We start from the raw sequence: 144,179 nt of genomic DNA on the forward strand, positions 1-144,179 counted from the left end.
AGAGCCCAGCACCTCAGACAAGTCAAACACTCCCCAGTCCATTTCTGCTCCTGCTTTAATTCCTGCCCCACAGGAGTGAGTGGAGTTTTAAGGAATTTAGAGATTGTAGAGGAGCTAAGATTTTAGTTAGAAATAAGCCTTATTAGAGTTAATTAAAATAAGTGAATAGGCCTTGATGAAGTTAAGAGTTAGTAGTTAACTAATAATTGATTGCTTGTCAGCACAATGTTTAGTTAGATGGGTTTATAATGAAGAATACACAAACTGACAAATAGCTTTTAGGAACATAAGACCATTGTGGGCCTCCTCTGTTCTGAAACCAATTGAAGACAAGGAATGGGAGTTCTACCAAGAGTTCATTTGTCATATTTGCATTGAAAAGGTAGAAAGGTCAGAAGGAGGAAGATTTCATTTACTTCCTCATTTTGGGACCCCTCCCCATGAAAGGGAACACCGACCCATTTTGAGGAACAAACCAAACACACTGAATAGCTTTTGAAATGATCAGCATACGAAGTGAGGGGTGGGATGTACCAAAATGATGAATATGTATTTGTATTTTGTGTATTCAATACTTGTACGCATAAAAGGGCTCTGCAATCACTTGGAAGACACGGCGTGGATTTGGGAGCTATCCCACACACAATAAACACACACTTTCTAACTTTAAACTGCTAGAGAGTTTTTGTCTGTCACAGCAGTTCTGTACCAGTCCCAGCAGTTCTGTACCAGTCCCAGCAGTTCTGTGCCCATCCCAGCAGTTCTGCCCCATGCAGGCAGGCACAGCTCTGACAATCAGGACAGCAAGTGCTCCTTAAGGACACCACTGCACAACTTCCAGCTGTTCCACTTTCACTAGCAGAATTTAAAGGTATCTTGTTAAAGATGGAACACAATGTCAACGTTAACAGGTTCCTCCTGTTTTGCCTTCCAAAGTGCCCCGTCCTACAGAGTTTTGTTAATACAGGTTGAAATTTTTAGATTTAAAGGCTAATTAAAAACCACTTAAAGCTTTCACAGAAGGGATTAGCTGGAACTTACCCACTGCTTATGCTGCTGTTTGGTTTGTGTGGGGAAAATACAACTAAAAACACTTTCCCAGGGAGACCAAACCCAAATTTGCATGATTCCACACAGAGAGAAATGAGCCATACAAATAAAACAAACCAGTCCACAGCACCACAGTGAAGCTCTGGTTACAGCCAGTGCACAGTGCCTGTGAAATACCAAACCTTCAAAGATACCAAACCAGAACTTAGGGAAATTTCCATTTTACATCTGAAAAATTAAAATGATACTGTTCCATTCTGTATGTGGCTTAAGAGGAATAAAACTTGTATGTACTGTCATTGGCCTACATACAAGAAAATATATATAAAGCCAAAATGATAAAAACATTTTATAAAGACATTTTTAGATAAAAGGCAAATATGTTGGAGTATAACAGTATCACCCAATTGAAACTAAATTTCAATGCATTTGATTTCACCCACTGTCACAAAATGCTGAATGGAAGAGTACAGGCAAATTAAACATTTTTCTATTTTATAGAAAAGACAAAGTCAATAAACATGTTCATTTTTACATTTATTTGACAAAATGGTATACACAGTATTAATTTTTGCACAGTGGATGGTTTTGAGACCAGAATTAGGGACACAGTGTGTGTGACAACATTGCACAAACAGTTCTTCCACAGAATCTTCACTTTCCAGTATTAAAATATACAAAATAGAGTCTGACTCTTATTTATTGTGGTGAGGTAAACATTTCTTCCTTCAGATCAGTGTGGCTTTTATGCACCTTCAAGAAAGCTGCTAAGGATACCCTTCTCCTTCATTCTGTCAATAGCTACAGACCTAGAGGCATATTTATTGCTGTTCTAATGGTCACACATTTTTATCATGAGCAATATGTAGAGAAAGGAATGGAGAAGAAAAAACCTGCAGGAATTGATGATAGCAACCCATCTGCACTATTTGTGTCAGGAGCCAAAGATTGGTGCAGATTATTCATTTTGAATGTAACAGTTTTAATGGAAATGTCAAGAAAAATTTATTTACATTTTTCTAAGCAGAACATGGTATTGATTAGAGCTGCTCAAAAAAAAAAAAAAAATCACAATTAGGAATTTATTTCACAAATTTTTATATTTCTGCCCATTTACAAGTCCAGATCATAATATCCCCTCATTTGTTCACTGTTCAAATTTATTGATGATTTTCAGCACATAATTCCTGGGCAGAGTGAAATTTGCACAAAGTTCTTTAGTTACACAAGATCTTCACTATTGCCTTCTGTTCCCTGAATGAATGATTTGTGTAACTAACAGCTTGAATTTTGACTGCTAAAAAGAGTATATAATCAAAATTAATCTTGGTCAATATCTGAGTACTGAAACTTAGGGTTTTTTTTCTTATACATACTTTTATTGTTGCCTGAGAAGTCAAATACTTTCAAAATGGAGAAGTTAATTTGTGTTTTATTCCAAATAAATTAGAAATGGTTGTTGGAAGTTAAATCAGCTGAAGAATTCTCCATGCTCCTGAGAGAAAACTGCTTCAGCTTCTCATCTTTAAAACCTCACAGCAGTGACATTCTCACAGAAGAGGATATTTTAAAAAGTTAGCAGCCATTTCCTTAGTGGCAGAAACCTCCTCCTGGAGCCCCCTGGATGGCATTGCTACAGCTGGAAGTACAGAAAGGTGTTTCCAAAAACTAGAAAATAAATGAATCACATTTCAATGGTTTATAGGCATGGCAAGAGTGGGAGTTCCTTTCATTACCAACTACTCAGTCCCTTTTCCTATTGTGAGGTATCCATTGGCATCAGCAAAAGAGAATCATCTTAAGGCAAAACCAGTGACGTCCAAAAAAAAGAAAATAAACATCATTCATTTGAATAAAAATAGGATTGTAAGCACAGCTTTTTACATTATTGCAAAAGTCCATAAAAAATATAAACCCACTGTTAGTTTGCTGACTCTTTACAATATAAAAACACAAATGAAAATATTGTGAAATAGGTGACCTAAAAGTGTTTACTAAAAGAACAATTCTCTTGACAGAAGTCAATTTTTGAGACAGAATTTCTCACCGTGAGTTTAACAGTGACAATTTTGAAAGGAGAGACCAAATTACAGTTGTGACTAACAAAATCACCAAAATTAGACAAAGACATACAAACTTTTGAAGATTTTAGCTGCAAAATTTCTGAAGCCCAACTTGCAAACTATGGCCTGGGTTGGTCAGGTATCTCCAGTTAATTCCCCCAAGCCTGATCTCTGCTTAGGAGAACTCCATTCATCCTCTGGAACAACAGCAGGAATGATACAGAAGTACTTTCCATGAGAATAACATTCAAGGAGTTATTTTTTGGCCACACTTGCCACTGCCTTCTTTGCTGCATCCTCAAGGTCATTGGCAGATGTGATGGGGAGTCCACTTTCACTCAGAATCCGCTGAGCTTCGTGGACATTGGTTCCTAAAAAAACCAAAACACTGACTAGAATTAGTAATTAATACTAATGAATAAAAGAACATCTCCTAGCATGTCTCTGAAAAATCAGGTAATGCCTCAAACTGCACATCATTTCAGTTCAGCAACAGCTGAAATGAGTGCCTGAGACTGAGCTGAGCAAAAGGAGCTCTTAATTCCAGTGACAATTGTGGCAGACAATGCAATCTGATGGTGGCAATTGTGTGGACAACAGGGGCTGGGTGAAGATTCCAGGGTCAGTGCAGCATCCCCTGGTCAGAGCCAGCAGGCACATCCAGCAGGATGGGTAATGGGATCATGTGCCAGGCTCTTTTAAGGCATTTATTAGCCACAGTCAGCTACAGCTAACCAGCGAGTCAACAAGAACTAAAATTCACCTGTGATAACTGAAGGCTGGCAAATGAGCTGTTGAAAGGCAAAGATTTGGGTAATCCTGAATATTTAACCAGGTTTAAGCTGCTCATGAATATGTTTTTGCATTTTTACTAAAAACAGGGAATACAAAGGTCTCTGAAGTAATTCAGCATGACACCAATTCCTCCTCTGCTGCTGTGCTAAATTATTATAATCACAGAAACATTTATGTTGGAAAAGACTCTTAAGATCTTCAAGTATGACTGGAAACCCAGCACTGCCAAGTCCACCAATAAACCATGTCCCTGAGTGCTATGTCTACCCTACCTCAAGTAGAAAATATGATTACACAGCACAAGGGCTCCAGTTTGTATGGAAAAAGCTCAATTTCAGTCAATAGACTAATGCAAAGGAAAGTAAAAAAATCTGAAGCTGCAAAAGATATTTCAGGAAAATACATTTTCCCCACTTTCCTTGTCTAAAAGGCAAGAGCATCACCTTCCCATTTACTCTTTCTCATTCTTTTTGGAAAACTAACAGAAAATCTGAATTCTCCAGAGCTTTCTGCAGCAAATCCAAGTGACACTTTTGGTCACTGCTATGCTCTGCACCACAGAACCTGGAGTCAGATATCCTGCTGAGGAAGCAGAATCCACACTTTGGGGTCACACACCAGTCACAAGCACAAGAACCCTGAGCTGATCCTCTTTAGAAGCATTTTTATCCTCCTCCTCCTCCTCCATGTCATGTTCCTTGATCATTTGCCATGCCAAAATGCTTAATTACTTTGTAATTCCTAGACCCAGCAAAATGAATTTTAATTATATTTGGAGCTATACACTAATTATACCCTTAATTATTAACCAAGCAAGAAGCATACTCTTTACTGTGCAACTTCCAGAATGCTCATTTTAGAGGATGACTTTTCAATTTTTTTTTTTTTTTTTTTTAAATCAGACTTCATAAACCATCTGAAATGGTACCACAGAAGCAGAGCATTTCAAAAGCCTGTTTCATCAGCGTGCTCGAGTCAGGATTGCCACTCTTGGAGTTGAAAGGGGACCAAAGGCATCCTTGTCACAGCACTTTGTGATGGGAGAGGCAGGAGCAGGAAGAGGAATGTGGGACCCATCTGCTCCCTCTGCAGAACAGGTCGTGCTTCCCATCCCCGTGCAGGGGACACGCTGCAGGGTTTGTGTGGCAAGGTCAAAGGCATCTGAAATCTTTGACAGAAGGGGGATTTGGTTGCTTAGTAACACCCAGAACTGTACAGAACTTTTTCTACAGAAAAAAAACCAAAAACAAACCAATATTATGGGCAAAAAAAGGAGCATATTTGATTTTTGTGCAAGTATCCTATATAATATAATGTGGAGGCTGCTACTTGTCAGCCCAGCACTGCACAGGGGAGGCAGGAGCCATTCCCAAGGTTCTGTTTTCTTTGGAGTCCCTCACATTTGTACAATGATACCCAACATGCCTTAAAGGTTTTGTCTTTTATTTAGATATAAGTGTGACACACATTTTAAATAGTCAAGAATGTACTAATCTCTCTAATAGGATTCTACAGGACAAAGTGTTATGAGGAGAAAAAAATGGGAAGAGGGAAATTTTCCTGGAAATTTTCCCACACGGAAAAGAATATTGTGGTGTTTGTGATAGCCATGTATTTAAAAGTAACTTTTGCTCTTCACTAAGTGGCCAATATTAATTCACTAACGGGTCAGAGAGGGAACAATGCATTGGATCTGTTCTGCACTGCATTGATTGCTCTCCACACCACTTGTCTAACATGCATTACAAAATCAATACAAAACACAGGTCCCTGAGAAGGGAGGGGGAGTTTATGCAGGGAAATGAAATGATGAAAGCTGAAAAAAAAACCTCACTGCAGTCAAAAGTGTACAAATACATTTTCTATTTCTTATATAAAACACTTTTATAGGCAGGCCATACAAATAAACACACTTTTCAGCAAGCACTTCCTTTGCTGCAATTCTTTTTTTTTTTTTTTTTTTTTTTTTTTTGTGATAGCCTTTTATCTCATTGTGATTAAGTATTTTAGCTATGTGGAGAATATGGAAATTATAATGATCCCTGCTAAAAGCAGAGGTAAAAGATTTAAAATTAAACATTCCAAAAGCACTGGAAACATTTAGGAATCTACAAAGAATACCATCTTGTTGCAACAGATGTTAAAATAAACAAATAAAGAATCCCACTATGCCAGCATTAACCTCCTGCCACTGGATGGTGTCAGAGAACTGTAAACAGAATCCCAGGCTATCAGAATAACCTGCCCTTCACCTACCCTGCAGCCAACTGAGAAAAGGTGAAAATTCACAGGGCTGGAGGCTGTGGGGCTTTTGTTGTTGCTAGGTTTTATTGTTTGGGGGTTTTGGTGTGGGTTTTTTTTTTGTTTTGTTTTTTGTTTTTTTTAACTGGATTCTATGAAGAGAATGGCTTTCTAATTAGAAGCTTTTGTCTTCTGACATATATTACTGTCAACAACACTCCATAAAAAACCTGGAAAGATGCAATTTTATGGGCATGTACCTTCAGGCTTTGTAATCTAAACATCCTCCTGTGAAAACCTGGCTGCTGGAACAGCCTCTCAGTCTGTGTAAATGCAACCTCACATTTACACTTCTGTGGACTTGAAATCTCTGCTACCAGTAGCAAAGCAAACGTATTTAACTCATTACCGAAAGAATCCTAATAATAAATATTCTGCCTAAGCATGTCTCTACCAGTGGTAAGGCCACACCAGCACACCCTGTGAGAGGCTGAATGAAGATCAAACAAATAAAAACACACCCAGTCACACTCCACATGCAGGATTTGGATGAAGTTCCCTTTTCACCTGGCCTGCCATAAACCCATCAGGAGCAGGATAAATGGTCACTGCTTAATGCTGATGCTTAGAGAGGATGCAGGATTCTGCATTTCATAATGCCATTGCTGACTTTTCAGGTAAATAAGCTATAAGGGGATAAGACACAGTTATATACATTTGCTATGTGCTAACAAAGAGATGAATAATATAAAAATACTCTGATTGACCCAAAACATTTTGCTATGACAAAAAAAAGTCACTAAATGCAGAATGTCAGTTATTATTAGTGACATGAGCAGGTTGTGCCTGTGTTAGAATCCCTGGCAAGGTCCAGCTTTGCCTGCTGCACTGCTGAGTGCACTGAGCCAAATCTGCCCCAGCAGGGATCCAGCAATGCTCTCCTGTCTTCCCACAGCCTGGAAACTCGTGGCCTCTCATGTCCCAGAGACAGCTCTTGGAGAATCAGGTCTGAAGTTCATCCCTAGTTAATCTTCAACATTGGATTTGAGGTTTGGCCGGTGCCAAGCTCTAATTAGTGACCTTTAGGTACAGGTCACTAATTAGAGTTTTGGTGGCTTGCACATCTCACACCTGTTGGCTCTGCAGTCAAGAATAAACCAACTTCTACTACCTACCTGTAAAAGACAATTAAAGTATTCTGCCCACTCCATTTTCCCTTTCCTAACTTAAACTTTCCCCAAAGAATATTTTAATCTCTCCCTCTGCCTCATGTTTACATCCTAACAGGGAAGGGCACATTTGAATTTGTGCTGAATGTTTAAACCCAAGATGTCTGAATAGGCTGATCTGAACAAAGTTGTGTGACTTTGCAACATCCCATTCTTCTCTCTTGACAGGCAATTTGGGATACTAAAAATCAAAAAATCAGGCACACATACTAAACTATACCTGCAAACAAGATACACAAGCTGGAGCAAAATTTCAATTGTGTGTAAAAGATTTCTGAAGATACTAGAATGTTTCAGATCTGAAGAACACACAAGATCACTGATCACATGAATGAAAAATATAAAAAAATTGCATTCAGACATGTGAATAAAAAGCAACTTGTTTCTATCTGAATTTTCACATATTAAGTAGTTATGATTCCTCCCAGTCCTTCTTGCCCTATGACCAGAGAAGGAGAGAATTCATTTTTTGAAAGAGAGAGGATGTAAAATTTCCAGCATAGGAAGCAGATATCTAACTCACAATTCTGTTTTATTCTTCCCTCTTTTCATCTAACTATGAGCTACATAAATGAGAAGTGAAGCTTGGCTTCCCTTCAGCACTCCTAGTCAGTTTTCACAAAACTTAAGTGAAGTGTATTATATTTTAAAAGGGAAAAAATCCTGCATAAACCCAGCAGCAGTTACTTTTCTATCTGTAGAAGATGAAATCTGGAATATGTGGTTTCTCCATTTGTCCATGAGCTTTTTAAACAATAATCCTGTGTCTCAGCTGGTGAGTTCTTTACTGATAAGGCAAGCAAACATATGTAATTATAAAGTTACCATTTTCAAAGAGCAGAGTAATCCTTTCTTTATCCACTGGTAAAACGGCTTGTAATTATTATACAACTGAGAACAAAGATTTGTCCACAGAATCCTACTAAATCAAGACAGATTTGACTGATTAAAACTCTAGTCATCAAGACACTTGTAGCACAGTGCATGTGGGCAAAGAGTCTTTTAAGTGCAGGTCACAAATCTGTTAGATTTATGGGAATAATCACAAACCTTATGCTGGGAAAATGTTAAAAATGGAAACCCAAAAGAGTGCTTGCTCCTTTTCCTCCTTTTGAACTGTAAAATGTAATCAGTGATGTTTTAAAAAGTCTTGGGTAGTCTTATTACTTCCACAGTATTCATAATTAATTCAAAATCCTTATAAGTTTAAATAACCTGGTGTGAGTTCAAAGAACAATGAAGATGATTAAGGATCCAGAGGGACTGATTTCTGAGGAAAGATTAAAAGGACCAAACACACATGTATTGCTTGGTTAGGTGATTAAGGAGGCAGAGAAAACAGCAGTGACTTGCTAACAGTTCCAAAATACAACATCTGAAGGTTATAAACATCATAGCTCTTTGTTTAGGATGAACATGATGAATGAGAGGAGGAATTAAAAAAACTTTTGAGGTAAAGATAAAAGTGGGAGTTGGCTGTATTATACTGGGAGAGAGCTTCCTAAGAAAATGTGGTGCTGCCATTTCCAGAGTCAGCAAGCAGTCTAGGAGAAACATTATCACAGCTGTAATAAAGAGGGAGCAGTGCTGGGAAGATGGTAACCCAAAGATGTTTGCATCTCAGCCTGTATTTGACACTCTGAAAATTCAGCTTTGATCCCTGTGGGTCGAGCAGTAAATGACTCAAAGGCCACAGGCACAAGAGGAACTGGCACCTCTGCAGGGCTTTCACTCTTACTTCTGTACAGTCATGGAATTACCAAAATTACAGGAGAAAGGCCAAGCAAACACAGTGGCAGACCCAGCAGACTGCAGTTTAAAATTACCAAGTTGCTCTTCTCATTTCTTTTATAACAGTTTCAAATATCACAACAGAAACATCTTGCTCATAGGAAAAACTAATGGTTTTTGCAATATCTTCATTTAAAAAGCAGCACTTAAAACAGTTGAGAAGTCTCACAGATCTGACAGATAAACTTTTTCCCAGCTGTGAAAGACAGGAAAAGTTTTTTTGCTATGACAAAAAGTGAAACAACATTGCCTAGAGCTGATAAACAATGAGATTTTATATAATGAAACTTTCCTGCTTCTAAGCAACATCCATCAGTCTCTCCTTCATCCATATTAAACTTTTTACTCAGTCTCTTAAGGTGTTGACTGGTGCTGCGCCATGCAAAGAAAATTTTCACCATTTATTTCTAAAATCCATCTTAGGGTATTTAAACTTCCCTGCACTCACCACAGCAGAATCCCTGCCAGCACGTGCAGTGCAGCATGAGGATGAGGGAGGGGAAGGCTCTGCTTTCTCCTGAAACTCAAAAGGAGCATCCCTCTGCCCAAAGGGCTCCGTGGGCACTCTGCACCCTCAGGAATCCTGGTGAGGGTAATTTTTGAGAGGTAAAAAGCCTGATGTACTCAGAACATGCTTTCCTCTCCCTTCTAGCACAGTGTGAAAACCACCTCAGTATTGCATCTCAGGTCCATAAGGGGATGCATTTCCTCCTTTCATCACCAATGCAGAGTGACAGGACATTTTATGCTCTTTACACACACACAAACATGAATATGGAGGGTTTGGAGTACGAGCCCTTAAAACTCACCCAAAAATCCCTTTGTTTTCCAAACCTACTAGGCCAGGAAGAAATATTTTCAGCTTACCAGGGTTGTGTGCTGATTGCAATCAAGGCACTTCTCACTCAGTGGCAGAAGGTTCTCCCTCCTCCAGGCACTTCTCAGAAATTACAGACAGAACTCCACACTCACTGCTATTAAAGTCTGTAACTACCAAAGAGTGCTTGTCCTCCCCTCTCTATGGCTTTTTTGTTTCTTGTGAAACAATGCTGGGTGCACTAAAGAAAAAAATAATCCTTACCATTACCAAATCTTCTGGTTTTTATTGGATTTTAGCTGAACTGAGGAACATGTTACAGTACTTTCTGTCTCAAAAATACTGTTTCTAACATCTTTTAATTGACACAGGTGTAAATTTAAAACAACTATATTTTGCTGCAGGTTTAGCAATAATGGAATTGCTTTCAGTAAAAAAAAATGAAAAAGAAGTACCTTCCAGTAAACACAAACTTGCATCAAAATAATTCCTATTTGCATTGCAAATCTTACAAGCAAACTCATAATGCTTCCATTGCAAACTTTCATTGCTTCCAGTATCATCAGAGTCCATAAATGCAGAAATATGAGATTATTGGCTTCAGGTTGTGCTATGGCTGAAGAATTGGACATGTTCTTATTGTGCAATATGTTCAGGAGAAGAAGAAATTCTGAGTGAATTACTGAGAACCTGGGGGATGATTTTGTCTGAATCCAGCAGAACTCACCTTCCAGTCTGACCACCAGAGGTACTTTCAGCTCGAGCTCTTGGCAGGCTTTGGTGATACCATTGGCTATGATGGCACAGTTCACAATCCCACCAAATATGTTTACAAGGATTGCTTCAACCTGTAGGAAAGAAACCAAGGAGGAATTGAGTGGGGGAATGGTTATGTTTTGACTTTGTTTTTAAAATAAAGATCCAAACCAGGATACCAATTCCTCTCTGTCAGGCAGATTCTGATTTATGGAAGGTACAAGCTTCACCTCTGCACTCACAGAACTTGAGCCTCAGTCTATTGCTGCTCCAGTGCACAGCAGTGATTAATTGTCTTGGTCTAAACTGGCATAGTAATTAATGTCATAATTAAAGTATTTCCAAAAAAAAAAAAAAAGGGGGGGGGAATTTCTACCTATAAAAATACCTTATACAACCTATAGTTTGATTGTTTTAAAAGTGTATTGAGTAATCATCAGAGGTTGGAGCTCAGAAAACACAGGGCATGAATGGGTGATGTACATGCAATGAAATATTCATGTGGACACTTCACAGAACAATCTGGATCTTCACTTTATCACAAACACGACAGAGGAAAAGGTAATAAACTTGCCCTGACTTGATAAAGAGGAGTAAAAATCCCTTCTAATTAACAAGGAGAGGCATGTAATGAAGAGCATTCATTACAACAGGTTAACTGATAACCTCAAAAAACTGCAATTCATCAGTTTCTGGAAAGTGCAATTTCTCCACCCGATTCACAATTAAATTTCCCTTCACAACATCAAGACATCAATACATAAAATACATTAATATGGTTTCTTTCCACTTGGTAAGGCAGCAGAATATCAACCCAAGCCCATACTGCAGTCTCCCAACCATGCTGGGGACACCATAGGGGTGCAACCCTGCTGCTCCTCATCCCACCCTGGGGAATTCCACCCCACAACATTTGGGGTGCTCTACAAGAAACTTCACTGGGTGTCACAAACGAGCTTTGCCAGAATTGTGTTGACTCAAAACCCGAGAGGCTACAGAAGGGATTAGGTGTGAAGGAATGAAATATCACTGCATTGCACTGGTGCAGGATGTCAGCTGCAATTATGCTCAACTCACTGCACCCTAGGAAGGGATTCACTGCCCTGCTCCAGGTAGCCAGGCTCATACCAGCACCAGGAAAACTCCCTGAGGCCACCCACGTTTATAGCTCTGCACAATCAGGTTTTACATCTCTCCACTGACAGAATGTGACAATTCACTCCTGTGATGTGCACTCACACAGCTCAGCACTGGCAGTAACACTGCCACCCACAGTGCAAAAGGAAAACAAAACACCTCAACAAACGCTTTACTTCCCGTAAGACAGGGACACCTTTCACCAGACCAGGTTGCTCAAAAGATGATCCAGTGCATTTTGAGTTCATGGAGCCTCTGTGTGGCTCATGGCATGGCTTCCTCATCCCAGGCAGAGCACAGGCACCAGAAGGAAATTTATAACCCAGTCAAACAAGAACACACAATTTAGTTGATTTTATAACTCTTCCTTATATTCACATTAAATGCATGCATTTAGCAGTTAAGGGTTTTCTGGATTTTCAGTTGGTGATGCCATTGCAGTTTTTTATTTCACCTTTGTGTTACAAAATCCTTAACTCTGTAGAAGCTACCAAGACTAAAACCATAGAAGACCCCTTCTCTGCCTTGTACCATTGCTTGTGCACACACAAACATTCCTGGTGTTAGGAGATAAAACCTAAGAGGGAAAACAGAGCCCTTTCCACTCTTATCCCATTAACCCTTGTGGCAGAGACCTCTCAATGCCAAACACTTTGGTGTTAAAACATCCTGGTGATGGATTCTAGCAGTGGCACACACCACAAAAAGCTCTCCACCCTTTCTAGTACATCCTCCTAATTCAGGGACATTGCAGCAGACATGTGACAGATCAACTTAACCAAGTGTGTTTACATTATTAGAGATAAGGAGGAGGATTTTATGCCCGCTACAGATATTTTAATTCCTAGCACAGACTTTTTCATTTAGGGATCTGCTTTTCAGCTTTCAAGCTGAATTCTAATCATGTCTTCTAATCCATTGGCAGCAAAAGGGAAAAAAAAAAATGAAGGAGGAAATTAGATGCAGCTTGGATAATTGATGTTTGTGTGCTTGGCTTTAATAAAAATACACTGTTAAATTAGAGAGGAGTCTAAAAGGATTCAATCAATAAGAAACTGAATCAGGTAGGGAATTCGATCTTGGGTTTTATTGTAATCTTCCAAATAAGCCAGAAGATCAGTTCAAATGATGCTGAGATTCACTTCAACTCTGCTGAAATCTGTGAACATTGTTTATACATGCTTCTGTAGCCTGATAGATCCTGCATTTCCAGCTGAAAGAACTTTAGCATTCAGACACGGTGGATGGATGAAGAGGTTTTCAGTGTTTCATGTGCACAGAGAATGCACTGTCTCTGTATTACTTAAATCTGTGAGAAAAATAAACCTCCTGTAGCATATCAGAGCCATTATATATCCACATGCTCAGCATCTAATGCCTGTGGACTATCAGACATATCAAGGAGAGGGCAAACTGCCTGCATACAAGACAGGTCACTAAACAGCATTATTATTCTAATAACCATTTTTACCTACCAGAATGCCTTATAAATGTTTTTTTTTGCATTTCAGCAACATTGCTAAGGAAACAAAAGATAGTAGCATATCCATGGGTCAAGCCTTTTTAATGCAGCAAAACAACTGACAGATGTGAAATCCCCAAAAAAATGTACTTACAATTGATTATGGATTCCTCTGGAGAAATAAGGGAATCCACAATGGCACGGAAATATCACCACCAGTGTTGGTAAAACCCCACAGTCTCCCAGGCCTCAGCACCAATGCTGGGAAGCCAAAGGAATGGAAACTGTCTTCATGTTAGATATGGTGTTAAATCTTTGCAAATATTGGAATAGGCAGTAATCCCACAGCTCCTAAGTGCTGTATGAACAGCTATGCAGACTCAGAGAGTATTTTCTCTATATATGAAAATACATATATTTACAGATAGTTATATCTATGTAAAATCCATGCCACTTTATTACTAAAACTAATAGTTTTAATTTTCAGCCACTTTTTGGTAGAGTCAGCCTTGACAAAGCCTGCAATTCTGCTTTGAAGGTTTGGCACCAACAAAAGCCCCACACAGCAAATAAATATAATTGTGTACTAACCAAAGTAATGGTATTAGGAGATTACAGCTAGAATTGTATTGGATCACCAACACCATCCACAAGGCTACCAGGTTCCACAAAACTAAGAGCATTTGAGGTAGGGCAGAAGCAGCTTCAGCATAGCTGGCTGCTTTCTAAAATCAGATGGAGTGTGTGTGCATTTACTTTATTCTCTTCGCATTATGATTTTCTCTAAAAATGCTCCCAGCCTTAACATAATGCAGGCTGAGATGTGATCATCACACACTTAGTGGAGGCAGCACCATAAAGGATTCCACCTTTCCACAGCCCATCTATAAATCCATACTGGGGACCTCTGGCTGTGTGCTGACCTTCTGAGCCTCACCAACCACTCCAGCCCTGCATGCAAGAACAGAGAGGACAAAAGCTTCACACTTGGCTGTTGTTCCTATTTCCCACTCCTGCTGTCACCACAGAACAACTACACCAGGTGTAGGATTACAGAGTGCTGCAGCACCAACAGGTCCTTCCTACAAGGCAAACTGAGTCTCACATAACGCAGACATCCAGTCACGGATGCAGTTTGACTTCAATGAGGTTTCATCAGCACGGGGAGATGACCCAAATATAGGCAGCCCCATAAAGAAGCTGTCCTGCTTTCCCTCTCCCACCCAGCTCATAAACATCCTGTGCCTAATTTCTGCTCATGTATTTGAGAACCTTTCTCACAATCCTCCCCAATTATCTCATCTGATGACATCAAAGACCTGCACAGTTTCCAGGTATTCACAGTGTCCAATACATGCACTGAGACGTTGTACACATCTCTTCACACAGATGCATGAACATTCAGAGAGTGAACTACAAATATTATAAAATATTATATTTATCAATATAATCTCTGACCTTGCTGGAAATTGTGACTTTGAAGTTCAATCCATGTATTTTAGATGAAAACAAGCTATTCAGGAACTGTCAGTAAAACTGTCAGTAAAATTACATCTGCAGCACATTAAAAACTGCACTAGCAAAGAACGTGCTCATGGTTTGTCTGTTGAAGTCCGTCAAAAACCACCTTTAATTTCAAACAAACTCAATTAATTTATTGACCCCCCCCTAACTCTTTCATCAGCTGGAAGTGTACTCAGTATGAAGCAGATTGTATTAGTCAAGTTTCCTTCTCCAGGATGCCACAGGACACATCCTGTGGGACACAGCAGGCTTGCATGGTACAGCTGGCAAACATAGTCCTGCTTTGGAGGCTCCCAGCATTTTCTGAGGTTAAAACATGCATCATGTCTCCCAGTCCTTCTGGTCAGCAGAGTCATGTTTTGTGTCTACAAAAGCACATTCTTTTACTATATGAAGTCATGAAATTGCCAGGAAATGAGTAAGAAAAGCAAGCTGGCAGCTCACTGCCAGGCATCTGTTCCTTCCCTCACCCCTCCAACAGAACGAACAGCAGTGGAAGGATGATAGATCACTCAAACATGGCCCAGGCTGGGGGATGCTCACATTGCTGGATGCTGGGACATGAGCAATGAAGATCCAGATGTATTCCCAGCCCAGGGAGGGAGAGTAAAGGTGCTGTCACCTACAGCTGCACCCAGACACCCAAACATCCAGAAACCTGACAATCACCATCACATAAAACTTTTCTGTTCAATCCATTCTGATTTTCAGAGACGTTTTACACCTCAAATCCCAGGGAATCCCAGTTAAAAGAAGGGTATTCCCTTTTAAGATGTAAATAGCAATATTAAGAAAAAAAAACAAACCACTGGGTAAAATGGGATACATAGTTCTTCACTCTGAGTCTAATGTAGTGCATTTAATCCTTTCTACTAGTCCACTGGCATTTAATATTCATTCATTCATTGTTTACCAAATTTGTTTCAATGTGAAAGAAGCAGATTATATCCAATTCTCAATACAAAGTAATAAAATGCCCACACTTGCGTCTTCACTCTTTATCCTTCTGCTCCAACAGATAAGTCAGATGCAAACATTTTTATATATCTCTGTATTATTACAGCTTGGACCACAGGTCAAATGTAACTTTTTCTTATTTGGTTTTGAAATATTACTCTAATCCTCTATCTTTTTTATATCAGAGAACATTTATAGTTCATTTGAAAATAAAGATTAAGCTTTCTGTATCTGAGCAGTATGAAAGATTCACAAACACAGAAACATTTGCTTAAAACACCCACTAGAGGACAGTGCAATTCAATGTGGAAAAGGGATATAAAAATCTCTTTGGAGAGGAGAACAGGGTTATTTTTTCTACTTAAAGCCAAACGATACAATTTAACTTTATAAAAATTATGCAGAATATCATTCTGCCTCACTGGGATGGAACTTTGAAAGTCTGAAAGTGAGAAGTTTTGAGAGGTTGAATCAACAAACAGCAAAGTAGGAAAGCTTGCAGTCAGGTGAAGAAATACTGATACAATCCAATTTTGAATGTCTTGCACTATTCTAAAACAGGTCAAGGTTTAAAATTCACTGGCAATGCAACCTCTTTCCCTGAAAGAAAGGAACTCTGATGAACCTTCAAAACACAGTTCAGATTTTTCTGCCTAGGTCACCCCAACTGCTAGGTAGGAAAAGAAGATTAAGGATTGTGCCCAAAGGTAAATTTTGGTCTGTATTCAAGAAGTTCCTGAGCAATGCAGATCTCACTGAGAGCAAATACCTGGTTCTGGCAGGTGAGAGGACAGGCACTGGAGGGAAGCCTTTTTGAAATGCATCTCCTTAAGTGCCATGCTAAGAGTCCCAAAACCCACATTTTTGCAAAGTCAAAGCTTTGTAGGTCCAGTTTCTAGTGTGCTGAACAGCCACCTACAATTTTGAGTCCTTCCTGCTTACAGCAAGCTCAGGACCTAGAACAGGACAGGAATTTATTGGCATTTGCTGGTTTGAAAACAATTCAGCAACAATCCTCTGCTAACGGAGCAGATGCCAGGGTGTGCCCCTTCCTTGGGGTATGAAAACCAGGCAGGCCAGGAGGGGTCTGCAGCAGGGAGAGCTCTGGTGCTCTCAAATACCAAAGATACCCCCCAGAATGGACCACCAGGAACATCCCTGCTGTGGGATTTTGTCTTAATTCTCTGTAGCACTGGCACAAAAATAAAAATTACGGGATCAGAGCTCATTAATGGAATGAGATGAAACGATGACTGGCAAATTACATATCAGAATATCACAGTGGAAACAGTCCCCAGAGACTCTCCTTCATTCCTTTGCCCAGCTCCAAGTAGTGCATTTTTGGGAACAGAAATATTCCAATTCCATACACACAGCCTCCTTCAAAATCTCGTGGCAGGCAGCAATGTGATCTCAGGAACCTCCATTTCAATGCATTTCAGTGAGAAGTCTCATGCCAAGCCTGTTTTGGGAAGGTCTCCTCCTCTGCAGGACACACACTCTGCCCCCCCTGAGCCCTGGGGGCTTTGCTCTGGGATCAACCTGAGATGTATTTGGGAAGCTGTGAACCATCCCCTGCTCCTGTGCCTGTGTCCCACCTGGCCAGGCCTCAGCCAGGTCCTGCCAGAAGCCACATCCTCCCCAAATTAACACAGAGCAGAGTTAATTAATCCCACTTCATGGTCCAGGCAGAGCAGGAGAGTGCCTGCAGCCATACAGGCATGTTCTTTCACTGATAGGAAGCACAACCAGCTCCTAATATAATCCTTATTTAGGATAATAAGGGAAAAGAAAAAAGAGAAGGCAAATAAAAGGTTGAGACCACAAAGTACCATTCTGAAGTGTACTTGAAAATAAGAGCCTTTAGTACTGTTTTGGGTACATAATGCAGCAGGTAGTTGATAGAAAAATTGTAATTTTGGTGCAAATATGGCAGGACAAGTTTTCTACCAGATCATGGGTATTTGGAATAAATTTGCTCTGACTCTCTTTTAAATATCTGAGCTTCAATATGAAGAACTGTGGCAGGCACGTTCTTCTCTCTCTCAGGATTTTTTATAGAGGAGCACAGAGGAAAGAAAGAGAAAACAATTTCTATTTCTGCTCCTTGTTTTTCCCATGTGGAATGTGTTTGGAGAATTGTTTACCTGGGGTGATTGCTTGGTTGGATTCTGGTGAGGATTGTTTGAGCCTGATGGCCAATCCAACCCACTGGGGCTGGACTCTGGAGAGAGGGTCTCGAGTTGAGTTAGAGAAAGTAATATGTAGTTTTAGTATCTTCCTTTATATAGTATATTAATGTATTTTAGCATAGTTACAATGAAGAAGTCATTCAGCCTTCTGAATTGAGTCAGACACCAGCATTTCCTCCCATGGGGTTCACCTGCATTTACAACAATGAACCCCTGGAAGAGCACAGCAGACTTCAGAACAATCCAGGGAAGACAACTGGTATTGTTGTCCTCTATGTATTTTAAGACTGAAAAACAACACATCATCAGTTCTTCTGTGTCAGATGAGAGCACAGTATTTCAGATTGCCTTTAAATTCCATTTTGTGCACCCAGAACTAAGGGCAGTTGCATGTTTGGGCCTGGTTTGGGGCATATTAATCCAGCAGAGCCAAGAAGCACCCACAGCACCCCTCTTCAGGCACCAGCAGTGCACACTGGTCATTAAATACCCAGGGAATTCCTATTGACTGCTCCATATTAGCATGGTGAGTTACACACACCCTCCAAACCCACTCATCCAAGGCACTTTATACAGCAGCATGACTGCAAGCAGCTCCTCCACAACAGCAAAGTCTATAAAAATTGATCCAATATTTGCTGAATTTTGCCTCTGCACTTCAGATTAATTTCTCAGAGGCGCATCATACACTTTCTCTAATGTTTTTACTGTCTGAAGTTTCAATTAGATTTTTGCTAAGCAATAATCAGCTTTCTGAAAAATAATGCAGCAGTGGCATCATTCTTGAATAGCAACGTGTCCCTGTTACTCCAACAAAATGTTCTGGAGTGTCTCTATGCACAGTTTCATCATCCTTTGTGGTGTGTTGAAAGGCAAAAAGGTCAGACAAGTTTAAATCATTTGAAGTAACTGCAATATTCCTCAAAAGAGGCAGAACCTGCAGAGTGTATATATGGATATATATGATGGATATATGGATATCATGGATATATGATGAAATGGAGCTGGTGCAGGATCCACAGTGTGGGCTGCTGCCAAATGAGCTGTTCCAAGAGTAAGTCACACTGGATGGTGTGTTGTGGTGTGTGGCAGCACCTGGAAATTACCAAAGCCAATGCTGTTCAATGGCACAATCACAAATATCCACAACAAGGCCTGACTAAACAGAAATGCTAATTTGATGACTTTCTGTACAGGACTTTCTGTTTAATTTGACAGCCAGTTAAAAATGTATGTATTATCAAGGTATGCCTTGTCTCCTCCTTCTGGCTTGACTTTTTCCTAAGTTGTGCTGGAATGTTCCTTGCTCCAAACAGAGAGATACTTCATAATTCAGGCAAGGAAAAAATCAAAACCAAACCACCAAAAACCAAAGCCCCACTAAGATCTGAAATCTTGATGTGAGTAATATTTGAGGTCCACTAGTGAAATTTATTTCCTGAAACAGAAAGTCACCAGAACCTATCTTTATTTCCTCTTTAGAAATAGCCTCAGAAATCAAAATACTATGTTTATTTAGAATACCAAAGTACTAAATAAAAGTGCCCATCACAAGGGAAAAGAGAGATGAAGAACAGTTATCCTTGTGCTCTAGAAAGACTTGGGATCTTTCTTTTTGTCACCTGAGAAACATCCCTGACTTCTACTCCCCATGCAGAAGAGAATGAAATTCTACAGAAGCTACTATCTAGGTCAGGCTGTATTTCTTAGTGAGACAATGGAAACTTTTAAAAAGGAATTCTGTACTTCAAGAAGCTTAATTAAAGTACAAAAATGCACTGTCATGGGTAATGAACTGCATATATGCATCTGAAATCTCCAAATAATTAAAACACGTTCTTTTACGGTAGCATTGTAGTCATCAAAAATGTGAATTGCTGTCCTCATTAGGTTCCAAATTACTACCACATTAAAATCAGCTCACTTTTAACATGTAGTAAACCAAAACAGAACTAGTAAAATGCAGAAAGGTACTTGGAAGAATGATAAAGACACTGGACAAGCTTTGTATTCAGAATATTCTAAAAAAACCCCACAACTTTCCATCTTAGCAAAGGAAACAGAAGGAGGATTCAGAGCCAGGCCTGAAACTAGCAAGGGAAAAAGTGAACCAGGCTCAAACATTTGGTACCTGCCTCCAGGTAGTTTTATTTCTTAGTCCTTAATTCTTGAAATGAGACAGTGAAAATACAAAAGGGGTCCTTTCACTGTTATTTTCAGATACAGCATACAGCCATAGTTAGAAATGCTGCCACAGGATATTGCTTATGTCAAAAGCTTATATGAGTTGAGAATATATAGCACAAATTCCTGGAAAGAAAACAACCAAAGACTTGTAAATACAAGAGTATCAAAGATCATGAGGAAGCATCCTCAGACACTTGTCCCCTTCTTGTGCTCCTCTTTACCTGCCTCTGGCTGCTGCTGGAGAAAAGAGATCAGATGAAGACAGGTACAAATCTTACTCAATGCAGTTGCATTCTTTCAGTAAAGCAGAGCTTACATTTCTTTAATATATCTATGCAACCCTTTTCTAAATTAAATCACAAAATAGTTGGTGTCTGAGTCATATGTTCCTTTATCAGCATCACTGATTACAAAACTGTCTGATCTCGGCAGTTACCACATAGCATCAATCAGGAACGTGGCACTGGACAAGTGATTTGTGATTTTGATTACCTCTCCTTTTATTTTACTACAATTAACTCCTTGCTCTTTCCTATCCTTTTGAGGATCAGATCCCAATCAGAAAATGGGAACAGAAATTAATGCCTATGATCTTGTCCACATGTAGAAGCTTAAGAAGAGTTTATGTGCCCTCTTCCTCTTGATTCATCCAGCCTCTGGTGCCTCTGGTGCTCAACCAGAGGGGGAAGAGCTTGTTCCTGGGACATATACCAAGTTCCAGATTGAACAAAGCCCAAGCAGAATTAGGAAATTCTCCTTCCACCTTGCTAAACTCAGCCTGCAGCATGCCCTGACCACCCAGCAGCTCGTGCTTTTCCCAGAGGTCAGCAGCAGGACTCGCTGCCACCTCAACATCAGTGAGAATTTTTGTTCCAGAAATGCCTCTTCCAAAGGCTGGCATTATATATTAAAGACACTCAGCTCTGGACAGGACTGCTGAAAGACAGAGAATGATCTTTATCTTCCACAAGGTTTATATAAAGGAATTTAAACAAAACAAAACAAAAAAGTGCCAGTTTAAAAATTAATGATCAGTATTAACATCCCCACTAAGATGCTAAGCTAAGAACTATATTATTGCAAAATGGGATGACTCAGGAGTTGGCAAAGGGGTTATACATAGTTTTTTTGACTGTCTTTCCATTTGCAAAATCATAAAATGCAACTTAACATTTTTTTCCTGATAGCAAAGGGGGAAAGATTGGCCTGAATCGTTGACAAGTAAAAATCAGTGATGTCACTTCAGTCTTCCTAATTATTTAACCTACCATCTTCATCTTTACTAAACTTCTTTCACCTATTTTCTATATTAAGAAGGGAATCACCTTCAGAGAATTAATTATTCGATAATAATCTCCCATCCATTTTCACAAGTTTATCAAAGCATCTTGTAATAAAACCAGAACTGAATGTTTTAGCCACAAACCCAAAGTGATATAATCAGCAAATCAGAACTGTGAAAGAAGTTATAGAGCTACATTAAGAAACAGATGGAGTGAGCCTAAAACAATCACAGATAAGCCAGCATAAAGGAACTTAACTTTAGATTAATCAAGGTTGAGATGCTCAAGGCAACCATGGGGAGTCAAGCACATTAAAATTAACAGGAGATGCATGTAAATCACAGGCTGCTTCTTATATCTCACCCCAGTTCTGTACAGAACAACACATGGAATTGTAGGTGTCCCTGTTAACAACATTCCCTTGCTTTACAAGTGATTTTACAGCATGGTCAAGGAAAATATCTATCTCAAAAAATGGCTCTCCCAGACTTGTTAAAAGCTTATGAGGATTTAAAACTCCCACATTAAATTGCAAAAAAATGTCAGAACAAGCCTCAAATGTACACTCTCATAACACTTGAAACTAAGCATGATGAAAACAAACAAATAGCCAGCACATACTCAGTTATACAACCAACCACATTTCACACAGCCAAAAGCTGTCACTTGGCTTCAGCAGCACTTCTTCTAAATTCAGATTTTCTGCTGGGTATTGGCATCTTCAACGCAGTTCCTTGGTGTAGGATTCCAAAGGTATAAAGAGGCAACTCACAAATAAAAATTAATTCAGAACCTTAATACAGTGCAAAATTCAATGGCAATATTTAATGCTAAGCACACAAGTCCAGCAGTATCTCATACCTTTTAATCTCAAAATCAGATGAGCAAGTACATCCAAAGCAGCTTAGTTATTCAACAATTTGAGGGCATAAAAGTAAAGTTGCACATTTATATCTTCACATGGTGACTTTTTTTTTTTTAAATTTCCTCTTCAACTAAGAAACAGACCTTGTTTTCCAATACACACAGTAGCAAGACAAACTCGTGATCTGGGCTAAACTGTATAGAAGTAGAAGTGAATTAAAAGTCCATATTTCAAAATAAAACAATGGAAATGGTTATAAGCAAGGAAATTATTGCAGACAGAAACAGTTTAATGCATGCATTGCATGTACTTTTTGTTAATTACTTTTTAAGTACTTACGCACAGTAGTGGCTAAAGAGGAATTACATAAAAGGGAGATTACATAAAAACATTTCCAAGTGGGTGTTTCATGCTGAGCCAGAGTCTGTAATAACAGTGTTGATTAACCAGGACAGGCTTGGCTTCCCTTCCAAGGCCTTTAATGACCCACCATAATCTCATTCGTAGAATGGCTTGGGTTGGAAGGGAACTTGGAGGGCATCTCATTCCAACCCCTCTGCCATGGGCAGGGACACCTGCCACTGTCCCAGGGTGCTCCAAGCCCTGTCCAGCCCAGCCTTGGACACTTCCAAGGATCCAGGAGCAGCCACAGCTGCTCTGGACACCTGTGCCAGGGTCTTGCCACCCTCCTGGGAACAAGTTATTTCTTATATCTGATCTCAAAGCACCATCTCTCAGTTTAAAGCCATTCCCCTTTGTCCTGTCCCTCCACCCCTTGTCCCCAGGCCCTCTCCAGCCCTCCTGGAGCCCCTTCGGGCACTGGAAGGTGCTCTAAGATCTCCCTGGAGCCTCCTCCTCTCCAGGTTGAACAACCCCAGCTCTCACAGTGTGTGTTCATAGCAGGGGTGCTCCAGCTCTCAGATCCTCTTCGTGGCCCTCCTCTGGACTTTCCCACCTTTTCTTTTTTCAAGCACCAACAGCATAAATTCCTGCCTAGATTCTGTCTGGCCAGGTGATGACTGAACTGCTTCGCTACAAGTCCCTGTTCAGATGTCTTTTTTTGCATGGAACACAACACAAATGCATTTGTGTGAGACATCAGCCCAAAGAGTTCCACCATACTTTGGGGAACCAACACATAGTCAAGGAACTTGAACTGAAAAAGCATTTCCTGAATTTGTTATTTGATTTGATAAAGCCATCTCCCAATGAAGTGTGGACACACTACAAACCTCAAGCTGAGCACTCTTCAAAGCCAAGATACCCTGCAGCACTCTCGACAGCTCTCACCTCAGTGACACCTTTGAGTGTTTACACAGAGCAAACAAAAGGACTCTGGTTTACTTCTGCCTAATTAAAATGTTTTAAAAGAATTTAATTATAAAATGCCAAACTACACAAATGCAAAGATCTTTCCTACAGAGAATTAGTGATGAATTGAATGATTTTTTTTTTTAATCAAACTGTTGGCAAGCGATGTGGGTTTCCTGTTTGTAAACAACCATATGAATGCTAAACATATTTATTCACAACTTGACACGAAATGCAGCTCTGTAATTAATCATTTCCCCATCTAATTCAGAAAAAATAAATGCCCAAACTTGTACCCCTCTTATTATGAAATAGTCAGCTACACACAAATGAATAATTATCAGAATTATCAACTATCTACAGATGTGCAGCTCTTTTCAGCCCAGACAATGGCATTCCCCTGATGCAAACTGCTAATCCCATACACATTCTCTTATTCTTTGTTTAAAGTGAGAAAATCTCCTTAGTTATTAAATTCGCTCAATCATGGGCTATTAAAGCTATTGTTTCAGGTTATCTATTAATTGCAGGCTCCCCTGTCTATATTCACTGCTAAGATGCCACCCTCCTTATAAATTGAAAAATGCCTGCCTGAGTGGGTAAAATGTTAAAGGCCATGGGTTAAGGCTAATTCTGAAAAACAAGGTAAGTCTTAAGCTGTGAAAAGTTGTCACTGGAATTAACTGCTTGAAATCCTGTCTTATTTTGAGAGGCTGAGTTTCAGATATTAAAAAAACACTCAGTAGAACTTATTTAATTTCAGGCTTAAATAATTTGCAAAAATATTTTTTTTCTATAGCAACATGATGTTTAGATCTGAAAGGCTGTATGACCTGACTTTATTCTTCTCAAATGCCAACAATTAGCAGTCAATATGAAGACAGAGGAAACCATATTGCTCATGGGAAAAGACTAAATTCTTTATGGGAATATTATATAAATCCAAAAGAGATCAGAAATAGATCATAAATGCTGCTTGAATACGGTTCTGAATGTAATGGCAGCATTTGTATGCTTTTTTCTCCACTTAATAGGAAAAATAAATGTACAAGACCCTTACAAGTTTGATACATTTAAATAGAATAAAAGTAATATGCAGTTCTAGTGACCAAGTGACATCTTTGACAGACAGAAAAAGTTCTGGTAAAATAAACAAACAAAAATCTACAACACACACAGTGCAGGACATGGAAGATGTGCCAAGACCCAGACTAGAACAGCATGATGCCACCTACTTCTAAAAGATCTTCTACATCATAGTGAGCCTTGAACTAACACACCACATTTCTTACAGACTGAATGTGAGATTGCTCCAGAAATTTTAAACAGTAACTTAAGAATCAATTATTTTGTTTAGATACCTGTAAGTCATGGACAGTGTTGCCTTGGTGTGATGGGAAGAGAAGTGGGAAAGGCAGGGAAACAATTTAACTTTATAATCCATGAAGTCAACAAGAATGATTCTTGAATAACAACAGATAATGAAACATTCATTATCAAAGTTTCACTTTGTTGTTTGTCTTCAGTGCCTGCAGCTGACAGATACACTCATTTATAATCCTCTGCCAGTTGCAAACTGGCAAACGCTTTTGAATTAGTCCCTTGACTTGAGCCTCCAAATTTAATTGTTTCCACAAACAACTGGGCAATGTTTCAAGACTTTGCTTCAAGACACCCAAAAAAGTCCTATATTGTACCTAACAGGAAAACCAACGAGCTGTTCCTTGGCATTTCCTGGCTGGTTCTGTTCAGAATTAAACACCACCTGGATGAAAAATTTAAGAGGTAGCAAAAATAATGTATCAAGAAAATCTCTTTTCTCTAAAAATTTCTGACTAGTTCCAATTTTGATCCAAATTAGAAGCATATCTAAACCTCCAAGGACTTTCATTAAGTGATCCAAAAAAAAATTTGTGCGTGTTTAAATCTGCTCTACTGTATGTACTTCACCAGAAACACTTTAAACAGAGTGAAAACTGCTGTTCATATCAATGAAGAAAAATGCTGTCCTCAGTTTTGGTACAAAACTAAGAGTGAAACACTACTGAAACTGCATAAAGAAAAATTTATACCTAAACAGAAAAAAAAAAAAAAAAATCAATGAATTAAAGCCAAGGTAGATGGTACAGTGATTACTGCATTGCTCCTTTCATTTGGGACTATCCTGATCATATGGGATTAAATAGATTGTTCACAAAATCCTCTATGAGGACATGATCAAAGCTATCTCAGAAACACAATGATTACCAGTCACAACTCCAGGCAACACACTGCTGCAGACAAAATTGATGTAAATCAGAAATGAGAAGCACTGGAAAAATATGACATTTCCTTCTTGAAGCAGTCAGTACACCTCTCATAAATACTCAAATACTTTATAGTCATTATTTCTTGTTTTTTTTTCAACCAGGTTACAAACCCCAAATATTTGATTAACAATATGTCAAAGAGGCCTTGGAATTCAGAATTAAAGAATGAACTGTGTCAGCAAATTATGGCCACTCCTGCATTATGACTGAAATGCAGACGCATTTGTAAAGGTGCCTTTGCTGGAGGTTGCCAAAGGAGTAACTCAATGTGGAAGAAAGATCTTTGCCAGAGATTAAGGACAAGACAAGCTGGATTTGTAAAGCAAAGTGCAAAATTAAAAGAGTCAGCTTTCACTTTGGCAGATAGAGTCCAGTGAATGTCTAAAAGTTTAATTTAAAAAATGTCAAAGTTCTCTAGAAAGGTGAGGGGTGATACAACCAGTGGTCTGAAGAAAGCAAATTAACTGATTATAGTTGCTGGAAAACAGAAGGAACAACAATAGAGCAATATTGAAATTATCTGATTTACCAGTTCCTGCACTTTCACCTCTGAATTAATTCCTCTGCTCAACGAGAGCAGTGCAATTAATGTACATGGGAGTGGTTTACTCATCCTGCCAAAAAACAAAAACCTGCTCAAAGCTCAGATGATCAAGTTTGGATAACAAAGCACCAAAATACACATGCAAAATTCTTCATTTTTCTGTAGGTTTACAAATATTCAGTTCAGCAGAGATTAGAACAGATCTCATGCAGAACCTCATTGCAATGGATTGAAAGGTAAGCAGGTGTGGTACTTGACAGAGCCAACAACATAAATATAATTGTATTTGAATAATCCTTATCCAATGAATATATTCACTCATTCACATAAAGAGAACATGCTTTTATAGTCACCAGTATCAAAAGTACAGAAATACATTAAACAATTTAAAATAAGCCATTGCTATTAAATTATAATCTTACATCCATCTTTACAAACATATTTAACCACTCCAAGCATATGGGTTTTATAATTGAAAAGTCAACACAACATTTTAGTAAATTAAAAAAAAAAAAATCAAGAAATCTGAATAAGGTGTTTTATTTTTGGTTTGTAATTGCCTCTTCAGGGGTTTCTTTAACCCTTCCCTTGTAATTAGCCATCTGTTAAAGGTTATCATCAGAGATGGAATAACAAGTTGAGATGACAATTCTGATCCAAACTGGCCATATTTTTGCTCATTTCCTCTGTTTATTGATTCTGCATTCTTTTCCTTCACGGATGGGCACTTGAAGTACAGCAAACTCATGGCATTGGTGTTTCAAAGGAGGCTTAGCCAGCATCACCCTTTAATGCAAATTGCCAAGGCAAGCCCAAGGACATGGATATGTGGATTCTTGGTCTAAATACTTCCACCTCAAGCTGGTCATTGGTTTGTGCACTAACTCACAAAGAGCCCTCATTCAATGCCATGACCTCAGTTATTTTCTGGCCTGGACTTCAAGTTTCCATAGGATCTCCCTTCCTGCAAAACAACTATGGTTCAGTGAATCACCATCATAGCCAGCCTCTGTTATTACCTGCTAGGCTTTGATTACCAGAACTTCAGCAAATCCAATATCCCTGATTTTCTCTTATGGCTGCAGCTGTGAAAATGACTTCTGGAGAACACTAGAACTAGCAGAAAATGCCAAAGTGGTTCTACACTGAGAGCTTGCTGCTCTCCCTCTCACATAAAATTCACACACAAGTTACTAAGCTACTTCTGAAATAATTGTCCACTCTTTAGGCTTTGAAATCAAAACCCAGCAAGTCCTTCTTGTGTCTGCCCAAAGCCTTCCACCCCACCCAGCACTGAGGAATTACAACCCTACCTTATGCCCCACATTTTTTATTTGACAAATTAACTCCACACCCATGTAATGGCACAGCTGTGAATGCTCACAGTTAATAATGCTTCATGTGAGAAACCAACTGGAATTCTTTCAAACATTTTACAGCCAAACAAACAAGATTTACTTATTGTTAAATCACAAACCATACAACTCCTCAGTCAGGATCTACATTTAGCTACAGCCATTGATAGGCAGGACAAACTGTTTTAAAGCACAGAATAATGCAATAGCTCAGCCTGTAAATTGCTGAATGTGGATGTCACCAGGATATTTGGGTTTTTACTTCACTCACTGGTTATTTTCAGGCTTTCCCATATATGGCAAGCATTTTTAAGCATTCTTCTAAAAGCATGTTGGTCCATTCAAAATAAAAGCAAAAAAAACTTGCATGGACACTGTTCAACACTGCACACAGCTACAAATGGTAAAAACTTAAATGTGTACAAACCCTCAAAGAAACAAAACTCATTGTATTGATTCCTGGATAGCTATTTTGGTTTCCCAATTATGAAAAAGCTACAGGTAGCAGTTTTCAGTGTAATGTGATGCTGCAGTTGTCGCCTGTTTCTCATTAATTTTTCATTCCTACAAGAAAAAGTCTTTCCTGGGAGCACTAAGTGTCAGTGCAAGTCTGTTTCATTCACTTTTCAACACCAGACACGTATTTATTCCTAAGTTTTCAATTCCATTGCATAGCTTGCTATGCAACTTGCACACATCAACCCCAGCAGCAGACAGCTTTTCACCAAAAACTTGTAACTTGACATATACCTTGTCTTGCCTTAGGCTTAAATTGATTAATTCATCTTTCACTTGAGGTAAAGTCTCCCATTTAAAATGTTTTAGTAGGAAAAGGCAGATTTTACAAACTGAACCAGAAAAAGGGACTTTCAGCATCTTTGTCACACTTCCAAATTTGATGTTATGCACAGCTGTTAAGGAAGCCTTTACCTTAATTTTGCTGTTGCTATCTACAAGAAGTTTCTGCTTTCCAGATTCTCCTTCCTGTGCAAAATATGAGGACTACAAAGCCATAGTTTCAGTCTTTTCTCCTCTTAGAATTCAAATTAAGTCTCACATTTTCAGATCTTTGGCAAGAAAATGGAGTCAGAGGAACTACTCAGAATATCAAAAACTCACTTAAGAAACTCATTCTATTACACCACTGAGTGGAACACCACAGAATAACTTTTGACAGGAGACAGCTAATACTTCAGAAGGGAACAGCATACTACAGTAGGTTAACTATGGAAAAGCTTCCAGGAATACATGTGCTATCTGCCTGAACGAATAATGAAAATTGAGAATTTCTTCTAAAAAAGACATGTTAATTCAATCACAGAACTCTGACCTCAAGGCAGGAATTTTTGTTTGTTTGTGGGAAGTCAGACTAGATGATCTTAAAGGTCTTTCTTAATCTTCCAATCTGTCTCAAGGAGCATATAGGAGATTTGGGGTTGTATAACTTCCATGTACAACATTTTTGCATATTACTGACATGAATTTGTTTTAACTCTAGAGTAACAGGGCAGTTGATCATCAAAATATCCATCAGCTGTTGCCTTGACAGCTCATTTTGATGGCAGGACACAAAATAAGAGCAGGGGAGTTCAACCTGGACATGAAATTAAGGATATATTGAAAGCTGTGCTGAATGGAGCAAAGAGAGGAAGAAATGCCCAAATGTTTTGCTCATGAATTTGCTCAGTTTTGCAACTCTAGCAAAAATAAAGATGAGCTGATTTTCATCTGAAATTTCCCCTTTAATAGCAGAAACACTCCTCATGTGCAGGATTTGGGACAAAATCAGTGCACTTGGGAGGTTGCTGGAAAGAGCCACTTCCAGGTTAGACTGCAAATGTGCATCCACTCTTCCAGGTGTCACTGTTCTCTGTCCTGCAGCTGAAGGCAAGGAACTGTGAACAGCAGCCAGCTTGATTTTCACTTCTATTTGAGGCACACAGGCTACTTTGAGCCCTTTTCATCCACAGAGAAAAACTGACTTGCAGCAAATGAAATGCTACATCAAGTTATTCTGTTATTCACTGCTGAGAATAACACTGCTGAGCACTTAAATCAAGGAAAGATCCATCCTTTGGCAGGGAAACAAGACACAGGCATGCACCTACCATGTACCTGAGCAGGGGAAGGGGCTTCAGAACAAAGGGTTTTAATGGAAGCCACAACACCTCCTTTAAACAGGAGAACAATGGTAGAAGCTCTATTACATGGCCAGTTCCCTGACCACACAGCTGTACACACCTTACAGCCACATTTCTACAACTGTATTTATCCTGATGTTATGAATTTGACAGTTGAATTAGTGAATAAAAGCAACCTCAGCAGTGAAAATTCAAAACTGTTATCAATCCTGTAGACTAATAATATTAGTGACTGTCCACCTACAATGACACACGATAGGAGAGCTACTAAACCATCCAAAACATATATTTTAGAAGTCTGTATAATCCTTTCTCTCTCCCCCTCCTCAAATATTTATTTTCCTAGCAATAATGACCTCAGTATTCAAGGCAGCCTTTGAAGATTAATGACAAGTGGAGGTTAATGGTCCTCAGCTATTCTTCAAACCATCAACTCCTCCCAGCCAGTCATTAATCCACAAGAAATGCCTTAATGCTTCACTTATTACTGCTTAAGCATCAAGCCTGTAAATTTCCAGGGCATTAAATCTCCAAAAGTAACCTTTTTCTCTTCACAGACTTCTATTTCAACAAAGCAGGCAGATGAGATGAAAGTGACTTCATTTTACAGGGATTCTCCTTAACTTTACCAAAGAATAGCATTTATTTGTGTTTATTTGCACCTATTTGTTTTGGGCACTAATAAATAACATCTCCTATCCTGTCAAAATATGGGTACCAAACCTTCTTCAGCCAGCATGTCTTTGCCACCTCTATAAACAGGAATTCTCCCTCAGCCCAGCCCAGCAGGAGACCACAATGAAGGATGTGGCATTGCACAACTCAGGTCATACAATTTGGTTACTAACACAAAAAAAACCCCACTTTTTCCCTGCCTCTGGCTGTTGGGTAATTTGGGAGAGTATTGCCACCTCCAGAGAAATTTTCCTTTCCATTCTTTACGCATTTAACTGCATAAGGAAAGGGAGAGTTCTACTGTAGGATGAGGATGGAGAGACCTTGATTCAGCCCAGGTTTCTATTCTATATTTCAACATAACCAATCACAACAAAAGCCTTCCAAGAGCCTGTTAAACTCAACATTCCCCTGTATATTATTTTGTACACTGAAGTGGTACAGCATGTAAAAATCAAGGAATCACAGAATGCTTTGGGTTGGGGGAACTTGAAAGCTCAGCTAGTGCCACCTCCTGCCATGGCAGGGACACCTTCCACTATCCCAGGCTGCTCCAAGCCCTGTGCAGCCCAGCCTTGGACACTTCCAGGGATCCAGGGACAGCCACAGCTTCTCTGGGCACCCTCACAACCATCACAACTCATCATCTTTCCTCCACACCATTTATTAGTCTTTTAAAATGTCAGGACAAATTATTTGCTTTATTGTTCCTGGATGCCAACAGAATAAGCCATCAAAAATGGAAAAAAAAAATCAAGTCTTTCTTTAAACAGTGATATCATCAATCACACAATCTATATCCATTCAGAGTCAATTATACAAAAGTATCTAATGTAGACACATTTGATCTAAGCAGCCCATCAATCATCTAAAGGATAGCCTTTCTTCACCCTTTCTTTTATTCTTTTAAATGGACATCAATTCTTTCCTCATTGTAATGCTCTAGCTAATAAGATGTGTTTTACAAAGTGTTCACAACTCTGATGTTCACAAGAAAATGAAAACTCTTTGTAGGATTCAGTGTCATATGACAAATACAGCAAGATTTCATTATTCCTCAATCATTTTCTTTGAGGAAAACACCACAACACAACAGAGTCAGAAAAATGTTGACACTAAATTTAGAAAAAGACTAGACATCATATCAGACTATTATCATGCTCATTTATATTGGCACTCAACAAGCATTAGTTGTTAAGGCAGCAGGGCTGGCTGTCAAATGTGAGCAAATTGACAAGCTATTAGAATGCCAACTGGAGGGATTCAATTAGAATATTTACTCCAGCACCAGCAAAGCCTTGCTTTTAAGATAAGGCAGAAATGTGGTGTGTGTTGACCAGGAAATAAAGGTAGAAAATTAATAGGCATAGACAGAAATGTATCACTTTCTTTCTGCTATAAAAGCTACAAAAAAGAGATCAACTTGAAAATATTAACTCTAGAAAAGGTAATATCCAACACAAATCAAAGCAAAACAGTGGGCAAGCCTTTGTCATGGCTCTGTCCCAGGGACTGACAAGCTCTGATCTCCTCCAAGCCACTTTGGGATCCCAAACTTGGGATCAGCCTTGGACACTGATGCTTTGACACTGACTTTTCCCCCAAGTACTGAATACATTTCAAGAAGAGCTGGGGAGTTTTTAACAATCTTTTAAGACAAAACAACTCAAAATCCACAAACTCAACCTGACAAAACCTCACCCAGATACAACTTCCCAGAATATTCTGAGTTGTAAGGGACCCACGTGGATCATCGAGTCCAACTCAAGTGAATGGATTGAACCCCTGAAATGGGCACTACATAACCCCATTTCCATTTCCTTACTAATCTTTGCAGGGGTTGGACACATGTGCTTGGCTGCTATTTCCTACCAGGGAGGTGGATTTGTGTCCATGTTCAGAAGGACCACTGCAAACCAGGGCACAGGGGCTGAAAGGATAATCCATAAATGAGGACTGGAAAGATGTTGGGAATACAAAATCCCACATGGGAAAGGATGAAGACTCAGAAGAATAGGGAGGAACCATTCAAGTGACTCCTGCAGAAGTTTGGGTGTACCGAGAGAAGACATTTGAAGCCAGATCCTGTTTCCAGATGCACATCTGGAATTATACCACAGCCTATGGAAACAGTATTTACCACCTGCAATCTTCTGTGCATCACTAATTCAACTCCAAAAAATACCTGCAAGCAGTTACAAGTTACTCACTTGACAGACCATTAAATATCTTTCCTTTTTCTGCCTACTTATTTTAAACCTTTCCAGAGAGATGGCTTGTACTTTATTTCAACTATGAAGTGATTTTTGGCAGGACTCTGCAAACAGAAACTCAGACTGAGTTAGGGAAGAACCTACTCAGCAGACTCCTTGCCTCATCAGGAAGGGCACACACTGAGCTAATTTCAGGATCAAAGTCTCACACTATAGCTCCTGCTGATAGGATTTTTTTTTTTTTTTTTGGATGATCTTCACTTCTCTTTGTTTTTAAAAATGATTAGCTCCATTCCTACTAAGATTAAATAATTATAGTTCCTCCTTCATGTTTACACCTTTTATACACTTCAAAATGCTCAGCATGTCCCTCCTCCCAGGGAGTATAATTTTTTTACCACTTCCCTATAACCCTTTCACCTCCTGCCTCCAGTATTTTTGATATTTTCTTTGATTTATTCAGACACAGAAGTTTGACAGAGGAACAAAATGAAGAAATTTATGCCAGGTCCAATTTATCAAAATCTACACAAGAATGATTTCAAAAGACAGGAAATAAAAGTTTTCCCTTTTCACATATTTACAAGATGCAATCAAAATTTAAGAAATCCTTTAAAAAATATTAAAAAGGAAAATAAGAGAGAACACTTTTATTGTAGCTCAGGATCAGAAAGGTACACTAGAGCTTTAAAAACTCTGGACTACCAGCAAGATAAGAGAAGTTTGCTTGAAACTGTTATGATAAAAATGTGTATGAAGCATGCATGGAAAACTGGTATGTGTGATAGGGAAAAAAAAAGGGAATAAAAATTAATAGATGGTGTGGGAGCCTCTAAAGGTTGCTGTGAGCTTGAAGTGACAACATCTCTAATGGGTTACAGAGATAGGAATGTCCTACATGGATTTTTCCCCCATGAGTGACAATAATCATAAAGATAGAGCATCTGCACCAGCACATTCTATTTCCTGCCATTTATTTGATTTTGGCTTTTTGATGTTGGTCTTTGGAGGAAATCAGTTTCTGTGGAAACAACTCTGTCACTGATGCAGGAGGTGAAAAGTCGTGTCAGTGAAAAGTTGGTTGATGCACCATTTTGAAATCTGAAGGGTGGCTGGGTAAAAAAAAAAAACCAACCTAAACTGTGCTGAAATGTGTGTTCCATCTGTGGCTGCAGCAACTCCCCAGTGGACAATCAGTGCTCAATCACTGCATTGCACCAACAGTGGAGAAACCTGCTCCCTTCACTCTGCAGGCAGCCAGCAGCTGAGGAAGAGCAGTAACTCAAACATTTCCAACTCCAGCAGAATTCAGACATTTCATAGACAGTCCCAAGGGAAGGATTCTGTCTCAGCATCCCACCTTATGCAAGAGAGGAATCCTGCCTTCAGCAAGTTCTTTGCCTTGATCCTAATTCTCAAAACACAGATCATCCCCATCTCACCTATTCCTGATGGTTTTTCTGAACTGAATGAAACCACTCCAGTTTGTCTTGAAAGCTGACACAGCTCCTCCTTGTCTCCCTAGAATGATTTTCCAAGAAGTGCTGCTACAGAGCTGTTGTGACCATAGGAACTGTGTTGTGTCAGAATGAATTACAGAATGGGCTGGAAGGAACCTTAAAACTCATCTCATTCCACCTCCTGACACAGGCAGAGGCACCTTCCACTATCCCAGGTCACTCCAAGACCCATCCAAACTGGCCTTGGACACTTGGCTTTAGTGTGCACCCATGAACACTGCTTCAGGCTTTGTGCATGTGCATAACTGCATTAGGTGCATTACCCAGGAAAAAAACCCAGTTCAATTCACACTGCACAGAAAAGAACTAAATAGGTATTAAGGATCTAATATGATTTTAGTAGATTAAGGCAAACCAGCACTAACACTCCAGTAGCAGGATATTTATAAATAATAGAAATATTTCGCCGAGGAGAGAATCAGACCTCGACTGCTCGTGGAAATAGAACTTTTTCTCTCCCTATGGCAGTTTTGAAATTTCACCTCCAACTCTGAAAATAGGAATTTCAAAATTATTCTCAGTTAAATCCATAGAAGAACTGACCTTCAATATCTGTAATGTTCAAAAGGAAAGACACTTGCAATTCTGATTGACAGATCCATTGCAAACACAGTCTCAGCAGCTCCAGTGTGAGTGTTGAGAAATGCAACCTGGGCATTTACAGCTCCTCATTCCAACTTATTGAAGCAGCTTTTCCTCGTCAGGGGAATTGCACAATTCAAGACTCAGCCCTACAGATAATAGCAATCAGGAAACCACACTCATGTATGAAGTGATCTTAAGCATTGGAGTGACAAAATAAATCAAATCTTCCTATAAAACTCAACCTCAATAAGAAAGTGCCAGCTTTCAATTAAAATCTTGAATTATCCTTTGTATTTACTACCTGGAGAATCCGTAAGCAATTTAAATAAAATACTTATACTGCAAAAGCCCCTTACACTTCAAAATAAACTTCAAGCTGCAAGTTAGGGAAACCTCAACTCAATGGCTATTCAAATGTTGTTGCAAAAGACAAATTTATTTTGTTCATTCTGGAGAACAGCTTTCTACCACAGAAACTTTTCCTGGGACAGACATTCCTTGGATCTTTCCAGCCTGAGATTCCACAGCTGGAATCCTTGACATCCCAGCCCCCTCACAGACCATGCAGCACTAACACAAACCAAAGCACACAAATGTCACAGCCCCAGTCCTGTGCCCCTCAGAGAACAGAAATGAACCCAAATCAGAAAAAAAATCCAAGTTTCCTTAAGAGCTAGGGATTAAGAAAGAAATTTGATATTATTGATATTGCCTGCATTTATTTTAAGTAAGAAGTACTCAGAAATACTTAGAAAGTTGTCTTAAAACTTTTCCAGAAGTAGAAAATACTGCTACAACTTTAAGTGCTTTTGCCTCCAATCCTTCCAAACCCTCTGCTAAAATGTGAGATAATGCCTCAGTGGGTTACCAAGTTAAACCCCCTCATTCAGGGCTGAAAAGCCTTTGAATACATGAGCAAGATCAAAGCAGGTAAGCTCAATAAACTGTGTAGTCCCTGTTTAGGGACTCGAGGAGCATCACTTCCCCAGCATGTTGGAAGTAATTTTCTCTGGTGACATGCTATGTTTTGTCTTACTGAACATTTAACCTCTAGCTCTGGACAGCACACATTTGGCACCAGCACATTTCCTTAGGGAACACCAGAGTGGTTACTTCAAGTGACAGTTTTCTAATTATTCTGTCAAGCATCAATCTGTGAAGTTCCCAGTTCCTCAGTGCCCTGATTGACAGGGCAATCAGCACTTTACTTAAAGCCTCTAGAGCTGCTCTGGCCTGCCAAATGCTTTAAAAAAACCCACAAAAAACAACCCAAACAACCCCTCCTTCCTAGTGTGAAAATGGAGTGGGATATTTGACTTCCAAAACAAATCCCCACTTTCTACAAATACAATTCCCCAAAGTAAACAAAAATTTGCATTAGCATAAAAAATGCACTTCCAGAGAAGGAAGAGCTGACCAAAATAGTATTTTCTTTTCTATTACAATAATTCATTTGTGGCATTTTATTGTGGACCAAATCAGCTGATGAAAGTACATCAAAAACAGAGAAGGAAGTGAGACAGCACAATCATTTTCACTGAAGTTTTTATTCTCTTAAGAAAGGGAAAAGAGCCCCACCCCTGAAGCACTTTCAGCTTGATTCCAAGTTCCCCTGATTTCTGATAAACATCATTTTCCTCTGCTGAGGGTGGAATTGTGACTCTGGGGCCTTACAGCACTTCTGACTGAAGAATAAGTGACAAAATGAGGGACTTGGTGAGTGATCAACAATTATCCCTGTACCAAGTTCAGGGCATAGTAAAAGCTTTTTAATAGCCATGACCATATTTTCCTAAATAACACAAAAGTACTTCATGTTCTTTATCCAGTGTGTAATTAATTCAACACCAGGGCTGAGATTTTGACCAAGAATTTGGCATTAGAATTACACAAGGTTTGATTTATATGCCAGGATGCTGTACCTGAGAATTCAATAGTGGAGTTGCTCTTGGCTTGCTGGGACAGTCTTGTGTTGGTGTTGTTCAACTTCACACAAAGAGAAGCTCTCTCACTGTACAGAACTGCAGCACCAATACCAATAATAATAATAATAGTTTCTCCTGAAATCCAGCCTGTGCCAGATTTTCTCATTTGGTTTGAAATGGTAAATTATGAATAATGGAAGTTTTGTGGCCAGCTTTTCATGGTGTGTGCTCTGAAGTGCTGTGTGGTAAAATACACTGAAGTCAGAAAGACAGAAAAATAAATGAAATACCAAATCAGGCTTCAAACAGAGGGTAGAAGAGGGCAGCACATTTATCCCTAATAAAAGTGAGCTGCAGAAAATTTCTCTTTAGATTTAATCTTTTTTTTAAGGACCTTAAATTTAAAAACATATTCACACAAATTTATTGTTTTTATTTCCTTGGATTTGAAAGAAAAATTCCAATAGATCTTGAGAGAAGGGAATGACAGAGCTGAGCTGAGCAAGTGGCAGAAGGAAGTTCTTTGATGAAAAGCCTCACGCTGCAGTGGTCAGTAAGGTGGAAGCTCTCCCACTGATCAGAGGCAAGGCTGAACCCATCTGCTTTTCTTGTGGAAGTTCAACAGATGTTCAGCATTATTAAGAGAGTTAAAGGAATGTTGCTGATATGTAGTCACCATCCTTGCTCTAATTCTTTTTATATTTCAGTACAATTACTTCCACAGTTTGTATGACTAAGTGAAAACAAAAATGTATTTGAGATTCCCTCAAAGTAATACACACAAAATTCCCAGAACAACTGTGCAGATACCCATGGAAGTTTGGATTAAAGGCAAATCCTTCACAATTCAGAGAGCACATACTCAATCAATGGTTGAAGAGGAAAACCTCCAGGGAGCAGCAGGAACTAAACAATTCTGATGAGGTTTCTGTGACTTTTCAGCAAACAGTAATTTGCTCCTTTATATTTCTTCAATGAGAAGTCGAACGTTGCAGTCGCAAACCTTTAAATCAAATGATTTGCTGGGCATCAGGCATTCAACTTTCAACACCTCCTATAAAATATTGATCTGCACATTCATTCATTTCTATTCAATAACTAATTCTTCTTTTTTTGCCTGTTACAGGCCCATAAGAGTACTCTGGGAGGTTGACTTAATCAAGATTTAGTTAAGAAAAAAGAAATCCTCAGCGTTTTCAAGTTTTAATCTTATCTAGATTAAAACTTGCACCACATAACCATGTATATAATCTATTTTCTTAATGAGATGTTTTTCCTCTTTTCCCATGTTATCACTATTAATTCCAAGTAAGTGCCATTTACAGTTTATACAAAAGTTCCTGCTTTAATCACAGGATTGGCATCACTGTCACAGGACAGAGTTTTATGCACTCCTTTGCTGAACAACCTTCTCTGCCTGAAGGTGCAGATGTCATTCCCTTTTCTGGTGAAGAGAATACTGACTTCCATGGTCAGCTCACCGGTCAGGCACCCAGAAATCCAATTTTCTGGCACTGATAGTAGCATTGTTTCCTGCACTGAGGCACTGCAGAGTTATTTGGGGGAGGATGGCAGAGGATGGAGGGAGCCACAACAGCTCCAGCTCCTCTGCCCTGAGCAGATTTTTTGCAGCAAGGGAGGCTCCTTCTCCCCCACATTCCCAGGGAATGAACATCTGGTGCTCTGCAGCTCTTTGGTTACTCAGGCTTACCCTTAAATAATTAGAAATGGTATCTAAAATAGAGCAACAGCCAGCACTGCATACAAAACAGGCTGTGGAAATGTGCACACAAGTTGTGTCAGAGCAACAGTTGGGTAGAGATCTGCAGATTTATTCACTTTCACCATAGCAGGCTGCATGTAAAAATTCAAATGGAAGCTCTTTTTCCTCTACTTATTTGATGAGTAAAATATGTATGCAAATGAAAAAGAATACGACAGCCATAGCAGAAGATTCAAGGTGAAAATGGTTTTGTAAAAGTGGTCAAATGTCTTCTAAATTCATTTGGAATAGCTGCAGTGGTACAATAGCTGCTCTATCCCAGCCAGAAAGAAGAAATTATATGGCTATTTGAAACAAGTAAGGCTACCTTATTCCTAATCAGCTCTAATTGCTTGGGAGAAAAAAACCTTTAAAATGTTTGGCACTTTTCTGCTGAAAAATAAATCCCTACTTTATTCTTTAACTCTGTTTAGCCTCTGTTGTAGCTCACCCTTCACAAGGCATCACCTACACACACCCCAGACTGCAAACATCAACAAATTGGCCACTGGCAGGTGGAAATGGAAGAACTTCTGCTTCTTGCAGATTGCTATCACAAGGAGGAGCACCAAAAGAAATAAAATTTCACTTTTCACACCACTCTAAAGAGAACACCTGACTTTAGGGACTGCTGAGTGTGACACATACAAAAAATGCAACACCTTTTGAGAAACAGAACTAAGTTTATCTTCCTGTGACTGGGTAGCTTTTTATTAGAAGATGAAACTAAACCTGGAGTAAAAAGACTGAGAGCTACTCATTTGTGGTAGACGTGGACTTGATTTGCCAACTACTTAAGCACATGTTAAGCTTTAAAAGTGAATAGACTCATTTATTTCAGCTTTATCAATCCACTCGGAATAATAGATAATAAAATATTAAGACTTGAAACAGGTTTGAATTCTTGTTGAATTTGAGCATGACTGTGAAGCTGTGAAATAATTCAATCCTACCTGAAGCAAAATAGAGATTCAAGAGAACTAGCTCTAGTCCTCTTTAATTAAGCTGTATTTCAAACAATTTTTGTTTTTTCCAAAACTTTTCCATCACCCTATGATACCCTTTAAAAAAAAAAGAAAATTATCTTTACTCCAAAAATCTTACCAATATCAGGCCCTTCTGTCATTAAAAGATAATTTTATGATGAGAAAATGCTTTTTAATTTTGTCACGGTTACCATTTTTTCCTCAAACTGAGTCTTATCAATAAGAAAAATATGAAGTCCTATCTACCAGTGCTCCATCCATCCAGGGTGCTTCTACAATGATAAGTAAAACCAGTTGTTATTTATTTCACTCTCACAAGAGTGTGCCTAACCCAGCCAAATGGCTGAAAGCACCTACCTGAGATACACATTTCATCATCTGGGCCAGTTTGTCAGGAACAGATGGAGGCAAGGTGATTAAATTTCTTCATTTTGATTGAAAGAACAAACACATTCCTAGACTGCCATAACACCCACTTAAAAATAATGAGAATTAAAATGTGATTTTCTCTACAGAAGAGTTTAAGTAAGGACACTTACAACTTTACTTTTAATATACTATTTCCTACCCATATTATCAGATTATTTTCTTTCATTCTCCTGTATGTGTGCTAGATGGATGATCTAAAAGTAGATTCATAATAAATTACTCATCTCACCAAGATTAATTACCAAATTGACTTTCCCAAAATATCTTCCCTTTTTATCCTTGCTAATTGTGAAATGAGTCGTATAAATTTCCAAAATTTAATCAATTTGGAAATCCCAGTGAAGGATTAAACCCTTTTCTGATGCATTTCACATGGCATTTCCTTTTACTGGGCAATGCCAGGAGGTGCAGGTTCTATTGCACACCCTGGATGTGCCATCAGGCCCTGGGCAGTCAGAGGTGCTGGGCAGGGGCTCAGGATGGAGATTTACTGCAGGATGCATCCCTCCCATCTGGGGCCCTGCTTTGGAGTCAGATGGTGACACCAGGCTGTGACACCACAAGAAACAGGTCCCATAACCATCCCCATGCCCTTCCCAAACACCTCCCACCACAGGCTCAGCCATCCCAGCTCAGCAGTGGAGAGCTCACAAAAGTCCACATTCTCCAATCTCCAGCCCTAAAAGCAAAGCCAATAACAAAATCCTCTCTCACTTTGATCACTAATCCAGCACACCTCCAACCAAGCAGGAAAATGCAAGAAGCCTTGCCCACAGAGCAGCTCAGGAGGGCAATGCCATTTCTGCTCCAAGAAAAATGGGAATGCCTGCTCTTCTTTCCCTGCTTTAGAAGGGACAACACTAACACAACACACAAACACTTCAAGTTCCATCCAAACCTACCAGCTCACTTTGTGTCATGGTTCTTCCACTAATCTGCCAGCATTTACCATCTATGAAAACATTCCTGCCACAAAGGAAGCAATTACAAAATCACCGCAAGTCTTCCCCTTGCTTAGGAATTTTATTTTCATATCCAGTTTTTAGGATTCATTATAGCCTACTATAAAATGCCAAAAGGCATTCAACTTGTCAGTGCCCATAAATAATGACAGATTCATGTTAAAGTATATTTACATATCAATTACTTAAGACTCAATACTACACATGCTCTTGAAAAATATTTTACTTTTGGTTATAAATCAAGACAATTCAATTATGCATTTTAAATGCATAATTGTCCTCTCATTTTCATAAATATTGTTAATATGCTATCAGTCTGTAAAAGTGTCTTAGTGAAATGAAAGAATGACTTTCCAATATTTTAAGTGTTTTAAAAGATGAATAGTCATTTCATATTAATTCTGCAAAACTGCAAAGGCACATTAGAAAATAGTCCTTTCTATAGTTCTATTAATCTGTATTTTCTCACCAATGCAGAGCTAAGTAAAAATGCAGAGAAATTCCTAAATTGCTCTTATAAACTCAAAACCTACAGTACCTTTAGAAGAACCATGACCTGCTCCATTTTCTAAAGACAAAATGCTTTACAAATTTCTGAGACAAAAAAACACAATATGCCTTTGTGAACTTTACCCAGCTTTTCAAGATATTTCTGTGCCCTATTTTCTACCTCCACAAACTGTCATTTTATGAGAATAATCTTAAACTTCCAGAGTCAAGACATTATTGCTCTTGCAAAATTACCAATCAGAGCTTTATGTTTATGTTTCCTCTCTGAAACACAGAAAAGAAGCTCCAGTCCTTTCACTGGCTCCAAGGCAGGATCAACTCCCCCTGAATTTTCCTGGATAATTACTTGTTTAGCTAGTCTTTAAAACCTTGTGGTGCTGGATAGTGTATAAATTCCTAAAATAAACTGCTGTAGGACTCAGCTACCTTTTTTGGCTGCAGTATTTTCAGAACAGCTTCCCCATACAGCCACATTTCTTTGCTGCTCTTAACCCTTATTTCCTGCCTGAGGCAGCCACTGACCTGCAGCACCAGACAGATTGCTCAGGTCAGCTGAAGGCTCCTTCACATTTCTGTGTCTGATTCCTCCTCCAACCCTTGAATCATTTGTACATTTGAAATCAGAGAAAAAGTTATCTCTAGCTATCTGTTTACTCCCCCTCAAGACAGAAAGGCCCCTGTTTTGTGCTAATAGGAGGTAATACTAAGATTATGTAGCAAGATCCAGGTTCCAAAAACTATGTGGAATTTTTCAGTTATTGATTAGACAACATCCTACAGAAATGTCAAAATTTCTAGCAAAAAATACAACAGGTTTGTTTATTACTATTTTCTTTTTAAAACTTTAATCTTGCAGTTCTACAGAACCAGTGCTGAGCACTAAACTGCCAGGAGGAGAGGGCTCTGTAATAAGCAGTGAGGAACAGTGATAACTTTTATGATTTTCATAGCACTTAACTCCTTTAACAAATTATTGAATTTTTGATCAGTGTTTGTAGGTGGCAAATGAGTATTATAACCCACAGTTCACATCAAGGGGAAAACCTATCAATCAGAGCCATGACTTCCAGAAGTGTTCACTCAATTCAGGTGTGAGCATTTTGCTGGAGCAGCGAGGGCCATGCAGAGTGCAAACACTGCACTGGTGTCAGAGCTCAAAATGTCCCTCAGACATTTTTGGATGTTCCAGGCCCAGGTCAGAAGCATTTGAGACCCTGGCAGGCAGCTGGAAGCAGCTGTGATTTTGGATTTAAACCATGGAACGATTTAGCAACCTTGCAGGAAGAACAAGAAGTCACAAAAGTTTAGATATTAGAGTAGAAGTAGTCACAAAGTAGAGGGAAGAATTTTTGAGTGCTGTACAGGGGGGTTTTGGTTTTGTACATGGGAGTCAGAGGTTTTAAGATGGATTTGGGATCTGGGCCTGTCCTGTCCTCCCTCTTTCTTCTTCCTTACCTCCATGTTCTTGGTGATGGCACTCACATATTGGTTTAGAGTAGAAAAGCACCATTTAATATAGGTAATAGGTATTGGGGAAAAACTGTAAACATGTAACACAATGCCCCATATAAAAGATAGAAAAGCACCATTTAATATAGGTAACAGGCATTGGGGAAAAACTGTAACCATGTCACACGTAATGTACCATATAAAAGACAGCAGCAGCCCTGGGTGGGAGAGAAGAAGCAGTCGGGGTCAGAGAGGATGTCAGGGTGTGTGTGTGCCTCTGCCTGAGCTGTGAGCAAACCACAGCAGCCCAAGGAGAAAATCTTTTAGATTACTTGCAATAAACTACCTTGAGACTGACTTTTCCACCACATGGGCCACCCCTGACCTAGGGGTGAGCTCTGGCACACTGGCAGTCAGCACCTGTGCAGCAATGCAGCAGTGCAGCAGTGCAGTGCAGTGCAGCACACAGGTATTGTGCACTCAATACTCAAGCCAGAGTATGATGCTTCAGCCTCTTGTGTGAATTACAGAAACACATAATGTGTAAAGAATTTCCAGGCTGTGTAAAGAAGAACTGGCTAATGAAGTGTGTAAAGGGTGCATGAGAAAGAAAAGGATTCCTAATGAGTCTGTAAGAACAGGGTTCCTCTGCATTATCTGAAATGACACCAAATCTGACAATTTAAACAAATTAAGTGCTAACACTCTATTTTATGTCTGCAACTGAATCTTATTTACATTTCCCTTTTTACTCCAAAATTATATGCACAGACACAGGCTGCATGTGTGATAGCCAAGGTTAGCTCTTCCTACTGATTTATGGGTTTGCAGTATTGTAACACTGAGAAATCCCCTGCTGACGATCACTTAAATGCAGTGGACTGTCCACAGCCATCCCATGCTCTAATAATGAGGAAGTTCCCTATTCCTATTCCCAAAAATGTGGCATTTGGAATTCTTGTATTTTTAAAGCTTTTCCCCTTGAGCAGGTCATTGTTCAAAGCTGCAGAGTGAGAGCAAACAGTCCAGAACCACACAAATATAGTTACTACACCCCATTCTGCCTGAATGATTTGAGATGTTTTGAATGGTCTGAACTGAACCAGCTCACTCAATTTTAAATTAATTACCCAAAATAAAGATCATATGCATTATACATGGCAACTTTATTTTTATTTCTGAAATCTAAGAAAAGATTATCCCAAATTTTTCCTTTTAGTATAATGTTATCCCTTCTATTGCCACATAACAGACTGCAAATGTTTAAGAAAGCTAATGCTAAAAATCCCTGAAGCCAAAAGGATAAGCTGGCGATAAAAATATCTTGTATAATAAGGATGTTTAAACTGCATTATTTTCATACCAAACACAGCTGGAAAAGAAGTGAATTGCTAAGTTATGCTTTAGTGATACCCTCTTTTAGAGTTCTGGTCACTCTCTCAGATGCCTGGAAAACAAAGGCCCCAAAACCTTTGCTTGACACACAACAGTGAAACACATCAGTGCCAGTTATGTGGTGGGCACAGAGATGCATCTGAACATGAACAGGCAGGAAGGTGACAGGAATGATTGTCTATTCCATGTAATTATGACAACAATCTGAATTTGGACTAGATAATTGCTTAAGAAAAAAAAAAATAAAGTCTTGTGTAGGTTTGATATTAATTATTCCCTGGATATGAGCTAACAGATGTCAATATGGAATATTTTTTCATGAGAAAAGTTTGTCTTTCTGTCAATAGTATTTTGCCTAAATAACAAGCCAACAGTTGTTAACATCAATTGATTTGGTGAGTCTTTTGTCGTATCATCAATGACAAGCTTCAAAAGAGATTTTCAAAGGAACTTTAGTGGCAAAAGGAGAAAAATAACAACAAACCATGTTAGCCTTTAACTGTCTGTGTTTCAGTGACACTTTATAATAGAAGTCCACTGCTAAGATCAGGGCTAGAGTGTGCTGATGGTAAAACAAACCTGCTTATAGCTAAGTTGGTTTTTGGATGAGTTTGTGAGGCCAGGTTCTGGTAGGAGGGGATAAAAGGTGGCTTCTGTGAGCAGCTGCCAGGAGCTTCCTCTGTTCTTGATGGAGCCACCAGCTCTGAGATGGAGCCTGAGCCCTTCAGGGACAGTGGCATCACCTCTGGGACAACAAGTTGAGAAGGGCACAGAAAACTGCAAAACAGCAGCTGGAGAGAGGAGTGAGAACAGGAGAGGAGCAGCCTTGCAGACAGCAGGGTCAGTGAAGCAGGAGGGGCAGGAACTGCCCCAGGTGCCAGGGCCAAAATTCCCCTGCAGCCCATGGAGATCCATGAAGGAGCAGGTATTTTTTCAGCTTTAGCCTTTCCAAAAAACTTTGTTGAATCCTACAAACAGTCATCATATGGTAAGCAGGTCTTCAGCATGAACAAAAACAAGCACCTGTGGAGCTTGGAAAGAATGTGAGTGTGCTCATGGATGAGGACTGTGTGGGGGTGTCTGAAGCAGGAATTCACACCCAGAACCTCAGAAATACCAAAGGCAACAACCACTTCTGTGTCACTGTGGGACAAAGGGGGATAAATGAAGCTCCTGCAGCGTCTCCCAGCAGCTTGAACTGCCAGAACTGAGCCACCTTTCCCTTTCCTGCTAATATCTAAAAACAGGGAAGACTGTACATTTCCTGCCAGAGCAGATGCACAGCACAAACTTATAGAAACAAGAAGGCAGGAAGAAGGGAAAGAAAAGAAGAAAGAAAAAAAAAAACAATTGGAATTTAGACAGTGAATAGAAAGGAATTCAGAGCCATTGCAATGATCTGTCTAACCCAGGAAGTATTAGATATGGCAGACAGCAAACAAAACCAGCAGAGTGTAAAAAGGGTCGCTGGCTCCAGGGACAGCATTTCCATCCAAAAGCCAGTGGATCACCTTTTGCAACAAAAACCCTCACTTCTTTTTTTTCCTCCAAGAATTATAGACACTGACAGCTGACAGGTTAAACCATCAGCAAACCAGCCCAGATCTTCACTTTTCCTAAAAACAATATCCTCAGTTTCATTGAATCAAATCATGGCATACCTTGATTTGTTTATTTTCTTTGTCATGGGGAGACGAGGGGTTGTGTGTTTTTTTGGTTTGTTTGGGGTTGTTTTTGGTTTTGTGGTTTTTTTTTCTTTTTTTTGCTTTAATACAAATAGACATTTTAAAGACAACTAAAGAGGGAGAAAGAGATCTTTTTCAGAGTGCAGTTGAACCTTTCCTTCTGGAAGATTTAATCTTCTGCAATATCGTAACTCTGCCAGCACAACTAAAAAACAGCAATTCTCCATATTACAACCCTGAAAACATTTTTTTGTTTGTTTATTTCTTTAGTCTCCAGATATTTGGATATTTACAAAAATTAACTGAATCTCAAGTTCCCAAGAACAAATTTTTATCTTATCAAACCAGGTGGGAATCAAGTTAAAGGCCACAGGGAAATGACTGACCAGATACAACCTGTGAGTGCTGCATTAGCCACAAAGACTCTTGGGACTGAAACCTTACCATTAGTTTAGAAAAGAGAGAATTCATTCAATTTTCTGATTACATATTAGTGAGCTAATGGACATGGTGTATCAGGAGAGGAAATAACAGACATTTGCTATGTTTTCTGAACAGAATGAAATAAAGCATGAAATGTTTTGCCTTCTGCATTTTCAGCCAGTCAATGCCAGGACTGGCACAGCCCCAGCATAAATGCCTAATCCAGGTCCTTTCCATGCTCCCTTTTGCTTTCTCTCAGTAGCAGAGCTTCTGCTGTATGCAGTTGGAAATAAGCAGTAACATATAAGCAGAATGTGGAATAGAAGGATAGAACTACACGTCAAATGTTGGGCACGCAGATGTTCTATAGCTGAGAGCTACTAGAATGCCTTTTTGTTTTAAAATTGTTTAAACTCAGTAAGCTTCATCACCAAAATGAATACCTGCTGTTTGTGCTGCAGCAGACAGTACAAACTCCTCAGCACAGTGATAATCAGCAGTTAAATTGTCTATCTGAGAACTTTCTGCACCTGCTTCTCTACCACTAACACGAGTTTCAAAACTAAATTACATCTCAGGCACACCCAGACCATCACACACTGCAGAGCAACTCAAACAACTCAAACAACAAACACTAGAGGCATCAAGGTACCAGGTACTTAAAAAATATGCAGGGAAAGTTGCAACTGCAAAGACCTTATGGTATGAAGTTGACCTGTGCTTATTTTGTACTGTAAATTTTCTTCCTAATTTTGCCTTGGAATTTTGCTGCCAACAACAATTTGAAAAGCCACAGCATTTTGTCACTTGCTGCTGCTGCACAGAGCACACAATTAGAGCACTGTAATTGTCACAGGAAGGTGGCATTTAGGAGCCAGTATCACATCACAATGAACATGAGGAAAATGACTGGAATCACAGCAAACATGAGATAAAGGGGATGAAGCCAGATCCACAAAAAGAAGCGAAATGTTGAAATAGGGACTGTGATGCTTAGGTGCAGGAGATGGGAAAGATGATCAAAGCCCTCTGACAGATTTCCATTAGTAAAAATATCAACAGCAAGGAAGCTCTGGCTGCACACAAAAGCAGAGCTCCATGTTGGCAGGATGGGCAGCTGGCACTGCTCCAAAGCCCACGCCTGATCAATATTCTCTCAGCAGATTCTCCAGTTCTGCCTGCAGAGGGGACCAGTGACCTCAACACACATCTCCAGAAATAACTTCTACTCAGTACACACAGACTAATGTCTTCTCTTGTTGAAAAAATAAAAGAGCAACTGCAGCTCCATCTGCAAAAGGAAGTGTCAGAATGTTCTAGGCTATGATTCCAGCCTGGGAATGTTAATTAAATACACCTTATGCTGCAGTACAGAGTCAGATATTTTAGAAACCTTGAGTTTAAAAGAGTACAAATCACCCCTTCAAATTAGCTATTTGCTTAATTTTCCCATTTTTCCCTCAGTCTACTGTGGTACTACACTATTAGGAATGATATTTTAAGCATCTAAGTCTCACAAATTCCTTTTTAGAGTGAGATGCTCTGAGTTCAGCACTGCATTGGCACACCTGCACTTCTGTGTCGAACTGCCTGGAGAAAGTTCCCACTCACAACTCACCAGCAAACCTGAGCATGGATCAGGAGCTGAAAAGTCTGTCCAGTGGCTGATATTGAATTAATTTTCCTCCCAGATCAGCCCTTTAGGAGCTCCCCCTCAGTGTTCTCCCCATGATCTGGGTTTTTCTGTGCACTGTTCATGGTCCCACTCAGCCCTATTACTGCACAGGGAAGCTCCCAGTCCAAACCCAACATTTTTACCTTTGGATCAGCAGTCAGCAGTTTGAATGCTTGATAGACTTGTGCTTCTTTCACACCTCCACCCAGATCCAAGAAGTTGGCTGGCTTTCCACCATTCAGGGATATTATATCACATGTTGCCATTGCAAGCCCAGCTCCATTGACTGCAATTGCAAACATCAAAGTGCTTATAATTCACATAGATAAGATTTGTGAAAAGGCTTCAAATGTATCAGCACAACCCCAGAACGTGGCTCAAAATGTTATACAACTATTTCTAAATATTAGTGGCTATTCAAGGATATCCAGTGCAACAAAGAATTCAAAATCTGCTGCAAACACACCAACATTTAGGGTTTTTTTTAGATGTGCACCTTCCTTTAAGCATGTATGAGCACTGGAACAGTAACTGTGGCAATGAAGAACCTTCTGATTGTATTAAAAATAAAGAGATGTAAAGACTTCTGGGAATAGTGATGTGAGGGACAAATTGACTCTTTAAGCTCCCCTCCCATCACTCTGATAGCAGTGGATGCTTTGTATTACTGCACCACAGACAACTCAGTTTTGGGGACAGACCTCAGATGTTCCTGAAATATCTTATTTCAGATTTGCACTAGTCTAGAAACATTTCCATAGATAGGAAGATCTAAACTGGGAAAAGTGATGAGAATTATGTGTCCTCTTTATGTTGCTCCTATTGAAGAAATGCTCTTGTGTCACCCAGAATAAAGACCACTAAAAAATAACATAATGTTGGCAATTATTATCTGGGTTTTGTGATCTTTTGGCTGTTTTTTTTTAAATTGAGATTGAAGTCTCACTGTCACTTACTGAATCAACTGCAACACATTATCAGAATCTTCTAGATTTGTGTTTGGAACACTCATCTCAGACAATATAGATGCTGGACATTTTCTCACCAAGCCAAAAAAAAAAAAAAAAAACCTAATTCAATTAGATTAATAATAAAATGTTGTATTGGCTAAAGGAATTTGTACAAAATGAAAATTATTTAGAGCACAGCTGACTTTTCTACTTATCTCTTTTAAACAGCTGAGTAATTTCTGTTCTACAGAAACTTCAGGAAGATAAAAAACCTGCCATTTCTGAGCAGATTCTTTAGCAGCTTTCCTTAATATTCAGTTGTAACTAGGAATGTCACATTTACACAAACATACTTTTCAAGTGCCTTTTAAGTAACACACTTATTTTTTAAAATTAATGATTATGTTCTGATTACTTTTCTTGTTTTGTTTTAATTACTGGAAAGACAAATTACATGAGGTTAAAAACTCAGAAATTGAAACCTCTTAGCCTTCTCTGACACCACTGCTTGTGTGCTGTGACCATCAGCACAGTTTCCACACAATTTTAGTTTCATTCCTGCAAGAACTTGTGGAAGAACAGACAAAACTGCAGAAATACTCAGTAAAACAGACTGAAATTCTGTGAAGGGTGACCTGAATGTCAGATGTAAACAATGTCTATACACTGAACAAGCATAAATTTGTTTTCAAATGTCTTTTGGATGTATTTGTTCTTACCAAAGCAAGCAATGTTTCCATCCAGTCCTATATATTTTAAATCATATTTGGCAGCTTCATTCTCTATGGGCTCATTTTCAGACTTGTCATCCATGGCAAATATTTCTTTTTGCCTAAATTCTGCGTTGTCATCGAAGTTTATCTTGGCATCAAAGCAAACGACTGGAGGAGAAAATAAAAAAACATCCAGGCATTGAGAGTTTAGTCTGCCAGAGCTTCTGGAATATTGCAGCTCCTCCAGCAGCAAGGGGGAGGCTGCTTTGGGAATTTAGAAATTACAGGAGCAGCTGAAGTTCTAGCATTGAGTCCAGCAGAAAAAGGACAGGATTTCCATAAATCCTCTACTGAGAAAAGCACAGCAAGACCTCCACAGCACACAGGAAAATCTTCTGTGCTTGCCACAAATAAAGTTCCTGTATGTCATTGTTAGAATCTGAAATGTTAGGAAGCCCCAGCACTTTGGGCCTTAGAATTAAACACAAGATTTGCCCTGAGACTTTGGAAAAAAATTTCTAAATTTAGGTGATAGAAGTGAGAATGTGGATTTATCGTTTAAAGTAAAAACACATTAAGAAGAAGAAAGTTTAGAGTTTTAGAGTTTAACATGCAGAAAAAATAGTAGTTACAAAAGGAAACAAGAAGTTTAGAGTACAGTACTATAAGTTTGTTTATCATAACATGATTAACTAAGAAAACATGCAACATGACTTCATAAAATGAAATATTTAAGGATTAGGTCAAAAATATAAATATCTTTGTTGACGGCATTTTATTAATTAATAAGTTCTTAAAAGTAAGTAGAAGTCTTGTAGTCTTCTGAACTATACTGTAAAGATGTGAAATGAACTTACCCTTCCTACCTATATAAAAGATACGAAAAATAAATTACATAATCTAAAAAAGTTCAGAAGTCCTGTCTTGAATTCCATCAAAATTCCTCACATGTTATAAGGGTAGTTTATGTGATTTGGACAGCTGGGCTGCAGCAATGACACAGGAGAATTTACCTTCCATATTTTGAAAGAATAACATATGTAACAGGTAACACCAACCCAAAGCCATGTGTGGTAACATGTAGTCATTCAGAGTTGAGCAACACAAAATGCTTTCCTTAGCCATATTTTGAATTTCTGATGTTATTAACTATACACACATTATTTCATTAAAGAGCTTAAAAAACCAGAAACCAAATATGCTAAATATGACCAAAATATCACCTTTAAATAAAGAAAATTAGGAAAGTAAATACAAATCTTTCCATCAATATCAACATCCACTATGGTTATAAAAACAAATTAAGAAGTTGCTAAATCTGACTACATTAAATAAAAGATACAAAGCATTGGCTAGCAGCTCCAATATTCACATAAACACAGCAGCAACAGAAATCCTGTAGAGTGTTATTTGCCTATTTTCTGACTCATTATTTCTATGGGTTTGCATAGGCAAATGCCTCATTAGATTAAAATGTTCTAAGTAAATGTAAGACTATATATTTAACATATTACTATGCAAGTAATTTCCCTTGTACTATGTTCAGATTATAATTACAGACTTAAGCATAATTGATTTCTCAAGGCAAACCAATCAAATTTAAGTGCCTTTAAATGCTGTGTCCACAAAAATCTAATAGTTTTTCTATCTGCTGGTGTTTTTTTATTCACATTGCCACTGGGACATGTCCATGGTACCTGTGCATGTGTTCATGAGCATTGCAATGACAATGAAAAGGACAATTTTAGTCTGGTGGAAATGTAACTCTGTTCAATATACAGTTTCTTAACTTAGGAAAAAATAGCTAAAGAAACAGCAAATAAAGCATTTACACAAGTAGGACAGTCTCAACTGTATATCTTGATTTGCATTGGATTTTCTTGGTTTGGGTTTTTGATGTCGATTTAAAAAAAAATTAATATTTAACTAGTAACTGATAACAGATTAAATTAAAGCTATCAACTTTCACTTCAGTGACTGCAGTTTCAGAAAATTGTTCATGAGTGTGTATAAAAAAATTTCTTGGAAGAGTCCAGATCTTACCTGGTCAATCATCATGTGGGAATGTGCCAAAAAGTAGAAATATCTGCAGCTCCTAACATGCTTCTAAGGCACTAGAGCTGCTTCAATTTTTTTTTTTTTAACAATGAAATAAGACAATTTTTCTTCTTCAAGCTTTCAGGTGCTTAAATTGCTAAACCCAGTCAAAGCTAGAGTACAACTGCAGTTTCAGACCTCTGTTTACCTTACACACAAACATCCTCCATGTCACTTGAATAGAAACTCATTTGTACAGAACATTCATCTTTAACAAAGGCCATGCTGTACAAAGTAGAAGCAAAATAATTTATTAATATTTATCAAACCGTTTTCACTATCAAAAGCTCATTGTTAAATGTATAGATTATACAAATGGCTTTTTCTCCCAAACAAATATCAAAGAATGCTCCAACACTTATATTAATGAACTACTTTTGTTGTTTTTTGTTAGTGGTGTAGGATTTTTGTCATCTGCCAATTCAACAGTTTACACAGAGAGCAAACAAAACAAAAACAAACAACCAAAAAAAAAGGAAAGTTTCATGCTTCTGACCCATTAGTGCTAACAAATAATTTGCTAGGAAATTAAACAAACAAATACATACAACCTGATGGAAATCCACACAAGTGATAAACACAAAACACAGCAAGAAGTAAATCCATCTTATCCATTACTTTGACAAGAATCATGGGCTTCATACAGAGACTTATATTCTATCATTAGGAAGAACTGCATTAAGCTACTCAAATGTTCTTCCATTTGTTTTATCTTTATTCTTCTTTAAAGACATTTCAGATGGAGAAACTGCTAGCAAAAAAGGAATAAGCACAGGAAGCCTCCTGTGCATTCCTGTGAGCAAGAAGACTTTCACAGCTTGAAACCCACTCTGTTTCTGCTCCTCAGCTTCCTGGATGCAAACCACATGGGGAAAAACCTTGGAGAAAACAGCACAAAATCTCCTACCATCCCTCAGATTAAGCCCTTCTCACTAAACATGCACAGCCATTCCAGGAGAGCTAAGTTGGTAACTTATCCAAATCTTCATTTCCACAGAGCCTGTTGCTATAGGACACGTGAAAGCACGATGTGAGTCGCTGTTATTGCAAGGTGGAAAAGAGGAAGTTTATTTTCTGACTCCAGCATTTATACTTTTCCAAAGGTGACAGTGGATTGGAGGGTGAATGTGCCACCTCTCCAATGACATTGGACAAACTACTAGTACATCAAGTTTCTCTGCCTCTATGGAGGAATGCAAAACAATAGATTGTTTACAGAAAGTTGTGTGAGAAAGTCTCGACAAGAATGTAAACTCAAAAGGTTTTAGAAAATCCTAAGAATCAGGGCAACAAGAACCACCTCGCAGAACTCCAGCAAGGATGGAAGGTGAGTCCCACCATGGCGCTTTCCGATCTTTAAGGGCCACATTTTATTTCTGCTCATTAATTTTTGTCCTTTCCCTCATGTGTCTCTTCTTGCACACCAGTTTCTCCTCTTGTAGCCACCAAATGAGCCTTCAGCACCTCAGTGAAATGGAACAATGAGGAGGTAACTGTGATTCCCCCTGGTCAGCCCTACCATATTTCAATATCCCACAGGCACCTTTAATTCCTCCCCTCTTCACCTTTGTCCAAGCTATTTGGACAAAAATGGCAAAAGGAAGGAAAGGTTTCAGCTGGAATACCAGCTGTTATAATGAGGTGAAAGCTAATTCAGCTCCTCAGTTTTACCCTACACCCCTTCAGCTCTGTAGTCATGGTGCAGGAAGATCAATGACCCTTTTTCTTCCCAAGTGTCTGCTCCAGCTGAAATTTTCCTGTGCTCTAGTAGACTGCAGAGTCATGCACTTCAAAATTGAAATTACCCATATGAATGCAAACACTAAAAAAAAAGTTTCTTTCCACACAATCTCAGTAATTCTATCAGCATTAACACACACATACAAACAAACGACAACAACAACAACAACAAAAAACCCACAAAACAAAATCAAGAAAACCCCAACTTTGTCCATGAGCAGAAGAGCAGAAAATGTTGCTGTCTCTCACCAAGCAGAACATGTAGAAGCCAATACTTCCAGTATTTGGATGAAACAACAAGATATTGAAATATAAAATCTGCCAAGGGAATATTTATGAATATTGTTTAAATTACATTACAAAATGAAATTAAGGCAAAGCTGCCGCTAGATCCTTCTATGCAATTTAATTTATAGTTTGCATAAATAAAGAATTATAATGCATGTTTCCTTCATTTTCTTACCTTGCCCTTCTGGAGTTTCACCAAAGGGATTGACTTCAACCTGAGTGGCATCAATTTTCAAGAAAAGATTATATAGCTTCTTAATTTGATCTGCTGCCTAAATGTGATCAAATGATTTACAATTACCACACAGAAAAATAAAAGTTCATGTTTTCAAGGCAAAGTTAGACCATTATCAATTATTTTTAAAGTATTACATTGCTCAGTAATTCTAGATAATTACTGCTTTTATTTCTGTTTTCTTAACCATAGTCATATAGTCTCTTACACTGTTGTAATGAAGCATTATGATACTGTGTGAGATGTAGTAAATGTACATTTCAAGACTACACAAACTGGAGGTTTTCTATAAAATAGGCAGAGCAATCACTATGACAAGTTTAATTTGGGAAGTGACTGAAGGCACGAGCATAATGAAGTGTTCTCTGGTACACCAAGATCTGAGTTGCATTCACATTAATCAGTCTAAAGTCAGAAACCACAAAGTCGTTTGTGCACTCTGGTAACTTCAGCAAAAAAATCTATTTCTCCTTCCTACATCAGTCTGAATTTTTTTTTTTAAGAACTTACATCTGAAGCATGCTTGTTTACTCATTCCAAGATACTCCTACCTTTTCCCTTTTACTCCTCACCATCTATCTCCATGCCTGATTCCGTGGCTGAAAATATCACCACTGACTACTAATTTCCAAGTCTTTTGTTCTTTTAATATTTTTCCACTAATAGAACTACTTAAAAATGGCAACATGAACATGTATTTAAAAATCCCTTTGGTTCATTACACACTGTGAACCTATTAGCTGAAATAAGTTTGCAGATGAAGTGCACTAATAAAGAACCACTCATTTTTTTCCCTCTCATTACTGATCAGCTAACTGAAGTACACAACCCAAAAATACTTCTGACCTCTCCTAATAAGTGAAATGAATTAGAATAAAGAAGTATAAGTCAGCTTTCTCCTATAAGATCAGTCATGCAAAAGAAAACATTACAAGTGGAAAGACTCAACCCCAATCCCAATTTTGCCCAGAGAGGTTGTGGAGTCCTCATTCCTAGAAGTGTTCAAGGCTAGGCTGGATGGGGCTTTGAGTGACCTGACCTAGTGGAAGATCAGGGCAGGGTGCTTGAAACTGGATGTTCTTTAAGGTCCCATCCAACCTAAACTGCTCTGTGATTCTGTGATAAGATCCTGTAAAGAGTCATAGTTGGGAGGCAGCACAAATTCCTTAGGAAGCCTGCCCTCCTCAAGAGTTATCAGTTAAAGCATTCTCAGTGGGTTTGACTTTAAAAAAAACCCCATAAATTATAAATGTGCAGCAGCTTCCTTGGCACAAACCCTCAGGCTGCCAACCCACCCCAAAAGAGCACAGGGGGAGGCAGCCCCACCATGAGCCCCCCATTGACTCTGGGCCACCTGGAAAGCTGCTGTTGGCACAGTCCTCTGCTGGAACTGCACCAGAACACCAGAATCACTTCACTTTTATTAAGGGCTGCTCCATCTTTCAGCACCTCTCTGAATCAGGCAGCTTAATGTCAACGCTTCCCTTTCTCAGGGTCTGGAAGAACTGAGCCTCTTCAAGCAGAAAATCCCAGCCTAGAACTAAAGAATGTATAAGTAAATGCCAGGATTTGTCTGGATAAAAACTATGTCCCTGTGCTTCAGTAAATTCCTTTTAGTTGATTGCATGAGGGAAGAAATGCACTCCTGCAGCATTATTAAAATGTGTTGTTTAAAAGTCCATACATATTTGCTGTTAATTATTAAGTACCAGAACTCTTCAAGGGTTGAAAGGTTCTACATAATCATTCCTCCTCATTATATATACAGCTAAATCTTCAAATGTGTGTTAATCAACTTAATCATTATGCATTTGTTAATTGCATGTTAGGATAGAAAAGAATTACAATTGCTGAATTAAAAATAAAGGAGTTCTACAAAAATGAGTTTCATACTACAGAAAAAAAAACAGGCCAGCTTAAATGAGCTCTCTTCTGTCCAAAATTATACAAATGGGCAAATATATATATTCAAAATATATATGTACAGAAAAGAGATACTGAAAATACAACATGCTGGCAGCCTTTTGTTTTTGAATTGAAGAATAAAAATTTTTTTTAAAGTTTCAATCACAAAGCCAGATACACTTTTATTTCTTATCTCTTATCCTAAGAGCCAATTTTCAAAACCAGTTCTACCCATGCCATTCACAGAGCTTCAGTAGAATTCCAGTGAACACAAAGGAATCCCACATGGTGGAACAGCATGTTGCCATCAATTGCTTCAAAGAAAAGGAACTCTCACTTTAAAACTAGAAGGAGCTTATTCAAAGTGCTAAATCCTAATGACAATTACATAGTGCAATTTAGTATTTAGAATGTCAAAATAATCCTGATTTAATGGACACTTGGCCTTTCCAAGTGGCCTTTCCTCTTGGAAAACATTTAACACAGAGCTGGGCTAAAAAGTCAGGGAGTGGAGTCAAGTTACCTGCTGCTGCAAAGGTCCTTGGAATCCCAAATTTTTTGCCATCTGCAATGCCTGATGATCCTTTATGCCTTCAAAAATATCTATTTCCTCCTGCAACAGTAACATGTGTAAATATAACTAAATATTCCATCAGAATGGAGGTTTATAGCTTCAAAAGGAGAACACTTAGTGTACATGTGCAAATTAGTAATTAAAGCCTGGCTGTTTGCCAAGGCTCCCCGAGACTGAGGCCACAGCAGCTGCCTATAGGGGATGTTATAATTACCACACTGCCTATGAAACAGTCCTTCCAAAAAATACGTAATTCTTCAGGGTGGCACACTGACAAGACAATGTGACACCAGTTTTCACTTTTAATTACTGTACAGATGGCATTGACGAATATTTAGTCTGTAAATTTTTATGACATATTCTGGAATATTTTCAAGGCAATGAGTGTCACTGCCCAGTGACACTGTGAAGTTTATATGATTTTTAAGTGCACATTAAATATTTTTACAATTTTTTGAATAATTATACTTGATTGTATCAATTATTTTCTCAGCTGAATAGCTTGTCTACTCATTATCTTGCCACAGTAACTTAAAAAATACTTCAGTGTAGTCATCATTAAGAAAGTAATTATAACAGTTGCATTTCAGATGCAAAAGTCTTGCAGGTACAAAAAAATAATTAACAACTCTGCCAATTAGAGAAAACAGCCACAGAAACAATAAGTATATTGGCACCAGTCCACCTGTGAAAAAGCGGTGTACCTTCCTGAAAGTGAAACTCACTCATAAAACATTTCAGATATGAAGTTTAACATATCACATAACAGTCAGATTTAAGATCTTTTTCTAATTGAAAAATTCTAGTAAAATCGGATGTTAAATATGCTTCATTTACTAGATGATAGGTATGATCCTGTATTTGATGAAACACTATTTTTATGGTTCTTCCTGTCTACTTTTAACATGGGAGAAGAAAAAATGGGAGGAGATAGGGGGAAAATATTATTTTGGATAACTGACAAGGAAAATTTTTATTGTAGAACATTTTTCCAATACCTTAAAGATAAGTTCTGGGCTAGTTACTGCAACTTCTTCTATGTCCACACCACCCTGTGGACTGCCAACCATGACGGGTCCATTGCAGGCTCTGTCCATCAGAATTGCAAAATATGTTTCTCTGGAAATATCCAGTGCTTCTGCAACCATCACCTAAAAATGGATAGAGGCAAGGAAAGAAAGCATCAGTGGTTCTGACCAGTCCTTCTGCTTTGCCTTAAAAAGGAGCAGTTTGATACTTGCTATCCTGAAAAGAAACATTGGTTTCACTGCTTTTACCACACTACTAGAACCCTGTGACCTTTTTCCCAAGGAATGCTCTCTCCTTAAGTAAGAGCCTCCTCTAATGCTGCTCTTCTCACCAGGGCCTGCAGTGAGCAATGTAAGCCAGGAACACCTCAGTGCTGGGGTTTTTCCTGCTGCAGACCTCTATATTGCCTTTTTATCCCAATATTTTGGGATAATTCTTGATTATTAGGACAGTAATTCTTGTTCCCAGAAAGACTTGAGCCCCAAAGGACACAGACAGAAGAACTGGCACATTGGTTTTTGGATGCATCTCACCAGCACTGCTGCTCCTCAGGCTTAATTTCTCTCCCTTATTCTGACCAAAGGCCACCCAACCCTTATAATCTCTGCACTGAATTCCTGTCCTGCCCAAGTACCTCCTAAAAAATGGGTTTGCAGGTAATTCTGCCATCCAGCTTTTTAGTTTCAATTTAGAGAGTCGAGCAGATGTGTGTCCTTCAAATACTGGCACAATCTAGAAACACAGATATGTGCTTTTCAATTTATTACTATAAGCTACAGAGCTGTTTTGTACCAGTATCTGACAGACACCACAGCACAAAACAGAAAGATGATTCAAATCCCACGTTTGGAATGTACAAGCACCACATTAAAAGTGTCAGAAATTGGCCCATATAAAGTCTTTGCTACAATTTTTCCCTCTTCCAAAACAAGACAAGGTCCTTTCCACTTTAGTATTACAATAGCTGTACCTTCCTCCTCACTTAAACTGTCTCTTTTTCCAGTAGTTTAACAGCAGCTATCAAAGCAAATTCAGAGACTGAGTAGTTTGACATTTGCAAATGACTCACAAAATTGTTTTGTTATAAGAATAGTAAATTTTCTAAAGCATTCTTAATTTTTGGAAAAAATTCTGCACATGATCATTAATAATTGTTGCCTCTGATCATAACAGATGTCATAATCAAAGTTGCAAAGACTGTGGTTCTGCTCTGCACTGCAGTTTTGCTTTTCAATCTGAAAGTGAAGCAGCCACCTCTGTAATTTAACAAGCATTACATTCTTCCTTAGGAGAGCTACTATTTCCCATCTTTCAAGGGAAGTAGTAGAAATCAGGAATATCACTTCCAAAATATCAATATAATTAAGCAGGATTAAGTGGCAACGTCTTTCTAACACAGTCTTTTTCTGAAGTGACATTTTTGAACAATGACTGCAGACAATGATCATCACTGAATATACCACAAGGAGAAATTCATTCTCTCATTCAGCAGATCCAAGAGGCATTTTTTACCTGCAGCCTTGAAACTCTGCCTACCTGGCACAAGGTGCTCCATCCTACGAATATTCCTGGGGTTTTCATAGTTCAAGGACTATAAACAAGAAAGATGCACTATACTTTCACCCAAGTCACATTTTTGACAGTCTATTCCAGAGTACATAAAGAAGGATGTAGGGACTTCCAGCCAGGCAGTAGGTATTAGAGAAGAGGGGGGAAAAATATAAGAAACAAGGAATAAAATAAAGCCATCAGTGCTCAGAATTGAAGGAAAGATGAAATTTCTTTAGGGTCTTTTTGACTTGGAAGGAATTTGCTTTATAGTAATTTTGTTTCCTTCTACTTTTACCTCACTTTATTCACACAACATAGGGGGATGTAAAGGAATAGTTCAAATAAGAGACTGCTCAAGAGGAAATTAAAGGAAGCAGGGTGAAGGAGAGAACCAGGAATGCAGAAAACTACTGTACTACTTAAAAGCATCTGCCTATTTTAGTCTACTACAGAGGGATCTAAAAGACAACTTCAGAGACATAGCTTGGCTACCTGACAAGATTTGTCAAATTAACAAGCAAGGGTAGGGAAAGCATCCTGAATTCGCTACTATTTTTACCTGCATCCATGTTTTCACCTTCTTCATCAATGTATCTGAAAAATGTGAGTCAGTTGCTTTAGACATAATTCAGATAAAACCAACAGGTCCTACTGGATCTGGTCAGGGCTGTTCAGACAGCTTCCCTAGAGATCAGGGCCAGGGCCAGACTTAGGATGGGAATACACTCAACAGGTTTTGAGGAATACATTTGCAGGCACAGCAGGTGGAACTAACATTATTAAATCAGGTATCTTTAACTGAGACTTCCAGCTGGAGTGATTGTCCTCACTATTGCTAATTAACAATGTCAACATCATCAGATACTTCTCTGTCTTAATTCACAAAACTACTTAGAGTCTACTTTGCAGTTGGCAACCTCAGAGCAAAAATTGACAGATTGTGAAATATCTCTAATTTCTCCCTACAAAATAACTTTCCTTCACCACCCTCCCCGTTTGATACAGAGCAAAGCCAGGGAAATTGGTGTTCCAGGCCTTTAAATATCATTTAAGTCTACCTATCACTCACATGACAGAACTAATGCAAACACACTGATGAACAGTTAAGAATAGTGAAATTGAATCTACAGACTGTTGACTCTTCTCACATTTCTGTTTTGCTTTTGATAAAGAATATGACATATTATCTGTTTACCATATCATATTTATATTTAAAATGTCCTGGGGAAAAATCAGTTTTCATTAAAACTTCTTGACAACTTCAAGCTTTCTTTTTCTGTAACAAATTGTTACCTAAAAGTTTAAGTCACACATCGAATGTCATGAGGGTAACTGTAACAGCTTTTCTTAAACAGAATCAAATATGCAAAATGTTCATTCTTTTATTGCTTGGAGAGAAAAAAACATAGGTAGTGATTTCTCAGGTTGTCATGATAAGAGAAGACTGTCATCACAGATAGCCAGGCTCTCCAAATTCCAAATGCCATGAGAGGATTTTATGTAAACTCACAAAACAGGTTCCAAGTTATGAGGGAACTGAAGAGAATGCTATTAATTTGAGAAGCACCAATCTGAACAGGCACAAGCACACTTTAAATTCTATAGCAGGTGCACAAGCTGAGAAAGAAAGCTGAAACTATAATTTTCTGTTTCATAATTATTCTAATTGTAGAAAATTTCTACCTTTTATACCTTCCTTACAAATAGATGGAAGGTGACTTCCACTCCCTGACTTGACATTAGCTCATTGATTGCCTCACAGAAAGTGACATAATAAATACTTTCCTTCTGAAGAATGCTTATTACTTTTTTTTTTAAATAGGAGTATTTTAAACCACTCAAATTTTCCAGAACACTGAAAAGTTTAAAAAGCACAAATCCTTTTTTTTTTCTTCCTAAAATGCAATCTTCCTTAAGTACATGTAGAACACAAACTCTCCCATACATGCAGAGAGAAAGCATGTGCCTTGAAATAGAAAAAAAAATGCCAGTGATTTGTTCTCACTTTCCCCATTGCCCTTAGCAAGCCCAGAGATTCTGCCTGGCATTTTCAGTGCATTAAATTCCCACTGCATTAAATGATATCTCATACTTAGCTAAATTTATACATTTAATAATATCACTGTAGTTTGCCCCTTGATTAAAATGTCAGTATTTGATTTTTTTTCAGTCCTGACACCACAAGCCTGAGTGCCTCAGCTCCTTTAACTACCTTTAAAATTCCAACGTGAGTTAACTTTGTAAATGAGAAATTCTTTAAAAACAGCCATAATTCTGCTGGGAAATAGTTTTTTGATGAAGTAGTGCATAATTTTAAACATGCTTCCTTCACTTTCTAATAAGCATAACATTGGGCAAACTGCTACAAAATGAATTAATTTAAGGAGGGTATATGCTCTCACCATTAATTACTAAGAATCAAGAACTTAATATCAAAAAATATAAAACATACTAATTAAAAGCCAACATACTTTTAAAAGCCAACTCTGTAATCAGGATGAAAGTTTATGATTTCCTATAATTTTGCAAATTATCAGTTTCTCCCAGTGAAAAGCATCACGGCGGTTTATCATGGATCAGCATTAAAATATCAGTTTCCCTGTAACTCTATAGCAAAGGAAAAATACCCAGCCAGTTTCGAGGCTGTGCACAATCCTGTACCACCAAAATAAATATCTGAAATTCAGTAGTGCAAACTTCACCTTAAACTTCACCTCTGCCCCAGCTGCTTAGTCCTGCCCACTGTTCATTCACACAAACAACATGTGGAGGGGGAGAAAGGAGCCACAAGTTAAATATTCTATGGCTATATGGCACAAAAGTCATCCTAATATGAATCCATGTCAAAAAAACCCCAACACCCATACTCTTCTTTCACTTCTATAAATTTCAAAGAAAATTAGAAGTTTCTGTTTCAGAACTGAATCTGTCTAAGATGAACAGGCTTGCACTCTGACAAAAAAGTAGAATTTCTGTATGGATGTATTCGAGGCAGGCCAACTAGGGCAAAAGAATAAAAACAAAGAACTTATGAAGGAAAGCTGCTTTTACAATACTAATTTTCCCAAGCAGAGTGCTTCAGAAAATGGAATATTATGCTTAATATGGAAAAGGTATATCCTGTCTTATATCCTTAGTATTATCAAGATCTCTGACAGACATGCCTTAATGGTAACACTGAGTCTCCTATTTTAATATATAGTATTTCCTCTTAAGAACAGCTCTGAGGAGTGATGGTAATCTGCTCTCCTTGCTCCCCAAGAGAAGAACTGCCTGAACATCTTCCTCCACCCTCATTAGACAGGATCTTTCCAGACAGGTGTTCCTTCCCCTTCTATGCTAATACACCAAGCTGTTCACAGGATATTAAATGTGAACTGCAGCTCCTTCAGCTGATGCCAAATTATTTCCTGGCATCACAAAGAGTGTGGCTCTTGACTACTTACCTGTATGAGGATTCTTGCTCAGTAAAACAAAGAAAGAGATAAAAGCAGATACAGCAGATAGGCAATTGCCAGGATTTCCTGACTCGCAGAATTTTACTAAATTGAAGGAGAATCTTGCTGAATCTTTGCTTCTCTCATTTGTTCACAGAGCAAATAATTGATGCTGAAATAAATCTTGATGCCTTGCAAAAAGCACCATCATTGGAAAATGAACTCCCATGTTCATCTGGTACCTCAACCACTACCATGAAAACGTATTTTAGGCTGTATCTGCCACAAGTAGAAAGAATCTTCTGTTGAGACACTTTTTTTTCAATTGAGAAAAAAATCTCATGCAAACCTTTCAATACTTAAAGGGGGCATACAATAAAGATGGGGACAAACTTTTCAATAGGCCTGTTGCAATAAGTCAAGGTGGTTCTAAACTAAAGAAGACAGATTTTAATTACATATAAGAAAGAATTTTTTTTACAATGAGGGTGGTGAGGCACTGGCACACCTTGGCCAGAGCAGTGGTGGATGCCCCATCCCTGGAAAGATTCAAGGCCAGGTTGGATGGAGCTCTGAACAGCCTGGTGTGGTTGAAGATGCCCCTGCTCATTGCAGGGGGTTGGACTGAAGGAATTTTAAAGACTCCTTTCAACTCAAAGCATTCTGTGATTCATCTGTCACTCTGTTAAGACTTGTCCAAACCTGAGGGTGACTGAAGTACAGATAATATTATTACTAGAGGGAACCATTCTGTAAGCAGAATGTCAATAAGCATGTACAGCTAATGCTAGAGTGCAGTTGTATCACTATTTAGTACGTGTTTGACGGAAGAAAAGCCTATGACAAAGGATTCCTTTCAATATATATTGAGGAATCAATTTATTTTTTCATCGGCGGGTATGCCAAAATTGATGAACAAAATATATACACAAACTGAAGAAGTAACATTTTCTTTTTTTTTTTTTAATCAATTTGATGTACTCAATCGGGAATTGGAGAAGGATTGAAAAAAAATCTATGTTGTACATCCCAGCTTATTAATGCAAAATTGCAGCTGAACATTGTTTTCAACTTTCAAGAAGGCAAATTCTTACCTTTTTAACTGTCACACCATCCTTTGGAGTTTGCTTGGTTGACAGATTGTACCCAATCATCTGTTTAGCAAGCTGTTCAACAGTCTTAGGGCTACAAACAAGAGAAAAATGTTAGTTTACTGAAAAATACTAAAAGAAACAGTCCATAGCTATTGTAAACAGCCTAAATATTACACAAGGAGCAATTTATTTCTAGTTTTTTCAATCAGAAGTACTTACTCTTTAGTTAGATGAACTCCTCCTTTCAATCCACTATTGAAAATACCTTTCCCTCTCCCTCCAGCTAGAATCTGTGCCTTCAGAACAATTTCCTTTGCCTCTGTAAAAGAAAAACACATTGCAATTCTGTGGTTTGTCAGTTATTGAGCTTGTTAGTATGAGATCAAAAAGCATTTCCAGATTGGACTCTTAAACCAACAAGAAGTTGTTTATAACTAGTGAGCAATAAAACAAGAGTAAAGTCATCACTTCCATAAAGCAACCTTGTCAAAAAAGAATTGCTCAAGGAAGTTAAGGGACACACAGCTTACCAGATGGATAAATAAGGCATTGTGAAGATCAGAACCATGGTCTGCACAACAAACCACACAACCAGCCCAGCTCTGTGGCTCACACACTGCCACGGTTTTTAAACATAAATCAAATCATATTTTGTCTTGAATGCACAACAAGAGAATGCTCATCAAGGGAAATAAATTCCATTCCTTGCTCTGAACACGTGGAAGGAAATGCATGGATGTGTTTCTTAAAGAAGAAATCCTAATGTCCAAAGGGCAGGTGAGTGAAATTAAGGCAAGGGCAGGAGCTGTGAAATGAAAACATTTCACCTGCCTGTGAGGCATCACCTGGATCTTTGGCAATTTGAGTTTATCAGTCTCAGTAACACCAAAGGGCAGCAAGACAGTGACAAAAGCAATTGCACCATGTCCCACATTCTAAACAAAAGCAATCCTGACATCCTTGCAGAGAGAGGGAAAAGGGAAAGAAAACAACCAACCCAACCAAACCAAACAATCACCGATCATCTCTGCAGCTCTGGATCACAGCAAATTCCTGAACCATTAACCCCTCCCAGGTGCCTTTAAAATGTTTATTAACACCAACTATTGCTACTTTGCGCATTTATCATAATAGTGCTGGCTGCTTTGCAAAGTCTGAGATCCTAATATTAACATATCACTAAGTGTGCCTAGAAAAAGTTCATTGTTACCCTCTCTTGCAGTCTGGAAATCTCGGATTTCAGTATTGTTTAAATTAGGTCACACCTTGGACACTAATATTTTATCTAAGCATAAAGAAAACATGAGAATTTGATGTTAAATTGACAATTTTACAGTTTAATTGGCACAGAGGGCACAGATACTTTCAGTCAAACACACACACAGGCTTTCTAGGCTGTTAAAACATTTTACAGATTATTAAATGTAAGTGTCAAGATGCAGGAATTTTTGGTGCATGCACGCTCTGACACAGCATCATTTCAAAGTGCCTATATAATAAATACCAGCAACTAGAAAAAAAAGTTAAACCTTAGAATAGGATAAATATTATGAAACAAGCATTCTATTTAACACAGCAGTAGTAGTAGTAGTTACTATTACTATTTATATTATTATTAATAATTATGTTTAACACAGATAGTGTACTAAGAAATGCTTAATTTCTAAGGTTTTTGAGACTAAAATCTCTCCACATGTTTATCCATTCAGTAACATTTGACATATATCACTCTGAACTTTAAAAGAATTCTCCTTGAAAATATTTCATGCATTGCAATATATTCATGTTCTGGGCTCTCTATTACTCATGCCACTGCAGGGCAGATAACAAGGAAATTTAAATGCAACAAAAATTTTTATCTCAAATGTTTCCTAAGCACACAAATTAAGATGAATTAAAACTATAAATCACTTTTCAACCTGCACAAGCAAACTCTAAAAATCACAGTAGCTGCTGCAGCAAAGAATTTAATATGGTATTGTTAATAGATGCTGTAAGCATTTAATTAAATCAATTTTAGCTTCCAAACATCCTGACAATGTGAGCTTTGATTGTCAGTGATGGGTGGTATCAGTTCTGGGAGTGATCATCACCCTCATTCCCAACCACCACGTTCCATGAGCACCAATTATCTCCACTGGGCTCCAACAAATGAAGTTAGAGAAAGGAATTAATGTGTATATTTTGATAATCCACCAGAGGACTATCAAGGCAATGGAGTAACTTCAGAAAAACAACTATCAAACCCATAAACAAACAGACATGAAAGTGAGCACAGCCACGTGCAGATTAGACCTGAAGAACTAATCAGTGCAGCAGGTTCTTCATGCCCTGCAGGAAACCAACAGGAAGCAATTTAATTCCATCATTATTTGCCCAAACTCTTTAAAATGAAATAAACCACCTAGATCTCATTTTACAGTAACTAGGCTTGATCATGCAGTACTTACCATGTTGATTCACTACTTAATGTCACCATCTTATTTAGAGTTGATTTCTAGAAATGCTCACACAAAGTTTTGTTTGTTCCTGCCTGAATTCCCAAATTATGTTAAGAAAGACTATACCAAAACAAAAATGTGGGATTAGCTAGAATATCTGAAGTAATTCACCTTCACCTGCAGGTTTATGATAAAAAAAATAGAAGGGGTACCTAAAGTCAGTATTAAACTCATTCAAACCAGAAAGGTGTAACTAATTTCTATTAATACCCTTCCAAACTGTTCTAGTAACACAGGAAAAAAAATGTTTAAGCAGAATAATGCACATAAATACACATAAAGGACTTGAAGAAGACCTATCACAAACAACATGCCTTTACACCACCATAAAGTACAGTACAACCTTTTCAACAATATTAAGGCTTCAACCAACTTCTGTGTATGGCCATTGACTGACCAGCCTTGTGTAAACTAAACCACAAAAACTCCAAAGAAAACCAAATAACAAACCAGCCTGCTTCCTAAGTGTACATATGTGGATTTTTAGTCACAGATTTATTTTTTTTTTTATCATTAGAAACAATATAAAAACCCGACAGCTTTGAAGTGTCACTAATTTAGCAACAAATAGCTGCAAACTGCTCCATGCAGATTAATGACGCATTGCTGGCAACAGCATGTGTTCTTCACTAATTATAACCTGAATACATTAATATCTCAGACTCTCGAATTTGCCTTTTTTACATTAATCTGTGGAAAAGGAGAGAGGTGCAGGTGTGGTGTTAGAGATGGGTTTAAGGGCTGGACCTGGCAGGATTGGGTTAAATGGCTGGACTTGGTGATCTTAACATCATTTCCAAGCAAAGTGATTCCATGATTTCTGAAGAATCCAGCTGATCCCTAAGCCAAATGCCAATAAATAAGCAAGATCTTGATTCCTCAGAATACTCAGAATTCAACATTTCAGAGCTGGGTCTGGCTCTGTGTATCTAAAAAACTTTAACCACAGGGAAAAAAAGCCTTAAGTACTTATTTTTCTGTAATAAATTCAGATGTTTCAGCAGGGCAGAATAGAACACTGAGGGACAAAGAGCCTCTACATGGCATCCAACAAAACCTCTCCTTCCCTCAGCCAGCACTGTGAATACAAACAGCAGTGATACTCCTTGCAATTGGAATAAGCTCAGTGCTGTAATGAAAGCCTATTTAAAATCAATAAAATCAGTCCTGCTTTTGGGAGCTATGATTACTCTGGTCCACTGGTACTGCTTGCAGCAAAAATGAACAGCTTGTTCTCAGCCCACTGCTGTGTATATTTAACTACTGAATTCTTGATCATGAAACAATATACTGAGAAGCAGAGTTCTGCTGGTTATATGCTATGCTAATTTATTACCTGTGAACAACTTTCCATTATTATTGATACGACTGTGTGGCTGCAAATTAGGCATGTTAACAATTACATTAAAATGTGCTGTAGCTTATCAAAAATAAGCTGCTGTAAAGAACACAAGATGTATGGCTGCATGGGAACAGGTCTCACACTCTCCCCTGTTCATGAACAAAAGGCTTTCTACCAGAGTGAACTCAGGACTACTTTGACAAGACCTCCCACACTACAGAATTAGAGCTTGGGACAAAGGGAGGAGGTCTCACATGAATTCCTAATCAAATTTCTGTCTCACCATGAGATTTCAGTGGTCTGGCTTCTCTATGTGCAGGGGCTCTGTATAAATTAATTACTGTCTGCGCCTCCTTTAAAAATGCAGAACCCATTCCACCATTACATCAGTGTATTTTTACCCCAGTGAAAAGCAGCTGAGCACAGAAGGGGTCACTGCAAACCCCTGACTCCAATGGAAGCACTGCAGCAGCAGCAAAGTGTCCCTGGAGCGTGCCCTGACCTCTCTGGGAATGAGCTTAGCACACTTTGCAGGGCAGGTGAGAGCAGCCCAAGGTCACGGCAGCTGCACAATGCAGAGTCAGGAGAATCTTGAGTTCTGCAGCATTCTACTAACAAGCTACAACATGGCTAACTATCTTCCTATACAAGGTCTTTTAAGGCTAAACTATCCAATTAAGAAATGACACCTAAATTATTTGCACTTTTAACCCAGTAACTAATCCCTTTAAGCCCGCAATGCAGACTTTTCTGTCCAAATACAAAATACTACCCCAACCCATGAAAAAGGTGAAGAAGAACAAACAGCCACCAGCCTAAAACCTCCCACATATATTGCTATATTCTAAAACCTTAAATTCTAAGTTTTCCACCCTGTGATATTACACACTTCTAATCAAACCATAATCCCAGTGCTATCAATCAAGTTTGGAAGCCTTCTCCATGGTCAGATATAGCATTTTCTTGTGGGTCTGTGCACTTCAGCAGAGAAATTTTAAAATTCTCAGCATCCAGGATGCCAACATGGACGTGCAAATCCAGGTTTTACAGAAGGCATGTCTCCTCACTGACCAAAATCTGAGTGTATCAGCACACAGGAGCAGCTGGGATGCCAGGATGCACAGGAGGAGCCCAGCCCACTGCAGCCAGGCAGAGTCACTGGTTTCAAGAACATTGCTGGTCACCTTTCTCTAGGTAAAATAATTCAGTTGTGCCTGATGAGCAGAACTTGTGGAGTGCTTCCTCCTCCCCAGGAATCTGCAACCAGCTCCAAACTCTCCAGCTCTACAAAGAGGCAGAGGGCAACCTAAAGATGTATTTATTTACCTGGCAAAACTGCTCTGAGGGACACAAATCACTGCTCTGTTTGGACATGTGCAACTTCAAGCTTTGCTTTCACCATCCAGACTTTAATCCACATATCTTTCATGGTTGTCTGGAATATTACTCCATGAAGGACTGGCTGGGAATCTCACTGGATGACCGATTCCACCTCCCAAGTATTTCTGCTTAACATTGTTTTCCTAAAAACAGAACTAAATTCAGTGCTTCCTTTCCCAAAGCAACTGGTTTTTCCCCACTCTGCTTTAAAGTTTTGCTTTCATAACATGAGATTTGAGGAAAACAAGGCAGACATTACAGACATTTTCTGACAGCAATTATTCTTTATTTTGGATAACACAAGAACTATAAAGATACCAACAAACCCCAGAACACCTACATGCCATTCCTACTTTTTTCCTCACCAATGTTGATGCAAACCCACAAATGCTCAGATGCCCTGTAAGGGTTCTAAATAACCTCTCCCAAATTGCATCTCTGCAGCTCAGAGCCTTTCTTCCAAAACCAAGGGTTCCCCTTACAAACTTTAAAAGGGTCCATTTGGATTGGTTTTGTGTTTTACTATTCACATCTAGCTGATCCAGCAGTAGGGAAATCTACTTTTTGGGGTCTCATCTATCCTGTTTTATTACTGTTGTTTCTTTCTTGTTTTAATGGTAACCCTACCACCTGAGTTTCCAACTTCCCTTTGGGCAGGACTGGCTATAATTAATTTTCTAAATTTCAGCCACTCTCTTACACTGCTCAGGTGATTATTACCTTTTAGTGACATCCAGGCCAGAGACATTCTGTAGATTACTCCAGCAAGGAAAAAAGGCAGAATAACAGTAATGAGAAAGAAAATAGCAAACATAATACAATAATAGAAAAATTGTAGGAAAGTTTAGTTTCCACATTGAACACTGGATATTAAAGTTGATATAACAACTTTTCACATTTGCGTCCCTTTACACCAACTTGGTCTGAAATCTGAGGCAGCTTTTCCCAAGTATTGCTGTCATTCCCACTGCTGCCCATCTTCTGAGAGCTGCAGGGCTGCAGCATCCAAGGCAACTCCCAGGCTCTGCCAAGTGAGCAGATTGAGATGAAAAAGAAGCTGTCCACAAGGTACCTCCCACATTTACAAAACTGTTGTTGTGCTTAAAGGCCTTTTGAATTAAGATAAACAATTATTTCCCCCCCCCCCTTTAATTTTAATTTAAACTCTCTTCCCCTGTTATTTTCATCCTTCTGCTCCATAACACCAAAAAGAATTATGTTCTTACAAGACTACTTTCTACAACCTTTGGTTTGCAAACTAGTTTAGAATTAAAGTTAAATAAATCATCCTTTTTATAATTCCATACTTTTGAATATATTGTATATTTATTGCTAGATTATAAGCCTCATTAAAATCTATAATGATAAATTAGTCAGTCTCTTGATTCTGTCACTACTATTATTAATTGCTCTCATAGCCATTACTACACACTTCACCAGTGATAAAAATTTTAAGGCTAGATAAAATCAGCTAAGCTAAAGCTCACTCTCAATATTGCAGTCTTAAACCTTCTCAGAGTAAAAGTAATCAAGTATTCACACATCCTACATGGAAGTTAAACCTGATAAATTACTTATACAGCAAATGGAGCCTCACTAGATCCAGCAGCATGGAATAATGCATGGAAAAATATGCACATTAAGGCAGGGATCCAAAATAAACAGTTCTCATATTGAAACTGTTCCTTGTATGTGCTCGATTCAAACTCCATGGGATATCTTACTTCTGATATTTTTCAGCCTTTAACAGCTTCTTTTTTCAACCTAACTTCTCATTATTTTTTACATAAATTTCCCGTGCAATAGACAAAGGGCTTAGAAAAATGGCTATTTTCACATTTGCTTACAAACTTGAGAGCAGACGTGGTTTGAAACTCAATCAGGAAAGGAATAAGTTTGTTCTTTTGGGGAAGAGCACTGAAGTTCACTGACAAGAGAGAAAAAGCTCCTTCTGCCAGCTCTAAAGCAACATCCATTCTATGGGCAAAACACAGAAAGGTAATTTCTGTAACCTGCAGTCACCCTGGCATCCTGCAGCATATAAATAGTAAATACTGAACAAAAATAGAAAAATCCATGCAAAGGGATCCGGGGTTCTTTCATCATTATACCCAACAGGTCCATTCTTGCTACTTTTAGACTTCAAAATATCCTTTATATGATGCCCAAGCCAATATTATTTTTCTCCTCTTCATATTATTTCATTTTAAGAGGCTGCAAAAGCAAACAAAGAAAACTTTTCTTTCTGTATTAGTCACAATCCCTGTGATCTGACAATACCACCATGGAAGCTTCTCAGGATACTCTGTTAAGCACTGAGAAACCAGAGGATGAAAAATCACCTGCTTTAGTAGACCTGCTTTCTTTGTAAATACATGAATAAATCACAGGACTTGATTTCTAAAATTGTCATTCAAAAATTTGTCAGTTTTAACAGATTCTTATCAAGACATTTCTCTCTATCCTTCCCATTTCCCTAAATTACAAAAAAAATACAAAAAAAAATACAAAAAAAAAAAATTACCTTTTAAAGCTTACAAGGATTTGAAGTTTTCCTTGACAAAATAACATGCAAACCTTTCCCTCCCCACCACCCCCAGTAAAATATATTTTAAAGTTAGCAGACTCAAGCAGATCAACTGTGCCCTAAATTCTTGACTGAATACCATAACACAATTTGTTTTAATACAGTTCAGGGAACAGGCTCTATGCAATCTGTAGTGTTGAAGTCAAGCAGCCATTAGGAACAAGCACTGTTCTCACCCCTTGCTGCAACAATACACACACCTGCTTTCCTGGAACATGTTCAAAATTTCATTCTTTCTGATTATATGTAAGGCAAAAAAAGACACAAAGCCTTCTCTGACTGATTCTAATTCTTTTATCCATTATTGAACTGCAGAGATGATTTTGAAAAAATTTACGTAGTATAGAATACATAAAAACCAAGGCACATATATTAGCTTTTTTTCACAATTCACTTTCAGTCATAAAGGAGTTATTGTAGTTAGAGATTGTCTCAAAAACTGAGCATGAAATAAAAAACCTAAGCAAGACACCAGGGAGTTCACATGGTAAAAAAGCAAGTTAATATGAATTGTTAATAGGAATTGTAGACTCACAAATGGTTTGGCTTGGAAAGGACCTTAAAGCCCATCTTGTTCCACCCGTGCCATGGCAGGGACACCTTCCAGCATCCCAGGGTGCTCCAAGCTCCATCCAACCTGGGCTTGGACACTGCCAGGGATGGGGCAGCCACTTGTTCCAGTGCATCACCTCACTGATGGTAAGGGATTCTTTCCTGATACAAAATCTAAACTTTCTCTCTTTCATATCTGAAAATATGCAGAGAGTAAAGACAACTGCAATGTTACCACCACTACCTAATAAGTGTTAACAAATCCATACTGTGACAGGTGAACCCTACTCAAGTAGAGACTTGACACAGTCTTTCCACACAGCCCTGCTATGCCCAGCAGGATCCTTAAAAATAAGCATTAAAATGGAAGGCAAAGTTTTAAGAAATATAGAGGACATCACACAATGGAGGCTGGGCAACCAACAGCCTCCAGAAGTGTGAGGAGCAGACCACAGGCTCAAAGGGAGAAATCTCAGTGGGCATCAACTTTAGACCCAGTTTCTGCAAGGATGCCAATACTAGGCCAGGACTAAATTCCTTCAAAGGATTTCATCATCTTTTGCTGCCTTGTAAAAGCTGGGACAAAGTGACCTGACAGGTGCTCATGTGCATGCACTGCTCCACTTCAAGGCACCTCACTTTACTCACCACCACAGTGGTCATTTCTCCTCTTTAACAATTTACAGATGCCTTCATAACAGGTAGTTATCTGCTTAATTCTAAGCACACGCTGATGCCAGCTTGGCATTTGGGTGCCTGCATAAATATTTCCCTCAGTGAAGCTTTGACACTTTTCATGAAGAACTTCTTAATGAAGCTCCAAACCTAAATCTCTTCTACAGTTTGCATTTTTACCCAAAGCAATGAAAATACTGAACAGCTCTCAGCTGAAAATTTACATTTTTAGCAAAATTAACATTTCTCTCCCAGAGACAGTTCTTGTTATACAATTCTACTCTAGCTCTTAGCCTTGTGTCCCTCAGCTTTTGTTTCATTGTGTAGGGCTGCGTTAGATACCATACATTTTGCTGTTTAGACCATAAATAAATCAATCCACATCCAAAACCAGAAACATGCAAAAGGATAGCAAATCTGGCAGTACTTTGATCTGAGCCAAGCCCAGTAGGATTGAAATGTTCTCCAGTAGCCTGACTCATTATCCAACTCATTCAGTGGAATTAAGTACAAAGTTTTGAATATATTGCTGAAATAATTTATTGAGCCTCTGAAGAGAATCATGCTAGACTGGTCATTATCTGGGAAACATCTGGATGGGAAAATGATCACATTGAAGAATTTATGTCTGCCTCAGTAGTGCTAAAGACAGAAAGTTGAAAAATATTACTTTGGAGCTGTTCTTCTACATATGCCCTTAACTCCTTGCCCTCATTTATAAGCAAGACACTGATTTGCCACCCCCTGCCAAAACTAACCCAAAATACCTGACTTTCCCCTCCTCACAACCAATGTCCACCACCAGCACCTTCCCAGCCTTCTTCACTACTTACAGACAGAAATCACATACTTAAAAGAGGCAATTTTTAAGACCCCAGTATTGACCACTGAGATGTAGCCTCATTTACTGAAGTGTTTTCTATTTGAAGAAGAAAATGAGACCCCACAATGAAAATAAACACTATCTCAATTTAAAGAGAGACTTTTTTTCCAGCACAGCTTCTAACAGACACCTGATACCAGGTGTAAAAGCCAGAGATGCTGGGCAGAGGGATTGCACAAATGTGACATTCAGGTTCTTCTTCAGATAAAAGTGGGATTAAAATGATGAACAGGTATGGCTCTGGCCATCTGGAGTAGCAATGAATTTTACCCAGAGTGAAAAGAAAATCCAGGAAGAAGGAACAGAGTCAGTTCTAATGTTTCCTTCTTGTCAAGTGCAGGTTAACTAAGTGGAGACTCTGGGCAAAAGCTCATTCATTTCCAGAGCTCCAGATCTAGAAAACAGAATTATCCAAGTATGAACCAGATCAAGAAAACTCACCACATAAATGTTTAAAGAATGCAGGAGACAATGAAATAAAAAATTAATTGAGAGGTATCTATTTAAAACATAGAAACTCTGCAACCAGAACAGCCACCATATTTACTCCTGAAGATATTTTGCTGCACAGTTTGCTTAAAAACCTTCTAGGGATTCCTGTTGTTAGATTTCATGGTATCTAGCTTTTAATTGGATTGAAAAAATCCTACTACATTAAGCAGTATTAAAAGAAATATTTTAGTCCTCTGGTAATTTGTAAATATTAATTGCTGTAGAGAGATGAAGTTCCAGTTATGGTAAGCACCTGTGTTTATAACTTAATGTCATTTAAGACCAGTAATCACTGAGCCCAGGTAATAAGGGATGCATTATCATCCTCCTCCTGTTTTTGTTTACTCATCACATATGTGAAATGGAAGCAATTGCCAAAATAATCTAATGCTGGGAAAAGGTTAAGAGTAGACCTATTAAAAGAATCTTTAAAATCTAATTCAATATTTCAGACTTAATTACTCCAAAAAAGGCCATCTCACTGATCAATGATACACTGGTAAATTTAGATTCAATGCTGAAAACTGTTTAGAACATAGTTTCAAATCTGTATTGCCTGAACAAAGTTCTTTTTACAGCTTTATGAAATTACCCAACCTATACAATTCCTTCTCACACATACAGCCAAGACATTCAACATAAACCCATCCAGAACACATCCCTAACAGTGCATCCCTGACAATATTAATCAGCCCTCAAGAAAAAGAAAATTTATTTTGGTTATTTTTTCTAGATTTCTTTTTTGTTCTGTGATTTTTTTTTTTTTTTTTTTAGTATCACATCATCTGCAGACACTTTTCAAAAATGCTGAAGAAAAGCAATTCAGGGAATGTACCAGATAAGAAGGAGAAAAAAAGCTATGTGCTTTTCATAGCTTGGTAATTTTTATAGATGTTCATCTTGTGATATATTTTTTCCTATACCATTGTATTAAGAGCCTTCAATTTTGGATGTTTGGTGCAAGCAAGATAATGCAAACTTTACAGTTTAAACTCTCAAAACTTGCTGCCTATTAGGACAGGTTAAGAGAGAAAAGAAATTAGGTTTAATGTGTTCCCATTATTTATTGAATGTTAAGCCATAAAAAAATGTGCAGAACTTTGAACAACTTAGTTGGGTGGACCAGACAAGTTTCTACTTGAAAGATGAAAATAAAAACTGAGACGAGATTTTTATCCTGAGGTAAGCCTTTAATTCATAAACAACCTAGAAGAAAATATTAATTATTTTGAACACATAGTAAAGCAACTGTGAAAATACATGTTATATCCTTGATTTTCACCAGTAGCTTGTTAGCTGAGCCATCCATGACCATGCCCAGTACCAACATATGCAGATCCTTGGCTCAGCCTCTCTCTGCCACTTCATTTTCTCAGTGGTTTTATAAGGATTTGCTTTTTATTATATGCAGCTACAACATGATCTGTATGAGGACACTGGACAAGCTGTTAGCTCCATTAACTTAATAATAGATTTCTGAGTGTGATTTCCTATTAATTTCATTTTCCTCATTCCATGAGAAGCCAAAATTACAGACAGCCATATGGTACTTCATAAACAACAATTAAAAGTTATTTTCTAATTTTTAGGCACTAAAAAAAGCCCATAAAATTACATATGGTTGGAATGATATAAAGGAAATTATGTTTTGGAATGTCTGCATATGTCCAGAATGCTCCAAACACTTCCTCAGCCTTTTTCCCATTCACACACTTCTGGTCCATGCCAGCCACTGGATGTTACAATTATTCACAGTGCATGCCTCAAAGATGACAATTAAGATTTTTCTTCTAGAAGTGGAACTCCACAACAACAGCTTGTATGAACTGTGTAGCACAACTTGTGCTGTGATTCTGATACTCTTCACCTTTACTCACTCCATGAATTTGCCAACAGGATGGCTCCTGCCCAGCCAGAAGTACCTGGAAGAGCTCTGCCAGTCAGAGAAATGAAATCCATGGGTTGGAGACTGGACTGGGGGGAGCCTGTCAGCTCATTACAGGCTCCCAGTAATGTAAATTATCTTGCCATTTACAGGGAGTAAGAATTCCCAGTACCTAACACAGAAGCTAAAAACCAGCCTACTTCAAATCATCACAAGCTGCTCCTCTAAATGACTCCAGAACAGCCACCTCCTTCTTCCCTGCCCTTTGTTATATCTTGTGTATGTGCTGATTGGAGAACAATTTGGTTTGAGAGTCCCACCTGAGTACCTGAAGTTACATAAACTCTTAAAGTGTCTTACAGTAAAATGGAAATAAAAAACTACCTGCATCATGGGAATGGTCTTTTTACTAAAACATCTGTAATGGGAGAAATTTCCTTCAAAGCACCTGGGATAACTCTGGGATAAATGCTTTTACTGCTGTCCACTACTGGAAGTCAGCCTAATGAGCAGAGTTTTTGACACACACACACACACACACATATATATATATATATATAGTATATTTGTTCATACATATGAACAATTTATTTTAATTCACACACATATTAGTTAGTGCAATCTACTTCAGAGGCGAGTCAATTCAGACAATCCTCTGCTTCCATTTTCTTTCCTTGGTATTTCACACTGGCATTCCCTTTAGATTTTCTAGAACCTGCAGCACAGCCTACACAACTCAAGCCAAGCTAGAACATGACACACAGTGGCAGAAAAGTTTTGGTGGTACCCTGGTGCACAGCAGGTCTCCACAGATGCTCCCTCAGCAGAAGGGAGCATCCAACTCTTTGCCAGGATCCAGCACCTCAAAGATAATCACATTCATTTGTGTATTTTGCCTTCCAGAATTACTTAGAAAAGTTCTGAACTAAAATACCACTTTTTTTTTTTTTTGCCAGAGAAGACAGATACAGTCTGAAAGAAGTAAACAATTTCCTAAGTAACCATGGTTAAGTGCACATTGTCCTCCATTAACAGGGAATAGATGTAAGTATTTCCTGAAGATGTCTTTTTAAGTGGCCTGTAACTAATTATCTGATTATGTTTCATATTTCGAGCTGTAGCTATCCAATAAAACCATGGGCAAGTGTCCATCATACAAGGTAATTTTAAGATTTGAATTTATGAACCAATTCACCCTGGGATATACAGGATATACATCTTTGCACCATTTCTCCAAGAGTTATGCTGTAATTAGTTATCTGGCTGGGGACAGAGGGAAGAGTATTCAATGATGCTGCCTTACAGGGCAAAGCCAGGATCAGAAACATTCTTTTTGGTTGCTAGTGCAGTCCCAAGTGAAAAAGAGTAAGAAAATACCAGTGGCTGAGTTTTAACAATTCCACAGCAAAAATAAGAAATGGTTCTTCCTTAAAAAACTCAAATGTTAATTAATAGAAGGTTAAAGTGACATTATAAACCTTATTGATGTTTTAACTTTTAACAAATACTGAAGACCAGCATTTTGCCTTCACAGAACAGTGCTAGTGAAGTTGTCCATCTTGGTGTAGAGTCATTTATCCCAGAGAGACAAGGGTATTGCAGTAATTATCAACCAGACTCATAGTTTTCTTATTTTTCCCCCTAAGACAGATCAGCACATGTCCTAAACAGACCTACATGAATCTAAACCATTCCTTATTTCCTTCTTGTGCACTTCTTTAAAACAACCAATTTTTGTTTCTTTGTGTGTACAAATTCCTTTGTTTTACAAGGAAAGGCTTTTTCAAATTCATCACAAAAGTAGCTGTTGCGATATTAATAGATTTTTCTTCAAAGTAAATCAGATTTAAAGCCTCTGGACTAGAGTTTTAAAGCCAAGTATTCTGGATATATGAGAAATGAAATCTGATAATGCACGTAATAATTTTCTTTTGCTTTATTACCACTGATCTGAAACTGAACATCTACAATCACATCTTCTCTTTCAATTAACTAACACTGAAGTGATTTTCTGACATACCTCAGTTGGTTTCTGCAGAACCAAGTCTGAATTTGTTAAAGGAATTTTGAAGCAGCAGCAACTAAGAGTAGGTCCTACTCACCTGCAGCCTGTAGAAAGGTTGAAATAGGAACAATTTCCTGTATTTTCAGCACAGGAAACATTAGGAGGCATTTAAGCAAAACCCCAGCACATTACAGAACAATGGCCTGAATAAAATGAAATTCTCCACCCTCCAGGGCAGCCTGTGAGGAACTCCCAGGGCCAAGCCAGAAGACAAAACAAGGCAGAAAGGTCCCCCAGCACTGTCACTGTGCCTGTAACCCAAAAAACAGGGGGACAGGGACCTGGCAGCACGAGAGGAACATCAGGAATGTTGGTGTGAAATCCAGGAATTTCCCCCAGGACTGGGCTGTCCCACAGCTGTGTCCAGGGCAGCTCTGGAGGGAAGCTCCAGCCAGCAGTGCAGGAGAGACATTGATGGAGAGAACAAGACATCCAAGGAAGGTTCTGACCTTGGCCACCCCGCTCAGAGCCCCATGTGCTCCATGCAATAAGTTTTTCAAAAAGCTCTCAGCTGCCCCAGACCAGTGAAAGAAGAAGCAGGACAACAAATAAAAGTGAAAATGAAGAGTGCATTACTTTCAGCAGAGAGCTACAGCCAGCCTCTGCTCTCCTGTCTAAGAAGTGAAGTGATAAAGCACCACAATGACACTTCATGGCACTGCAGACTGAGCAGGTGGAGCTGCCAGTTTGCTGTTGACATCTCCCAGGAACTCTCTTGTTACACAATTAATTATTGAATAGACAAAGAAAGAAAAATTTTGCAAATGAGCACAGTTACAAAATCAGGCACATTTCATTACTATCATAATAATTTTCCTGCATGGCTTCTTACCAGTCACCTAATTCAGAGCAGTTTGTCCTCACTAATTAAAATTTAACTCCACAATAAATAAGCTGCAAGCAGTTTGAAGTGCCTCAAAAACTACACACATCAAAAACACAGACCTATTTTTATTGATTATGAAATATTGACATCAGCCTTACAAAGCTATTAGACAGACACACAGATTTAAGGCCTTAAATCAATGGATTTGCTTTCAGAACTTTCTTTGGGCACACCTGATGAGAATGGGGAGGTCTTGGAGCTAATCAGTGCTCGAGGAAAAAAAATCATAGGCCTAAAGTTTATAAATCACTGGTCATTTGTGCCAATCATCTGGAGGCACTGTCTAAAGGTTCTGCTTTTCAAGTGCAGAGTGCTTTTCCTTGCAAACACTCCCAAAAGTCCCAGAGCTGCCAGCTACAGTTGCTGCTTTTGAAACTTGGGACTATCTGTATTTGAAATAAGCATTCTGTACGTAGTTATCTGCATCCCTACCATGCCAAGACATGCCAAACACCGAGTCCCAAATGTAAATGCATTCTGCCTGCATGGGTAAAGACCCAACACACTGATGCACAAGACACAGACAAAAATATTTTCCTGCAAAGGGTGTGCCTTGAGTCATATGCACCTGTTTATTTTGTACTTATAATATCTGTTGAATTAACATTTAATATGGTTAAAAAATTGTCGCCCGCACAATAATTCTCTCAAAGAAGTGAAAATACATTAAAATCAAATACTTTTTATAACTATTTCAACTTTTTAAATTTATGCAAAAGATAATTAATACACTTCATAAAAGCTATTCAAGCTGTTTTTCAGTTTGTGTGTTTTAAAGAGTTTTCACACTCCTCCTTTCTGTTTTTCCTGCTGACACTTTAATCTCCTCTTGTAAATATGAGTTTATAACAATAAATCATGTTTTATTTATTAAATATATAAACAGGAATCAATACAAAGCAGGAAAACCAATCTCCATAAAGTTTCCCTCTCCACTGACTGAAATTAGTTTTCATATGAAGATTTAAATATGCATCCAGTTGGCATTTAAGCAAGACTGAAGATATTTTCTCTCTTGCATTACATAACATGCTAAAAAAAAAAAAAGAAAAAAGTACTGGCTTTGGCCAGTTCTAGTGAAGTTAAATCAATGACAATTCTTTAAAACCTAAGTATTCTGCAATGAGGAACCTGACACATCTGAGAACTGTTGCCTAAATTAGCACCAAAGAACTCCACAAATTGTAATGTAAAGCAGGGTTTTTTTACTTTTATATTCAGGTCACTTTTAGTCACAGCTCTGTTGGTTTGGAGATACAAAAAAAACCCACCCTTGATTCTTCTGTAAATATATTCTGCTTGGAAAAATGCCTGTATGAAGCACACCAGGGAACAGGAGTGCAAGCAGCCCACATCACCTTGCCCTTTGTTTGGATTGTCAGTTTTTCCTTTTGATCTTTCTTTGCAGTTGAGGAACCAAAAATTGATTTTCCCAGCTGAACTAAGGTAGAAAAAGGACAATGTTTTATTTAAGATCCTTCATGCCTGCACATAAGCCTATTTCTTTCTTTATATACAAAAGAAACTGTCTTTTTGTTCTTGTAGAAAAATATTTCCAAGTGGGGAACGGTCTCAGTGCACTGACTTTGGATTCATAACAAAAAAGGGGGGGAAGGTGTTTAAAAAACCAAATACTGGCCTCCTGCAGAGAAGCCCACACATCTCAGGAACCTTCCAGGGGTACAGAAGATGAGCTGCAGGGAAGCAGGTCACGCTTGTTAGGTGTCTGCAGAAACCTAGGCCGCGAGCAATGTTCACTTGTAACATTTCTTTATTTCTAAAACCTTGTTTACAGGCAAAGAGAAAGCACAATTTACATATTTAGACACATAGAAAGCCAAGAATACATTGTAAATATACCCATGAGTTCAACAGTGTAGTTGCTATTTTTTTTTTAATTCCAGATTTACTTGTTACAGAACAGGAATAAATGCTTATATGCAGGGGAAAAACATCTATAATAATGCAGTTTAAATTGTTACACAACTATTTTCTAATTGCTACCTCTTTTACTGGTGTTATGCTCATCCTTCCACTGCACTTCTGGGTCCAAAGGTGGACATTTTCATTCTGGTCCAGGGCTGTTCTTCCTTGGAGTTCTTTGTTGGGAGGAATACTTGTTCTGATGGCTCTTTCTTCTTCACTCTTTTTAAATGGGCTCTTGCTTTCCACTGGTCCATGCTCCCCAGAGTTTATTGTATACAGTGAGTAGTAGGGACATCAGATACCAGAGACACATTTTAACCCACTGTTAGCCCAAAATTATGGAATTTACTAATTAATTTGTTGGATTGTTGTCACAATTTGTATGAATAATGTATTGATACTGGCAGAAAGCACCATTCCCTAACACCAGGTATTACTGGTACTCCTGGATCACAAAATTCCCGAGTTATTTGCACAAATTCTTATTAAGTCCTTGAAGAAATCTGAGCTTACAAACTGCTGACCTGCTCTTGAGCCTCACAGGAAAGCTGAGGACACACAAATGCGTGTCACTGAGTAGCACAAGAACCTCCTGTCAGTTCCAGGTTTCCCAGTGCTTCCCTTGACTACTCCAGTCTTTTTAATCTCGTTTTTCCTGTGCACTTGCACACAGCTTTGCCCAAGTGTTTCATTAGAATCAATTCAGCACCTGACTTGTCACACAGGGCAGTTCAGAGCAGTTTTCTGGATAGCACAGTAAATTCTGTGTAATTATGACCCAATGGACTGCAGTGAGGCCAACCACTGCTAAGCTGAAACCCCAGGAATGCAATTTGTAATTCTCCTTAAGACGTATGATCAGCTTTTAGAGCTTGGAAAGAGCAGGGAGGGTACATAAGACAACCAAATTCTAGTATCCAACAGGGCACTCTGCAGTTAGTTGTTGCCCTGCTTAATTAGAAGCCTCCCTGCCTTTCTTTCCCAGTCCTTCGAGGGAATACAAACATTCTATCCCCCCAGTTCTGACAGCCTGGCATTTGTCTCTCAAGCTCCAATCACCACCTCAGCAGCAAAGATATAACTACATACATTAAACTGCAAGTTTTACAGGTTTCATAACATTAAATTAGCCTAGAAAAATGAATATAAAAGCAAGAGAGAGCTTTTGGTTTGGCAATCAGCATTTGCAGGAAAGGATGTATCTCAAAGTGATGTGGAACCACCAGAGCTGTTTCATTTAGGCTTCCTGCAAGTGGAGCTCTGTGGGGATTTTGAAGGCAGATATTATGCTTGGAAATTGAACTCTACATATTTTAATGAAATTGCACAGTCTAAACACCACAATGAGTGAGCAGTCATATCAAACAGTGGAATCTGGAGCCTTCCCAATTACTCACATATAAACGGAACTTTTCTGGGTTAAAATGGAGAATTGGAATAAACACCGCCTTTGTTTGCAAAGGAAGAGAATGTGCAGCTGATTTCAGTGCCTTGAACCTGTGTTGAACCTATCAAGGGACTGACACAACAGGTGAGTGAGTACATCTCAAATGGCCACACTTTGCATGCACTGTGCTGTTCAGCACCTCCTCAGCTTCAGACAAGAAGGACCACAGATCTCATTTGTGCCAAACTTGTCAGCACATCTGTCCACCACATCTGTACACCAGTTCTACAACCCTGAGTGTGGGGGTTCAGCCAGTCTGCCATTGAAATGACAAGTATGTGACCTAGGCACCATCCCAATGGCCCCTCCTATGAATCCTCAAAAACAGATGCTCCGTGTCATCCGTGAAGCACTGATTAATATTTCATTAACTCAAGGTCAGCAAGCTGCTCTGCCACGTCAGAAAGCCCACTTCTCAGCTTCTGCAGAGTCATGGAATCGTGTCTGCCTGGCTTACAAATCAGATGAGGTAACAGCTGAAAATAAACCTCCTCCTCTCTGTGCTGCTGAAAACAGCTCCAGATTTCATTGAAATGTCAGATATACAACAGGCCAATCTTTCTTTAAAGGCAGCACTTTTGCATGATGTTTCGTTCATGCTTCTGCCATTTCTTACATTCCAACCTTCTCACTTCACAATCAGGTTCAGAACTGGTGTCTAAGGCAGTAAAAATCACATTTGTATAAATTATGGTCACAGTTTACTCTCAGAAAGCCTCCTGCAGTACAACGTACTTAATAGTATGCAAAAGAAGAAGGCTCCAAATAGCTGAAACAACTCATAGAGACAAAAGAACATATAATTAACGTTGCCCTGCCTGCTGTTAACTGCACTAATTGCATCCTTTCTGCACAACTGAAAATCCTGACATTGAGACTTCTTCAGTGATATGCAACTCATGTTTAATCACCCCTGAACCTTGGCCCTTAAAAGTCTCTCTCTAGTATTTAATTTGACTGGTTTATTTTGTTTCTTCAGCAGCAGAGAGACTTCTGAAGGAATGCTTACTCCAGTCTGTGGAAGTCCAGACCTCTCACTATTTACAGGACACTAAACATCAGAAACTGAGTGTAAAAACCAGCGATAAATCAGAACCCATAAATCAAAATTGTGAAAAGAATCATGAAGCTGCATAAGCTCAACAACACAGGAGTCTCGTCTTGTAAACCAACAACATAAAATATGAAAATACATTAATTTTTTTCATCTTAAAATTGTAAAATAACTTTTCCATACAAACATCTTTAAGCACCTAACTTGGCTTCTTATGGATCAAAAAAACAACTGAATAAATACTATTTATATATGCATATATATGTATATTCCTTCAAATAGGAATGTCACTCAGAACATAAAATAAGCAAGTTATTAATAGTATACATGAATCATCATATTTAAATGGCAGATTACTTTATGGCATGAGACATAAGCATGTATTTAATGGGGGGGGAAGATTTCATAAGAATAGTTTTTCCTAAGATAGTCATATTTGCAGTACTCAGCTTCAAGTCTCTCATTCCACTTTTCTTCCAAAATATCCAAGCAAAAGGCCAGATTTGGAAAGGCCAGTAGGAAAATCAAGCACACTGAACATCTAATGAGCTAAACCCAAAACCTGGGTACAAGATTTATCTGTGGGAACAAGAACAAGAGGGGTTTTGGTTGTGCAGGCATGGCGTCAGGACTGTTATAAATAATCTTCAGTGGGGACAAAGCACAACACACCAAGATCAGGAAAGCCACTGCTAAACTGTACAGGTGAATAACTGGAGGAATTGAGGGGTCAAAGACTTGGCAGGAGGAGAGGGAAGTGCAGAGCAGCAGTGGTGAATCTTCCCAGTGACTTTATATTGTTAACTGTTCATACAGCAAACTCTTCTTGGTTGCCTTTGTCTTCTCTTTCTCTAAAACCCCCAGGGCTGCTCTTAAGTATTTAGAACAATAAATAAATTTAAGATTTATAGCCTGAAGTTTAGCCATATTCATCTTACTCAGGTGTGCAGTCCAACTAAGCCCAGGGGAGGTGCAAGAAAAATGTTCCCCTTCGTAATGATGCACTAAACAAAAGCTGACTTTAACTGTAGGACCAGGGAAAGTATGCCACACAGAGGTAAAATTGTCAACTTCAGATTTTTCTTAATAAAACAAGAAATACTTAATATAAGAGCATGGCTAACTTCTGGAACTGCCCTGAACATGATTCTGACTAAATGGTTTTTTGTGGTGACATTCTCAAGTGTTAGAGCATCATTTAAAATATACTGTGATGCAGAGAGTAAGATAATATCTCCCAGCTGAATCCAGCAGGGTTACAAAGACATATTTTGTATTCATAAATGTGTTGAAATATTTTACTTTTCTTGAACTGCAAATATTTGAAGAAATGTAGATAAACTTATTTTAAATTCACAGCACTTTCTCAAATATGAAGTAGCAGATTAACAAAATGTCAGAACATCCTTAGCTTCAAAAACTGCTCTACCATTTTAGGTAGAGATTATCTACCAAAAAAATAATAATCACAGCCTCTTATGATCTTACTTCTCAACTGCTGATACATTCAACTTGTAAATTACTCCCACCTTTGAAGATAAAACAAGCTCTTGCAAGTCATCCTAACCTTTGCAAAATACCAGTTAATATTACCTCATTGACTGGAAGAGGCTGAGGAGGAAATAGGGGATGGGAATCATGGTATGGAGGCTGGACGCTGGGTGTTCTCTGAGCTTCACAAGAGCAGAAAAGTCAGTTGTGAGAGATTCCTGGCTTGGTTCCAAACTATGTGCTTTCACAGCAAATGTACAAGCTAATATCCTCACTTGTCAATCCAGCCCATCCTAAACCACCACTTGGTGCATAAAGACAAAAAGTGTAATAAATTTAACAGAAACAATTGACATTTTTTTTTTCCCAAAAAGCAATTTTCCCAAATAAATTATATATAGCAAGCAGATAACCAAGAATAGTCTCTTCCTGCTGTACCCTGTGTCACTTGGGGGACAACTACAGGAGATCAGGGAAATCATGACAATATCAATTATAAACTATCCTATCTTAGGACTGCAATCATTCCCTCTTAGATTTTATTCAACATGATTCTGCTACTAGTCCTTCTACTGAAAAGCTTAAATGAAAAACAGGCATAAGCATCAATTTTGTATTTGAGACCTCCTATGCATGGGATTATCCACTGGGACTGATCACACAGAAGATGCAACACCACACAGCACAGAGTAACAAACAAGGAAAAGAAGAAAGACAGCCAGAGAAGACTGAAACTTGCTTTCAGTAATCAGGCCCTGAACATTAAGAAGCTGATGGGCATCTAGAGAGTGCAGAAGGAGTGATTTCTCTCCTTTACACAGCTGCTAGTACTACAGAGAAAACATTTTTGTTTAGTATTTTGTACCTTTTACACAAAGTGTGTCTAATGGTTCTGATTTTATGCATAAAAAAATGAAAATTTCATGCAGCTGCTTCTCAATTACGCATCTGGTTATTGTTCTGCAGCTGCAAAACTACCTTGAAGAACCATAAAATATGGTGTGACAAGAGTGGAATAAATACCAGCAGTCATCTTGTACCCTCCTTGTAAAACTTTGCATTTTTTACCACCTGACAAAATTCCTGAATCAAGAACTATAACTTCTGTTGTCTCCTTTTATGAACAAAAAGCCAGTAGTGTACTTAACACAACTGAAATTTCCAAAAGCCCACACTCTGTGGCACACATTATGTTTTGAATTCAGTACCCCATTTCTAGAATATTTTTGACTTTGTGTTTTACTTTCAAGCAGCTATTTTGGTAATTTGATCAGAAATCCAACACAGAGAACAATAAGTCAGCTCAACATTAATGTCAAACATCTGAAATGAGATTTTGATTTGTTGGCCCCCAAGCCATTACTCATATTACTATAAATCTATTGAATATGAAGACATTTGGTGACAAAGTTGGTTATAAAATATCCAACTAATGTAAGCAGTCTCAAGCTTGCATTTACTGACTCACACTCAGCATGTAATTCTCTAACAAAGGGAATAGATAAGAAAAACAAAACCATTCTTTTTTCATAACAGTGCATTTCAAAATAACTATTTCTGTAATTCCTCTGGAGGCAGAGGGTCCTGCGAAGTATTTTCATTTCTAAAACATTAAAAAAAACACAATTTTTAAGTTAACTTGAAACAAAAAAGGTTCAACTCTAAACAAAACAATACCCAGTGGTGAGCTTTGACAAAATCTATTATTAACTTTCTTTGGAAAAGAATAAAACTCCCAGTTAGAGAAGCTGGAAGTTTCTCTATCTGTTTTTTTCTGGCACACGGGATGCAACACATGTGGCTATAGTAAAATGCAGGGAACCCCGGATGAGGGAAGAAATGATGGTGTCTGGCTCCAGATCAGAAGGCTGAAGGACAGCTTTATTAAAACTATACTGTACTATATTAATATACTATTTAAAGAGATACTATACTATTCTACATACTTACTTCTTACTTACCTGTCAATTAACTAACAAACTCGTGACTCTGTGCTAAGAGTTAAAGCCACAGCTGGATCCCATTGGTCACTGACCCCAAACAACTTCACCAGAATCCAACCCAGCCATCACTGCAGGTGAACAATCTCCACACCACATTCCACATGGGCAAAACAAAGGAGCAGAGATAAAGATTGTTTTCTCTTCTTCTCTCTGTGCTTCTCCTGAGAGACAGAATGATGTCTCTCTGTGCAGAGAATGTGAATGTTACATGTAGCCATTACCAACAAATGCATGTGTGCTTCCACAGCTGCCTGGTTCCCAGAGAAAAGACAGAAGTGCCAAGGCTTTATATGGAAAAACACTGGTGGAATGAGACAAGCAGGAAAGCAAAGGCAGAAAGCCTCACAGGGTGTACCAAGGATGTTGCACTGCTTAAACTCTGCTGCACATAAAAGTTCTGCATTCTCTGCCCCCTCTGTGAAGCAGTTTGTCAGCATGAGACACGAAGGGAGGAGGGAAGCAAAGGGAGGGAGCACAGGCTGGATTACAAGATTCAAACCCAACCAAGCCACACACACAGAGGAGAAAACAGCACAACTTGAAGGTTCCTATCCAAGGGGAAGGTCCTGTAGCACCAACATTCACTGAGTGTGAAACCCTCAAATGAAATATTAATTCCACCTTGACTGTGCCTTGTGCAGTTCCACTTCCAAGACAGATTAAGCTAAAGCCCCAAAAAGCAATGTGTGAGGAAATGAAGAATGTCCATGAAAATAACTATCATGCAGAGGTGCTTTACTCCTGGTTTGCTCTGTAGCTGTATCACAGCAAATTCCCCAGGACCTTCTACCAAACTCCCTAGCACAGCACATTAGGTGAACAAATCACTGTAACACCTTTCTCAGCTCCTCTGATTTTCCAGGACTGATCTTTTTCATCCAGTAGATGAGGTAAATTAATTGGGTCACTGACACATTAATTACCAAGCCTCCTACAAAGGATTACTTTAACTGCAGCAAACAACATGTTGCCTTCATAATTTTTACTCTACTTCATTGTTTTAATCATTTTCAGACACAAGTGAGAATCTTAAAGTTATTTGCACAACTCTGACATAAATCATTGCAACATATACAAACGTAGGAAAAAAACTATTATTTGTATTATTTGACAATATTTAAATATCATTTAAATGATGGTTAGCAATCAGTATTTGCTTTTTGATCATACACAGAAACATTACCTTCTATGATTGCCAAGTCAAGCAAATGTGGGTCTGAGCAAAGCACTTCAACAAGCAAAAAACCATTATGCACTCAAATGGCTTTTAGCAGTACACAACTGCTAAACATGTGCTCCAACTATGCTAAATAGGGTAACAACTGACTGTTTAGCACAAAAAAAAAAGAAAAAAAAGAGCATTTTCTCAATCAGAAGTCATAAGGTAGGAGAAGGGCTGAGAAGAAAAGAGCAAATGAGCACAGGGAAGAGAAGGCTCTGAGAAATAACAAGGAACTGATTAAGGGACAAAAAGAGTAAAACCACAGATATTGACAAATTTTGTAGAGCTTTGAATTTATACATTCAAAGGATGCCTATGAAGACTGCAAATAATGGAGTATTTAGTATTTTCTATCATTGAGAAGTGGCTGGAAAATGCAGATTTACTCTAATTTTAGATTTTATCCCTCTGACAAGGCAAAATCCATTCAGTAGAAGAAAGAAATACTTAAGCTCAGTAACACAGAACGTGGTCCAAGGCAGCTCATCCACCACCAGTTTTCTATTAAATTTAAAAGATTGTTTTCTAAATACTTACCCATCTGAGTTATAATATGATCCGATAACTTACATATAATAACTTACAGCATTATTTTGCCTGAAAAGAACAGTTTCAGAAAGCTATAATTTAAGTCTAAGGAACTTTAATAAAAGCTGTCAGAGAAAATAAGAGGACTTGTGGGAGAGCCGTTCCTTACCAGCAAGCAAAGTTCTGTGTACAGTTCCCTGGAATGCTATTGCAGCAACACATGATTTTTCAACATATGCATAAAAGGATAACCTGAGTGGTTTTAAATAATAGTTAGTTATAACCACAAAGTACATGAGGGTTTTTGAGAAATAACTCATTATGCACAGGTGAAAAATTATTACTTCACAGTGAAGCATTGAATGGAAAGAGATATGGAAATCATAGAAATGCTGAAAGAAGCAATTCTGCAACGTATCCTGATGGACAGAAACAGAGAGGAAATTAAATCACCTAAGCAACCACATGATGACAGTAAAAAAGATCAGCTAAGTAGCCAAGTTTTTCAAATAAAATTTTATATAGAGGGCCACTCTGTACAGGATACTCACAGAAAAGCTCTTGCTGGTATAACAAAAAAGGACCTGAATTCACATTTCAAATATCCTTAGAAACATCAGGTTCAAGGATGTTTTTAATTTTCCCAGCATAAAAGCTTAAATGAAATCCAGACTACATTATCGCCAACAAATTCTTCATGATCTACACAAAAAGGACACTACCAGCCTAAAGGTCAATTTTTGATCCCTTCTAAACATAAATTGCTTTCAAGTGGTTTCCAGAACTAGTACTAAAGAGGTGAATTTTCAGATAAGGGATCTAAAACAGCATCTAAAAATGCACCCTTCCCTTTAAATTAAAAAGCCATGGGAAGAAAAAAACTTCAGGAGCTGAGATAGGAAGGAGACTGGTGCTCACATGACCAAGAACACTTTCAATATTCTAAAAAATGGTGAAGAATAGGTGACAGGTAAATGACCTCATGAAAAGATGCTTCAATAAACCTTTTCTGTTCTTTATAAAATACATGTTTACCTCTCCAGCCTGATAGAAAAAGCACACCTTCAGTCCAAAGCCGAATTTTATGAGTTCCCTCATGCATAAGCAATAGAAATAGGACATGCAGAGACTATATTTTGTTTTATTATTTTTTTTAAGAAGAGTGAATAAAAACCTTGCACTCAATTGAACTGCATTTATTTGTCATAGAGTGTGAACAGTGCACCTGACTGATTCCTAAATGCAATGAAACACTCTAAGTGGCACAAGGCAGGATCCTATTGCTTTTGTTAAAATTCAGAAAAAGAAACACATGCCAAGTTCCCAGCATTGATTTAGGACTGTCAGCAGTGCCAGCACCTCTGCTGATGCACAGAGCCAAATGACAGTGCCCAGCAGCCCCCTCCAGATTAATGCCAGCCCCTCTCAGCTCTGCCCACCTCCTAGCTGGAAATGATGGGTCCCTTAACAGCTTCTCCATCAGGCAGAGCACAAAGAGCAGAACACGAGACTCAAGGGCTTCTGCTGGAGGAGCTCAGGGCAAACCATGCCCTGAAATGATGCACAGTGCACAGATTTTCCTTTCACAAATGATGCACAGCATATATAAGGATTACTTCCTTAGGTATTGATGCTGTAGTACAAGGAAAAGAAACAGCAAGTAAGGAAATGCCTTCTCTGGCTAAACAAGCCCTAAATTAAGTGAGAATTAGATCAGAAGACTTGTGAGTTAATACAAGAACAGCCACCTGAGCTTATATTTCAGACAAAAACTTGGCTCTTGAGCATTTTTTTTTTCTATTAAATAGTTGCACTGGAATTGTAAGAATTTGTTTACAAATTAAGTTTCTTCAGAGAGCAGATCAAGCAACACCATACTGTGCAGCAAAACGGGACATCTTTCTTTTCTCTCTTGAAAACCAAGAATTTTAACAAACCAGAAAACTATTGTGACTGAATTTCTCGGCACTCTATATATATATTGCCTTCTCTACAAAGGTTACACTGGGAAATTGCTTAGCACATAGAAGGCAATGAATTCCTTGGGGCTTAATTCTGTATTCTTTATTGTGTACAACTTCTTTTGAAGTCAATATTAATGATGTCATATTAATTTTTCTTACATCTGCCATTCTTATCTTAGGAGGGGAAAAAAACCCCAACACTTTAGTTCCATTAAAAATTCCTTGCAGACTGTCTTTTGTGCAGTTGGTAAGTTTTGAAAGCATCTAAGAAAAATTAACATTCAGTGTATATATTAATAAAAATAGAGAGAAACAGAGGAAATGAACAAAGTGTAACAAAACTGCTGATACTGGATAAAGGCAAACCCTTTCAAGAAGACATGCTTTAACACCTTCCTGACAAGTGAAGACAGCAGCAAAAAATCATCTCATCTCTTTCCATTGCATCAACAGGAAATCCAACAATAGCAGAACTGGTGAGCACAGGCCCTGCAGCAGTAAAGACAGCTCTGCCAAGCACAAAACAGTTGGTGAAATTGTGAAATTAAATTGTGAATTGCATACTTTATGCAGACTTCCATGACAGAAATTCCTATCCCCTTACCTGTACCCCTTTATCACACACACAGACTCATATGAGTGATGTAATGCTTTAAGATTATAAAGGAAAATTATTGTTTCTCCTGTAGTCCTGAGGGCTATAGAAAGAATTTCTTTTCAGAAGAAAAATACTGAAACTTTGACTTTCAAGTTTTGAGAACTTTATCCTGTTTTAAAATATGTTGACAAGCACCTTTTCTTGTTTGAAGAAGCCAAAGTGAAGGACAGCTGCAATGTGGCACGCAGCACCTAAAACATGAGATTTTTGAGGAGGACTTGGCAGGAGAGGTTGGCCTCTCCCCATATTTTACTGCAGAATGCTTGTCTAGCAACACCATCCCCAAACTGCCTTCGCTGGTTATTTTATTTTGTAATATTTCATGCCTCCTGTATGCTGAAGTTTCCTGTTTTCCCATATATTTTTACTTTGTGTGGTTGCATATTCAGTTGCAAATTGTGCAGATAACCCTGAGTTACAGAGCCAATATTAATCTGAGGGCTCACAAAGAACATAAATCTGGAAAAATCTTGGAACAACAATGACCACAGCAGTAAAAGTGATGTTCTTGATTCTTAGTTTTCAAAGTGCATGTTAGAAGTACAAGGACAGCACAGCACCAGAATGATAACAAGGATGTTGTTAATTATTAAGTGGATCAATGGAGTGTCAGTCATTCCAACATGAAATAGATTCCACACTATAAACCACAATTCCTTCATGCTCAGTAGTACACCATGGCTGAAAGCAACTACACCAGATGAAGAAAGGTATCACTAACTTCCACTTTCTGAAGTGCTAGCAAGACCACACAATTAAAATAAAATTTACCTGATAAAGCTGCTGGATTTTACTTTTGGTTATTTAAACACAGTTTGTTTGTTGGATTTTAATAGATGGATATTTCTGTGATTTGAAAAGCAAGCAAGCTACAGAGGTTATTTAAAATAAACTTAGCATCATAAAACAGAGGAGGTTCACTGCTTTAATGGAGTAATTTATATCTCCAAGTAGGCATAGACATCAAGAACAGCAATAGTTATTGGACAGGCCAATCCATTTATGAGTTCAATCATGAAGAGGAGAGTTTAAGTGCTGTAAGACTGGTGATAAACCTGCCACAGCTTCAGTTAGCATTCCTTGATTTTCTCAGATATCAGATATGAGGAAACACTCCAATTTCTTCTGCTTTGCTTTATGTCCGACTGTGCCATTTTGTACTGCTAAATGACCATAATACTTGCATTTAATTTTTTGTTTTAGGTATATTTTCAAATATACTGATTGTCATAAGAAGGTTTTGATCACTGAAAAATACATCACCTTAATGAAGTTCTAGAGATTGAACAAGCCATTATGCTAATGCAACTCAGCTACTTGAGCTCTGATGAGATCTTGGATATGAGTAAGTTGTGTTAATTTACCTTCCAGTGTGCAAAATTGAAATGCATTTAACTAAGTGGCCTGTGCATTATGTAAAGCATAAACCAAAAAACCTTCCTGTTCCTACACAATTAGACTACAATAATGTCTGGCCTCTGGCATTTTGATATTTGATATATTAACAAAAGCTGAATGAAAAGAGGAAAATTGTACAACTTTAAAAAGTAGAAAAATTATTTCAGTTAGAACAGATTGACAAAGTACTTTAACACTTTCTTTTTAGAGAGAAAAGTTATTACATAAATTCATTTCTGATCCACATTATCATCTTTTGTTCACCACATCAGAATGAGGATGTTGTCAGAGAAACAAAATAAAGCTCCAGAAGCAGGGTCTTCTCTTTGAGCCACTGTCACATCCTTTTGTGATGGTAACTCAACTCACCTTTTCTATTTCTTCATTTGGACACACACATTAACAAACATCTGAGGATCCTTTAAAATGGAGAGGCTACAACCTTTTCCTTCCTTTACTTTTAAAAGAGGGAATTTTTCTTTTAAAACAGCTTTTTACACAAGTTCATTTATTTCAGATCCTTAAGTTATATCAAGTATACCCACAAAATTTCCTCCACAACTATTCATGACATTCTGAATTATTATGATGGTAATTAAAGAATTCATGTTACATGCTGCATGCAAAACATTTGGGAAATAAAGTTCTAAGTATTGCCACTATAAACTTGTTCATATATAAAATTAAGACTACATTTATAGTCTGGATGAAATATCAAAGCTTTTCAGTAAGTTTGAATTTAAAGACTGTTTAAACTTATTAGAAAACAATTTATTTTCTAGATTGCTACCCAGTGAAGCAGAGTCCTCCCATTATCAGTCAACTTACTCAGTCTCTCAGCAGCCTCCAGGGCATCATTTGCAGAATCAGCTACAAAGAATCTCTGAACTGTAACCCCATGGTCTGCCATTATTTTTTTGCTTTGGTACTCCTGCAGGTTGAGCCATCGTCTGGGGGTTAATTGAACAGTCTAGAAAAAACAAGAGGGGAAAATAACATAATGTTCATTAAGAAGAGTTCCTGAGACAGCCCACTGAGCTCATCCACCTTATGGTTATCTCAAACCAGCAGTTAAACAACACCCAGAGAAGAGGTAAAATACTTATTGATTTACCTAAGTGCCTTTTCTTAACATTTGTGCATCCCAAGTGCTCTGAAAGCTACAGATATTTTTTAAAAGCTGCACAAGGTTCACTTGGCCAGACAAAATGTCTTGCATTTAATACCAAGGCAAATTTGGCTTGAACTCCAAAGTCTATTTATGTTTTCACGTTTTCCTCTGCTATAAAAGTAGTAACAGACTCTTACATTAAAATAAATTCAGTTTCATGTTAAATATCCTTATTAATATGACATTTCATCTAATCTCTGCCTATAAAATTATTTCCACTGATTCTCTGTGTTTCTTGAAGCACATCTGAAAGAAAAGCAACTAACATGGAATTAGCATTATTCTGTAAGAAACTAAACACTAATACAAGTATTTTCAGAGTTCCGCTGTCTCTGGTTTGTTTGTTGTGCTTCTAAGCAGATTTTGTTGAGGACACCAGCACAGCCACACCAGCCATGCTAGGCCAACAACAGCTGGTTATAATAATTAAAATAATGAGAATAATTAGAATAATTCCCTCCTCATTCCCAACATGCCAGTTTAAACACCCCTGTGGGAATACAAACACATCTACACCCTGTGGGTACAAAGACACAGCAACCTTACACACACAAAGACACCACATTTACTTGTCCTGGCAAGAAACCTTGAGGCACTACAGAAGTCACAGGATCTTTACTGAATGGTTTTAAGTGCAGACACATTCTCCACACAGGATAAATTGATTCACACAAAAGCAATAATTAAGGAGCTGGAGCTGACTCCTGGCAATGGTATAATGGCAAAGGTGGAGCTGGCTCCTGGCAATGGTATAATTCCATTTTGTGCCAGCCAAAGATGCTTTTCCCACACGGAGACACGAACTGCTGTCCCCCTGGCAGGCAGCCACAATCAGTTCTTGGTTTCTCCTGAAGTAAGGAACACAGCATGAAGGCCAGTGCTACGTATTTAGAAATGCTGGACAAAGAGGATTATTTACTATACTTTCATCTCTAACAGCATGATAAAAAAATTATCAACCTAATGCAACTTTATAGTGAAAACAAAAACCCTCTATGCTGAAGTCTCAATAACACATCCTCTCACAGTACTCAAGGTTTACAGGCTGAGCTGTCTCAAAAGCAAACTCCCATCTGTTCTATTCTCTTTGAAACACAGCACAAAAGATTAATGCATAAAGAAAACACAAACCCATCTTCTACAGTATATAGCTGCATGTTTTCTGTAGAAGTGACTCCCACTGAACTTAAATAGTTACAAATAGCTCAGGATGACATTTTAAATCCTTTTATGCATAACCTGATTAACACATTTTAGAGGAACAAAATGGCATTGTCAGTTTGCTCTATGGCTATCTCTAATTCTACACATCATACAGACACCTCACATGATTTATGTTCCCCCATGCTATTCACGGATGATATGTTATTACACTTATGCAATACTTCAAATGCAGGGTCAAAATTTAAAGTCCCTTTCATAATTGTTGACATTTAATTTGTTTTCCTATTATAAATTCTCTGCTAGGCTCTAACAATTATCACTTCAGGATCATTTCCACAGAGGGATTAACATTAGGGGCCAGGAGGGACCCTTTTAATTTATCTAAAAATTTCTACAGGTCAATAATAGAGCTAATAAAATTTTGGTCACTAGTTTTATAATTTCAGACCAAATCTTCAAAACATATTTTTTTCATAACTTAGAAAAACAGTTTCACATGTAAATATTACTAAGATGATCTAAATCAAATTAATAAGAAGGAAAATACTAAAAAAAATTCTTTCCGGGGAAGATTTTTGTGGCTGTTGCTTTATAGGAATTGCAGTAACCTCTGCTCCCAAACACCCTCTCAGCACCTCACAGGAGCTTTTGGGATACAACTGCTTTACAACTCAAAATATAACTCAAAATGTCCCACTGATGAGATGCTAAAAATCTTATTACATATGCATAAAGTTCAGACATAGATAAGCACAGAGACACATCTACTCTTATAAAAACTGGACAATTAATATTAAGGTATTATGATAATATTTATTTCCTAAATTATGAACCAGACCTGTCAGAGGAACACAGAAAGGAAATAAAAGAATAATTCCTTTGAAAAGGGTCGAAACATTCCTAAGGGGGATGAGACAAAGGTCTGCTCAACAGCTGCTGGCACAGAAAAGCAAAGCCTACAAACTCCAGGTTAGTGAGCACACTTTTCCCCCCTGCTATGTCACTTAATTCTAAGAGAGACCATGTTACTGAGTGCCAGCTGAGGACTTTCAATCAAGTCTTTGCACAAAAGACAAACTCCTGGTTGTGAATTAACTGCTTGATAAAATTAATAAGTATCTGAAGTCTGTACCAGAAGCTCTGAAGAGCAAAGAACATGAAAAACTTGCTTTAAAGCACTTGCAGAGTAGCCTCCATATGTCATGAGGACAGCAGGAAAACTAAAGCAGTTACAAGAGATGAAATAAAGCACAAGCTTTGAATCTGTAAAGGTGACTGTTCTTTCAAGACCATCTTGAAAAATCAAAACAGCTGTGGACATGCATTTTAGGGTGAAGACAAAAAAAGTGCCATGAAATCTCAGGAACATGAGTAAACAGATGCTGCTTTGAACCAATTTCCAGTCCAAGATGTTTTGTTTGCACTAAATCTGTATCTGGATTATACAAGAATCTTAAATCCTCACCCTCCAAATACATTTATACCAAGCATTCCCAAAAATTTCAGACGGGCTTCAAATGACCTAAATTCTTGGGCCTCATAAACTTTTATGCATTCTGCAGATAAATCCACAAGTGACACTGACAGTAAGAGTGCTGATGCACAAAGGTACAGCTTCAAAATTCTAGGGAAAAGCCTAGAAAGGTTTGAGAGAAAGTTATTTCCCATGGACAGTCTTCAGACAGCCTTAATCCAGCCCTTCCCCCTTAAAGTTGTTGGAAGGAGACTTTAACCTGGCACAGAACACAGATCAGCCATCACATGCCTTTGTTTCACTCATTTTCCTGTTTTACAGCTCTTTCATTGCTTGCAGCAGCATCAAACAACACCCTTAGATTTGCCACTTCAGTTCCAGCTCTCCACAAAGACAGACTAAAGAATTAGATGGTAAATCAGCATCAGAAAAATAACCTCAATGTGAAGGAGGGAATGGGGGGTGGCAGCTGAAAGAGAACCTACAGCACAGGAAAGCAGAGTCCAGTTTTTATTAATTTCTGTTAATTATTCTCATCACCTTCTATTCCCAGTTTATCCCTGCTCGAATATTTTTATCTCCTTGCCCTCCACTTTAGCCAGAAAACACCAGAGATGTCTCAGATCTTTCCATGAAGCTGTCCCAGCTGACACCCAGTATGTTCCACAAGTTCAAGCTCTATCTGTGTTTCATCTTTACTGCCAGGTTGGGCTGGAGTACAAGGAGTAGATCCTGTCCCACCAGCCTGTGAAGAGGAGATTGGAAATTTTGTGTGGATTTTAGTAAACCCTGACTCCCTGTGTGACATCTCATCTTTCATCTTCATAAGTTGACGGATAAAGAACCAGAAAATTTTGCACGGGTGGCATTTTTCTGTTATACTTTCATATGGAAACTTTGTGTTTTGTATTGATGTACACATTGAAGATGCAGAGTGGATTTTATCTGAGATTCAGATATGCCTGGTAAATCAAAGGTGTTGTTTATTTTCAAACCACAAATAAGGTTTAAGAATAAATCAGTTTGTGAAACTAAGAAAACATTACTAGCAGCACACAGAAAATAAAATGTTGTTATTTAAAATAATAAAGCTTTAAAAAGGAATTAAATTCATTCTAATAAGATATTTCTTAAGATTAAATTTCTAATGAAAGTGCTTATCAAAGAGATTAGTATACTTAAATAAAGCTCTTTTACAACTGATAACATTTCCTGAGAGCCTGACAACAACATCAAAAATCCCAAAATTCAAGTAAGTGAAACAAAAGGCATCAGCTGAGCAGTAACATGAAGTGAGATGAAGGCAGAATTATTTATTCAAATACAACTTTCAAACCAGATTTTCTCCTGCTGGCCAGAATTATATGGCATTTTTGAAAAGCACAAAGTATTAGTTTGGTTTCACCTCTAATCTCCCTTCCCTTCTCCAAGATTTTTGTTAACAGTCAGAATCACACTAATGTCGACCAAAAATATATAGAGTGAGGAGGATTTAGAAAATTACTGTTACTGGGAATTGTGCATTTTGTTCTGAACAAGCTTTCTGTCCAAATTCCTTCTTTATACAAGCAGAGACCATATTTGGTCTCACAGCATGATTAAATGAGTGGCATACACATGAAGAAATCAAATATTTCTTTTTGATCATCTTAACAAGGTCAGGTGTTGCAGAATTGTATCTGTGGTTTATTGACTACTGCTAGAGAAAAAATTGATTTTTCATATAACTTTCATAACCTCTTACTTATCACCATTTTGTTTGGTGGGTTTTTCTTTTACAAAATTCTTGAGGCCCTGCACAAATAATGTATTTGGATTTGCATTATTCTTCCACTGTTCCATTTGCCAATTCTTTAGCTGTCCCATTACAATAAGAAAATGGTATTATTTAAATAACAAGGGCTAAAAAACTAACAACTCAGTTAAAGCAGAGTGGAATTAAAAGTACATATTCTAGCAGAAATTTGCTTCAATATAAACAAAAAAAGAAACAAACCAAAACCCAAAAAACCAAAACACCAAACTCTCCCCCAAAACCCCCAAAGAGATTTAGAAAACACTGCCATCATTGTTATATATGCAGCCTTAACTATTCTGATGTAAAACATCTTTCAGATGACCCAGGAGGTATCTTTTGAGAGCTTACTTTTGGAAAAAGAAAACACACACACATAAAACCAGAAGAAACTGTCTTAACACATTCATCAAGAAGTTTGCAAGTTGCATGTTAACTACTTCAGCAAAATTCTGCTCAAAAAGAAATGTTCTATATAAGCACCAAACAGGAGCAGCATCAGTAACCCCAAACTTCATCAGATTATGTCACTGATTATTTCTTACCTGAACTTTTATGTTCAGGATAAGGTTTTCTCATTCTCTGGCCTCCCTGGTAAAACATCCAAGGCTGACTTTGGCAAATAGAATAAATAGAATAGAAAGAATCACTTAAGTCTGTTCTTTAAGAAGTATATGAAAAAGCTGTCAAAAGAAATAATTGAAAGGTTAAATCTGACAAACAACTGAAGATTCAAATTACAGCCTCTATTACAACTAAGGCCTCTCGGACTTAAAAAAATAAAATTTTAAAAAATTTAGTGCCATTAATTCCACATGGAACTACCTTGGCTAACCATCCACAACCAAATATTTCACTTTTCAAGTCCAGGATTCATGTGCAGACCATTTAGCTTAAAAATGCCCCAAGTATAAATACTTATTTTCTCTTGGTAAGACTCTACTTTTGCAAAATGCCAAATGATTTTAGCTTGGGGAAGAGAATCCAGTGTTAAAGAAAACAAAACCACCACTAAGCAAATTTCTAGGATAATTGAACATCCCTTGACACACCTATGTAATTTGAGAAGCTCTACTGTTTTCATTAGCATAGCTTAATGCATTTTATTGCATGACTGCTAAAAGGAAGACACACTTTAACATCCAACATTCCCTTTTCATTTACAGTATTAATGCAAGCCAATATTATTATCACAAAACAAAGATGGACTTTTAAAAGCACCTGGCAATAAAGTCGGTCAAATAAATGCCCAATTTTTTCTTCCCCCTGCTGCTCCACTGAAGCCAAGCAGCTGTAACTGCTCATTGATCCTGTGCCAGTATAAAACAGCTCTAGCAACACAAATTTGCTCTGCATAAATGCAAATGATATGTCAAATATATAAAGTATCAGGTTTTATAAACTTGGACATTATTGTAGTGGCTATATTGGAAATAAGTCAATGGGGAAGAAAGACCATGGTGTTTTTGAGGAAATTAGATGTATTCTGTATCCAAAATTTAGTGTATATGATCAAAAATAAATGTCTGTCACAAAAAAAATCTATTTGCTTAGCCAACACATTCTACAGCATTCCAGTTTATTCAATTTGTGCACTCTGCCCTGTAATACAATTCCAAGCACATCGGAAGGAAAGCAGATACACAAAGATGACAGTAATGAAAGAGCAGACCATTCATCAATGTGAGGCATAAACCTTTATTATATTTATTGACATACAGTCTCTGTAATTGACAAAGATGTAGAAGTTTCTCTCAAAAAGAAACCATCAGAAATAAACTAAACTGAATACCCTCATATAAACCACTGCAGGAATAGACACATTTTATTAGGTCATGTATTTAAAATATACCACATAGGCAACTGAAAACAAACTAATGCACTTCTTTCAGTTCTCTGGCAGTGCCCACGAAATGAGTAAGTTAACCCGAGAAGAAACAAAAATTTAGCAGAATGGTACCACACTAAACAGAAGTTTATTACAAATATAGTAATAAAATGCAAAAAATAGCTCTGTAGGAAAGCAAGTCTTTCAAGTAGAACATAAACTGGAAAGAGGTAAGGCTGATGGGCTTTAAGCTGCCCCAGGAGCCACACCACACATCCCCTCCTCTCCAGAGATGGCCAACGCTGCACATTACGGACAGAAAATGTCCTTCCCAACTAATGTCCTGTTGGCTGCCACCAACCAGCAATTTTCATCTTCCAAGGCAGAAGCCAGCATCCAGGTCATGCTGTTTAAAAGCCACAGAGGAAACTGTGTTCCATCCCCATCCCAAACTGCCTGCTTTAGCTGGGATGCCATATGGCAGCCAGGTCCCTTTGGTACCAGCAGAGTCCAGCAGCTTCATCCAACACTGAGCATTATGACCAAAGCCTCAATCTAGACCTCTGTGACATATTTATGAGGGATAAAATTGATTCTGTGAGCTAGTTTAGGAAGAAGTCTTGAATATTTCCTTAAAATAAACAGTTTCCATGTTTTTGTTCACAGTGTTCAGGAATTGCTTATTTTTAGTCTGTATCAAGGCACCATAAGCAGACCAGACCTTAAACAAGAACATTTGGTTTTAAAATCTACAGGTACACCTGAAGACCTTTTAACATTCCATTACTTATTCCTACAATTGGGAATTAGTTTTAACTGACTTCAAACCAACACACAAACTCAAGTTAACAGCTACAGGTCTTTGAGTTCCATATTTATTCCTGAAAATACAGCTCACAAAATACCTTGAGCAGTAAAATACACAGAAAAAAAAAATACCTATCACATTTCCCAGTTTTCTAAAGGCTAAGGCATTTTGATCAATAATCTGCAGGGTAATTTATTGTTTTATACCAGTAAACCATATACTCACTTTTGAGAACAAGTGAGATCTGTCCATGCAACACAGGTTTATGAAACCTAACTTCAAATAAAATAAAAAACACATGAAGTATGGCCCTACCTTTTTATTTAGTAAATATGGACTGCCTGTTCTGGTGGATAATTGCTACTATTCCTAACATCTATGACTCTTTGAAACAAGATGCCTGTGTTAAATAACTAAATGGTTCTCTTCATATACTCACAAAATACAGAAAAAAAGAAATGGGAGCTTGTTTATAAAAGGAGCTCACAGTTACTATAATTATTAGGATTGCTATTGTTAAATTGTATAAAAAATTGGACTCACACAGTTGAGAGGGTGGTCAAGAGCTTGGAAAGCATAAATTTTAAGTATTCCAAGTTTAACAACTTCAGAGGAGTGAAACAGGCCATCACCTCTCCTCACAAGCTCTCGTTCCTGAAAATGTGACTGCACTGCTGCAAACTAAGCCTGGGGACTACAGCATGAAACTACCTGCTCAACAGCATTTCTCCTTCCAAAGCAATTACTCACATCCATTGCAAATCACTGTCCAGAACAGCAACACTCCAGAAGAACTTCAGAAATCTAGTTTGAAACCATCACAGGATTGTTTTTTATTACTCTATTAGGTGTTTGTGCCACCATCTAGCTCTAGTTGATGCAATCAAAACAAGTGCTTAGTTAAATCTTGCCCTGAATACTTTCCCATAATTAAGGACAAGCCAATTTCTCTTGTCACACACTGCAAGATTTTTTGTAAGATGAGCTGCTGCAAACCAGAGAGAGGAATCAGAATGCATCACAGCAGGAAAAAAAAGATGGTTACAAATATGAAAGAAACAAAGAGAAGAGCTTTGTTAAATTAGTAACATGTCAATTTTAGAGATGGAATCTATTTTAACTGAAAAGCTAAAGAAGGTATGTTTAGGGATCTCATCTTTTTTAGTTAGGAGAAACTACTTATCTCCCACCACCAGTCAGCACTGATTATTCTAACACAACCTAATAAAGCAAAGATTATCAACCACAGATTACCTACCTGTAGGTAACAAAGCACACTAAACTAATTGATGCCTGCTGACATCACTCATCTGTTGAAAAACAGGCAGTCACCAATTACTAACAGAACAATAATTTGTTAGTTTAATGAATATGCTAATTTACTGAGCTCTCATTAGACAGATACACAGGCAATATTGATGGGTTCCATAAGGCATTATAAAGTATGGCTGAATTATTTCAAAACAAATTAAAGCAGAAAATATTGTATACTGTTTAATGGAATAATTTTAAAAGCCTAGTAGCAAGTGAATCCTCTGGGTGAACCCTCTCAGAAGTGCATGGACCTAAACACCTACTGCTATTGATGCCTTGTTGGGACTACCTAAAACCAGACAAAATTAAGAGAATAAAAAGCTCTTATATTTATTGAAGGGCCTTCAAGTGTATTTCAGGTAGATGCAGCCTCTCCAGGGATCACACCCAAAAATGGATGATGGGTCATGGGTTTTCACACTTCTATAACTTTGGTCCATTTGCATATTGTGGGTTAATCCTCCAATTACAGCTTTAGGTAATGAAGTAATTTACCCCAAGTTTGCTTCCCCCCTAGCTGACTTTTGTTTCCATCTGTCAGGGCCTGAGACAGTGAGGTGTCCTTGATTCCCAGACCTGCAGAGGAATTGCTTTGTCTGACCAAAATGGGAGAACATTATCTAACACTCTATACAGAATTTAGAGTCATACACTAAAGAACTGCAGGATTACAAATACATGATAAACATAAAAGCTAAAATCCTAAGGCATGACTACACCTGGGAAAAGGTCCTAATAAATACGATAGCTTTTTATTTTCTTAATTTTGTCTGGTTTTAGGGAGTCCCAACAAGGCAGCAGTAGCAGTAGGTATGTAGGTCCCCCAGCAGGGACACTGGAGAACTTTGATTTTCCACACAACCACCCGCAGTATCTCTGTTACTAATAAATCCTAAGTAAAAGCTGGTTCATCTGCATTTAGTGCAATGCAACACAGCCCTGGAAACAAAAGCAGTGATTAAATTTTCAATTCATAGTTCATTTTGCTTGTGTTGGAGCTGCATCTAGTTTCTCTTTTTCTCTCTTAATAATTTTAAGTTCCTAAATTAAGAAGGAAATAAAAATTGGTTTTTCACTCAAGAAAGGAATCACTACAAGCCGTATCTGTCAATTTGTAATCATTTATTCATACACAATTTAAATGAGAAACAATATTAAGTTCTCCTTCAAATTTCAGTTTTACCAAAGGAGTTTTATTTCAATAGTACCACAAAAATGAACAGAAATTCCTATCAAATAAACACATATAAAATATACTCTACATGAAATGGCCATATAAGCCACATTTCTGCTTTTTAAGAAGAAAATACAAAGTTAGACACAAGGGACTGCAGCAGGGAACACTTTTAGGCAGAGTAGGAAGGTCTGACATTTTTTTGTAATACAACACAGTTCAAAGTAGCAAGATCCTGCAGAAACCAATTATAAAAAGAACAGTTTCAGCCTCAACCTGAACAGCCTACCCAGAATGTTAAAATTAACCTGGGAAAGTGAATGATTTAACTAAAGAAATAAGCCTACTGGATTTGACCCCAAAGTCAAGTCATGAATCAAACTCCCTCACTCTCCCCCGATTTGCTCACTGAAGTGGGAGAACCTTCCCAAAACTTGCTCACTAGCTGCACTGCCAACTTTCCAAGGTAATTGAATCTAAAAATATGTGGCTCTAGTAAAGTTTTTTCACATTAAAATGCTACCATTTCGGGGGGGTTTAAACATTTCATTCACCATCCACTACCTCAAAATCAATTCATTAATAATATACAAAATATTAATGATGATTTACCTCTTCCACTTTTAAAACAATGTTTCCTTCCACTAAAAGATATATTAAACTGCAATGACATATTAATCGATATTTATTAGGAAACATATAATGATACTTCAACATCCCTCTTTATTTTTGACTCAGTGCTTTCTTTCCTTTCTCAATGGTGGAATCCTTCAGCTGGGAAAGAAGAACATCAGGAGTGTGTCCATCAGTTCTGAAGTGGCTGGATGCTGGGGATGCTTTCTTTGCTTAATTTATCTCTTTCCTTAAAGCACATGTAAATTTTTCCACACTAGCTCTAACAGCAAACAGCACAATTTTGCTGTGCTTTACCAAATGTCACAGAAACAGAAGAGGATTTCAGAAGACAGCACCCATCTCTTTCACAATTCTGAAATTTAGATTACAAAACCATATAGATTGGATTAAAAAAACAGAACAGTATCTATTAATGAACCTTTCCCTTTAAACAAAACCATAGCAATATGCACATAAAACCCACAAATTTTAGAAACCTCTCGGTTATTTCTTGTGTATTTCACAGTATTACAGATTAAATGGTAAGGATAATAAATGTACTCAGGGTGGAAGTGGGACTGAAAATCCTGACTGCATTCTTCATTAAACATGACTCCCTTACCACTTCTCCTGAACCTTCCTGCTCGCTGTCTACTGCAAGAAACCCTTTTATCTCAACATTTTCTGAATGCCTGCCCTACTATGTTCTTTTGACTTGACCTTGTTCTCCTCCTTTTCCTTCCAGAATCAGCCTGATTGCAAACTGATTGATCCCAGCCTTCTCTCTGCCCTCTCCTGGACACGATGAGTGTGGTGTGATGTTCTTCCACTGCAGGGCTCAGTCAGGTCATTAGTTCCAGGAAACACAAATGAAACTTCACAATTCTCTTCAATGTGCCTTTATATCTTCCAATGTACCTATATATGTACAAACTCAGCTTTCTAATTTATCCATCTGTTTACTTCTCATGCAAGGCAGCAGACACAAGAATGAACTTGAAGCCAGTCCTTCACTCATTGCAGATTTAAAGTCTCCAGTAACGATTACACTTTATAGACTTATTTACAGCTTGCTTACACTCAGGGATTTTGACAGCTATTCTGTAAATACACTCTGCTACCCACTAAGCTCCATTGTAAACTACCAGGAACATGCACGGGGTCACACTTGAGCTCCTTCTGTCATTCTTATTCTCCTTATCTCACAAAACCAGAATCTAAGCCCACATCCTCATGCTCTACAAGGCAGAGATCCTAGCAGCCACCACCTGGATGATCCTTCTGGGTTTGTGAGGACTACAGTCCTCAAAAGTAAAAGAGGAGAGGGTGGGAAGACTGTTTTCTTGAATAGCAAGACTCTGACCTCTCTTCTCCACTTCCCACACTGTTCAGCAGCTGTTTCAGTCAGGCTGCTACAGACTGACCTCCAAATAAAGCAGAACATCACCAAATCCCTGACAACTGCAGCCTGCTGCCCATCCAAGGGAGTATTCAGGACTCGACTTACATGCAATCAGCAAAATAAAATTTCTGCAAATTAAATGACAGCGCCTTCGTGACACTGAGAAGTTCTGGGATGTATTTTGGTTAGTGTGGACAGGCTGCCTGAGCACACCTCAACCCATGAACCTTCACCTAAACAGTGCTAAACAGCAGCTTCCAAAAACCCTGAAACAGTGCAGGTTCCTTATTCTGTGGGATTATATGAAAACTGTCTGGGTCAAACAACATGCAGAAGGTCACATCACAAAGAGGATGCCACAAAACAAAGCTGGCTGCCTAAATACCAAGCTCCCAGTGCACTCAAAGAGCCAAATGATGTCCTCTGTCCTTACTGCAGAAATTGTTGGCAAAATATTTTTCCCTGCATTTTTAAACCAAATTTCAGCCTAATAAAACAGTATTAAAAATTACTTATTGTATATCTACATGTGCCTGAAGAGCAAGCATGCCTAGAGAAGCTTTACACCTCTGGAATTGATTTTCAGACCCTTTGCTTGGGCAAGAGAAGAACCTGAAATCCCAGATTCAGTTTCTGCTTTTGTCAATGTTCTCACCATCAGAAGTTCTGCTTTGCATTAGTAATTAATTTTAGTCAAATTATGTTCATTTTGCTTATTTTGTACTTCAAAGCTTTAAGAGAAGCATACTTTCCTGACCTAAAAAGTAAGGCTTTGAAGTATCCGATGAAAATAAACTCACTACCATACACAACTGCATAATCAGTTGCAGAAAATACTGTAACACATTCCCTGCCTTGGCAAATGAAAGAAGATTGCTGGTGATATGCACAACACATTCAAAAAGAGAAATAAGCCATCTTCTCCACATATTTTAAGTATCTTGAGGGGAAATTTTATATTTTTGTTCTGATCATTAAAAAGTGTTTAATTTCCTATTTTTTTAAGATTAAAATTATATTTTTATGCAACTATGATGAAATGTTGTAAATAGTAAACATAGCCAGGAAAAAATAATTCTAAAACTATTGTACTACCAAACATCAGACAAAGTAGCCACTGTCAAATTTTTATTTCCTGAATGCAAATTCAGCTTCCTAAACTGTTACAAAACTCAAAGCATAACTCAAAGATTAACAGAAACGTTTCTGCATTCATATCTCAAGTAATCATATCTATCAAAGAAGTGTTTCACACCTACCATACCCTGGAAGAATGCTTTTTCAAGTGTTAGAAGTCACTGATATTTTAAGAAAAACACCGATAAATGCCAATTTAGACAGTTTGAGCTCCATTTTTCATCACAGAGAAGGAAATATGAAAAATAATCACAGTTTTTTTTGTTCCAGTTCTTTAATATTGAAGTCAAATCATGATAATTTCCACGCTACCCAACTATGTCATCACAGAATACGACTTTGAGCACTAAGTAACATAACACTCCCAAGCAACAAAAATGCAAATGCCCATGGTAGTAAAATAAAGAAATACAGAAAAGTATCTACAGAAACAGTTTCACTGCATGCCTAAGTCATATCTGGTTTATTGAACCAGTCCAGAGTGGTCTATACCAACTTCTTTCCTGAAAGCAGTAAGAAAAGACTGGTACTCATTTTTTGTTTCAGTCTGAATTGAAACCCTTTATTGTTAATAAGTTTTGGTTTTAATTAGTCCATTTGACTTAGACTGACATGAAGCAAGCTCTAACAGACAAGAGGCAGAGAGGCTTCAGCTACTTGGGCACAGCTGGGGAGAAACCAGAAACTGCCCAGAATAATCAGTGGCAGTCAACCTTTAATAGGAAGCCAAACATTAAGAATATTTTTCCTTCCTTTGCAGGTAATTTCTTTATTAATATTTCTCCATTGTTTATACCTAATTATATAAATTCACTCTGTTGACATTCTCAAATCTCAAAGCAAGCTTAGGACACTACAAGAAGCATCATCTCTCATCATCCTCAAAGTCTTTGACTGATTTCTACATTTCTGACTGTATGAAGGAAGAGAATGGTAAATTTTAATCCAGTGAAACAGCACTTCCAAGCCCAAAGGATGATGGTATTACTCCACTGGTAAAGGAAATTGGGATTGTGTCCAGCCTTGCTTCTTGTGTCTTATTGCAGCCCATGCTGCAATACCCAGAAAAAGCATTAGAAATAAACAACAGCCACTGTTCTTCCCTCAGCTTCTCCCCAGAGGGAGCTGCCAGGGCCCTGACCAGTTCTGGTTCCCACATGTCAGGTCCAGCAGGGTCTCCTGTTGCCAGCTCCTCACACCTCTGCCTTTGGAAGTTATCAGAGCTCTCCAGAAACCTCCTGGATCTCTTGAGATGTGTTCCCAGCTGTGCTGTCACTCCAGCAGGACCTGGGGGGAATGAAGTCCTCCATGAGGACAGGGGCTGCTGACTGAGGCTTCCTCAGGGCTCTGCAGCTTCATCTGGTCCTTGCTGGTGCAGGTGCCTGCAGCAGAAATGCACAACAGCCCTGTCAGTATTGTTGGGGTGCCCACAAATCCTGACCCACGGGTTCTCAGCTGGGTCATCAACCCTCCCTAGGTGGAGCTCCAGCACTCCAGATGCTCTTGGACTCACGTTCAATCATCTCACATCATGTTTAAAGCAAGCTCTAAATATCTGCTCCTCTACTTCCAAAATTTATGGTGTTACTTTAGACTATTTTAATCTGAGCCATTTAACTGAAAAACAAATCTACGCTGAAACTCTGCATGAAAGAATTCAATTAAAGAGATTCACTGTTTCCAATGTGTTTGGAGTGACAGAACTGAAGACGATAGAAAATTTAAGGGAAAATACATTTTTATGCCATCTTCAAACCTTAGCAAGTACTATCTTGACAATAAAAAGGATATGGTTCCTTTCAATAAGCCTTTCATCTTTAATTATCATGAATAGCTCTATGTTTTACCTATACCCATCAGTGTTATGTACAATTGGCAATAGAACTCCTCCAATAATTGGAATTTCGGAATTTCCCTGACATTTTTATACCAATACTCTGTATGAACAACTCTTTTTTTTTTTTTTTTTTTTTTACACAAGACAGTAACTGCTTTCTTGGCTGACATGAAATTAGCAGATGTCAAATTAAACTCTCCTTTTGTCCACAGATCCTTCAGAGAAAGATATCAAAAGATGAGGAAGTGTTCCAATAATAATCTGTGTCTGGTTTTTAATTTGCAGTTTCATATTTTTCAGTCAAAGGTCTTAGACAAGCAGGCAAACCTACCAAACATGATCAAAACGCTCGCTTGATTTTTCACTCCTCCTGACAATTCTTACAAAACTTTTGCATCTCATGAAGAATTTAGGTGGACAAGAGTTAAGGTATCAAAGGTAATCTACAGTAGGAGTGATTCTCCTGACACAAATTGAGGCTGTTTCTTAGACTCCAACCCAACCCAGACCGTGATTCTACAATACACAAAATAAAGACAAACAGGGTAGGCAAAAATTGATCTGTCACCAAGTACTACCCAGTGCAAGGTAAGTAAACACAAATGAATAATAATGTATCACAAAATACGTTTAAAAGTCTTTTCTTAAATGAAACAGTCTTTGAATTAAATACCCCAACCCACATTCAAGCCCAATGGAGTTGTGAGTGCTTAGAGCTTTATAATTTTGGACTCAAAGCTTCTGAATGCTCAGATCATCACAGAATCAAAATAAAACTTAATTCAATTATGGGATACAGACTCTTACAGTTTAGGGAAATCCATGATCAATTAGAAAGAGACCAGAGAGAAGACAGGAAGAAAAAAGCTAATGAGTAAATCTCCTCAAAGCAGCACCTTTTAAACAAAACAAAACTTGCATTTATTGAATATATTTGTGGTATCAGTATAAATTGTTGACTGAAGAATTAAAAAAGATGTTCCAACAAGTAAGTGGAAAAACAGCAAGTCTTTAAATTCCTTCACAGTTAACATTTAGCCACTAATTATACAAAAACATCACCATCAGCATAATATCACAAACAAACTACAAGACCAATCTAGGGTTTTAATTTTCATCACCACATTAAAGGATGGCTTCAGCTTGCCAGTTCAGAATCTGTTTTAAGTCTCACTCATACAACAAAGAATTTAGCACCGCAGCAAAACTCCACTAATAAGGAATTTTTCACAATAGTCAATCTGAACTCCTATTTGTTTCATATCCACTCCTGCTGTTATCTAGTTAAAATAAAATCAATAATCAGCTACTAATAATGGATCAATGGTTAATAAACAGTTCCAAAGCTACTGTCATATGCAGTTGGACAGGTAATAGGACTTCTCTGTCCTGTGTTTTATTGAAGTGCTATGAAAGAAAGAAGCTGAGTCACATATAGTTAGAAACTGCTTTTAGAGTATTAGAAGAGGAAATTTTCTGGAGAAAATCTCAGAGTACGTGCTCAAAGCTGTAGATAATAGTCACAGTCACAAATATGCACCAAAAAATTGGACTGCCCAAGGCAATACTACACTACACGTGTGGCCAACAATAAAAATTATCAGTTGAGGCTAAATCACTTTGGAAAGAGTGAGTCCCCAAAACAAGGAGGGAGACAACCTTATCTCTATACATGAAATGGGGACACTGCCCATTTTTGTGAAAAAGAACCTTGCAAACAAGAGAAAGGATAAAATAGCAGAGAAATTAACTACTTCTAAGAAACAACTATACCCCAACTGTGTCTAAACCTTCATCTCATTTCTCTGTATTCCCAAAAGAATCTCAGCAGCTTCACACATTTCAGATAAAATCCCTGCTGGCAGTCATCAGCCAGATAGACCAAATGAAAGGTGACTTAAAAAAAAAAAAAAAGGAAAACTACCACATACACTGACATTTCCAGAGAAAAACAGGAGGAAACAATCACTCAGATAACTGTAAAGAAAACACAGTTTGTCTATTGACACTTTATCTAGTTCCTCAGGAGGCAGATCAATGAAAAAACCCTCTTGTTTTTATATTAAAAAACTTCAACCAATCCTAAACATACCCAAGGAATGTAAGGAGTCCCTGGGTAAACTGGTTGGGAGTTTAGCTGGAGGATCAAGAAGAAGGATTTATTCAGAGCCAGGTTTAAGACCACAGGTGTGGCTAATTCTCCATCTCATGTCATATTCATGAAGGCTCTCTTTTCTTACCTAATTAGCCCTATCTCCTGATTATGCCTCCATGAAGTAAAAAGGAAGGTAAATCAATGCACCAAAATGCAGCTTTTCTACTTCAAGAGAGAGCTGTGAGTATCTGTGTCAGAGCCAGATTGCTCCCAGGGTAGAAGTTCCACTAGTATAAAACTAACTGGGGAAAAAAGATGTAAAAAAAAAAAAATCATCACAGTCTGAGGTTATATTTATGTTTTCATTTCCTTCTTTCATCTCAAAATAGGATGCAATAACCATGTGTTTAATGGAACTGCCGGGAAGGAGTGGGCCAAACATCTGCTCCACTTTGGCATTTCAGTTTTGTCTAGAGTTTGAAGAGGGCTTTCCTGTCATTTGGATGAGGTGCCTGTAGAAAAAGCTGTTTGGGAAAGTCTGTAGGCTCATGTATTTCCTGCCTCTAAATGTAAAACCTTGAAAATATAGCAAAACTGCCAACCAGGAAAAGCCAAATAGGGAAGCAGTCCAAAGAAAATTTCAAGAACAACAAAGAAAACTAAGAAAAAAAGAATTCAACATTAAAGTAGCTTCTAAAGCCACAAATTGAATTTTTTTTTTTTCAGTAACATTTTGTGTCACATGAAAGATCAGCAACCACAGCTGATAATTTCCTAGAAAAGGCAGAACTTTCTATGTTCAACATTAATGAGGTTTTACAGATATACAAGTCTAGGAACTGAACGCATCTGCAGTGAGCAACCTTGCAGTTCCCTACTTGTAACATCTATAGGATCCATCAAATTTTATAACAGAAATCTTGCTTAATTTCATCTTCCCCTCCTTCCTTTTTTTTTTTTTTTTTTTTTTAATATTTTCAATGCATGTGGAATCTGGATGTGTTCTGGCAGGACTGAGGCCCATTTTGAAGGCTGGGACAGGGCTCATAATGCACCAACCAACTTGCTCACCCTATTAGAATACTGGAGAGTTACCTTAAGCACTCTTTTTTTTTATGATTCTGATTTAATTGTTCCTCATTTATATTCATGGCTGAATTTCACTGCATCTGAAGCTATTTTGAAAACACAGCATTCTCCCAAAGGGCCCAATCCAACTCCCATTCAAATAAACAGCCTTCAATGGAGCCTATTTGTTGCCAGCCAACAAGATTGAATTCTGCTGCCGAGTGGTCCCAGGAGCGTTTGTCACAGCTCTTTACAAATATTGCTCCAGCAAGAGCAGGCCTGAATGCCCCTGTCCACAAGCACTGCACACAACTCAAACCTATCTTTTATCTTCTTAAAATGTTTGGTCAGATTTAAAACTCCAGCAGCACAAAGAATTGAATCTACCAAGAATATAAACAGCAAAAGGAGTAAAAAGTGTTTAACAGTTATAAAAAAGTAAAGGGAAAGCAGAGTGATAAAATAATTTCATATGATAGGATCAACTACCATTTACTCCACTCCTACAGTGATAGAATATATCCAAATTTCACTGCTACAGTTTTGAAATAATAAGAAATTTTGCAACAAAGTGTAGAAACACCACTCCAACAATAAGTCATAAGGGCTATGAGGAAAGATTCTAAATCTCACACAGGGTTACCAAAACAACAAAGTTGGAGACTGCTATTTCTTGATCACATTCACACCATATGGAAGACCCTCATCTGTGAAAGAAATGTTGTGATGGGCTTTGAGGACAGGTTTTGGTGTTTTGTGCTAAATAAAATAACAGTGTAACTTCTCATCTGAACAAGAAAATGAAACGTACAAATGAGAAAAACCTTCAATGGAAGGGCTCTTACTCTCAGATCACTTATCCTATTTTGTAGCACAGAAATCCAGACTCTGGCTGATCAAATCATTTGTAGCTTAAAGTCTGAGACAGTGGAAGATTAGGAAACTGTTTAGATAGGAATTCTATTATGCAACATTGCCAAACTGAAGACCTTTATATAGGAAAGTAGTTTGCTTTGAAATTAAGAACTTGTTGTTATACAGTATTGATGTGGCTCTTGAAAATAGACTGCTTGGAAAACACAGATCTTGGAAGATGCTCTCAGCATCTGTCAAAGTTCAGAAACAACATAACAAAATGTGATTTATAATGCAAGCTCAACAGCTCTAGTTCAAAAATAATAATAAAAAAAAAAAGATGGCCACCTTGATATCCTAAGAATACTCTTGAGTATCTGAGCTGACACCCAGTTATTTCAGTGGGTAATTTACAGAGTGCCTCCATGCTTTGAGAGATGACAGCCATGAGCTCCTAATTTCCAACTATATATCACTGCAGCACTAGAGAGGGCTTGAAACCAAAAAAACCACCTCAATAAGAACACCTCCTAAGTTCACACCAAGATGACTCTTTGCTGCATACTCCAGCCTTTCCAAGCCCTACAAGAACAGGGATGTTACCTCCAAATTCCTTATTGCGGGTTCGGACTCCTGCCTTGATGGCAGGAACACATCTTGGACCATACACTGCATATTCCCCAAACATTGTTGTGACTGACAGCATTGCCCATCCACACTAAAGAGATTAAATCTGTATATATACAGATAAATGTATGTATACAGATATCATTATGTGTGTATATCCACACATAACCAATCTCCCTCTTTATGTGCAATGGACGAATGCTAAATCAACAAATCAATTGCATGGAGTTCTCAAATACTGTAGCCAGCATTCAAATAGGAAAGTTGGGCACAAAAGATTTCGGATTTACAACCTCCTTGAGGTTAAAAGCTAAACCACAGAGTCGCAGTTGTGCAAGGCAAGTTAAGCACCAGCAGCACCTGGACCTGCACCAGGAGCATTCCCAGCAGCTGCACCTGCGGACACACCTGGACACAAACGCGCTTTGTTTGCTCCAGCGGCTTTGGCTTCGGGGAAAACATTGATGCTCAGAAGTGTGGACCAAAGGTTCTCATGCAGCTGCTCATGATGAAAAGGTTGGTTGCCAAAAGCACGAGGGCTGTGTAGAATGTGCGTATCTCATTTTACCTGGACAGGGCTGCTGTGGAGCTGAATAATGAACTGCTGCTACACATCAAGAGAGCCCCTGAGCCCTTCCAGGAGGCTCCTCTACTCTTTCCCACCGCTCTGGTGAGCTTCAGGACCACCGGGAATCCTGAGCTGGGATCGATTTCCCCAGCCAGGCATCTTCACCCCAGCGTGACCTCAGCCAGCCGCACTGAGCAAACCAAGGCGCTGCTGCCACCCGCAACGTGCTCAGACAACCGCTGCCACTCCGCGCACAGCCTCACCCAGCTCTGCTGCTGAAACAACTCCGAGTTCTGGCAGCTGAGCGGGGAGCCAGGCGCTCGGAGCCCTGAGGCGGGCAGGCGCCGGGGCCGCGCTCGGGCGCATCTCCAGCCGAGCAGCGCAGCCAGCGGGCAGGTCCCGCCCGCTGCCGGGCGCGGGGAGGCTGCGAGCGGAGCCGCGCCGGCCGCGGGGCTCGGCCGGGCGCAGGGGAAGCTGCCGGCAGCAGGGACGGCGGGGCTCGCTCGCTCACTCACCGGGAATCCGGCCCGCGGGCGGGCGGATCGCAGGGCCAGGTCCCGCAGCACGGCCCCCGCCCGCCCGGCCCAGGGCGCCGCCATCTTCGCGCTGTCCCCGCCCTGCCCCGGCGGAAGCCCCGGCGGGGGCGGAGAGGGGCCGGGCGCCGTGAGGCGAGCTGCGCACGCCCCTCTCTCTGCGTAAAGGAGAATTTATTCAGCCAGATTAAAAATAAAAATAACTTTATTAGCGGTGAAATTCTGTCTAGCCAGCCGCACGGAAAGGACAGAGCCGAGCCCGGGATCGGTCCTGGGTGTGCAACAAGGAGTCAGCCTCAGCAGAGGTCTTCCCCTATGCCCACACACCTCCATCCTGGCACCAGCGGTTTTTATAGGGAAAATTCCGCCTGAGGCCAAGATTTCAGCAATCAGTCTTTTCTTCTATTCAGAATCCATAGGTTAATAAGATTTTATGGTGATGAGGAGAAAGAATTCAATGTCCGGAGTAGTTGAATTCTTGATGAGAGTTTACGGGAAGGCTGCATTCACATGGATTTCCATTCTGAGGATTTCCATGAAATCCATCTCGGACGATCAGCACCTGGAGCCCAGACATGGCCCATCTCCTGTCCGAGCTACATCTTTTTTACTTGTAAATCAGTCTCCAGTATACACCCAGTCTCACCTGCAAGGGGTGGGGGGACTAATACAACGGGCATAATCTAACAAGTATCTAATATTACATATTTCATACAAGGGATGGCGTGAATTATATTTACTATGCATAACATCTCCCTGACAGGAAAGGCCGAGGGACTCGTGCCTTGTTGAGCCTCGAGAAGAGAGCACCGAGAGGAAACTTTCACATATATAATGTGTATGTGAAAAACGCCAATCGCTTGGTTTTAAAAATTTTAAAGGTTTAATAATAATAACATGGTTATAAAAATAGTAATATAATTAGAGTGATAAAATTTAGAGTTAGGGTAATTAATTACAAGACAATAAAAAGCAAAGGATTACGGAGGTCCGGATGCTCTCGGACGTCCGGATGCTCTCAGACACTTAAGTCAAGAAAAGCATGCCCTGTGAACAAAGGAATAACCTAAAAGCCATAACCTGTTGTATATTCATATATCCTTCATGGTTACGCATACATTCTATTTAAAACAAGAACTGTGTCTGTTGTATGTCAACTGTTTCCTTTAATCCCCAAGGTGTCTTCGAATCTGAGCGAGGCCTGAAGAAATTAGCTTCTTCTGATAAGAAAACCATAAATTCCTTTTCTCTGGAATATTTAAGTGTTCCTCGAAGTGAGCATCTCATTCCTAAAAAAAAAACTCCCTTCACATACATAGTCTCTATTTTAACATTATGTTTTAACCTAAAACTATATTTAACACACTACTTAAGAGAATTAATACAGCATAACTTTCTAACATGACACATATAATATTCATTGTAAGATTTGCGAAAAACCAATCATAAAATATGTATTTTTCACATGTGTAACTGTGTAAAGGTTTCACTGGGCTCTGCTCGGTGGTGCGCAGCGACAGGACAAAGAGGCAGTGGATGGGAACTGATGCCCAGGAAGTTCTGCGAATTTCCTCGCTGTGCACTGACTGAACAGATTGCCCAGACAGGCTGTGGAGTCTGCCTCAGCCTTGCTGGGGATGCTCCAGCACTGTCAGCACACAATCCTGTGCCCGGTGCTCTGGGATGACTGCTTGGGCAGGGAGGTTGGAGCAGAGGAGCCACTGTGGTCCCTTCCAGCCTGACCCATTCATGGTCCCATGAAAGTGTGTGTCCTGTCTTGTAAGATAAGCATGTATTCTATTTGCCACCTGTTATTGGTTGGACATTTTTCTTATCTCTTCCAAGAACAATGTGTTCCTCGGGGAGATATCTTCTGTTAGTGAGCCATTGAATGACTCCCTGCATGAGTGGTAAAGTTACATCATCCCATTGTGAGATGCTCCACCCAGAGGGAGGAGCCAAGCATCTCTACCTGCATAAAATCAGCATTTTTTGGGACATCAGAGTAGCCCCTTCACTAGGTTCCCAGAGGAGCATCTTCTTCCTCACTAAATCCCCAGAAGAAGATCAGGCCCATCTACTCTATCACCAGACCTTCAGAAAAAACTACACCCTTCTATAGACCACCATTTCAGCAGCATTTCATCTGGCACTCCAGGAGGAGCAGCCACCATTTAACTGGACTATTCCCAGCACCCTGACTCCTCAGGGTGTCAGGTTTCTGACTCTATCAGTAGTTTCGTTTATACTAATTACATTTTTTTTTTTAGTTTTTTCTTTTCCCTAGTAAAGAACTGTTATTCTCATTTCCATATCTTTACCTGAGAGCCTTTTAATTTTAAAATTATAGTAATTCGGAGGGAGGGGATTTATCTTTTCCATTTCACAGGAGGCTCTTGCCTTCCTTCACAGACTCCTGTCTTTTCAAACCAAGACAGTGTGTTGGAGATGAGTGTGCCCAGCACAGCCAGGTTTGGGACTGGGGTCCAGTGCAGTGACCAGAGCTCTGTGGAGAAGGAGCGTGCAGGGAACATGCAGGCAGCAATGAGTGGAGAGGCTGGGAAGTGTAAGGTCCCAGCCTTGAACTGCTGGAGGCTGATCCAACTTCTTTTTTCCTAATTAAAAGGTCTTTTGGTTTTTATTAGGAAATACCAAGCTAATAAACCTGTAATCTGAACTCCAAAAAATACCTCTGTTCTTCATCCACTGGTAAAATGTATCAATGTCAGGCTGAACGTTAGGAGGAATTTTTTTCTCAGAAAGGGTTGTCAGGCATTAGAATCAGCTGCTCAGGTTAGTGGTGGAATCACCATCCCTGGAGGTTTTTAACAAAGGACTGGATGTGGCACTTGGTGCTCTGGTCTGTTTGACAAGGTGGTGATTGATCACAGGTTGGACTTGAATCTCAGTGGTCTGTTCCAACCTAAACAATTCTGTGAAAACTATGAGTTAGTGCCAAACCTGACACACCAAACTCAGGTCCTCTTGGGGGATGGAGCAGAAGAGCTGAGCCCTGGTAGCTTTATGTCCATCACGTGGACTTAAAATCTGACATGAGTTCACATCTGAGCAGAGGTTTCATGAAAGTGAGTCCCAGCAGCCAGCTCTGTGAAAATTGTTCCATCCATCAGGAGTGACTTAGGGGCTGCTGTGGGCACAGGTGTACCAGGTCTACAGTCTGAAGTAAACTCAACACTAGCTGGAGTGTTGTTGGTGTTTTTTTTGTGTTGTTTTTTTGGTTTTTTTTGTTTGTTTGTTTTTAAGATATGGTTTACAGAGATTTGGATAAACCAGAACTGCTCTTGAGTTGGTAATTTGGTAATTTCTAGGGGTTTTTTGAAATAATTCGATCCGGTATTAGCAAGCTTTTGTTGGTTTTGTGTCAAAAAACAGTCCACAAACTGATCCTCAAGGGAGTGGGAGGTGCCTTGCCGATATTAATGTTTTAAGAATGTGCCTGAGGCTGCTTATATAAATAATCTCCATTTTCTAGAAGTACCATACATATGGTACAATAAATATAAATATATATAGTTATATGAGCAAGGAGGGGGGATATGCAGTAGCAAAGGTGTTAAGAGTATTTTGACTATGCTTTACTGGGGAGTCTATGAGCTAGAACTACTGTGAACTGTTGTTAAGGTAGAACACTTACTGTGCCCATCTCTGATCTGACTTACCCTTAATGATAGAAACCAGTTTCATACAGGTGAATAAAAACTTGAAGAATGGAACTGAAACTTTATTTGAAGTTCTGCTAAATACCAAGGTTGAGTGAAAATAATAGGGCTTTGTGCAATGATCAAGTAAAACTCTGTTACAAAGAAAATAGTTTGACCCAAGTAGTCCTCTGCTTAACCTGTGACATAGGTGTTATGGAGCTAGGGAACCTTAGAAAGACTTCCACATTTGGAGATGTGTTTCTCAGAGGTTACACTTTAAACTACTTCCTAGTTAATCCTAGATAAGTGGCAGCTCTTTAACGTACTGAAAATGGCAAATATATATTGTTAAGAGAAGTTATTTATAATGCCTTGTAATAATCGTTGAGGTGTTCTAGAACTATTTGCATATGACATAATGTAATCCCATCCTACTGTTTACATGATGATTACTCCAAGATGACTGCAAAGATTAAAAAAATAAAATTAAAATAAAGATGTATTGCACAAACTGATTTGTATTTTGAATTTCCATGTTCTAAGCGGATTAGAGAGTTGTTATTACAAAAGGCTGCTGCTCTTAGTTTGGGTGCAGCAGCAGCTGGGGAGGAGGAGGCGGAGGAGAGGAAATACTGCTTGCGCCCTCGGGGTAGGGGTTGCTTTGCCGAAGCCAAGGCTCCCGAGGGGTTACTTAGAGCAATCAAGGGTTTTCCCGGGACAGGCCCGGGCGCCGCCGGTTTGTGTGGGCGGAGGACGCAGGGGCGAGCAGCGGGGTCCGGGAGCCTTTCCCGGGGCTGGGCACTGAGCTCGGGCCCCGAGCCGGCCGTGGCCGCGGGGCCGGGGCTGCGTGAGGACCGGGGCGCAGCGCGTCCTTCTGCTGTTCGCAGCTGAGCGAGTCAACAAAAAAGGTACCTGAAACCTGCACGTAGCAGTGACCCAGGTGATAACTTGCAGCACTGCGATGGGGAGGGGCTAAATTCTGAGCGTTGCTATGGGATTTTAATGCCATTTTAATGTAAATTTCTCTAAGCATTGCACCGTTATTGACTAATCCACCTGCGCTACCGCTACAGTATTTTCTCAGACAAAGTGAATGTTCAGGGAAGCTTCTTGTTTTCACTGTTCTAGAAAAAGAAGTGGAATATATATAGGAGATATATATCTGGATGAAAATCATGTTCCACTCGCTATACACCTCCCCATAAGCTGGGAAAAAGTGTTGGGATATGAGTAGCAACTGTCAAAAGTGCTCATCTGCTGTGCTGGTTGGGCTGCAGGAGATATCTAAATAAAGAATCCAATGCTTTAATTGAGGCAGTCAGCACTATTGTACCAAGATGAAGTTGCTGCTCACTTGTGGTCTGATGCAGACACATGGGGTTGCTTCTGTGGTTCAGTGAGGCAGCAAATTCATGTGGCACTGTTGTCACAGCTGTGTTGAGTTTTAAAGCTTTTTTTCTTGTTTTTACTGTTAAGATATTGCGTATAAATACAATGTGAGCAAAATGCATTTTTGAAAAGGTAGAAAGAAAGGATACTTAAAGCTGTAGCGCGTGATATTATGGGGTCCCATTCGATATTATGGGGGCCCATGCGATATTATGGGGGCCCATACGATATTATGGGGGGCCATGCCATAATATGGGGGGCCATGCCATAATATGGGGGGCCATGCCATAATATGGGGGCCATGCTATATAAAGCCGGCCCATTCGATATTATGGGGGGCCATGCGATATTATGGGGGCCCATGCGATATTATGGGGGGCCATGCTATATAAAGCCGGCCCATTCGATATTATGGGGGCCCATGCGATATTATGGGGGCCCATGCGATATTATGGGGGCCCATGCGATATTATGGGGGCCCATGTGATATTATGGGGGCCCATGCGATATTATGGGGGGCCATGCGATATTATGGGGGCCCATGCTATATGAAGCCGGCCCATGCGATATTATGGGGGCCCATGCGATATTATGGGGGGCCATGCTATATGAAGCCGGCCCATGCGATATTATGGGGGCCCATGCGATATTATGGGGGGCCATGCTATATGAAGCCGGCCCATGCGATATTATGGGGGCCCATGCGATATTATGGGGGGCCATGCCATAATATGGGGGGCCATGCGATATTATGGGGGCCCATGCGATATTATGGGGGGCCATGCTATATGAAGCCGGCCCATGCGATATTATGGGGGCCCATGCGATATTATGGGGGGCCATGCTATATGAAGCTGGCCCATGCGATATTATGGGGGGCCATGCGATATTATGGGGGGCCATGCGATATTATGGGGGGCCATGCTATATGAAGCTGGCCCATGCGATATTATGGGGGCCCATGCGATATTATGGGGGGCCATGCGATATTTTGGGGGGCCATGCGATATTTTTACTGTTAAGATATTGCATATAAATACAATGTGAGCAAAATGCATTTTTGAAAAGGTAGAAAGAAAGGGTACTTAAAGCTGTAGTGCATTAAAATGACACTTGTAAGTAGTTTATACTTTTAGTATATACAGAAGATAAAAAGAAGGTGAAAATATATTGTATATTGCAGGAGAAAGCAGTGAGCAAGCTGTGATGTAAATGGCAAACGTCATAGCAATTTCCTTATTTATTATTATATACACATCCTCTGTTGAATAATAAGGGAGAAAACTAGCAGCTATTCATTTTTTCATGTTTACATGAAAAAACGTTAAGAAGCTGGGTGAAGTTCTTATATATGTGACATTACTTGTCCCAAAATAGTTGTGGTACTGGCTACAGCACCTGTCTTGTTTGAAAGAAAAGGTCTCTAATTAATGAGGTGAAGCTGGAATAGGGGAGCTACCATGTAGCTGTCTCTAAGGCCAGGAAAATAGGGCTTAATTAGATGGTGCTAAACATATAATCATCTGTATGGTGATTATATGCCAGTGCCTGCAGCTGGGCACTTGCAGGCTCGGTGGGCCGATTAATGTCAGTGTCCATGGAGCCAGCCATGCCAGCGTGCTGTGCTTTAGCTTGCTGAAAGTAGCTGTGGACTGAGATGGAAGTCAGTCAAAACACAGTTCTGCATTTATTAGTTTCAAAGTGTTAGGATGAATATAAACAGAATTTAGCTTAGCACAAAATCTGATCTGGAGTCTGGTTCTGCACGTGTAAAGGAGTGGGAGAGAAGGGACATTTCCAGCCTTTTATCTTGTGGGACTCCAGCGTGGGCTTTAGGCCAGGAAAGCTGTTTCCCATGCTGGCAACATATGCTTTTTGTGCCAAGAGAACAGGAGCACATCTCTTCCTTCTGACAAGTGCTGACCTCAAATCATCCCACCAACGTGTAAGGAGTTGTGCATTCAAACTGCAATTCAGCTAGCTAGTTTGATAAGTATTCTTGTTTTCTAAAATATTACCCTACGTACTATCACAATTTCCTCTGTTGCCCTAGAACACCCTTTGTGAGTGGGAGTGGAAGAAGTAAGTCTGGTCTCTGCAATCACATGAGCATTTCTTTGTCTGTTTCTGTTTAGTGCATACTTTGGATAATCCACCTATGAGTAACAGAGAATGAACCAAATAGCTCACGCAAATTGTCCATTTACAATCACAGTTTAAAAAAAAAAAGCTAAAATTGAGTGGTGGCTGAGATACCATTGCAATTTTACAACAGCTCATATTAAATTCACCTATATTGAAGCATGCAGAGTTAGCATTATATGGAGGCATTATTTATGCTGAACATTATTTATTCAGTGGTTTATGATGAAATAGTTGGATAAACACTTAAATCTTCATCTTCCAATCCAGGATGTGAGTGGAAACAAAGGAAAATGCTCCTGTCAGGGCTTAGAACTTGCACTCCCAAACATGTTTTTTAAAAAATCAGGACTGAACAACTCTTTTATTGAAATTTAATCAGCAAATAAAAATTATACGTCTAATATAGAAAAAAATCTGCAATTTCATAAAAACTGAGGTGCTAGAAAAGTCTGAAATTGAACACTTTTGTCTTTGTTATAACAATTTAAGTAATGTAATATGTTTCAATAAAGAATCTGGAGATGCTATTTTTGATAGCATTGAGCAATAGTGTATGGTACCAGAATTAACCCAGGTATTACTGTGTGCTTGTTCTTTCAGAATATTATATACTGACTTAGGTATCATGATGGAGGAACTATAATTTCATTTTTAGTTTCATGACTGTGGTTCAGTAAGCACAGTGTTCCCTATTCATACAGACTATTATGGCTGTCTGCATTAGGTTTATATATATAGCAGGTATATACGCTTTCAGATAATGTCTGTGAATTGCATGCAAGGCTATCATTTAATGCTATGAGGAGCATTTTCACTGCTTAATATAAATAATGCAGAACCTGCTTTACTATATTTTTTTATTGTTTAGATTTAGTGGAAAACCACTGCAGAGTGTGGAGTAGTCACCAAGACATAATTTTTGGGTTTTTTTTTGTATCTCTGTTGCAGAACATACCTGACCTTTCAAGTATGAGGAGAAAAGATAGATTCATTGTCTTCACATCCAGTTGCCTTCTATATATGTGTGAACCAAAGAAAATTTAGATGAAACAGGTCTCTGAAGAAATTAGAGCAAGCAAGAGCCAGAATTTTTGGAACGTGGAGTACAAGACGTGTTGGTGTGTGAGAGGATGGACAAATTATTAATTATTTTTGGGGAACACGCTTCAAATGCAGGAATTTGGGAACAGCAGTGGAGTAGTCTCAACACACCATCCTCACAAATAAGGAGGGAAGTGAAGTGCAAAATGAAAAAGGTTAGAGGGAGAGGCTGGTTTCAAAGGTCATTCCTTCTAGACTTCCAGACATTCCTCCCTGTATCTCTCATGGATATGCAGCATTTGAGTGTGATTCTGTTCTGTCTTCCCCAGGATACACAAAAGGCTAGATAAGTTTTTGAAGTGGTCTATTTAATGCAAAACAACCAGTAATGGTTTTGCAATTAAGTTTAAAAAAGAACATTGTGTAAGGTTTATACCTCTTTAGGAGTTATCCTTAAGGCTAAATGGTTATTAGTGTTCAAGTGAAAACATTTAAAGACAAAAGAAATCACCTTATCAAAGGTAAAGCACAATTTTAAGTGCTTTTGCAATGACATTGTATATTCATTTTCTTACCTGTGCAGATTACCTCCCAAACCACTGGTTTTTTTGTTGGGTTTTTTTTTGTTTGATTGGGGTTTTTTTTTTGTTTTGTTTTTTTTTTTTTTAATTTTATAATGTGTTGATCTAGCTGGGTTTTGATGGGTTGTAGTTTCATTTCAGAGTACTGGAACCAGTGTGCTGAAAGGCATTTCCTCATCTGCACATGGCCTTGTAATTGTTCTTATGTTAACTACAGAACTTGAGCTTCATATTCACATGGATTTCACCGGGAATAAGTTCATAATAAGTTTATTTAAAATACACCCCTTACACAGCATCCCCAAAAATAAAAAGTGAGGATAATAAAGCTGCAGCAAACTCCCTAAAATAGTCCCACTGTAGGTGGCTGAGGAACAGGAAACAAGATCATGGTGTGAGTCTGACAGTGCCACTGCAGAGCATGAGTCCTGATGCTCAAGCACCTCTCAGATTATGATCTTCTCCCAGTCATTCACTATTTCTCATTCCCTTTCTCTGTTCAAATATTAAACCAAAAAGAAAAAAACATGTGGTAAGTGGTAAATACACCAATTGGTGGAGGAAGGATAACAGAGGATTAAAATAACATTTGCATCTAAAAAGAAAGGTGAAATTAAGGATTGAAAAATAGTGTGTTAGAATTGTAAATTGTGCCCTAGGTCACTGAGTTCAGTCATTGCATCCAGCCACAAATTTCCCACTCATCAGAACATTATTGAAATATACTGGAAGGTATCCTGGAAGGAAGCAGGATGGGGTGGTTTTGGCTGGGTAGGATCAAACATCTTGGTTTCTCTGTCTGCAGTGACACAGGAGCTTTGTGTGCTGCTGCTGCATCAGCAGGCTGTGTATGTAAACATCAGTCTGCCCTTTTCATTTTCAGATTGTCTGCATTTCTGCTGTACATAGTGGAACTTGTGTGTGGCTCAGAATGAAGGAACCAAGTGAAGCCTTAAAACAGTCTGCATCTTCTGCTCAATGCTGTGGGAAGCCAGAGCATTGCATTTTAACACTGTGGGATAACTGTGACTTGAAAAGTAAAAATAAGCGTCTAAAACAGGGAAAACTTTAAATAATAACATGGAATAAAGAGAGAAAGTAGTGGAATAACCAACTTTAAAAAGATTTATAGCAAAGAGAAGCAACACCAGGCTTAGCAATAGTAACAATAATGCTCCACCTTTTTTGATATCTATCCACCTGACTGTGTAAAAACAAATCTTTCAGGAATTAAGACATAAATTTATAAGCTGAAAACAATTGAAGTGATGCATCAGTTTACAGGAGAGCTACTGCTACCTCTTGCCAGTGGCCTGCTGTATAATGAGGCAGACAGGGGAGTTCAGGTTTCTCAGCAGAGATAGACTGTAGGTCTATAACACTCAATTCCAACAGCACTGAGAACCCTTATATTGAGGGTAGAAAGACAATTTTATTGAACTTCTGTCAGAGACGATACAGGACTGTGAACACAAAAAGTGTAAAGATCTGAGCTGTGGGATACGGTGAAAACAACCTCTCAGAGTCTGGACCTCTTTGATAAGATGTCACTGTATCTTTACAAAGACTTTGAATTCTCTAAAAAATACAGTGAATCTAAATTCAGGAAAGAAATGTCTAACAGTCTTTAAAAAAAGAAAGCTAAATTTACTTGGGGGAAGGAATAGAGGTTAGATTAGCAGCAAAACAGTGATGTAATGAAAAGACAGCCTCTGTTGTGTCTGCTGAGCAACACAGGTTATTATCTAGGGAAAGATTCTAAAAAAATTAGATTTATTAAATATGAAGAAAAATCTTGACTAGATCAATAATCTTCTGTACATTGTTTTTAAAAACATATTTAGTAGCAAGCCATTATATTTAGAAACATTCCTATCAGCAAGCCCTCTGGAGTGTACAGGAAAGTTCCCAGATGAAGTGTTTGCTGAAAAAGTCAAATGTGGAACCTCCACATCCACCATGGTGGCTGATAGGAATCTGTGAATTCCACATGAACCATGCAGTAAAGTTCTTTAACTCTTTCCAGCAGGGCTGCAATTCCCACAATGAAGAATAAAGGCAAGATGACACTGCCATTAGAGAAATTACTTGGATGCTGATAGAAAAAACTTTGTTTTATGGTGTTCTGTGTGTCCTGCACAGTTATCTGCAAACAGGTGAGCATTTTCCAGGAATGAAACCTGATTACTGTTTGAGACTGTTGAAGGCTGTAGCTGAAAAAGCATTGTTTGCCCCTACCAAAGGAAGAATGAGAAAATCAGGAAAGCTATAGGTGTTCTCATCACAGCTAATCCATGTTTTAATTCACAGGTTGCAAAATACCTTGTTGCCTCAGCCTGTTACAGGGTTTGAAATTGTCTCTTGTAATTAATTTCCAAACCAGTAAGGTGAAAGGGCTGCTAATATGTGAGGGGTAATTTTTTCCTGATGAATTTTATGGATTGCAGAGGCAGGGAAATTGATTTTTTTGCCAAATGAAGTATTGATCTTTAAGAAGCTTACTATGCTACCTAGTTTGGGGTCATAGGGTACTATTTCTGTGGATTCTGTTGATTGCTTGCTGTGTTTTCCTATTTCAATAAAATCTTTTGTCATGGAGGCAGGTTTCACTTTCATTACAATTGGTTGGACACCAGCAAGTGGTTCGGTGATCATGGAAGTTTATAAAAACTCTAACCTTTCTGAGGAGCCTAACAAAGAAATGCAGCACAGTGTGAAAAAGCTTGTAACAAAACCTGAATGCACCACCAGAGGAAACTGAACTGCCTAAACATAAAGCAGGGTGACAACAGTTACTATGGCATTTGGTGCATATGCTCACTGCTTTGTTGTCTAGACAGCATATTTGGACATTTACAAGTGTGTAAAATAAAGGAGGATTATTTTACCTTAGCTGGTGGCAAGAGCAGTTACAGCTGATGGAGCCAGGCTGTCACAAATGCAGGCAGACTTCATCACCACTGCTTTGAAAAGATCTCAGTTATTCTATAAAAAAATGCCAAAGTTTGTAAATTCTTTTCTGGTTTTCTTATGTTTTATGGTGTCATCTCTCAGACCAGCTGTGAGAACAAGGAGAATACCTACAAATGCATTCGCACAGATGAGACTGTGCTGATTTGTTCTGTAATCTGTTCCCTTTAGAATAAAACTACCAGCAAACAGCAAGGAGTGCTTCCAGGCTCTCTTTGGCTACTTAATGTATCAATAACCAGCTAATGTGTCAATTCTTCAAAATTGTAGTCAAAATGTCAGTTCATAGAGTAGAAAAAACAGTGACTTTCTGAGATCTCTTCAAATTACACACAGGGAGCCTTTAGGAGCCTGATGAAAACATTAAATATAATTGACTAGCAGCTGATCATACCCATGTTAAACTGTAGTTTTCTGACCATATAGCCTAAATACTTTAACAGAATTTCAACTACATTTGCAAGCATCACCTCCCCTAAACAGAGATTTTTAAATCAGCTGCATTAATATTTGCTCTTTGGATGGTGTTTGCAAATTTTATGGAAATTCAAAGAGAAAATGGGCAAAGAGCAAAGTCTATATCCTCAGGGGACAGTATCTATATGAACAGATGAGTAGGGAGGGTAAAGCCTCATGCTTACCTGCTATATAGATGCATTTTATCCAGTAAAAGAAGCCCATATAATTTATTGATTTCATTTCTGTAAAATTTTCTTTAGCCTGTAAGCAGAATAACTCAAAAATATTTTGCTTACGAAGATTGTTACAACATACAGGAAACTATCTATCTTCATAAACTTTTGGAAATGGACATAGATTATCTCACCTGCAAGTCTTATGTGTGTGTACACATAAACATTACATTTTTTTCATGGTTTGGTAAATCATAATATAAAGCTCTCTTCTATCAGTAGAGCTAGGAGCAATCAAAAACAACTTCCCCATGGCCTATTCCTTTCATAGCCTTTACAGAAGTATGTAGGAATTACCATAATTTTAATTAATATGCATTTGTTATAAAGATCAAAATGGGAATGTCTTAGCCATCAGCTTGGCTGTATCAGCGCCTAAAAAAATTATTTTGCATTCTGCCTCACAAAGAAATTGGAATAAAATTTCTCTAAGCAACAAGTTCTAGTATCCATCTGATTTAGTAAAGTAGCATTTGCAAGCTTTGCTGTTAAATATAGCACTGTGAGGTACAGCTTCTGCTTTGTACATTGTTTGTCCTTAATAAATGTTTTTTGATGGTTTTTGTTTCTCTAGGAACACTGGGAATATTTTACTGCATACAAGCAACTTTGCAATCAAAATTCTACCCCAAGAAGCATTTTTAGGCTACCAATCTGTGCTTCAGAAAATGCCATTTTTTTTCTTTAGAAAACCAGTGAAGACCAGTTCATTAACAAGTGCCATAGGAGGTATGTGATTTTGTTTTGAGAGTCATTTAGGATCAAAATCCTGTGTACTGTAATAAAAATTCAGGGAAACAAAATCTACATGGACAGCTCATGTAATACCTGTGGTGATTTTATGTTTGAGATAACATGACCTTAAGTGTAGTATCCTGAGCAAATCACTATTTATTCACTTTGGATTTGGCTTCCTTAGAATTTCAATGAATGTTGAACTGTATACTGGAATGAATCCCTTTGTTACTCAAGGCTACATGTGGAATACTTGATGGGATTCGGGGTAGGATTCATAACAAATAACAGAGTTTGAAGGGATAAATGCTGAGAGTAAAGTTCCTTATCTCTGCTGGTTTCTGGGAGCACAGTTATTACAGTGTCTATGGTTCAGTTCTCTACAAAGAAGAGAACTTCACTGCTAATCATCCTGCAGACATTAATGTGAGTGCATAATGTAGGAATGCTCAAGTCACGAAGTCTTATTTATAACTGAGAGAATTTAAAAGAATTTTAATATTGCCAATGAATACTCCCCCAAATTCCAATAAAATTTATAGCTATGTAAGAGTTTGTGTGTGTTTCATTCAATAATTGCATCTAATATTGCCAGCAGGGGAAGAAAAACAATAATGTATGCCTGGTATGACACATGCCATGTTTCAACTGAGAGCATGACTGTTGCCAGCCTATAAAACAGAAAATTATTGCAATTAATTCATTACTTCAGAACAACAAATAACTGAGGAATTTGCAAAATACATCAGTCTTCTGTGAAGAAGAGAAGACTTTATTAGGCAGTAATTGTTATGAATTAATCACTTAGCTTTAATGCTAAGTATGATCTTGTGATGCAGCATAAAAATATGAGTGCCAGTCAATAAGCAGACAATGAATAGTCTTGGGAAGGGATTCATCTCTTGTCCAGAGTTCCTGGAGAATAGCAATGACTTTTTATTTTAACCTCTCATTGGAAGGAGCAGTTCAGTTCATGCTGTCTTACATCAGAAGCACTGACTTCAGCTGTGGCACTGTGCCTAATGGAAACTTGTCACCACTATATTCTGCAGAAGTGTCTCATTCTTTTGAGGCCAGTGGAAGTGTTAAGTCAAATATTTCTTGCACCATTTAAAGCACAGAAAATACATATATATCTGTGTGTGTCAGTACGTGTATATATATGTGTATATATATATTGTGTGTGTGTGTGTGTGTGTGTGTGTGTATTTAGTGGAGACCTTTACTGATAGAAGATTTATATTAAAATATATGCTAAATATTTTTAAGATCTTTCTTCTGCTGGTTTCTGTGACATTAGGAATTTTGCAATACTTTCTTTCATAATTCCTCAGGCTTCCTCCGGTTTAGTCAAAATGGTGAGGAAGTTTCAGTATACCTAGTGTTCCAGGGATTTCTAACCAGCATGAACAGATTAATTGCATATAGCACAGATCAAATTGCATAGAATTGTTAATGTAGCCCAGTCATGCCCTGTTGCATCTGTGCTGTCAGACTGAACAGGTCTGTCTTAATAACCTGAGAGAGGTTGAGAGAGTGAAAATCAGCTCCATAAAATTCCACCCAAATGAGAAAATCAGTCCTAAATGAACGGTGAGTACAGACCATCAGAAATCATTTTTCTTGATGAGCAGATGGAGAAATGTGCTTTTGAAGGTAGGTTGTTAAGTGTTTGAAAGGTAACTATTAGAGGTCATTTCAGCCTCAGCTGATTATCTCTTAGACTTTAGCTAATACTAAATAGCAAAGTCTTAAGGCTTATATGTACAGCTGTGATGTGATGAGTGAGAGGTGTTTATAAAAAGCTGAAGAAAAGAGACAAAATCAAAAACCACAAAAAGGACCTTTGAGGACATTGTGCTGATCTGGGAACTGAAAGCCAGGGATTGCTTATGTTGTGTGGCATTTTGCTCCCTTGTCTATGGGACAGAGGTCCTGTTTGCCATGCAATTTCTCCTTTTTTTGTAAAGAATGCTGAGTTTGCATGTCTAGAAAACTCCATCATTCTCCATGAAGATAAGATGGTCTGCAACTTAGAGAAAAAAAAAAAACAAAAACACAAAGGAGGCAGCAGTAGAACATAGAAATTGTCCTCCTAGTCAAAAGGCATCAGCAACATGTCCTTATCTTCATGATATACTTCATAGCCATGGAACAAAGATGAAGCAAAAACTCAAAGAGATCTGATATTCAATTATTTTGTCTTATTTCTTTCCTTATCTGCCAAAGTGGACAGTAGTCACATATGACAACAGTCCTTTACAGACAAGGTTGCCATCCTGACTTCATCCAGCTCATCTATCGTTTCATGGCCACAGGGTTTCAAAGCACTGGTGCTGCAGTGTGGCTGAGAGTTCTGCTACTGCAGTGACACCCAAACAACCATCCAGTCTTAAGGCAGTTCCTCTCAATTGTTGAAGTAAGCTGAAATTTTCATCAGGGAGCTGTTGCTTCTCATTTATAAAGAAAAACATCAACTATTATGGTAATAATACAGAAAGCCTCATTAATTACAGCACACAATAAAGAATAAAGCGAGTGTAAAGAAGCCAAGCAGATGGTGCATTATAATCAGACTTTTTAAACAGTAACCTTCACAGTAGGGAATGCTGTAGGTAAGAGTGCAACTTAACTTTCATTAGAACATTTTTATTTCTATGGTTAGGACATAAGTGTATTTCCAGATATGGTTTTTGCTGAAAGTTGAATTATTCTGGAAAGCCTGAGAAAAACATAAAGCAATACAATTTCTTTCTAATTACAGAGATTATAGAGTGTGATGTGGGGGAGAAGGGGAAATGCTGTGAAGTTTTTACTGGTTTCTGTCATTCCTTCTGCAGTTTTGAAATATACTGTAAAGAAAAATTTTTAAAAAACTTTTTAGGAAGAAATTAAAATAGGGGCAGCTGTAGCTCTCTATTTTGGGAGTGTGGAGTTGGGGAAGAGGAGGCTTAGGGAGCATTGCATAAAACTAGGAGCCTTTGAGGTACCATTTTGCCCAAAGGGAGGGAAGAGGAGGGTGAGAAAATACTGCTATAGGTTAGTGGCAGTTTTAAGAGACAAACCCAGCAAAGATTCCTCCTCCCATATCTGGCATTCCTGTGTGCCCAGGAAATGGAAATATAACCCGTCAGTTGCCCTTGCAATTATTCAGAAAATAGCTGTAATAGAAACCTGTAAAATATTTTGTTAGAGAAATGATACCCAGATAATTGTACATACCATAAAACAAGCAAAATTAAACTGTGAGGTGTTGTCAATTCCCATACAATAATTTATTAGGAGGATTAATTTTATTGAATAAAATGAATGCTAAGGAAAAGCCTCTCTCTGCTCAACACAGCAATAAAGAACATTGTTCCTCTCTGCTGGGTAACTGAGGTGTCCAGCCCCAGGAGCAGCAGCTGCTCAGAAATCACTTTGTGTCCACACCTGCAGCCTCTGTGGGCTGTCCAAAGTCAGCCTGCATGCAAATCCCATCTGCCTTTGCGGATGCTGCAGTGGCAGCAACCTCCAACCTTTTTTTTCCCCCAGTATCTTGTGACTTCAGCAGGATGACAGAGAGGATAACAGAAGGAAGGACTAACTCTGTGCTCAGACTGAGGAGGATCTATGAGAGATGGAAATCTTGGCTATTGGAACAGTGTGATGAAATAGCCTGAAAGCTCCAGAGCCATGTTTGAGAGCTTTTGCTCTAAGGTTTATTGCAAACTTGGGTTTTTTTCTTGGAGAGAGTGAGTTTAAAGTAGTTGCTGTTCAATGCCCTAATATTATTCAACCAATTAGGCTTTACTAGATTATTCTTGAAATAATGTGTATAATATGTAGCTGTCCACAGTAAATTCTCCTGGTCCTTTCAGCTATGAACTTCCCATGGCCTTAGTGGCATATGTATTACCCTTTATTGTCAATGAAAATCTAATATTCATGGCAATATACTGACATTCCATTACTTTTTTTTCTTCTTGATGTCTTTAGCAATTAAGTCCAGCATATTTTTAGTCAGGATATTGAATGGCAAGAAAGCAACAGTCCAATAGTCTATATTAAAAAAAAAAAAAAAAAAAAAAAAAGAACATATTAAGAAAATACATCTGTTACTTCAATTCTTAACTGCATAATCACATGGAATTGGAAAAATCGCTTCTGTCCAGCTTTCTGGGTCAGCATGTTTTCAAAGTGGGCAGTAGGAAGCTTGGATTCCTAATGCTTTCTCCCATTGCATTTCTCCTATATAAATATCAGTGTATGGTAGTGTGTAGAGAAAATATTCAGAGCATTGTTGTGTTTGTGGTGATTCTTCCTAAGTCTGGAGTGATTCACTGGCCAAGCCATCCATACATTATCCCTTGTTTTACAGGTCAGAATGTGAAAGGCAGCTCCTTGTGGGATGCTGCACAATTCTCCTTTGGATACTTTACCACTGACCTTGGCCTGTCCTCATTCCAGTCATAGGCAGCTCATGGGGGTTTTTGATCCATCAGTGGTTGTACTTTTCTGTTCCTTGAATGTGGCAATAGAAAGAGACAAGTCCTCTCCCTTGAAGAAAATCTGCTCTTGTTAATGAAGTTTTCAGTCATCCATCTGAAAAGATATTTAGCTCATGTGTTCACAAAATGCTTGTTTGCAACTGTGGCAGCTCTGAAACTGAGGAGAGGAGCACTTTGCTGCCACCTCTCAGTGAACTGAGAAGAGAGGGAGGTTTATGTACAAACTTTTGGGCCTATTTATTTGCCTTCTTTCTTTCTGAGGTGCATTCTTATCCATTTCCTAAGGAATTGACTAAAACTTGGAGAATCAGAGAAATGAAATAACATTTTATTTGTTTTAGTGCCCAAAAATCAGAATTGTATTTAAATATTACCTGTTTTGGAGTTACCACAACTGAAACTTAGTCTTGTATGGGGTAGCAAATGGAATGGAATTAATATGAATATGTAAATATATCTATTTCTAACTGATCTGGTGTATTGAGTATGCTAAAAAATGAAGTGCAGGCATCAGCATAATGATACCAGAACAGAATGATAACAATAATAGAGGATTGTCAGGGACAAAGGCTGTAAATGGGGGAGACAGTAAACTACTTCTTTTCTGAAATGAGGCAGTCCTTCCTGAGAGTGTTTGTCAATTTGCCTACTGCCTTTTTTAAATGATGAAAGGAGTGCAGCTGATGGATAAACAATCCATCATTTGTCCATCAAATGATCATTTGTTCATCAAATGATCAAACTGAGCTACAGGATGTAGTGTCTGAGTCTGGTTCTTTTTGTTAGCACCAATATTTGGAGGAATAGTTCAATGTTAGTGTGATTACAGGAAGTTTTCTTAACACAGTGCTCATGAACAGTCTCATTAAAATCAAAGATTCTGTGGCTGTGCAAACACCCAGAAGAGGAGAAGTGCAGGAGTTTCTGTGACACCTCCAGGGATTGCACCACTGCTATTGATTTTACATGAAGTCTCTGGGATGCTACAGTGATGGACAGCACAGTAAAACCCTGGGAGAGATGGATAGACATGATTAAGTGTTTATTGGCCAGCAGTCAGTGCCTTTTCCTATCCTCTTAGGTCCCAATCCACAGATGATATGCTGTTACCACTTTTAGCTCCAGGGTTGGTCGTTAAACTCAAGCACAAGGAGCTGATATATTTAGGACCAGAGGTCTCCAGTTCATTGCTTGTTTATCACCATGCTGCAGTCTGACATCATTACAATACTGAGGCCTAAATAAACAAGAGTTCTGAATATTTAATTTGCAAAACCACTTTATTCAAGTATCTTAAATCTCTGAAGTTTTCAGTTCTTTTATTTGTTCCTTGGGGAATTTACAATTTCCCCCGAGATTGTGGTCTGCTGTTATTCTTTCCAAAGGAAATATAGAAATCATATTTTAACCTGAAAGGGTTTTATCCTCCCTTCATGTTCTCCTTAATGTTTTTTTAGTTGAATAGTGTGAACTTTTCTAGACACATTTCTGGGATTTATGCATTAATATTGGGCTTCAGGTGGAGAGGCTTTTTATCAGATAAACAAACCTGGGAGAAAGTCCTGAATGTTAACACTGAGGATGGAGATGGTATGGCACTTTTTCTTTGAGCAAATCTGATTGCATTTCAATGACAGAGAAGATAGAATACTTTTATTTTATTCACTCATTCTATTACTCCCACAATAAGCTATATAAACTCAGTAAAAAGTTTCTGAGATGTGGAAAAATTTGATAGCAGATGTACTAAGGAGCAATAGACATATTTTGTGGTTTGCTCCTGCTTGATATTAAGGTGGCCAAGGTTCTTAAGAGTGCTTTCAGATCCTGCAGATCAATATTTTGCTAGGTTCTGATTCTACTTGAGTTGATGGTACTGCTATCAATGCCTTGCAATATAGCAAGAAGTCTCTCTGGAATGAAGCATGTGGGCATCATTCAGAGAATATTCAACTTCTTTTTCAGCCCCTGACATCAGCAGTGCTGGTGCTTGTCTCATTATGTCTGATTTCATGATGCAGTATCAAGATCTTAATTTCACTGAGGATTTTATATTCTCTGGGGGAGAGAATAGTATAGAGTTTCATGTTAGAAGCTACAAACCAGATCTACCCTGGCTAGAGGAAATAGCCATAGCTGATACTTATGTAATGCACAAAAATATAAAGAAAACTGTAACCCATTCACCTTTGTTCCACCCTTTTAGTTAAACATAGCTTACAACTAATATAGAGCATATATCTGATTTGATTGGAGCTAATTAGATAACTCTGGGTGAACACTAAATTAATGCAGTGTTTAATTGGTATTTTCTACTCAGGAGAGGGCTGTGAACTGCCCTCATTTCATTCCTCATAGTTGTTATGCAAGGCCTGTTTTCTGGCACTTCTGGAATCCATGAATTTGGGAGGAAAGCTGCATCTTAGAGATGTTACCCCAGTGCCCCTCCTCAAGTGAAGTCATATGAGGTTGTCTCAGGCCAACAGGCTTTCTGGCACTCCTATTAATATTCTTTGTAAAGCCTGCTTCCTATAGTTCTGTGCCCAAAATGCATTTTGGGCACTAAAACAGGATAGAAATTGTCAATTCCAACACCTCAGAAATGTTAGGTAAGCCAGTGACTGAATATTCATAACAACCTTCTTTTCTTTCTTTTGCACTATGTATCCTTTGGCAATAAAAAATTGTGTTATTTCTTTATTTGCTGACATTCCCTAGTGACATGTCTGGTTCTGGGAACAAAAACCTTTAAAAATCTTGGTGTGGTTTTCTGACACTTGAAAATACAGAACTACAAAGTCTTTGCCCAGACAGCCTGGCTTGTTGTCTATTGTCACTTGCTTCCATTTATCTAGCAAATTCTGCCAGTTCCTTAGGTTTATCACAGATTCTGCTTCACTTTCCTTTCACCTTATGATGTGACAGCTCCATCACAGAACTGTTTAATAGATGGCTCAGCTTTATTTCTCACTCCCTTGTCCACACAATGTGAAGGGAATGTTTCTGATCCGTTTTGCTTGCCAGGGACTCTGGAGCAAAGATGTTTTTCTTATAAAGAAGTACTGTCAGCCTTCCTGTTGTGTCTGAACTGCTGAATCTTCTCAGGTGTACCCCAGCCTGTGTGGTTTCAACTGCTTTCCACCTAATCTGATCAGATGCACTTATTTCTTTAGTGATGTATATGTGTGAATGTTGAATTTATTTTATTTTATTTTATTTTATTTTATTTTATTTTATTTTATTTTATTTTATTTTATTTTATGCAGCTCTGTCTCGATTTCTTTTTCACATTCATTCTTCCACATTGTGAACTCGATGATGGCTGGAAAATTCATTTTTTTAAGCCTGCTCTGACATTTCATTGGAAATATTGCATTGTGTATATAATTGCACCTTCTTCCTCAAGATCACTCAGTAATTTATACCCCACTAGGATGTATTTCTCTAGGAAATCACAGTTACTTGACCAGCTCAGTTTTACTGTGTGTTACGTAAGACTTTACTGCCATAAAACTCCACAGTAAAACATATTAAAAAGCTGATTAATCCAAATCTTGCTGGAAACTTTATACAAATTCAAGTAGTATGCCAACAGTATATAGCATTATGTAAAATGTACCCAAACTATATTAGTATCTTCCACCCCTACAGTAGAAACAAGGGCAGATATTGTATTAAACTTCTCAGGGGCTTCATCCATTTCACCTTTTTGTAGGGTGTGTATTGGAAGCACCCTGTGTCCTGCAGCAAGGCAGCTTGCTTAGGACAAACTGGTTTATAGCTTTCCTCTAAAAGCCATTCATGTATTACAGTTAATTTGTACAGAAACCATGGTATTTTCATCACATCAAGCTAGCTGATGAAATATTTAAGAGCAGACAGAAAAAACTGAGTGACATTCTGCTAAATGTGACAGTAGCTTTAAGTTTTCATGCACACTTCCAAATAAAAAGGATTTTAAAGGAGCTGGAGAGCTCCTACAGAATGTGATGTATTTTGGCCAATTGTACTATTCTTACCTCGGCATTTGGAGAGGATTGAATTTGATTTGTTGGGAAGTGTTTGACAGTGACTCTTGGTGTGATTCTTGGTGGTGTAGTGGTCTAATGGTCTCTGGCCCAGGAGCTGTTCCTGCTCCTTCTGGCAGGGGAAGAGCCCAAGCTCACATCTCCTGCAGCTCCTGAAGAAGGAACACTGTGAATGGAATGTGAAGAAATGCTCCTTGGCTGTGGAAGAAAACGACAGACTAAAGTTCACAACTCTTCCAAAAATGGTGGGTATATTAGTTTGCTTCATATACTTTCTCCAGAGACTCAGAGAATTTCAAAGGAGGCAAAGGCAGTTGCAAATATTACATTGAACTACAGAACAGTGATAAGAAACTGATAGAATGTGACCTCCAGCTGCAATTTGAGGTTGCTTGCAGAAATCTTTGTGAATTCCAATTCCTTTCCTTGAGCTAAAAGAGGTATATGGATTAGGATGCATAATTTCTGTAGGCAAAAGAAGAAAACATTTGCCACCTTTCTGCTGCCTGTGTTTAGCTCTATTAGTCGTCCACCATTTCCTTTTCTTCAGTGATGCATCACCTCTCCAGGTTATAAATCATAGAATCTTTGTGGATAATGTCTTCATTTTGCATGGCAAACACATGCCATAAATCTAGGTGAAACTTAATAATTGGTATATGACATCTTTCTTCCTGTGAATGGCAGAGACAGAGGATCCCATTTCCACTTACTTTCCCAGTGGCAGAGAGACAAAACCTGTTGATTAACTATTTGAGTACTGCAGTGATTGAGATAAATGCTAAAAATAAAAAAAAAAAAAAAAAAAGAGAAAAAAACCCAACAAAAACAACAAAAACAAACTAGGGGAAAGAGACACTAATAGTGGCCTGGCCACTTCCCAAAATCCTGCTGGAAAACTCCACACTGGTCAATGTGTCTAGAAGAGGATGGCATTGGAAACACTTGTACCTTGTCACTACTCATGTGTCAGCACTGACCCAGTTCTCTCTCAGGACTGTCCTTATCTGGCACTAGATATTGTCCCGGAGACCTCCTGGTCTTGCTTTTCCTGGAGCATTGTTGGACATGACAATGTTTCTGTGGGGCAAAGGACTGTAATGATTCAGAGGGCTCTAAAATGGAGTGGTCTAATTCTAGAGTTGACTGGACTAGTACAAGCATTTTCCTGAATTCATGGCATCTCCACGCTCCTTGCACCCTGACTGCTGGGGATATTTTGGCAGCCAGATGCTCATTGTGGTATGAAGTGCCAGATAACAGAGCCAGAAGCTCCCAAAGTAGAACTGACATCTCAAAACAAAGGCAAGGGAAATTTTCTCTGAGCAGGAGTGGTAGTATGAGGCCCATCAAATGTAAGGCAATTACAGTGCCAGCTAATGAAATCAGATGCCAGCTTTGCTGGTGTAACTACTTTCACAACCTCTAGCCTTCCTAGCATAACACAGAATAATTCATAATGAGACTGCACAGAACTCTTTCAATTAGATTGCAGCAGTGGAGCAAGTTATTTCAGCTAGGCAGAAGCATGCAAAGCCTGTAGGCTGAAACACATGGTAATTGAATAAATAGACTCAGGCTTTTGCTATCACACAAAGAAAATAAGATGTAAGAGTCTTACTGTAGAGGAAACCCATTCAGAAATCATCTGCCTGCACTCCATTCAAAAATCACACTTCTGGATGAGGAGACAGGTTGCCATTTCTCAGAAAAGCTCTCAGTGAGAGGATGCCTTCAAGTGAAGATTGGGAGGGCAGCTGTAACTTTCAGGTGGCACGAATGTCAGGAATGCCTGCAACACTTTAAAAACAACAACAACAAAAAAAAAGGAATGCTAATCAGTAAGCAGGGATTCTGAAGGCAAGCTCTTTCATGGATACGAGCTTTATTAAAGGTGATACTTCAGCATTGCAGGCAAGTATGTGCATTGCTCACATGAACACACTAAAGCACAGGCATTTGTGTTTCTGTGTGGGGTTCTTTTTGTATCTCCATGCCATCACCTGCAGCCTTCCTGCCAAGGGGATTGAAAACAGCAGCCAAACATCACAGCACCTCAATGTTTACATGCCATAGTGCATGGAAGGTTCTTCTTGTCTTCATGGTGGTTTTTGCTCTTTCTCGATAGTAACTACTTCTAGATTTGAGTTTAAGTCACCTTATTTGCACTATTCTGATAGGAATTCTTTCCCATGATTCCCCAGACAGATTGCTTCAGAAAAGCATCTTTGATCCAGGGCTTGTATTCTGAGCTTCAAAATTCTTTCAATCAGCAATTCATAGATGAACATACTGGCATAGCTCATTCCTGGCCTGCTAATGGATTTAAGGACAACAAGAAGAGAACAAATTCAGGGCTCCATGGAAGAAGAAGTCCATAAATGTTCTTTCCCGATTGCAGTGTTATGCTGGAGAGGAAGAAGGAATAGAGTTGATTATGACAGTTTTACACTGTTTTGCAGAAATTATCTATATCACTCTCTCCAGTGGACAAGGCAGCATTGCACAGGGAAAGAAAAGTGTGGTCAATTTGCAAGGAAGCTCATGGGATTTTTGGTTTTGGCTTCAAAAAGAGAGAACAAATTATTTTAGCTTCTTGGTTTGAATAAGAATTGCTTATAGTGAAAGAAATTTTACAGCCCATTAAGTTCAGTCAGTACAAAATGAACTTAACTGGCCAGATTGACACCTGGAGAATACACTTTGTGCTAGAGGGAATCTTCATCTGTGAAAAGCTGATGCAGCTAATTCTGTTATCTCTTGCTTTGGATTTGACACCTGTGAAGTTTTTGCTGCTGGAACCATATTTTCTGGGTGATTTGGAACAGGCTGAGGCCATAGGAAATGAAGGAAGGGTCGAAGGAGAATCAATACTATTCTGCTATGCCCCATACTCAATGAGCAAAATAGGCTGACAGGGACACAAGGCTTACACTCCCACAGCTCTAGAGACATCCAGATCCTACAAGTCACTCTTCTGATGATCATACCTGACCCATGAAGGCTGTGATACATCCAGACTATTTGATACTGTTGTTTTTCTTAATTGTTGTGAAGAACAGACAAGGGCTAATGTCCTTTCCCTGGTGGAAAAGGCATATGACAAATTGATGTCGTAAATTACTAAATGGTGTTTGAGATCCAGGCACTGGGAAGAGGACAAGAAGGCAGATTTCTTGTGTTGAAAAGAAAATCCTAACTCTGCTTGGCTCTTAAAATGAAAAATGAAAAAAAAAATCCTGTCTGAAAATGAGCCAGAATATTATGTCCTTCACAGGAATGAAAAATGACAAAGTTCAGCTCAAGTGTTGACAGAATAGTTTGTCACAAGGTAAGCCACTTTCTTTAGATAACTCTTGCTATTTAAATTCCTACACATTCAATTGTTTTCTTTTTGAGGACATTTAAAAATAAACCATCAAACAGGATATTTCCAAAATGACAAGATCCTGAATCTGCAATTGTATACAATAATATTTGCCCAGTATATTAAATGAAATTTCCTTCTACCATGGAGATAAGTGGTAGAGTATGAAACTGGCCATGCACATGGACAAAATCAAAAGCCTCCAGAATTAGTCCTATGGCAGGACTCAATCTAAACAGTCATATTTGCCCAGAAAATTTGTTGCCTTGCACATCTACAGCATCAATCACAGTATTTGATGCCACCTCACAGAGAAATTCCATTTTCATTTCTTTGCTGTGGCGTGGGATTATCTTTACAACAATACTTGTGGCTATGTGTAATTGCTGTGTAAAAATAAAGGGGATGTAAGTGACAGGCAGTGAAGTCTGGCAGCACAACTTCTATCAGTCATGATTTGACAGACTTTGCACCAAGTCCTGCACTCAGCTGAAAGGATCTCTCATTATTTGGTCTTTGGAATTTGTAGTGCATCATCATGATGCTAAATTGATTGTTTTTGCCAAAAATAAAGAACCGTGAAAGCTGGTTGCTTCTTCTGTATATTGTTTGGCACTCTTTTGTATAGTTTTTTAATTCAATCACAAATAGAAGTCCTAGAATTTGTAGTGTTTTCTTTATGAACTCAGGTAGGAAGTTTTCATCAACTTAGATACTACCATGAGGACAAAAAAATCTTCCAAAGTGCTTCAAGTAGCCACAGAGCACAAGCTTTCAAATGCAGAGGGAAGTTGTGTGGTTTGTTCTGCTAAAAGCAGGAGCCAGATTTGATAACTGGCTGGGCTCAGAATTGCACACAGGACCAAGGATGCATCACTTCTGAGTGCTTTGTTTGGGAGACAACTTTTACTTGTGCACAAGTGTAAAGGCAGAACTCCCTGCCAGCCAGTTTCTCAAAAATAGAAAGGGACTATGGGATCCTCATCCCTGGAAGTGTCCAAGGCCAGGCTGGATGGGGCTCTGAGCAGCCTGGTCTAATGGAAGGTGTCCCTGCTCATGGCAGGGGGGCTTGGAGAAAAATCATCTCTAAGGTCCTTTCAATGACACCAAGTCATTCTATGATTCTATGATTATTTCCATTTACTGTAACTCAGATATTTGCATTCCCTTTTTTTTTTTCATTGCCTTCCCTTTTGAAGAATTGGTTTCAATAAGGGAAGCAGTACAAAGAGAAGATTGGCTGTATTGAATTTACATTGAACTGATTAAAAAACATTGAACTTATTAGAAAAATAAACATACTTCCTTTTTCATTATGCAATATTTCAACAACAAATTTATTTCTTTAATATAATGTCTATGTAAATATGATAGATAATATTATTAAACATGATTGCAGAATAATTTTGGAAGAGGGAGAACATGTTTTTATGTGTTCAATACAGTTTCCAATTAAATATGTCTTTTTATAAAAGTGATCATACAATTTTTCACCTTCTGTAGCAAAAATTTAATAGTGTGAGGATTGTCTAAATCTTCATAAAAGAGCCTAGTTTTGTTAAGGTTTTTCCAGATTATTGCAATGTCCTAACTACTGAAGAAAATCTGTGTAAGAATAATTTGGACAATAAGCAAGTGGCAGTCTGAACAGTCAACTACTGATCACCATTTCCAGTGTGCAAAGCTGGAGTTCTGGCACTGAAAAAGAGATGCTGTTGCCCTGTTCTTTTGAGAGTTTTAAAGTTCTTCTAAAAGATCCTATGCCTTCTGATATTTACATATTTCAACTGAGTTTTCTCACTCGTGTTCATGTAAATAATGAGTGTTTTGCATTCTTCTTTGTGGGTGGAGAGAATTGATGGACTGTTGGTCTGACCAGTGTGGTTGGAGAGGTGGCAATTTCACCCTCCAATCCACTGTCACTTTTGCTGTTGTATATATAGCGGAGTCAGAAAATAAAATTTGCTTTTTTGGGTTCTTTTTCTTTCCTTTTACATCTAGCCTGCTTCTGTGAGTTATTTCTTGTCGCAGTGTGACAAGGTGCAGTAGCTGAGAGGAAAATCTTTTTTGCAACTTTCAGAGTAAATAACTAAAGATCAGGAATGGGAACTGCTGTTTCATCATTCCAGTTTGTTCCTTTGACTTTCCATAGATTTTCCATTGCTGAGGCTGTTACTGGTTATTAGCTGATACAATTAGTCTGGGGAGATGAGACCTTGCTGGTGAAGAAAGCGTGAAGAATTGAACTGACACAGTTGTACCAGCAGTGTGGAGGCTGCACTGGCTCCAGCCTGCTTGTGGGTTGTGCTGGAATATTACAGATGCCTTGTTTTGATGCAGGGAAATTAGATCAGTGCCCATGGGCCCCACCACAGAGCTGTGAAACAAGGCAGTGTTCCGTGTCTCAGTACCAAGGATATGCACTCACTCTGCAGAGTGACTGAATGGTACAAGTGTTCAGCCAGAAAAAAAACATCATCTCTGCAAAGTGCACTGCCAAAAATTCAGGCAATGTTCTACAGCCAGTGCTATGTTCTTATTGTTTTTAATAGTTCAGTTTGGATTGTTCAGGGTCCAACACAGTGTTTGGAGCCTCAGAAGCAATCTGTTCTTCGAGTATTTGTGCTTCAGGCACAGGCTGTGATTCTTGGGGCTGTTCTGTGCAGATTTTGATGTTCCTCGTGGGTTCCTTCCAGTTCAGGTTGTTCTCTGATTCTCTATTGTATTGAGGCATGATCTGTGCATACCTTGGTGCAGAGTGGGGTCCTAAACACCTGTGAATGATGGCTACAGGCACCAGTCATTTACAGTCACTGCAGAGTTGTGAACTGGGGCACAAAGACTTCACTGAAGATAGTTGTTAGGTATTGCTGCCTTCTAAGTGATGCCTTGGTTTAACAGCTGGAGTCTTCAGTTAAAATGTCTTTCTAGGTTCTTCTCAGTGGTAAAACTTGCTTTGGGTTACGTTTGTCCTAGAGACTTTCCCAAGACTTTCCCAATGCCTTTCTCTTCAGGCTGTAGAGCCAGACACTGCTGACATAACTCTGACCATTTGTCTGATGTAAAGGTACCCTTTAGGGATTTGGACCAGCTGAACAAATGATGTATAATTTTACCACCAACACTTGGTTTATACATATATGCACACATTAGCAATTCAGACCCAAACATTCCTTCATGAAATGCTTGAAATCGTGAGCCTTGTGTCTATTTTGTACCTTCATACTTTGGCCTTTCACTAGTAATAGTGCCTGCATGCAATCCTACCAACTTAAAAATTCATACAGTCAGTTATACACTAGCCTTGGAACATCCATTATCATTAGAAGATAAAGAAGGCCTATAAAAGTGCCTTTTCTTCCACAGTGTAAGTATTTTTTCCATCATTACAACTGGGTGCTGAAGTTCGCTAGTTCAGAGCAGTAACGCACATTCTGCACATATGAGTGACGTGGGAAATGAGGAAAATCAGGCTAATTTAACCTCTTTCCGAATTTGTTCTAAAAGAAAGGGTTATTTAGTGAAATTAAGTTTCGGGTTGGAGAGAAGAGCACTTGATCTGCATAGGCAAATGACAGCATATACCGCAGATTTAATTAAACAAAACAGAGATAAGTACTGCATTGTATGCTAAAGTAATGTTTACTATAGCAACTGATTACTCTGCAGACAGCTTGTTCTTTTCTTTTCCAATTTAAAGTGAAGATAAGAAATATAGAAGGATGATAAATACTCGATCAGAATTGTACCTTTTAGAGAGGTGACTGAAAGATATTGGGAACACTTATATAAGAAATAAAGCTACAAAATCCTTGGGCAATATAAATTGGGCTATTTCCATTTGACATTACTGAGTGTTGTTTTATGCCAGTTGAGGAGCTACCTCCCAGGAGAGATCATAAAAAACTTTTGTACCTTCAAACCTTTCTGTGAAGAGCTGGACTTTTTAGATCTGTTTTTAATGGCCTGATAAATCATCATCAATTTTTTCTGAGAAAGTGAAGAAGTGATTGGAAGCAGTGCTGTTTTTTGGAAGAAAGGTGTATGACATAACAAAGAGATGGTAACCAAATATTGGTCAGTCCTTGTCCTGTCAGAGCCTCCACCTTTGACATTGCTGCAGTTGCTGTACGATGTCCCCTCTTCTGTTTTGTTCTGGTGGCTGCTTAAAAAGGTGACTTTCTGCTGAGGGAGGAGATTGAGAAACAATTCTATTCCAGAGCCATTACATGACTTTGGAAAACTACTGTGCTACTGTGTGCCTGCATTTCTTCATCAACGTGCTCCTTCCAAGCTATCCTATCTCATCCCACTGTCCTTTTCTCTCTGAAGGGCAGGAGTGAATCATGAGCAGTCCATGGCAGAGGCAATGCTCCTGTGCAAATCAATTGAATTTGAACACCAGACAACTTCTCACCGAGAGCAATCCTGTCCAGGTAAGAACCAGCTAAACATAAAACAGAGACAGCAAAGGTTAATTGTTACCAAATCATCTGGGAATAGGTGGGGCCCCAGCTTTGCAGCTCCACAAGATAGTGGTGGTGGTGGGAAACAGCATCCTAAAGTATCCCATGAGGTTCCCATGAGGTTCGAGTCCTTCCTGCAGGAGGGACAGTGCGCTGCTGGCTCTGTGCACTCCTCTCAGAGCCTTGCACCAAGCACTTCCTGAAATCCAGAGTGTTCCAAGCATTCAACTCACGTTTCCAATGTAGCAGAGCAAAGCCAGACTTTACAGGTGTCAGATTTACCCAAGAAGACCAGACTATGTGAGCCTCATTATTCTTTTATAATTATTATTATTATTATTATTAATGCGTATATATTGCATTTAATTGTGGCATGAGCTGATGCTAACTACT

General features: G+C 38.5%; 1 protein-coding gene across 2 annotated transcripts; it reads right to left on the bottom strand.

Moving 5' to 3' along the window:
* Positions 1-1,570: 1,570 nt before the first annotated feature.
* SUCLG2 (succinate-CoA ligase GDP-forming subunit beta) lies at positions 1,571-114,313 on the bottom strand. 2 transcript variants are annotated; one of them, XM_021550959.2, is made up of 11 exons: positions 114,203-114,313; positions 93,584-93,725; positions 64,036-64,135; positions 63,817-63,907; positions 57,704-57,856; positions 56,655-56,744; positions 54,167-54,263; positions 49,873-50,034; positions 48,347-48,489; positions 10,714-10,834; positions 1,571-3,484 (listed from the first exon to the last, which is right to left on the bottom strand). In XM_021550959.2, exons 1-11 carry the CDS (start codon positions 114,284-114,286, stop codon positions 3,369-3,371), a joined length of 1,299 nt encoding a protein of 432 aa, XP_021406634.2. In that variant the 5' UTR covers positions 114,287-114,313; the 3' UTR covers positions 1,571-3,368. The 2 variants fall into 2 exon arrangements, with proteins under 2 accessions (XP_021406634.2, XP_077642289.1); XM_077786163.1 differs by lacking the exon at positions 114,203-114,313 and adding an exon at positions 98,905-99,742.
* Positions 114,314-144,179: the final 29,866 nt, after the last annotated feature.

Source organism: Lonchura striata, chromosome 12, assembly GCF_046129695.1.
Source record: "Lonchura striata isolate bLonStr1 chromosome 12, bLonStr1.mat, whole genome shotgun sequence".
NCBI classification, from domain to species: Eukaryota; Metazoa; Chordata; class Aves; order Passeriformes; family Estrildidae; genus Lonchura; species Lonchura striata.

What these genes read in the sequence shown, in the direction of transcription:
- SUCLG2 (XM_021550959.2), bottom strand. Translation starts at nt 114,286, where the DNA reads ATGGCGGCGCCCTGGGCCGGGCGGGCGGGGGCCGTGCTGCGGGACCTG. An exon ending in GGAGTTCATCTAACTAAAGA is followed by an intron (nt 63,908 to 64,035) that starts GTAAGTACTTCT and finishes TCTTGTTTGTAG; the next exon opens with CCCTAAGACTGTTGAACAGC. An exon ending in TCTGGTGGTCAGACTGGAAG is followed by an intron (nt 3,485 to 10,713) that starts GTGAGTTCTGCT and finishes TGGTTTTTTTAG; the next exon opens with GAACCAATGTCCACGAAGCT.